The sequence below is a fragment of the Juglans microcarpa x Juglans regia genome, chromosome 1S (assembly GCF_004785595.1).
Source record: "Juglans microcarpa x Juglans regia isolate MS1-56 chromosome 1S, Jm3101_v1.0, whole genome shotgun sequence".
Classification (NCBI taxonomy): domain Eukaryota; kingdom Viridiplantae; phylum Streptophyta; class Magnoliopsida; order Fagales; family Juglandaceae; genus Juglans; species Juglans microcarpa x Juglans regia.
Window position 1 is genome coordinate 18,163,060 of NC_054595.1, and position 104,409 is coordinate 18,267,468.

Genomic DNA, 104,409 nt, shown 5'->3' on the forward strand with positions numbered 1-104,409 from the left:
TATTTTTTTAATATATTTTTTTAAAAAAATAAAAAAATTTGAATTATTTATTTTATTTTGTATTAAAATTTAGAAAAGTTATAATGATTAGATAAGATGAGTTAAAAAGTTTCTTAAAAATAAATGAGATATTTTCATTGAGGTTGCAATTCTATGTTAAGTAGAGTTAAGATGAGTTGAGTTTTTTTATAAATAATAGTGAATTGAGATGGTGGAGTAAATTTTAAGACACTCACTTAATATGAGTTTAGATGTGTTTAGATATTAAAATGACTTATAAATCTCGCGTATAAATAGATGTTAAATTGAAAAAAATTATAAGTCTCACGTTGAAAAATATTTTAAGTTGAGATGAATTTAGATTTAAGAATTGAGTGTTTGAATGTTAGAATCAATTTAAAATTAAACTGAATTAAATTGATCTCAATAGAATCCAACAATCAAACGGGACATAAAGAAGTACAAAAATGAGATCTTTTATAAATTCAGTTATACAGGAGTGTCAAGTGGAATGCCAAGTATCGGCATATATACCACATAACTTTAGAAACAGCAAAAATAACACAAAAATAAGATTGGATTCCAAAAATGATATGATAAGTCTCTTCATCAAGCATCATCATAACTTATAAATATGGTTCTATAATTATTCAAAAAATAAAATAAAAAATATTAATATCATGTTGAAAGACTTATATCGGCTCGTTTTAATCTAAACGCTATTATATTGAATCCTGACACTTGTATCAAGTTTGTATTAAATTTATGAATTCCATTAAAATTTGTCGATATTGAAGTAAACATTAATGTAATTAGAGATACGAGAGATTAAACAAGGAGGAATGGATTCAGGTAGACCTCATGCTCGAAGATGAAGACGGTTAAAGAGTGGAAGAGGGCGGAGTTGAAGGGAATGAAAGAGTTTGGCGGCTTGGTGTGGTTGTTACTTGAATAAAAAATTTTATTTATCATCCTCACACTCTACACATTATATTTTTTTATTTTTTTTATTTTTTTTCTTATCAAATGTGTGGTATATGAATAATAAAAAAAAAATTCATTAAGTTTAAGAAGAATAAAAAAAAAAAATGTAGTGTGTGGGGATGATAAATAGTAAAATTCTGCTTGAATTATCGAGGAATTTCAATAGTGTCTAGTCCATTCTATTGGAAAGTTCTTTTCTTACTATACATATTTATTTTCTTTTTCTTTTTTCGTGCTGAGTATTTAAGAATAGTGTTTTGACTAATTCGGAAGTATACAAATTCTTGACAATGAGTTTCTTGCAAGTGAAATTCAAATAATTCAAAAGAAAAATCTCTAAATTCTATAATCTTTAAAGGTTGTTTACACTTAAAAGAAATTCGAACGAGCATACTTTCGGGTTCAAGATTTTTACCACTTACCAACTCTGGAGATTTTGTACATATCTCAATAGGGGCGGAACCATCCTACGGCTTGGGACTTCAACCCCCATTTTCTGAAAATCACAAGAGAAAAAAAAAAACAAACAATAATGTTTGCATGAGAAAAAAAATATTATTTTCATAACTTTGCCCGCAGCTTCAATTTGGTGAGTCCGTCCCACGATCTCAAGACAGAAATGGATAGCAATCTTCGAACAGAGCAAGAAATTTAAGGCTAGGGTTGGAGCTTTTATGATGGCGACTGCAGAGAGCAGCAATGACAATAAAGAAGTACGATAGCGAATTACGAGACAAACAAAAGAAAAAAAAAAATAAAGGAATAGAAGTTGGACATGAAGCCCTTTTACCGAAGAAATAATGTTGTTCGGTGAATGTACGCACAAGAAGCTAGCTTTTATGTCGCTACCACAAGTCGTTGATTGCAGAAATATCCTACTTTTGACATTGGAGTGAACATCGATGTCGGGCAGTGTGAACTGCGAACGGCTAAATGCAGCTAAGCAATCACAAAAATCCGGGATCCGACCTACCCCAATGATATTTTAAGCGTTGGAATGCAACGAAAAGTCTTGGAGACACTGCCTAGTTTTGGACATCTTGGCTCATCATGTTTGATAATTTTGTAGTACTTGTGGGGCTTGTATGGCTCAATCTTTTGCTGCTTTTTGCTCTTGTATTTCTGTTGGGTCCGTATCCCAACTCCATGCAAGTCTTTTTTCTAGTGACTTCAGACCAGCCTAAATCAAATGTAGGAGTCTGTCCAAGTTCCTGTTTATCATAATTTCTAGTGACTTCAGACCAGCCTAAGTTCTTGACCAAAATCAATATTCAAACCCAAAACATCCAATTAATAACCAAACGTCTTCTAGTGAAGTAACACGTGGCTGGCACTTGTTTTCTTCAATAATCACAAGACAAGGAGCTGAAATAAAAACCAACCAGTTTCGGGTGTAGATCGATCTGACTTTGAAGGTTAAAAGGGTCCTCGATTTCAGCTATATAATTAGATTTGGCATTTTCTAAATCATCATCCAAGTACTGTTCAAGTTTGCAATGTGATTTGACAAAACAGTGATTGAGATTGGTTATGAGGTACTGGATTTTGCCAACTCATACAGACGGCTCATTGTTGCACCAGTCCTGCCTGAAACTGAGAAACTCCTCCAAAATTCCTATACCATATTTGGGACAATGCAATTTGCATTTGCATTCAGGAAATTTCCATTTCCAGAGAAACTCAACTACCAGTTTCGTGGAGTATTATGTAGTACATAATAGATTGTCAAAGATGTACACAAAATATGTACCAAGAAAGATGCAGTTCACGGCGCACACAAAAGGATCGAGTTTTGATGAGTTCATTGGGCACAGATGAAGGGGATATCCGTACGTATGTTCTGTTCCATAGGGTTTATCTTTGAAACAATCGATACGGCTATGCAAAGTTTTTTTTTTTTCTTTTTTTAATAAAATGCAAGTTTACATGCTGACTTGGTAATGATAATATCAGTCTTGGATTAACATAAAAATTTAAGTCAAAACAAAATTGACAGGCACATCAACATGTTAAAAGTCACTTTTGTAGGATTCCTCCCAAGTAATTTTCTTATCATCAATCGATTGCACTACATTACCTTAACCATATATTTGTCCTCTCAACTCTTTTTGTTTTTATTTTTTAAAGCTTTCAACTCCTTTTTTTGGGCTCAAAACCTCCTTATTTGTTTTCGTTTCGCAAATAAGATGAGATAAGTTTTCGCTTCGCAAATCAGATGAGATAAGTTGATATTAAAGCTAAAAATTGAATAAAATATTGTTAGAATATATTTTTTAATATTATTTTTATTTTGAGATTTAAAAAAATTAAATTATTTATTTTATTTTGTATGAAAATTTGATAAAATTATAATGATTAAATGAGATGAGTTGAACGGAATTGTAAAAACAAATGAGGGAAAAGCTTTTACCATGACTTGATTGTGATGCGCATACTAGACATAAGATAAGAATAAGCAGAGAATAGGCGCAACTTCTAAACCAAACTAGTTCCTGTTGTAACTTAGCTGCCTCTGTTGAGACTGAGCTCTCCTATTTCTATTCCTGAACTCAGCAATTATCCCCACCCTTATCCCCGATTGTCCCTAAAGAGATGGTGGGAAGCACAGCACCATTGGTGGCACTGGAGTACTTACTTTTCAATTCCAAGTTCCAACCGAAAATGGAAACCTGAAAAATTTACCCCCCGTTGCCCTTCAACCTGTGGTCTATAAGATACCCTCACAATCAAAACCTCTTTAATGTTCTACACTAAACTCCCATCTAATCAATGAGTTAGTTTACACCAGTTTCTATATGAGGACTACTCATGCAAGTCTATACAGTTATATTTAAAAAAAAAATTAAAATTACAATAATATCCTTTTTTTAAATGATACTTTTTCCCCTTTTACCCTCATTTATCAATGAGACTCAGTCCCTCACTCAAGACTGCAAATAAAATTTCTCCTAATCAATACCTGTCCATCAAAATTTGCCCTATACTGAACTGAGTAAGGTGGGCAAAAAGATGGGAATTAAACAAGAAAAAGAAAATGTTTGGATTGAGCATAATAAATACAACAAAAGAGAGAGAGGAACAAGAAAAATGAACTATTTTCTTTTTTTTCTTCAAACTAAAATAAGAAATATAGGCTTCTTACTCCTTTTCTGCAATTCCAAATTTTGAGTATTCAATTTGCACAAACGCGCACAACCAACAGAAGCAAACTGCTGAATAAGTGAATAGGCAGAAAAGTGATTTAACATTGTAAGAAATAATTAAATATCTATTCTGTCAGACCAAATCCATATAATGTACACAAATTTATGTTCCCTTAACCCATTTTCCTATGCTCACTCATTTGGTGAGGCATATGTGAAATGCCAACCAACTAATGTTATATTATACATGAATAACAAATAAATGAGGACTTTGGAATGCACACGTTTTTTCATCTTTGGAGCTGCTCGGAAGCAGTAGCATTAGTAGTGGAAGATGAAGCTGTCCTGCCATTCTGCATACCATTATCAACAGGCACTGCCACTACCCACTTCCCCTCGGAATCTGAGGGCTCAATAACTTTAACACATCCATCGGTAAGTCCAACAGCAAATTGATTTGGGTCCAGGGGATGTGCAGCAAGGACTAGGGGGTATAGAGTTTGACTGTCACAGAGTGATACATAAATGAAATTAAACACAAATATCACAAAATAATATGACGTGTTGTTAGTCCAGCAAAGCAACTGTAGGAAAATGCTATTAATCATCACTAAACGGTGCCTTATTTTTCTCTTAAACATGCATTTTGCATGAGTAGAAATATGTAAATGCACGAAACATAGGTCCTAGCATATCACCAAATAAATAATACTGCATTGGTAGTTCGGTAGTGCAGTACAAAGGCATACCTGTTTGACGATGCATGTGAGAGGTATGCGGATGCAGCAATTCGACATCTCAATTTCAGGTTATTGGCATCAAAAACTCCAACATTACCATCAGTGAAAGTAGCATAAACTAGTTGGCTATTGCAGGAATATGATGCACACGATATAGGTGCAGACAATACATCTTGTGGCACCCACTGCAGTTTAAGAACATGTCAAATAGTTGTTTCCCACTAACCAATGAACATAGATTGCTTCTAAGCAAAAGAGTTTACCTGCTGAATCCATTCCATCTTCAAAGCATCATACACTGCTAGCTGGGTCTCATGGCATACCAACACGTGGATTTGATCAGAGTGGAACTGCACTCGAGTGTCACCAACAGGCACCTTTCCAGCAGGCAGTTCAATTGTAATTGATTTCCTCTTCTCCCAGGATTCAGTGTTCCAGAAGCAAAGCTATAAAAAGGAATTCATTGAAAAGATAACACTTGATGAATTCCATGAAGAGTAACACTGGGACAAGTACAAGAGGATATAAAAAATATCAAACCATCAAAATCTTACGTCTCAGAGAGTGCATCAATATTCAGGCCAGTCTAAGGCCTGGTTTGGTTTCACAAACCTTTCAAACCATCTCATCTCAACATCCAAACACCATTCAAACACAAACATTTTTCAAATTCAAATTTTCCACTTTTCAACTTTTTCATCTGATCATTACCTAATCAGTACAACTTTCTCAAACTTCTAAACAAAACACAAAAAACAATTCAACTTTTTCAAATCTCAAAACAAAAATTAATATTAAAAATATATATTCTTAACCCTTTTTAACTTCATAATTTTTTTGTTCAACTTTTTCTCAAAACCCCATAAAAATCTTAACTCAAACCATTTCACTACTATTCACAAATTATTTCACTACTATTCACAGATTTCTCATCTCATCTCATCTGTGTAACTAAACGAGGCCTAAGGACATATCCATGTACAATTTTTTTTAGAAATAATTCTTTTTGAAAACCAACACGTGTCCCAGCACAAACAGAACTTTATTGATCTAAAAGCTCAGTCCGTTGGTTTTGAAGCACATTAGACAACCACCCCAACTTACATGGAACAAAATCATAAACAAGCAAAAAAAAAAAAAAAAAAAGACAGAAGAAGAAGAATCATTGGTGCAAAATACCTGAGCATCAGCCCCTGATGAAACCAGGACATTCAGGCTGGTGGAAAAAGCTAAACCAGTGATGTGCTTCTGGTGACCTTTCAGTTTTGTTTTGACCTAACAGCAAAGCAGTTAACATCTTGTGACAATCAACAGAATTCAAATCCACAACATCAGACATAAGAAAATGCTTATACTATTTACCTCGTCCACCCTAACATTGTAAATATGAATGGTTGAGTCCTCCATTCCAATTGCTATGATGTTATTATCATGAGGATGAAAAGCAAGAAAGGTTGAGGCCGGTGGAGGTGGCATAAAAGTAGTCATCACCTGCAAATAAAGTGATTTTGACCCAAATAAATACTTTGTTGGTGGTAACAAAATTAATGAAAACATATACAGCTCGCAAAAAAAGCTTATGGTGATTCTAAAATCCAATCCAATACACACATTTGCTACTAATTTACCTCAATTTTTTCTTATCAGTAATTTACCTTAAACGTCATCATATTAAACAGTGAAACTTTCCCCCCACAGGCAGACATTACATATGAATCATTCTTTGAGAGTGCCACACATGGAACTGCTTCTTCAGAATTCTCTGGAACATCATTAGTCATAACAAGACCGCTGCTTGGCAGCCAATGTTGTGGAACAACCCTGGCAGTGGCCTACGAACCCAACAAGGAATCATAAATATTTCATCGTAATTTAAAACAAGAGTTCTACACAAATTATGCTAAAACATATACCACTTACATACATACATATATATGTATGTATGTATGTATGCCTCACAGCATAACAGGAACTTGAGCAATCGTGCATCGTGTATATGCATAGAAGTTCAGATACTTGAGAGGTAAAAAGCTATCACCTTTCCACTTGGGTTTTGTTCACAACGGCTCCATTTCCAAAGCCTCTGGACTCCAGTTGAACTAAGTGCCAGGATGCCAATACCAGAATTCGTGTAAAGAAGTCGAGCAACCTTAAAGCAAATGAGACTATTTTTAGATAATAAACTTGGAGGCATGAGATTAATATTATACTCTCAAAAAATAAAAATCCATATTGAAATAAGAAATTACAACATAACCTTTTTAGCAGGATCTCTGCTATCTGGCAAAGTAATGGCTCGACACTGAACAGGTTCAACAATTTCGACCAGTTCCCAAGGCTTGGATTTATCAGATACATCATCTAAACTTCTTTGCCTTTCCATGCTTCTACTGATAGGATCTACTCCATTCTGCAGGAAAAAAAAATCATTATTAAAGGCAATGGAAAAAAATTATTGAATACCTTGAGAAGACAACTAAACTATAGCATTCAACTACAGGTATCAAATCTATTTGCTAGAAGGCAAGTCTTTGGACCAAATGGCATCTCCTACCCATGAACAATGAGTGGAGGTGAGGTCATAGGTCAAGTTCAATTCCCAATTTTACCTATAAAAATATAAAAGAAAGAAGATGAAGAAGAAGGTCTAATTAACCATTGCCAGTTTGTTCCTGCCTATCAATAACCATTAACTAATTGTCACTATATTATAATTAAGCTTTCCAAAGAAAACCCCAGTATTTGACTTATGCCATTAAGATGCCATACAAGGATTGGAGTAGGCCTAGCAGGAGAGCTTCTGTCCATACGTTCCACCTTAGCTACAACTGGGTTGATATTTCCGACCATAGAAGAACCAGATACCTGATCCATGAACATTCAACAAACCAAATTCTGAGCACAAATACATCATGCAAAAGAGAAGGGTGTGTGTTGGCATGTGGTATGAAGATAACAACCTTCATCTCAATAGGTGCCCTGGATGCTTCATAAGAACGACTTTCAATTGTTCTCAAGGTTCTGAGACCATCAGCATTTGCAAGAATCTTGAACCCATTGTGTGCCGTTGTAACAACAAGAAGAGTTCCCTCCTTATTGAATCTCAAGCGAGGAAGAGCCTGTAGTTGTCCCAATAATGATACTTATCAAACAAAAAAAATTGTCCCGATAATGATAATAAAGAATGAACATAAAAAACTAAGGGCCTGTTTGGACACAGAATTCTCAACATTTTTCATAATTTCATTCTCAAACATCACTCAAAACACAAAACACTTTTCAATGTCAAATTTTCAACTTTTCAACTTTTTTATCTAATCATTACCTAATCATTATTCAAACACAAAAAACAATATAACTTTTACAAACTTCAAAACAAAACACAAAAATCAATACAACTTTTACAAACTTCAAAATAGAAATAATATTAAAAAATTATATTCGAACAATTTTTTAACTTTATAATATTTTTATTTAACTTTTTCTCTCTCCTTTCCCAAACTCCAATAAAACATCTTCACTCAAACCATTTCACTAATATTCATAAAATTCTGAAATACCTCAAGTGTTCAAATATGCCCTAAGAGTAATGCTACATGTAACACCATCAGTGTGACACCCACCTAACACCACTAATATAACAAACATGCATTAGCTATAAAAAAAATTGAAATTAAAAAATAAACCATAACCTTGAATACAAGTGTTCCACATTAGTAGTTTTACTTGAGCGTCACATTGGTGATGTTACGAGTAGTACTATTCAAAAATTAAATGTATCTTCTAACAAAAAGCTGTATATACAAATACTTACTGGAAGCCCACCCTCAGCATCCATACTAGTGAGAACATTGGTATTGTCTGTATCCCAAAACTTTATCTGGTAATCTTCACCAGCAGCCAAAATATGATTTCTTGTCGTGTCAAATTGCACAACACCAGCAGATTTCTTTCTAAATCCAGAATATGTCCTCTTTATTGCTCCTTCAGTTTCATTCCATTCAACTAGGAAAGAGTCACCATCTTTACTTGTTCCACAAGAGAATAGTCTGAAATTTGAGAGAGGACAGATGCAACTCATGAATCTTTTTCAGAAAGTAGATATAAGTCCCATATCACTTATGATAAGCACAGAAAATAAAAAATAAAAAAACCAACTTATTGCTACTAAAATGTGGCTCTTTATTGACTTACCTGCTTCCATCAGCACTGTAGAGCATTCTAGTGCACCCCTGTCCAGGTGCATCATAGTCAACCCTGGAGCCCATAAGATCATACAACCAAGCCTTAATTTTCCCGTCAACAGCAGTTGAAAATATAAACTGCAGAAACATGAATAGAAAACAAGAGATGAGGGGAATGCATCTTTAATGCAACAACAAGCTTCAAATATGAGCAATGGAACCAGTTTCTTGTCTAAGATATGTTTGTCTGTTTTTGTTGGTTCTAATAATATTATAGACAGGATTCAAGACATGAAACAAAATCAAAATCACAACACCGTTATTCCATTATCTGTCAAGCTGTTGTACCCTGTGGGAATACAAATTAAGGTTGCGTTTGAATGTGGAACTGAGCTGAGTTGAGTTGAGTTGAGTTGAGATGATAAGATATTGTTAGAATATTATTTTTTAATATTATTATTATTTTGGGATTTGAAAAAGTTGAATTGTTTATTATATTTTGTGTTGGAATTTGAAAAAGTTGTAATGATGAGTTGAGATGAGTTTATCATCCAAACGTACCCTAAGTGGATGCAAAAAGTTGGTTATTGTTACTTCTGCCATTCTGTAATATACAGTAATACCATTATACAGATTACAGCTGATGTTTTCTCAACCAATCACCAGGATTGCAATAAAATTGTAGAACCAGAACAAAGAAAACATTAAGATCATTCCTCAAAGATGATCTCTTATCTTTGCCAGACATGATAATTTCATCTAAACTTTGAGCAAATGATCGTCTTACCTGAATATTTTCTTTTTGGTGAGGACAAATGGAATAAACAGGTGCTTCATGACCTTCAAAGTTAAAAAGTCTTCTTCCAGACAAATCCCAAACCTGCCAAATTTCTTAAAATTCAGAGGAAAGAAAATACTCGTCAAGTTAAAAATAAATATATTCACTAGCCGATTTTTATTCTAGTCCTTACCTTTATTAATTTATCATCTCCACAAGTTACAACACACAATTGCTTGTTTGGGTGTGAGAATGCCAAGTCATTCACACCACCAACGTGAGCATCAATCTGTAAGAAAGCTTAGTGCAAAACGTCAGTCTGCCATTGCAAATAATGTTCTATTGGATAAATATATAAAAAAAATCAAAAAACATGCCTCCAAAAGCTGCCGTAGATCATTTGACCCATTGTAAGAATGCAAGTGTATCAAATGTTTGCTAAATGCAACCCCTGCAACAACAACAGAAGCACTGTAAAGAAACATGAATGTTCACCAATTGATGATTTGAGTTATTTTACTAGACATACCAATCAAATTTCCATCAGGACTCCATGATACACGACTGACAGATATGGATGAATCTTTGACAATAGCAGCCTGTAAGGAACTCTACGTTACTAAACTGTGTGTTTAAAACCAAAGGTAATCTTCAAGGCATATGTAAAACACATGTTTAAACATCTTTTACAAGCAAATCAACATTTAAACATGGAAATAAAAAAGGTAAATTAAAGGTTTTCAACTCAATGATGAGATCTAGACCTGGAATAGCACAGAACAAGCAGCCATATCATGCAACTTGAATGGCTTCGATACCAGTTTCTCTCGCAGCCCAACTTCCCACAGAGTAACTTCACCATTGCTGCAACCAACTACTCAAAACACATATATTAACTCAGATAGCCATGATTCCATATCTATACGCCAATAGTTTGACTTTCTGGGCTGTTGATATCTAATCTTACCAGCAAGTACTGTCTGATGAGAAGGATGGAAATCCATGCTTGTTACAGTCAACCCTTGATTAATGGTACAAACTACGGTTCTTGGTACTTCATCAAGTGACCAGGAAGTTTGTTGGGGAGGAGCAAAATATGAGACCTGAACTTGAGAAATAAGAGCTTTCTAAATTAGAGGCAATGGAATATTCAAATACCATAACCACGAAACCTGGAACAAAGCACTTAGAGCTGCATAAAAACATATCTAAGCTGTCGACAACAATACCTCATCAACAGCTTGTGTGGGGCGCAGACGTTTCATTAATTGTTCGTTTTCATTGCTTTGATAATCTATTGTTCCAAGAGCATTTGAAGATGATCTTGGATGCTTCAGACCTGAAACTGTTATGAAGAAAAAATAAAACGGATAAGCTCTACCAATGGAGGACAACAAAGAATGAGGTATGGGTTGTCTTGTCTGATCATCCTTTGAGCACACAAAAAAACAGATGCTCAGCCATTTCAACAATGCCAAACTAGTTCAGTATTTGACACTGTAATCCACAATTGGAAACTTGGTGACATGTATGATTAAAAACTAGATTTAAGAAAGGACCCCTGGCATCTTAATTATCAGCATATTTGCAAGTGCCACAATAACCACCACAAAGATAACAAAGACCTAACCTTGATTGGGTGGAACCTGTATTGATGAAGCAGCAGCAACAGCTGATTGTACGGATGAGGAAGGATTGGCATTCACCATCCATCCTGCTAAAGTGTTGGCATTCGCAGGCACTGCAGCTGGTGGAAAAGGCTGAACAAAAATAACAAAACAAAAGGCATTCCAATGTTAGAACCAAATAATCACAGTGTCATTATAATTGATAATTTAGAGTCACGAGGAAACTTATAATCTTACTCCTGCATGTGCTCCAAGAGGAGCATAAGTTAAAGGCTTTGGAACAGCTGCACCTGGTGGAAGAGTGACCGGAGTAGGCGCACGTGCTCCATTTGGAGGAGAACATGTGTGGTCCACGAACAAGGTCTTGATGTCGGGGTTTTGCCTTGGGTTCTTGCAAAGCTGATGCTGCCAATTTAAGCTGCATAAAACATAAATGAACATTTCAGGACCCAAATATACCTCGACAGACTCGATGCCGCAAAACACTACACCAGCCAATGTAGAAAAAAGAACCAATGACATTTGTAGACAACGATTATTGTATCCATCTTGCCTTAGAAATACCGCAATGCATAGATGACATTCAAAATTCATTAATGAGAACATACAAAAACATTAAATTCACCTTTGATTGATAAGAGTTCGCAAGCGGGACGCCTTCAAACTGGGAAAAGAAAGCTTCTCTCGGAAAAGAGGATTTGCTTCTATAAGTTTCTTAAGCTCTACAAGCATTATGCCTCGAGCAGATTTAGTATCACCATACTTTGATAACTGCTCATTTTCCCTGAGTGAACAAAGATTCCAGCATCGGTACGTCTCAAATTCTAGATTTCTTCTTTATTGTTAGAAAACTACGCCATATATCCCTTTTTTTTTTTGGGGTAAGTAACATACCCAACTTCATCAAAAAATATATGGGACTAAAATTAAAATCACCTGAAGTTTTCAAGAGTCAAAAGCTGAGTAATTTCTTTGTACAGATCTTCATTGAATGTAGAAAAAACTTTCAAATCCTTCGCTAATATCTCGCAAGCCTTCGCTCTATCATTCCTGAGCACATAATTTTATTCTTCAATTTCCAAGGAAATAATCAACATGAAACAAAAACAGCAAACATATAAAACACATAGAGATACAGAGTGTGAGGGGGAAATAGAAGTACCTGTCGAGAGCTTCAAGATACTTCTGCTTTCTGATCTCGAAGAAAATTTTCATGGAGTATCTGTTATCGTCGACTTTGGTAAATCCAGAAAGGTACTTCTCAACCTCATCCCATTCTCCGGCCAAAGCTTTCTCTTCGAAGTACTTCACGTTGAAGAAGAACCCAGACTGTTGCTCCAGCCTAAGGACCAAAACGACACCGTAATCAAAACCAACTATACGGGAAAAAATAACAAAATAAAATAACGATGACAATAAAGGAGGAGAAGCTTACTCGTGCACTGCACTCTTGTATTTCTCTTCATCGAGAAATTGGAGAATCAGAAACACCAATTCTCTGCTCAAAGACGACATTTTACTCCCCGGACGTGTGCAGAATTTGAAATTCAAATAAGGAAATCGACCGGGAGTGAATTTTATTCGATGTGAAAGCTTAACAGATTTCTTGCCAGATAAGGGTTTGAGAGGCGCGAGCTGTCGGTGAAAATTCAGAGCTTGAATTTCGGCAGAGTCGGCGGCGAAAGCGACGACGTTTCTCTGAGTCTGGTGGCTTTATGGTGGAAAAATAATCGTACTAGGACTGGTTTCTAGGGTTTCTGGTTCCGCATACTGTCTTTCGACAAAAACTGTGTAGAAGAAAAGCTGCAGAGAAAAAAGAAGAGAGAGAGAGAGAGAGAGAGAAACAGAGACGACTTGTTCTCGCTTTCTTCGATGCGTTTTGCAGGGTTTCAGTTTCACACGGACCTATCAGTGATACGTCCGTTTAATTATCAATATATTGATAAGTTCTACTACTTATCACTTCTATACTTTGTGAGGCCAAGAACTTATAGTTGGGGTTTGATCCCGTGGATATCGGAAACATACAAAACCATCTCCTTAACAAACGGGATAAGTCAGGGAGAGTACGCAATGCAGACGTGGTGAGTTCTCATTGGTAGTGAGAGATGATTACGGAAGGTAGGTAGAGTAGATGAGCATGGCTCACAGGAAACGCATGCCCATGAGGAGTGAGGGAGATGTTTTGGCGGTTGTGTCGCGGAATCGAAGCCGAAACTGAAGTGGATTGAATATTCTTCCCTTGACGTCCACTACATCGTGTGACTTTGTCGGGTGCGGTCCGTGACGTGGCCCACGCGTCCGATTATCCTTTTGGATCCCCCTCTTCCTTCCAGCCTTTCCAGTGTCGTGATGGGTTTTACTATCTCCGTCCAACAAAGGCAACTTTATTAGTCAATGCGTGCTTGCTAAGGTAACTTTTGACTGTTCTTAATTTCTTTTCATAGTTATTTTTATTACATATAATATTATTTTTTTAATATCATAATTAAAAACGAGTTTTTTTTTTATTATTTTTACGGTTTTTATTTTTGGACAAATAATTTTATTAGAAAAAATCTACACAACTTCTTACTATTCACAAACCTCCACACACCACACTTTTTTAATTTTTTTTCCTTTATCAAATATTTAATATATAAATAATAAATAAAATAATTGAATTAGTTTAAAAAACTAAACTCAAAAAATATTAAAAAATTTAAAATTTTAAAAAAATATGATGCATTGAGGTTAGAAAAACTAAACGAGAATTATATAACGAGGGATGAAGTTTCTCGACAAATTTAGCAGTAACAAATGATTCAATGATAATTGTTTGATCCAACTTGGTTTAAGTGATAAAGATTTTAGGTTTGGAGTATACTTCTCTTAGGTCTAACCGTCTAATGTTCAAATTCTTTTAGATGCAAATAATTTTTAGGAGCTATCAGGTTGAGGGATTTTCTTCTTGAATTATTTAAGGTGCATTTGCAAGAAATTCTTTATCAACGATTTGTACATCCTCGAATTTAATTGAGACGGTATTTTTGGACACCCATTACAAATAAAATAATAATAATTATTATTTGATCGATCCAACAGATAAATTGCTTTTATATGTAGAGATGCTTCTAGAAAAAAACACTCCATTTTCAAATTGGTCAATTCTCTCATTTTCCTTTCCTTTTTTCTTATCTATAATCAAACGCTTAATTGTAGATTTCGTAACCTCAAAAACCTCACGGTACCATAAATATATGATTAATTTAACTGCTTGCCTGATGAATTTAAGGGCCCCAAAAATTTGACAAGACTCCTTTTCAAATGGAATATTAAAACAAAAAAACAAAGAATATAACTTTTATCTACAAAGATGTACAGCTTAGGGGTGCATGAGAATTCAAGTTTTAAGCAACTGTACGTGATTTTACTTTCTAGTTTATTATTTCGTTTACAAATTGATTTGCTTTGCCTTGACTTTTTAGTTTTTAGATCTTGAGCAAGTCCGCCTCATTTGTATTCACAACTTATCTAAATTCATATCATCTTATATAATCTAATTATTATAATTTTTTTAAATTTTTACATAAAATAAAATAAACAATTTAATTTTTTCAAGTCTTAAAACAAAAATCATATTAAACATATATATTCTAACAATATTTTATTCAACTTTTAATTTTAGAATAATGTTACATATAGTCAAAAAGTACACAATCAACATACAATCGCTTCGAAAAAAGTGGGATTCATTATTAAAAAATTAATTTTTTTAATGTGGATCCTTTATTTATTCATTTTTTTCAAAGCAATTGCGCAGTACTTGTTCACTCAAGACTACAACTATCATTTCTCTTAATTTTAATCTCAACGCATCTCATCTCATCTCATCTCATCTACGAAAACAAACGAAACTAGCTATGAATACTAGGAAGATGAAAAATTTTATTCTCAAGTCAGTCTGTAGAGCATACTTAGTAAAAGACTTACATAATACACTTTGATTTGAAAGATAAATTTTAAAATTTAAATCTTATAAATCAAATCTTACAATTTAAGTCATGTAGATAATATGCTCTACACACTAACTTGAGAATATAACAACTCAATTAAGATACCTTTAAAATAAAAATGGAGGATAACTTATCAAAAATAGATTATCTTGTAGTTTGCATTAAAAAGAAATTATTAAGATTTAGTATTGATATGATAATTGATTACTTTTATTCTATTGTCGAGTTCAATTAGCACTCGTAAAAGGCAATCTTTTTTATATGGATGACTTGAAAGATTCTCACATTAAACAACTCAAGGAAACTTTGGTCATTGTTATGGATTGATGTTGTATACGTGGAAATAATGGGAATATATATGTTGATCATCTATTACGTGAGATTGTCACCATTATGTGAAATGAATTTTTTGCCTAGGTGAGACTAGCTTGGGTGATGTTGAGAAGGGTGATTGATCTCTTTAGATTCTTGGAGAGATCTTGGGGCAATTCTCAGATCACACAATATGGAAAATGGTCACAATATATCTATAGTGGTGTACTTGGAGAAAGAGTAATGAAAAATACTACAAAAATCGAGAGCGATTAATAGATAAATTGGTTTTCTTTTTTAATAATTTACTTCATTAATCGGTTGTAATTATCACTAACTAACATGTATGGACGATGTTCTTATATAAATTTTTATTTACCGATTAAATGATATCATATAAATAATGTGATGTGTAATGTAAACGCTTTCAAATAATACTACTTATTTAGAAATGCAAAGTTTATACACCAAGTTAAATACCTCATTGTCCATACAACTCTCAAGTGTTTCTTCACTTTCAACACTTTAGATAGAAATTCTCTCAACGATGCTTTAACTTTCCAAGTCACACTTGAAAAAGCCCCCAATCAAATCCTCCATCGTAGCGTTACATGATCTACATCAACATTGGAATAAAGCCAAGGATAAGGCCTAACTGATCAGAGTTACTTTTGGCTTTCTGAAACCACAGACCGATTCTTTGAAACTGAGTCAGCTGCATCACAAATCTCACATCCATCCCTGTCGAAAAATATTCTCACAATCTACATTTGCACATTGATGCTAAAGGAATATGAAGCCTTTGGATGTCCACATCAAAAGGAATGCTATTTTAAAGCCTCTCCAAAGAAAGGATTCTGATCTTTATGGCCAAATTTATATTCTAAACCCATCACTTCCCCTTTATCTTGAGTTAGAGTATGATCTAAAGTTGACTTGAAGGAAAAGTTGCATTTCCTATATGCTATCCAAATTAAGAAAATATTATTTGGTACTCTTAGAGTACGGATGATGTAATACTTCTATCGTATCATTAATTGCCAGATAATCAAATTTATCTATGCAAAAATCAATTTTAACTGACATAGTTTCATATAATAAGATGAGAGTACAATATATTTATATTCTGATAATACCTAATAATTATTACAAATTGAGATATCCGAGACCCTTATGCATGAAACTAACATAACTTGAGTACTAGCCATACCCACACCTAAAAACCTCTGAAAATAATCCATATTCCACCCACCTGAATATACCATATCAATAACCTCTTAACAGACTAGTTATCATATGAAAAGTTGATGCTGTCTTTCTTTAATTAGCCAAGTAGTACATTCAACTATTTCTTTAATGGAAGATAAAATTTACTTGTACATCTTGGAATCAAAGTTTTGAATTTCGTTCTGTGACTATTTCGATTGAGGTACTGGAACTGAATATTTTTATACCAGTATGTTTCGGTGTACCGTTTCAGAATAGTTGATATATATATATAGAAAAATTATATTCTAAAATAATATCAATACAAGTCTTAAAAATATACATATTTGAAAAACTCAAGAATATTTCTAAGTTGTAATTAGTTCTCAATCACACTGTTAAAAAATCAATGTAAAAGAAAATTGTTAAAAAAATATCAAATATCTTCGTAAAAAAACACAATGCATATATGTTGTCATGGACCCCTTCTAAAAATTCGTTGTTTCTGATTACCTTGAAAAGATCATCAGGTCTAATTGTCTTTCTCGCCCATTTACTTTACTTCAATTCATGTATTACCATTTTTCAAGTATTTATTTCTTTTCTGTTGGGTTTTAAGGGCTTTATTAACTTGCTTGTACGGGAAAGGGTGCATATATCTGTGATGAAAAGGGTTTATGCTTTTACAAGCTTGCCCTTTTCTTTTCAAAATATTTTTCAAATTGCCATTTAGCCCAATTCCAGACCAGAATACGTGTTCCAGCTAAAATACCGGAATTCGGCTGGAATGGACCGAAATTGGCTAGAATGACCAAAATTTGAGCTGAAATGGAACAACCCATCACCCCTTACCAATTATTGTTCCGGCACGAAAAATTCTGGCCATTCCAACTGGAACTGAACGATTTTTAAAACTTTGCTTGGAATCTCTCCATGAAGCATAAATGACAGAACGATGAGCTACTTTCATGTACTTTTCATGAAAAAGACTTGGGAGTGTTTGGATAGTGAATGAGATAAAATGAATTTAAATGAAAGTTGAATAAAATATTATTATAATATTCTTTTTAATATTATTATTGTTTTAGGATTTCATGAAACAGTTGATTTATTTATTATATTTTATGTGAGAATTTGAAAAAAGTTATAATGATGATATGAGATAGGTTGAGAGTATTTCTCAATCCAAACGACTCCTAACCTAAAGAGAAGGATCATGGTTCCAAACCTCCACGTGAGCTTCATATGCAAAGCTTTTTGGCTTTGGGAAGTCACATTCCAATTCATCCTTCCATATTATCACTTTGACCATTAAACTATTAAAATTAGCACTTAATCCCTAGATTGAAACATTAATTATACTTTCCTATCTCTTTAAGATCTAATTGTTATCGACCAAGAATAGGTGGCGTGATATGATCACAATGGTTAGATCTTAGACGAGACAAATTGTAAAATAAAGTATAGTCTAAAAATAAAGTGATAAGATGGTTTAATAATTTTTTTTGTAATAATATTGATAAGCTAAGAGCTTAGATTTAAAATCTTATCACGATATAATTGAAAAAAGAAAAAGAAAAAAAAATTGATCACAATATAAAAAAGAGCATGCTAGATATAATTCTAATATGTACAAGTCATGCGTACTCTAATTGAAATACGTGGAGCTTGCATACTCTAAAACTCTACAAATCATTTCTCTATATTAAAATAGAGATATCATATTGTATTTGTTACGAGCTTTCCAATATGGTATTGATAATACTTATAAATTTTGTTACATAGATATCTATATAAGAAAAGTTTTGAAACTACAAACAAAAGATAGACTACAACTTGTGAAGTCAATAATGATATTGACACAATTATTTTGCAATCTATTTCACAATCCGTTTATGTGATGGTATCATTTTTTATAAGAATATTAATTTTTTTAATTTTAAGTTTCCATCGAATAATTTTACGTAATTATTTTCATTTATACATGGTTGTAAAAACAACAGTAAAAAAAAGTTGGGCATGTATTACTATTCTTTTAACTAAAAAAATTTATTTTCTAAATTAAATCATGTTACGTAGATGGTTTGTAGTGTAAAGATCTTAAAATATAATTGTTCTTCTTTTAATTATTCTTTTAAGATGTACTTATCAAAAAAAAAAAAAAAATGAAGATATATGGGGGTTCCGAAGATCGTCTTTACAACTGAAGCAACCGCCGCATTAGCTACTTCGGATTGTAAGAAGTTGCCACTTTAGAGAGCCAATGGTCGCTTTAATAACATCCGTCTTGGGTAACGCATGCTGAAGACACCAGACATAGAACTTCATTTAAAAAGGCGCACATGTCGCTGTAATTGTATATATGGAGCCAGGGCAAAAACGACCCGTTTTCCCAACCTACCCGAAAAGAACATACCCAATTCCGCAAATAGGAAAAGAAGGGTTTTTGAAGTGCTAAAAACCCCGAGACCTCTCAGAGGTGATCGGCGAGTTCAATGGCGGCTAAGTCCCACCAGCATAGCGACAAGACCAAAAAGAGGAAGCAAGTTCCTGGTGCTAATGCCGAAGCACCGGACCGCTCCACCTATTCCAAGAAGCCTAAGCTCGTCTCCCAGAGACTGTCAGGTCCCAAGGGCTCCAACAAACCGTTCAAACCACTAAAATCGAAGTTCATGAAAACGGAAACCGGGGAGGAGAAGAAGGCTCCGATGTCGAAGCGAGAGCGTCGCCTCCACGCCAAGGTCGTTTACTGTCACATTTTCATTCAGTCTTTTTGCGTGTGTCTAATGTTATGCTTTTAGCATCCCAATTTGGAGGTAAATTGGACAGGTTTGTTAACTGCATTTATGTGCTGATTCAGAAACGAATAAGTCTTTTAGTAGTCAAATTAGCAAATTTGATTGAAGTTGGTGGAGGGAAACCGAAGCTGGTGGACTGCGATTAAAGGGTTACATATTTAATTATTTTAAATTTCTTGAGCTATTATGTATCGCAGGAGCTGGCAGAGGCTAGGAAGAAGAAGAGGAAACGATATTACGCTCTTGAGAATGTGAGTATTATTTACTCATTTTTTTTCCTTCGTTTGTTCTACTGACCCATGATCCGTAGTGGTTTTCGTATAGGCATCTTATCACTAAGAACTCTTTCTTATGAGATCGTATTAGTCTAACATGTATTTTAACATTCACAATGAGTTTTTTTTTTTTTTTTTTAATGGAATGATTATAAGCGTTCTTCTTGTAGCTTCTATTTAGGTGTTTTCTCTTGTGTACTTCTTGTGTACTTGGGCTATGCCTATATACTTGATTCAATAAAACTTCTTATTACTTATAAAAAAAAAAAAAAAAAAAAAAAAACGTTGTTGTAGCATATACTAATATTAAATATATATATATAAGATTTTAAAAAAATATATTTGGTTAAAAAGCTACTAATATTATGTATGTATTTAACTCTACCAATAAAAGCATTGTAGCATGGCTTTCTTTTTCCACGTGAAAACAGAATTTTTCTAAGTCCTGTTTGTGAACCCACTTGCTGAGCTCATCGTGGCTTTTGGCTCATTTATTTATTTATCTCTAATCTTTTGTAGGAGCTTGCATCTCTGTGGGAAAAGATGAGGTGCCACGATATTGCGAAAGAAGACAGATCCAAGTATGCATGTTGTTACATCTAATAAGTGATTAAAATTTTGACTTTGTGGCATATTCTTTTATCCATCTTTTCTTCCTTCATTTTTTCACTTTTGTTATGACTTTTATTATCTGAAGGTTCGTGACTGAAGCTCTACAACAGATGAAGGGCAAGATTCCTGAAATCGCTGGGTCCCATATTTCTTCTCGTGTTCTGCAGGTATCTTTCAGTGTTTACTTTGCAATGGCATTGATTTCAAGTTCCATTTTTGGTTCGGAGTAGCCTGTAACATTCTGTTTATTGTACCATAGACTTCTGTTAAGTACTGTTCACAATCTGAAAGGGATGCGGTGTTTGAAGAGCTTCAACCACATTTTCTTAATCTTGTGTGCAACACCTATGCGGTTCATCTGGTGAAGAAAATGTTAGACAATGGTATGGGTTAGCCTATAAAATTAACTGAGAAACTAGAGGGCTTTTCTTACAATAATTGTTTATGTCCTATCTTTATCAATACAATTGCTTCTTACTTATAAAAAAAAATAATTGTTTATGTCCACGTTTGAGGTCAAGTTACTCTATTTTCTATTTGCAGCCTCCAAAAAACAGCTTTCAGGGTTTATCTCCTCCCTCCATGGGCGTGTGGCTTCTCTTCTTCGCCACATGGTTGGATCAGTTGGTATGTTTTAACAATTTCCAGTGCAGTTTTTCTCTGTTCTTGAGTTTCCTTCCAAATAATTGGATTAGCAAGAGCGATATGACCCAGGCTATAGCTAGAAATATGGGCATTTTTTATTTTACTTCCTCTCTTTTGTAATCACCTAACTTATGATTGATTTAAATTATTCATGTCCATGTCCATGTCTTGCAAAAGATATAGGGTCTTTCTCCTGCAACTTAGAATGATTACATTTTATGGGAGTTTGAGAGCCATAAAAGGAGAATAACTATATCATTTACTTGCGGCATTGACACTACCTATTAAAATTTAACATACAATTGATGTAATTCCTAAAGGTGATGCCAATGGATGTATTTCCAGTAGATAGTCATCTATATTTTTCTCAAACCTCAGAGTTTAAATATTCTTTTAACTATTGGTTGTATTCTTATTTGGCAGTTGTTCAACATGCATACGAGTTAGCAAATGCAGCACAAAAGCAGGAATTACTGATTGAATTGTATTCTACAGAGCTTCAATTGTTTAAGGACCTGGTCTCAATGAAAGAGCGCAGGTAAAGCTTTATCCCGCCCTTTCTTTCTCTCTCAAACTTTACCAATTGGGTGGGTGTTGGTTTACTTTCTCTAATTACTTTTCTTTTTAATACTTCATTATAATTTTCTGTTGATAAGTAGCCCCGTGTACTTGGGCTATATGCCTATCTATTTCACCAAGAAAACTCTTGTTTACTGTTCAAAAAAGTTATTTGTTTATAGGTATTGCTTCATTATTTTTTTTGGTAAGTAATAAGAAAATATTATTGAAAAATACAAAAGGCAAAGCTCAAGTACATAAAATGTGTTCAAGAGAAACACCTAATTGGAAATAGAAGAAGATATGAGGAAATTATGAAAATTGAATCCATTAAAATCTTTAGCAGCTGCCCAAACGAAAAATTTAAGCTCATCCCTTACCCCTTGAAGTCTTCAAAACTTCTATCATTCTTTTCCCTCCCTATACACCACAATAAAATATGGGAGCCATGTTTTTACACTGCTTGGATACCGTGACTCTCTCCAGCTTGTTTTTTTTTTGATCGGTAAACAAATTTTTATTGATCAAAAGGGAGACATAGAGTGTCCAAGTACACGGGACATATACATGAACACGATCACAATGTCTATCTTAGAGATACAAGAAACTCATGAAAAGACCTGCCATGAAAATCAATTACAATCGACCAATGGAGTAAAGTATTGAAAAACAAAATTCTAAGCTCTTCCATTGATCTTTCTTGATCTTCAAAGCATCTTGCATTCCGCTCCCTCCAAATGCACCACCATAGACAAATAGGTAGCATCTTCCATATGGATGCAATTTGAGTGTTGCCCCTAATACCTCTCCAAGAGGCTAAAAAATCACACACCCTTTCCGGCATCACCCACGCTAACCCCACCCGTGCTAAGACATCTGTCCATAAAGTCATGGCAACCTCACAATGTAGTAATAGATGGTCAACGGACTCACCACTCTTCTTACACATGTAACACCAATTTATAGCGATAATGCCACGTTTCCTTAGGTTATCTATGGTAAGAATCTTCCCCAAAGATGCTGTCCATACAAAAAAAGCTGCCTTTAGAGGTGCCTTTGTCTTCCAAATGCTTTTCCATGGGAACGGGACTGAGTTGTGCAAGATTAAGGAATGGTAGAAAGAGCGAGCCGTGAACACTCCCTTCTTAGATGGACGCCAACATATCTTGTCTTCTCCTTCCCCCGACACACTAGTGGAATACACAAAATCAAAAAAAGCCGAAAGGTCGTCCATCTCCCAATCTTGTGCATCTCTATGAAAAGTAAGGTTCCATTGGGAAGAGCCATTGGAAGAGATAATAAGATCTGCGATAGAAGCTTCTTTCCTTCTTGCTAGGCTATAAACTTGTGGATAAACATCCTTGAGCGCCCGATCACCACACCATAAGTCATGCCAAAACTTTGCCTTAGATCCGTTGCCGACTTTGAAGCAAGTAAGTGCTGCATATGTGTCCCACCCTCTTCTAATGTGTTTCCAAAGCCCAACTCCATGAGGTCCACTCACCGCATTAGAACACCACCCTCCCCAAGATTCCCCGTGCTTCAAAGCAATAACGGTTCGCCACAAGGCCTCCCGTTCTTGGTGATATCTCCATAACCATTTGCCAAGCAAGACTTGATTGAAAGTTCTCAAATTCCGTATACCCAAACCTCCTTCTTTGATAGGGGAACAAATTGTGGCCCATTTCACCAAGTGAAATTTAAACTCATCTTTGATCACTCCCCATAGGAAATCCCGTTGAATTTTCTCCATGCGATGAGCCACCTTAGCAGGGAGCGGAAATAAGGAAAGGAAATATGTTGGTAAGTTAGACAGAGTACTTTTTATGAGAGTCACCCGGCCCCCTCTAGATAAGTACATCCTCTTCCAACCAGCTAGTTTCCTCTCCATTTTTTCTATTACAACATCCCAAATAGATTTCGATTTGAACGCCGCACCTAATGGAAGGCCAAGATATTTCATGGGCAGCTGAGTTATCTTACCCTCCAAGATGGATGCCCGACTCTCCACATTGGGTACATGTCCCACTGGCACTACCTCTGATTTAGCCAAGTTCACCTTCAAGCCTGACACGGCTTCAAAGCATAATAAAAGAGCTCTCAAAGCTCGGATTTGCTCCCGTCTGGCCTCACAAAAGATTAGTGTATCATCAGCAAACAAAAGGTGAGTGATGTTAAGCAAACCTGACCTTGCCTCTCCCACTGAGAATCCTGATATGAATCCTCCCTCTACTGCCCCTGAAATCATCTTGCTGAAAGCTTCCATTACAAAAACAAAGAGAAGAGGAGAAAGAGGGTCTCCTTGTCGCAAACCTCGGGAGCTCTTAAAAAAACCTTTGGATGTGCCATTTACCAAAACAGAGAAACAAGGCGTGGAAATACAATGAAGGATCCAAGAACACCATTTAGAGCCAAAACCGCATCTTTCCATCATATAAATTAAGAAACTCCAGTTGACGTGATTGTAAGCTTTCTCCATGTCTAACTTACAAAGGAGTCCCGGCTCTCCCGATTTAATACGACTCTCCAGACATTCGTTGGCTATAAGCACCGAGTCAAGGATTTGCCTACCTTGAACAAATGCATTTTGAGGCTTCGAAATCAAGCCTTCCATCACCTTACTCAGTCTGTTCGCCAATACTTTGGATAAAATTTTGTATAGCCCACCCACCAAACTAATGGGGCGAAAATCTTTCACTTCTACAGCACCGGGCTTTTTAGGAATGAGTGCTAAGAATGTACTATTAAGGCTTCTCTCAAACCGCCCGCTTCTATGAAATTCATGAAAAACCTCCATAATATCATCTTTAAGCACATCCCAACATGTTTGGAAGAAAGCCATGGAGAAGCCATTGGGACCTGGGGCTTTATCACCCGCCATACCCCTAATCACCGACCTGACCTCTACCTCATCAAATGGCCTCTCGAGTCGTTCCGCAACCTGCCGGTTAAGAACATCAAACACCAACCCTTCAAGTCTCGGTCTCCACTCAAATTGTTCCGAAAACAACTTATCATAGTAATTGACAATGTGGTCTGAGATCTCGGTATGGTTGGAAGAGACCGCCCCATCTATCAACAAAGTATCTATAGTATTGTACCGCCTATGTGAGTTGGCCACTTGGTGAAAAAACTTGGTGCATCTATCCCCTTCCTTTAACCATAAAGCTCGTGATTTCTGACGCCACGATATTTCTTCCAAAAGAGACAACCGTTCAATGTCCGCAATCACTTGGGATTTGCGGGCCCGCTCGGTTTCAGTGCTAACCCTCTCCTCTTCCACACCCTCCATATTCTTAAGCTCCTCCATTAGAACAGATTTCTGACTGTCCACATTACCAAACTCTTGTATATTCCACTCCTTCAGGTCCTTTTTCAAAGACTTTAACTTGCAAGCCATCTTATGGCTAGCATTACCATTAAAATGGTAAGAAGACCACCATTGTCTTATTCTGTCCAGAAAACCCTCTGACTTCAACCACATGTTCTCAAATTTGAAATACCTTGGGCCTCTTCTGATGCCCCCACAATTCACAAGAATGGGGAAATGATCTGAATACAACCTGGGAAGTCTCTTCTGAATGAGATTCGGATATTGTGCCTCCCATTCCGGAGAGATTAAAAATCTATCTATCCTCGACCAAGATGGAAGTTCTCGGTTGCTAGACCAAGTGAATGAACCACCTGCAAGAGGAATATCTAGTAAATTCTGTTCAGAAATGAAGTTAGAAAAATCTACCATTGGTGAGTTGAAACCCGAGCCACCTGATCTCTCGCTCGGGAAACGGGTGACGTTAAAATCACCTCCAATACACCAAGGTAAGTCCCATAAACTGTTAATACCGGCCAACTCATCCCATAGTAGCCTTCGAGACCGGTCAAGATTAGGCCCATAGACGCCTGCAAAAGCCCACTGATAACCATCCCTTATGCTCTTAAAAGAGCATGCCACCACATGATCCCCATGCAATCTTCCATTTTTTCCACCATTCTTTTGTCCCACATAACTAGTATGCCCCCGGAAGCTCCATTGGACGGTAAATACAGCCATCCCACATGCAAACCGCCCCACAAACTCCTAATAGTACGAAGAGAAATAAGTGTCAATTTAGTTTCTTGTAGGCAAACAATGTCTACTTTCCAACTACGGAGAAGGGACCTAATAAGTAGTCGTTTATTCACGTCATTGATTCCTCTCACGTTCCAAGATAAGATTTTAGGCTTCATTAACAAGAGAGATGTCCCTCCCTTTTGCTCTATCTCTCCCCGAGGTTCCTTCCTTATTATCATAGTTAATGGAGCATTGCAATCTTTTCAATTCTCTCTCCTTTTTGGCAGCCGACTTCAGTACCGTGGAGCGACTAGCTTCTATGGCTACTAGGAGAGCCAAGAATTGGTCTTCGTACCCTTCACAGGAAATCCCCACCCAACCATGAAGCTCCTCTACTTTTTTTAGTACCCAATCTGATGCTCGAGGTGCAATATGAGGTGGGAGCATCTGTAAGGGTGACGGGCTACCCATCTCCTCCTCTTCTCTGCCCCAGAGTCCCCATAAATGCTCAGCTGACTGGTACCCATCTCCTTTCCAGCAACAGAATCTGCTCCCGCCAAGATAGTGAGTCTTGACCCACCCATAGCTGAGTCTGATTCAATCACATCATCGGAGCTACCTGTGTCTGGTTCAGCATGCTCCAAACACATCATCGGGGCTGTCTGTGTCTGGTTCGAAGGCATAGGCTCAAATACAGTAGCCAGAGCAACTTCACGTATAAGTCCCGAACCTTCTATGACCTTATCGCTGCTCGCCGACGGCTCCTTTGACGTCGGCGACGTAGTCTGTGCGCCGATACCCTTCATCGTGACAGTCTGTGTAACATTCGGTCCATCGTAAGCACAGAGGCCGTCGTAAATCTCTTCTACTTGCTCTGGTTCTGTACCCGCCGGCGATGCAACGTCCATCGTGGCCTTTGCGACCTTCGACGGAGTCGATTGCGTCGTGTCCGACGACGGTGGCTCAGGCCCACTCGTCGACGGGCCACCTGCGGCCTGCATCTTCTTCCTCCAGATGGCAACCCGTGTCCCCAAGGCCCTTAAGCCCTTCCCTTGGCCCTTAAGCCCACCACCCGTGTCCCCAAGGCCCACATGGCAACCCGAGCCCACTCCTTCCAGATCATAACCCTCAACGCACCGTATTAACTCCCCAACTCTATTAGTTAGCTCCCCCAACGATTCCTGTACTTCACGTAACTCCATCAGAATTTTTTCTTCTTTCGGTCCCATCACCCCTCTGCCAACACCACCTCCACACTGAGTATCTGCCGAAAAGGGAGGTAATCCCTTTTGCAAGCCTCCCATCACCTTACGCTGCACAGCTCGAGGCACCTCCAGAACCTCCTTGTACGACTTGGTTGGCCAAGTTTCCACCATCTCAGGCGATGGGTTTCTCCCTTGGACACCTACTCTGCCCATGTCCTTCAACACTGCCACCATCTTCCTCCACCCCATTCCTTCCTTGTCTTCAGGTATGAGTATGTAGCTCCTGCGCCCTCCCCCCCATACACAGCCAAAGCCATATATGAGCCCCGAGAGTTAGAGCAACGCTGGGCTGTAAGGCCTCTGTCACCTTCCCGTCGAGCTGAGTAGTAGCCTTTGTTCTCAGCCTTCAAACAAGCCTCCAATGAGTTAGCCACCCAACTGATAGTCTCTAAACCCAGCCATATGCAGCTCACTCCTTTCCAACCTTTCTCAGTAATGGACACCCTACCCCCAAGTCTTCTCACCTCAAAAACCTTTGACTCTATAGCTAAACAACTAAAAGAGTTCATTTTGCTAACAGATAATCCCCATCAACAACCACCAACCACCATTGACAGCAAGAAAAGTCTAAAGCGTACAGAGAGAAAAGTCTAAAGCGTACGGAGAGAAAAGTCTATAATAAGTTCCTCTCCAGCTTGTGAAAGGTCTACTTATCCTTCTAGGAATAACCCAAGCCAATCCAACTATAACAAAGTAGTCATATTCCACAAGGCTATGGCTGCCTTTTAATGGAGTTCAAGGTGGTCGACATAGATTTCCCACTCTTTCTGCACATACAACACCAATCAGCCACAATGATATGGAGTTTCCTTAGATTATTAGTGTGGATCTATTCTAAGGAGGCTGTCCAGGAGGGGAAAAAATGCTCTTAGAGGAGCTTGCTAAAATACTCCTCCAAGGAAAAGGTTAGTATTATTAAGTATAAAGTCTTGATTCCTATAAAAAAAAAAAGGTATAGTCTTGATAGAAAGAATGAACAATTAACTTCCTTTTCGGTCCAAAGGGTCTTATCTACAAATCCACACACAATCTAATAGAGTACAAAGGATTAAAAAAACCTATGAAGAATCAACTTCCCAGTCATGAGCCGTTTTGAAAAAATTGACATTCCACTAAGGGTAGCTGGTGGATAATTCCAATTAGGGCTGGGCTGCAGGGCACTGCTCCCCGCCACCCCACCGTTGACCGCCCCGTCCAGCCTGAGTGGCGTGGGCAACCCACTTGTTTTTATGACAGAGTAAGAGACAAAAATGAAAAATCCATTATTTAATGAAGATTTATGACTTTGGATAATTGGTCAAATGATTGGTATCTTCACTCATGAAAGCTGGCAACATATTCTGAGATTTGCTCACCTTTTTTTGCCTTGCTTTAGATAACCAATACTTTAATGATTCTGGTTTTCATGCTACTGTAGTTTTTTTTTTTTATTTAAATGTTATGTTGCCATTCAGGTTAGTGGATGTAATCTCAAAGCTGGGCCTACAGAAATCTTCAGTCCTACGACACATGACTTCAGTGATTCAACCAATTCTAGAGAAGGGAATAGTTGACCACTCTATCATACACAGGATGTTAATTGAGTACTTCAGCATAGCTGATCAGGTGATTTTGAGATTTCAAAATGCACCATAATTTTTTTGAACTTCAGAGTAATTTTCTTGCTCGCCTTTGTGGCTTCTGCTTGTTGTCTTTCTTATGTTTTCTAAATCAAGTTTGTTGGAAAGTCCTCTGCCGCAGATGTAATCCAACAGTTGTCAGGTGCACTCCTTGTTCGAATGATTCATACCAAGGATGGATCCAGGATTGGGATGCTGTGTGTCAAGCATGGAAGTGCAAAGGTTTGTCACAATTGGTCGTAGAGTTCTACTCTTAATAAAAAAGATTTAAAAAAGGGCAAAACAATCCTGTCATTGCTTTGTGTTACCATTATCTTGTGGAGTGCTGAATCTCTGATCATTGTTGACTTCTGATTTGTTCTTTTTTCCTATTTCTACTATAGGAAAGAAAGAAAATTATCAAAGGAATGAAAGACCACATAAGCAAGGTTGCTCACGATCAGTGTGGGAGTTTGGTAAGGACTTCAAATTTCAGGGTCCTGTCAGCTTAAGCGTTACTTTTCTGGCAAACATTGCACCTCTAGCTTCCATACTTCGTCTTCTGGCATCTATCTCCTAGATGTAATTTAAAAAAAGACATCAGTTAGTTGTTATTGATTTTAGTAGTATCTAACTTCTTAGTAATCATTTACGAAAATCAATATTGAGGGTATAAATGTTGCCATATTCTGAAATTACATTGACGGTCATATAGCTAACATGTAGTATCTCACAAAATTCAAATATTTTTAAGACGCATTTAGAATGAATTGATGTATTTTAGCCATGTCTCTAAGTGTCCATTTGTTGATATGGAAAAGGGAAGTATGTTGCTAAAGAGCTTGTTCTTACATGACGTAAAATTGGGTTTGCTACAAAATTGAACTAGTTGCATTACATGAGATGCATGATGCATGCTAGCCAGCTCACTACCTGGAAAACAGCATTCTGGGATGGCAAAGAGAAGCCCATATCTTCAATAACTAATCATCAAGTTTATTGTGCTTCAGTTCAGACACACTGGGATGGGAGTTTGGTGGAAGATCAATCATTTTGTTGATCTTCTCTATAGCTCCAAGTGCGGAATTCCTGATGAGGAAAAACTAATTGGCTAAATGCTTTAACCTACCAAATTTTCCTTCCCCTCCATATTAATCTCTTATCTGATGCACGTTCTTAATGTAAGAATGTGACTGAAATAGTTATATCTTTAAGTTTCAGTGAGAATGAATCATCCAAGTATGCTCATGAAGTTCATCATCTTTTTTCATTTTGGTGATAATTTCCTTACATTATATTATTGCAATTGATGGGCTAAATGTCCATGAATTTCTTATTTCGGTTGTAAATCTTAGTTAAGTTGTACTAATGTATATGTCATGTGCACTTGGCTATGCCTATTATCTTATGAATAAAACTTCTTGATTACCTATCAAAAGAATTATATGATTGCAATTGAATATGTGCTAGATTTTTAGGGGAAGCTTCACTTTTCCACAATTGACTTTTCAGGTGCTTGTCTGCATTTTATCTATAGTTGATGATACAAAGCTAATAACGAAGGTTGGATATTGTTTTTTCATTATTAGTTGTTGTGACATCTACTGCAATATCATTTTCAAATGGAGGCTCTAACGTAACTCTCTTGATTACAGGTTGTGATTCGTGAGCTTCAAAAGATTTTAAAGGAGCTTGTTTTTGATAAGGTTCTCACTCTTCTGATGTACTTACATATGGTGCCAAATGATTTCAAAATATAGTTAACACTATATAATTAACAAATATGGATGTTGTCCATGAGCATTTGCTTAATGTGGCCCAAACCCCTTTCTGATAAATAATAATGACTTATTTATCACTCAGGACTTATTTATTTATTGTGTGTAGTGTAGCTTGTTTGTCTATCATTTGCTTTTTACAATACTTGTAGAGTATCACTTAGAGATGGATCTGAATTACTAAGTGCTTTTTTATCATTTGTAAATTTTAGAATGGAAGGCGTCTGTTATTGCAGCTACTTCATCCAGACTGTTCACGCTATTTCAGTCCTGATGATCTTAATTCTCTCAATTTATCAATTCCTTCTCTCAGTGCCAAGGTGATTTTGAAGCTCTTTATCCTTTTGAAGAACCATATGCGAATGGTGATGCAGCTATATTGGATCTAACTCTGTTTTGTTGCCACTGACAGAGTGAGTCAGGAGCAAATTCTGAAGCAAAATCCTCAATGGTTGTAGAATCTAGTGACGAGGAGGCCAAGCACGAGACTGAAGTGACTGTTGCCGAGGGCAATACAAGTGCTTCTGGTGATGATCTTCACCTTGTTGAGGGAGGAAAAAAAGATCCTTTCTTAAGAAGGCAAGAACTGTTGGTCAATAGTGGTCTTGCCGAGGTTTGTTGCTTTCTTTCTGGATTCTTTAATAAAATTTCATTTTAATTTTACTTTTGATGCATCATTCTATTAACTTCTTTCAATCAATAGAGATATTGTATAATGCTTCGTATATTATCATTGTCAATAATGATGATATTTTGAACACCTAACAATATACCTAAAGTTAGCTAAAAATACTTGTTAAATGACTAACCTTGAGTGGAAAACTTGGATGCTGGAATGCTTGCAGGGTCTAATTGATCTATGTATTGAGAGTGCAGGAGAACTACTTAGATCAAATTTTGGCAAAGAAGTCTTATATGAGGTAATAAATATGTTTACTAGAGTTATTTTGTTAATATAGTTCGATGGTTGTCTAATTCTCCCCAATGTACATTAATAAATCCCCATTTTATCAAGATAAAAATTTCCCCAATCTTAATCAGTTGTTATTGTGTTTGTTAACTTGTACAATTCCTATCAGACACTGTTTACTACTATATCCCTACATCTTTCTGAAAATTAGACATGAGGAAATTTTTATGTTGGTAATATGATTCTTCAAAATCACAAGTTGGCTCTTGAAATAAGCTGCCCTTTCTAAATTCTTAGCCTTTCATATTTTGCCTCGAGTGATTGTTGGTCATACATGCAGGTTGCAACCGGAGGTTCTGGTGGCATTCTCCGCCCAACTTTGGACGACAAGTTGAATGCCCTTCATGAAGCAATAGCATCTCTTGCAGCAACGGCATCAGGAGAATCAGAAGAGGAGCACGTTCTAAACAATTTCCATTCCTCACGGACAATTAGAAAACTCATCTTGGACTGCCCCACATTTGCTCGTACTTTATGGAAGAAAGCTCTGAAAGGGAAGAGTGAGTTGTGGGCCCAAGGTCACAGGTTAGGCTACACAAGTCTTTCAAATCTATTTCATTGAACGAGCTAAAAACAAGACGTGATTTCTGATATATTTGGGGCCTATTCCTTTTTCTTTTTTTTTTTAATGGCAGTTGTAAGGTAATTTGTGCATTCTTGGAATCCTCTGATTCTAAAGTACGTGAATTGGCAAAAAAAGAGCTGCAGCCTTTGATAGATGGTGGCATTATCAAAATCCCTGGGACCAAGCAGGCAGTCAGCAAATGAGGCTTAATACCAGTCATGGTGGACGAACAGTGTTTAATCAAGGGAGTTGAAATGAGATCCGGCGCATTGCTGCCCGATTCACATTCGTATGCAAGTCGAGTCATCTAGGGATTTAATGTAATTTAAAGCGTACCTAGAAGAACTCTTTGGATTGACAGTCTTTAAAGGCAAAAAATGAAATTTTGTATGGAGTGTCTCCTGTCATATAATAAGGATGAAAAGATTTTGAAGTATAAAAAACAGCAAAATTCCTCTACATCAGTATTAGAACTACCGATGGTTTTAAGCTTTTTCTTACAAAGCTTTGCCTGTATCATTTTGATGTTGAAGAGATGTTTGATCCTGATATTTATGGCTCTCTGTCAATTCGTAACAGAATACTAAGAGATCTCCTATAGACGGTAGCTCCATCGCATTGTGTCTTGTCAGTGTAACGCGAGAAATGATATATATCAACTACTATTTACTCTCATACTCTACACCTATAACTTATTCATAAGGTGTGAGATATGGAGGGATGAATAATGACTGATTAGAAGAATTTTTCAAAAAAAACATTGATGTAGAGACTTCTTTTTCTTAGCAGCAGATGTGCATTTATGATACTGTGACGCATGATTTCTATACAACAATAATTAGATATTAATACATTCGGTAAAAGATTTACCCACACTCGCTCTCTGATTTGTCATATAAAAGAGTTGAAAATGAAAATGAATATAAATAATTAGATTAGTATACAACATTGAGACCCTCCCTTCCAGTGGGGAAAAATGGCAGGGATCTTCACTAATCTGCAAGTTAATACCTAATGAAAAACTTGAGAAGACGCATAATACTCACTCTCGTTGAACACAGGTCTTAAATCTTCTTTGCACATGAAATCGAGGGGGAACGAAACGAGGTGCCCCCTCACAGCCGCTAATCTCTCCATGGGATCGGTTTTCTCGATACCTCCATTATGATACGATTCTAACTTCTCTGGGGCTATTCCTAAATCAATAGTAGAATGGCCGAGTCTCTCCTTCGAAAGGGCCATGGTTTGTCTAAGTGCAGCTCTGCAAAAGATTGAAATATAGTTGTTAGCACAGAGAGGAAGGAAAGGGGATAGAGAAAGAATAAGAATTGCATTATACCTTGTATGTATAAGATCGTTAGGTATGCAAGAGAAGACATCTTGGTAAATTGCAGTATTTGTCTGTCAAACAAATCACCGATAAATGCTTATTACTTAAAAAAACCAAAAGGCATCAGAGAAATCCTAAAAACCCCTCGGCCAAACTCTAATGCCAAGGATATGTGTGCGCGTCCGTGCACGCGCCCCAATTGACCGAATATAATCTGCATGTAAGAGTTTATTACCTTTTTTTTTTTTTTTTATACTTTATTTCTTTTTCTGGTTATTCATATAAACTTGGCACTTCAAATACATTCTACAACTTTAAAGAACAAATTCTACCTCAGATTAGGATTTCCGACAATTCTTCAACTCAAGTAATTTATAATTTAGAGAGATATAGGCACAAGATGTAAACCCCATTGAATTTAATGCTGAGTTCCACGTTGCCCACAAACAGTATTTGATACTATGGGATCCATTGACTGTGTACTCTCTCCCAAATGTAGAAAGTGTTTGGGTAAAAAATTGTAAAGGATCTTAATCCACCTCAACCAGCCCATTAAAGGCCCAGACCATTTCTTCCTACACTCTAGTCAGTGGAAGTATAACATCACACGTTAATATTAGATTTTCGTCCAAGTTTTCTTTAACGTTTTGTATATTATTTCTTGTAGCTTTCTCACCTTTGCAGTTGCCATCCAAATATCCTTGTAAGTTGAATCAGCTACAGGGTCAATTATTTGATCCATCTAGCAAAATAAATATAGAGGATCGAGATCAGCTAACTTAATATTTTCAAAAAAGAGAATGCATTCATTGACCATCGCACTGGAAAAAAAATGAAAGCAATTAGATTCACCAACCTCTCCTGAGCGAAGGCCAAGGTGTTCAGACCACAGTGACAAACGAAGCGTAAGAGAAAATTTTCCAGCCTTCCATGGTTTTCCTCCCATCAACGAATTGACTGCCTCTTTGTCCTCAATAAGAACACCAATCTGAAACAAATATTTGCAACAATCAAGGGGAAGCTAGTTTAGAAGTGATGCAACTAAAGATAAAAAAAAGTGATACAACAAAAAATACTGATACCAATAGGTAAACATGCGAGAAATTTTCTTAGAGAAATTTTCTTGTTTTTTAATCTATTTTGGACACAAGAAAAGCAGTTTGGGTACAAGTGTACTTATTAATTTATTTTATTGATCAATTACGCAATTGCTTAGCAAGCGATACAGGCTTCACAAAATAAATATCTACCTTAGGCTATGTTTGGTTATTGAGGTGAGATCACCTCAGACTACCTCATTACCATTCACTACTTCAGTAAGAGGTAAATTTTATTGATACGAATGAAATAGACATAGCCCATGTACACAGGAGGTATACAAAAGAATATCTAAATAAATTTTAGGATCGATAGATTAAGGACAGGAAGTCATGAACATTGTTTCCATTAAGCACAATGGCTGAAAACCAAAGCAATAACGTGTGTACAAAAAAATTCTGAAGCTTCGCCATTGTGCGCTCCCTATCTTCAAAGTACCGCGCATTCCTTTCCGACCAAGTACACCACATAATGCACAATGGAATCATCTTCCACACTACTGCCACTTGAGGACAATCTTGAATCTCCTTCCAACAGGCCAGTAAATCAACCACCCTCAATTGCATTACCCAAGCGACATACTCTTCTAAAGATCTCATCCCACAGCACTATTATCACCTCACAATGCAATAATAAGTGATCCACTGATTCTCTATGCTTTTTACACAAATAGCACCAATCCATCACTATGAGCCCCTCTTCCTCAGGTTGTCCGTGGTCAAAATCTTCCCAAGAGCAGCAGTCCATACGAAAAAACCTACTTTGAAAGGCACACAAGACCTCCAAATATTCTTCCACAGGAAAGGAACATTACCTTGTGATGCCAATATTTTGTAATACGCCTTGAGCGTACACTTCTTGCTGCCCTTGGACGCATCCCCTCCTAATAAATTTCTATAAGCCCACGCCATACCCCCCCAAATTCATTGGAGCACCAGCCCCCTCACTATTCACTACTTTTTTACTACTATTCATTACTTTTTTACTACTATTCACAAATCATATGAGATTACCTCAACATCCAAACGTAATCTTAGTCTAATGGTATGACATGAGTACATTAAGTTATAATAAGGTTCAAAACATAGAGTAAATACATAAATCCTCAGTCTCTATAGATCTTATTGGTTAACTTCTCTCTCTCTCTCTCTCTCTCTCTCTCTCTGTTTTAGCTCCTTTTTCCTGTATAAAGAAGCTCCAAATCTCTGAGCTGCCAAAATCCAGTGACAATCCCTCGTATCTTCAGAGGTGGAATACTTTAAAAAAGAAATTCAAAATATTTTTCTTTATAGTTTCTGAAAGAGAAAGGATCTGTGAATGGAAAACTTCATACCCCCAGCAACTAAATAAAATGAGTTTTCTCATCCAACTAAATTTTCAAGTAGCATATGCTGAAGTTGTTCTCCTACATTTGAGACTCCTGAAGAATGAGGGGGCTCAGATTTATAGCTTTTCAGAGAGAAAAAAACTTGCTCCAAACTTAGGCTGGAAGCAAGAAACAAGAAACTATAATCTATATCTATCTTCTACATGCTTTTGGCATGTTGGACGAGCCTGGGCGGTATTCCACAAATCACTGTTGTGTGTAAGATGATTCCTATTTGTATTTTTTGGTGCCTATGGTAGGAACGAAATGATCGGACATTTGAAGACAAGGAGCGTTCATCTGAGGAGATTAGATTACTTTTTGTTATAACTTTTTTTCTATGGGCCAAAGCTGTAGATTTCAATGTTCCCGATTTTCATGATTTTCTTGTTTCCATTTCTTTTTCCTAAATAGGTGTTACCTCTTGTATACCCCCTTGTGTACTTGGGCTATGCCTATTCTTATTAATATCTATATTCTACATAAAAGCTGAAGCATCATCTTTGTAAAACATTGTGCCACCTCAGCATCTTTTTTTATTATTTTTATTTATTTACACCACATTCTCCAAAAAAAATTCATTTAAAGTAAAACGAAATAATTAACTAGAATTTGAAAGGTCTTCTCCTATTGAGGAGCCTCATCATGTTTTGAGTTGTTTAAGATTATATTAAAATAATTGTAAGAGTACTGGAATTTGAATGGTAAAAAATAACACTTCATCTTCTTATACAATAATACAAAGTTACTTACCATTCGAGTCCTCTATTCTTCCTAATTTAATTAACTTTTACAGTTTCTCTTTTCCTCCTTTCTACGAGATTACTCATGTAATTTTCTCATACCAGCCAAACGTGATTTTCTCAGTCATGCCTATGTTTGGTCATTTATGATTAAATTTTTTTTAAGGGAAATCAATATAAAATTCAAAAGGTCCCAAATATATCACTTCATTCTGCTTGAAGGATCGAATCCTGTTCCACAAGATCTTCTCATCCTACGGCATAAACTATTTGACTCCTCCAGTCGTTCATTCCTATTAAAAAAGATAGAAACACTCTCCCTTTTGGCAAACCAAAACGTGATTATTTAACAGATCATCTCTCCCGGTTCCAGGGTGCTGGGTTCAACATAGGACATCAGGCCATGTCTTTGGTGCAGAGATCCATCATTCTGCTCATGGTGATGGCTATGGTTCACGCTCCCAATGCATGTGTACAAGGTTTAGGACTCGATTGGCAGATTGGACCACCATTGGCAATGTGGACGGAAGTCATATGCTGCTACTAAGACCTTTTAAGTTGGTGACGTGATCTGTATGCTTTATTCACAATCTAATTGTTTCTAATTTTTAAGACAGTTTTGGATAATTTGTAGTTTTACTTTTGCTTCTAGGATTGTTTAATTCGCCATTTACGTGGATATTGATTAATATATCTAATAATGTCCGAGTTTCACTGCATAATCTGTGGCTCTACTCTTTCTATTCCAGCGTGAGAGAAGAATTTTGTTTTGGGGTGGGCAGAAAATACCAAGTATGAAAATTTCGTTATGGTTCCATTCTTTGCAAATGTTCTCAATAAATCTCAATCTTACTAAGGCCGTGTTTGGATACTTAAGGCTGCGTTTGGATGTTGAGCTGAGTTTAGATGAGTTGAGTTCTTTATGAATAGTAGTGAGTTGAAATGATAGAGTAAATTTTGTGAAGCCCACTTAAAATGAGTTTAGATGTATTTGGATGTTAAAACGAGTTTAAATATATTTATAGAAATTTGATTATGGGTCCTACGTGTAAAGAAGTGTTGAGTTTAAAAAGAATGTGGGCCCTACATGTAAAGAGGTTTTGAATTGAGAGAAGTTTAGTGGTTTGAGAGTTGAGTATTTGGATATTAGACTCAGCTTAAAATTAGACTGAACTAAGTTGATCTCAGTGCAGTCCAACAATCAAACGGGGCCTTAGTCCCCATTTGGATACAGAAACGATTTCATCTCATTTCATCTCCTCTCATCATTACAACTTTCCCAAATTACCACACAAAATATAATAAACAATTCAACTTTTTCAAATCCCAAAACAATAATAATATTAAAAAATAATATTATAACAATATTTTATTCAACTTTCAATTTTTGTCTAAAATCATCTCATCTCATCTCACTATCCAAACGGGGCCTTAGAACATCTCGTTATATTTGTGAATAGTAGTAAAATAGTTTGAGTTAAGGTGTTTTATTGAATTTTGGGAAAAGAGAGAAGAAGTTGAATAAAATATAATAAAATTATAATTACTTTTGTTTTAAAATTTGAAAAAATTGTATTTTTTTTGTGTTTCATTTGGGAGTTTGGGAAAGTTGTAATGATTAGATAAAAAGCTTGAAGATTTTAAATTGAAAAATATTTTGTATTTGAGTAATATTTGGGAAGGAAATATCTTAAGAGTACTTGAGAATAGTTCACTTGCCAAACGGACGAGGGATGCTTGGAGAATGAGATAATATGAGAATTTTGTGAATAGTAGTAAGATGGTTTGTGAACAGTAATGAGATAGTTTGAGTTAAGTATTTTTTGAATTTTGGGAAATAAGAGAGAAAAAGTTGAATAAAAAATATAATAAAATTAAAATATTGTTAAAATATAATTTTTTTTAATATAATTTTTATTTTGAAAAAGTTGTAATGATTAGTTTGAAAATGTTTATGTTTGAGTGATGTTTGAGAAGGAAATGAGATGAGATGGGATGAGAATTATTTCCAAACATCCCCCAAGTGCTTTTGGCTGACAGATTCATAACTCTATTTATTACGGATACTGTTATTGCTGGAGGTTTTTGTTGATTTCATGCTCTTGCAGATGATGGTAATGTCTAATTGATTCACTAATAAGTCAAAACATCCTAATTAATTACATATATTATTTTTATTAAATCATTTTAATTTTTTCCATGCATAGCACGGGTCTACAACAAGTTAAATGTAGACTAGAAATAATATTCAAGATTGCTCTATATCATTGGAATGCTTGATTCTTTAAGGTTCACAGATAGAGCAGCTTCCAGTCCCAGTTCCTACATATTATAGTTAGTTATGCATTCCCCTCATACCACGAGGAGTTTCTTTTTTTTTTTTTTTTTTGGTGGGGGCGGGGGGAATTGGGTTGGCATGTTCCAGCTTTAGGTTTCAGAATTTCCAGGAGAAAAAATGAACAAAACTATGAAGAGACATCAAGCAGGAGTGGTACCTCTGAATCTCTTGAACCAAGCAAACTCCTATCATTAATATTAGCTGATCCAATCAATGCCATGCAATCATCAGCAATCATAACTTTACTATGCACATACACCTGAAAGGACAAAAGTATGATGGGAATCATGATACATGGCAGGAAAGAGATGCATATAAGCAGGCATTTGCAAATGACTGAGAAGATCTAATAGTATCAACAAAAAGGGCTGAGGTGCAATGTGAGAATTGTTGCAAGAAAATACCTGACTGGAGGCCACAGGACCACCTGCAGAAAGTTTTCCATAAGCTCTAAGGCCATAGAAAGAAATGTAATCATGTGTTTTAGGACCAAGAAGCTCATAGAGATTATGCAATATCGAATTATGTCCTCTGCAAATAGTTCGATATTGCCAATGCATTATGGCTCTCACAGATGCTGCACCTCCATCATCCACACCCCCCTGTTAAAATATCATCCAATTTAGAAATATAACAGATTAACCAATTTCAGATTTGAAGGACATTGAGAAGGGAATTAGAACCTGGAAACCTGGTAGTAGTGGTATAACAATTATAACCCTAAAAAGCTTCTTATCGTTGTATGCTCGCATAATTCGCCGAAATAATGCTTCTAACACACGATTGCGTATTGTCTCATCTCCAGAGAGGCCAGATATAAAAAATTGGTTCTGGGAACAAGTAAAGAATTAATCCAAAAGGCTGGGGAAAAACAATAAAACAAAATTAATGCTCAAAAAATGCCCAAGCATACAGCATCCATAAACTCCGACGGGTAAGAACATTGTCAAGGTCTTTTATCAACATTTACTGAGCCCGTCCAACCATTGGGCTCATAAGCAATAATACCATTCTGCAATTTAACCCCTGGTAACAACCTATTCTGAGTAAGTTTCCAATGTCTGCCTCCAAATCCTACGTGGCTTTCCACTGCTCAGTTTACAGCATCCAACCATCCTTAAAACATTGCTTTGGTTTATTGGGAAACAGCTTCACTGGGTTTCCATTTCATTTAAAACGCAAGAAGTTCTACACAGGCTTGTGAAAAATGTTTTGAGTTTCAGTTTCTTTTTTTACTTATAAAAAAAAAAAAAATTCAGTTTCTTTCTGAGTCCTATCCATTTCAATAGTTTCTACCAGACTTGCCTTTTAAGCATTTTGAAGGAAGTATTTTAAACTACCCTCGCTCAAAAGTACACATATATTGGACAGGATGGGTAATCATGACCTAAAATGAACAGATATAAGTGGGAATACATCGAGACTGTTTAAAAAGAGAAGGAACGAGATGGTAAAATAATGTCTCATATTCTAACCAGAAGTACGGCCTAAAAGCGAAAATAGCAACCAGCCCCAGCCCACACAAGAAAACAGAAACAATGAAAACAAGAGAAGATTAATGAGTCATGTGGCTACCACCAAATGGTTAATGATAGTTATTTCAACAGCAGAATTATTTTTTAATCTATTTGTGACCAACTTGGAATAGATACAAACAGGTATGGCTAAATTCACCCTGAGCAGAGCCAAGATGCTTTAAACACATTGGACCAATCATGCATGTAGCCCTTAAAAAATAACACAATAGAGGTCCGTTCAAGGGCCTCTTAGGTTACCCCATGAAATTGAATGGTTCATATTCATACTTTATGCATCATCAATAATAGCTTACAAGTTACATCTTAAATGGGTCATCTGCAAAAAGTCAACCATCCCACCAAATTGGATATGAATACTAACAGGAACTCCTGAAATGTCCTTTTTTCAAATACTTCTAATATGAGGGTTTTATTCTTAAATTGAGCAATTCAAAGTGTTTTACCTGTGCATCGTTTTTTATGCAATTTTTTTATAAGTAAGATCTTTATTAAAAAGCACAAAGGTGCTACCCAAGTACACAGGTTTTCTCTATGCAAACATAGCTGTTAAGCTTCTTATCAAGAAAAAGCCCCCACATATCTTCTATTCAGGCACAAACTTGCAGTCAACTTCCTTTGGTGTTCATAGGAAGAAATATATATATATTTTTTATAAGTAAATAGGAAGAAATATTTTACAAGCTACAAGTGTTAAATTCTATACAGGTTTTATTTTTACTTTAAAAAAAATCAAATTCTATACAATTTAGTATCAAAAAATTGATTCAGAATGGTAGGGGAACTACATATAGACAAAAATCACCTCAATGTAGATAAAGTGTTCTGCTTTCTCAATTAGAGAGCGATAAGCACCATGAATGCTCTCTTCAGTTTGGCTTGTTCCAGCAGACCACTGGCTGACACTTCTAATGACCTGAAAATAAAGGTAGTAAAAGACATCACCATTCAAACAAGCATTAGTGAGAAAGGAAAAGGATAAAGTTTAAAAATACTCTCATCATTAAAAAAGAAAACACTGATAAAGCTATAAGAACCCCCAGAATGAATCAATAAAACCCCCTCCCTCCCTCAGTCGATATTCAGAATATATATCTCCACAGTGACTACTCCACTTTGAAAGCTTCCAAATATCCTTATTTCCCAGCTTCAATTATTGACAACTCAAATAGATAAAATGGTTCATTCAAAAAATTATTACTCATACAAGGGGGAGAAATAAATCAGCATATAAAAACATAGAAAAAGGTACTGCCTCCTTCCCAAGGTGACCATCATAATTGAAAATCAGAACATATCAAGAACGCTTCAAGCAATGTGCACTGGTCCTTTGAATATCACTTATTTTTGTTTAATTTTTCTTGCAACGATATTCAGGACAAATTAATTTTTTTACTATAGAAAGATGTCTGTATTGTTCAAACTAATATACCAAACAACAACGGACAAATTAGGGAAGTGAAACAATTAACATTGACCTTTTTCAATAATGACACTCATTATGGGACAGACTATAACAGAAAGGAATTGGCTTTGGGATGGAGAGAGTAAATAATGCACCAGAAATTAAAAAAAAAAAAAAAAAAAAAAAAAGAATCGGTAAGTCAGTGATACCACTAAAGACATCAGGGCAGGTTGTTGATATTTTCGCAGATGATAATATGACAATTCTGGAAGTTTCAGAGTTAAAGCCCACCTGACAGCGGCATGAAACACGAGGACCAACTTGACCGGATTCATCAGCAAATCCACCCTGATCACCCCGTTCTTGAGTTTCCCACCAATCTGGATCTGAACTTTTCATGCCGGGCTGTGCCACCCTATCTGAAAGCAGTTTCTCATGACGATCCAAGGACTCAAAGTTATCTACAAAGCCCTTCAATGGTGTATCCGGACCTATTGCTTCAGTTTTGGACTTCCGGAAAGAGAAAGAAAGACCACTGCTAGCTTTGCTTGGCTGATTGAGATTAGCGAGGTCCAACCTATTTAATTTTGGTTCTGCACTAGGAGCATCATGCCCATCAGCCTCTTGAGGCAAGAGAAGTGGGATATCTTGTAGTGACGATCTCGCAGAAAAGGAATCCTGTCTTCTAAGGTCGCTATGATTTTGAACATTTTTACTTTCAACCTCCATCACTCTGCTTTTTCCCATGTAATGTGGAATAACCATGTGTTGTTGAGGCATTAGTAGTGGGATTGCTTGCTCATTTGGAGCTTTATTTCTCTGAAGAAAGGCATACTCAAGTTAACATTGTAATTTTATAACAATCTTGACAATACAACCTATATCATAAAACTACTGTAATGAAAGAGTGACCTTTGCATAGTTCCAGCGCTGAACAAAGTGCCTAGCAATGTCACGACATGATGGTCCCCAAAGAGCGCAATGAACATCATGCCAAGGCATACGAGGATATTTTCCACGATCCACCTCATCTTTCATAGTGTCTTCCCATGAATTTGGTTCAGATTCCCTTATCAAATGAAAAAAAGCATCATTAAAAATATCGATAAAAGGAAAAGTACTGCTCCAACCAACTAGCAATTAGTTAAAGAACGGTTCTCACTGCACACTAAATATAAACCTCCTAGCCAGTGATTTTTAAAGCAGAACCAGCCAACCACTACCACAAGAAAATATATTAAATGAAAAGTTGACCTAAGAGCGATGTAGGAGATGTTGAACCACCACAAACGATTGTTCCATTGCAGGGACTCTTTGAATGGGAGGGTGGGATTAGTTTCGAGGAGGAAATGGGGACGCCGATGGGCTTGCAGTGGGCTACTAGAGATGGGGAGCCTGTACCACTTAACTGTTTATTACCTACCCAGTCTAGTGTTTCTGATTGGGTTCTACACAAGGTAAAGGAAATTCAATGTTGCGTGGGGATGGAGTGTGAGGGATTTGAAGAACAATTCATGGCCTTGCTCACTGCCATTGAAATGGGCCATAACCAGCTTAAAAAATCTGGGTCCAAAAAACAGAGGGAGCTAAAAAGATTAACATGGTCTCTTAACTATGAGGGCAGCTCTAGTAACGAAAGATCCAAAGGGAAGAGGTTAGCTTTTTCTAAAAAATTGTGTCTTGGAATGTCCGAGGACTCAAAGAGGCCAATAAGCGTCTTCGTATAAAAAACTTGCTTCGTGAGTGGAAGGTGGACATAGTATGTTTGCAGGAAACAAAGCTGAAATTTATTACAAGAAGACTTATTCGAAGTATCTGTAGCTGTCCATATGCGGATTGAGCTTACCTAGCATCGGATGGCACTTCCGGAGGTGTTTTAGTGATGTGGGATAGAAGGGTGGTGGAGAAAATAGAGGAATTCATTGGGGAGTTCACAGTGGCATGTTCCTTTAACAGGGTGGAAGATAATTTTTTGTGGGCTTTTGCTGGTATATACAGGCCAAACTTGGACAGCACCAAAGGGTTCTTATGGGAAGAATTAGCTAGAATTCATAGCTGGTGGGATCTCCCATGGTGCATAGGTGGGGATTTTAATGTTACAAGATTTCCAAGTGAACGTTCAGGAGAAAATAGTTTGCGGCCAGCAATGTTAGAATTTTCGGAATGTATTTTCAACTTGAGTTTGGTGGATATTCCTCTCATGGGGGGAACATTCACGTGGTCTAATCAATCATGGTCTAGATTGGACAAATTTTTAGTCTCATCAGAATGGTAAATCCATTATCCAGACATATGTCAAAAGAGGTTGCCTCGTCTTTGTTCAGATCATTTTCCTATTTGTTGGATTGTGGGGGTATCCAAGAAGGGTGTAGATACTTCAAGTTAAAAAATATGTGGCCGAAAACTGAAGGTATTTTGGATAGGATTAGGCAATGGTGTTCCTCATATCAGATTCATGGCGCCCCTAGCTTTATCTTTGCCAGGTAAACTAAAAGTTTTAAAAAATGATTTAAAACTTTGGAACTCTCTTTCCTTTGGCCTTTGGTGACATAGGTGAACGAAAGAAATCCATGTTGGTGGAGCTACAGGAGTTAGAGAGCTTACAAGAGGATCGGGTTCTATTCTCAAATGAGTTATCTCGGAAGATAGAGCTGATATCAGAATTAGAGAGGGTTACCTTATTGGAGGAAATTTTTTGGCGCCAAAAATCAAGAGCTTTGTAGTTAAAAGAAGGGGATCGAAATACGAAATTCTTCCATGGAGTGGTTAACTCTCATAGGAGAACAACTAACATTGAAATTCTAAATATAGATGGTGTGGCTTGTATGGAGGCCCCTATGATTCGAGAACATGTTTATGATTTTTTTGAACATTTCCTTACCAAACAAGAGGGGTGGTGGCCAAAGCCGGATGGACTAAGTTTTAAGTCAATTGAGCCGCATACTGTCTCTTGGTTGAAGAGGCCCTTCGAGGAGGCAAAGGTTCATGGAGTGGTGAGGAAAATGGTAAAAGACAAAGCACCAAGTCCAGACGGTTTTTTTATGGGATTCTTTCAATCATGTTGGGAGGTGGTGAAGGATGATCTAATGAAGGTATTCCAGAAACTTTTCTTGGTGGGGGAAATTTGAGAAAATCCTTAATGCCACATTTATTGCCCTAATTCCTAAAAAGATTGGAGCATTGGAGGTCAAGGATTTTCAGCCTATTAGTTTGGTGAACAAGGTCTATAAGATAATTTCTAAGGTGCTTGCAAAACGCCTAGGGGAGGTATTGCGGAAAATCATCACAAAATCCCGAAATGCATTTGTAAGGGGCAGGCAAATTCTAGACTTGGTTCTCATCGCCAATTAATGCATAGATAGTAGACTAAAATCTGCCAATACAGGTATCTTATGCAACCTAGATATGGAGAAGGCATATGATCACGTTAATTGAGACTTTCTACTCTACCTACTTGGGAGGTTTGGTTTTGGGGAGAGATGGTGTTCGTCGATTAGTTGGTGCATTTCAACAGCGAAATTTTCAGTTTTGGTGAATGGTAGTCTAGTTGGTTTCTTCAACAGCTCCTGAGGCCTAAGAAAAGGAGATCTGTTGTCCCCACTCCTCTTCGTTGTGGTTATGAAGGCACTTAGTAGGATGATCTCGGTTGTGGTCTTTAATGGCTTTGTGATTGGATTCTCGGTTGGTGACCCCAATAGGGGTACTCTTACCATTTCTCATTTGTTATTTGCAGATGACACTAATATTTTGTGAGGTAGACCAAAACCAGGTTCGGGCACTAAGGGCACTTCTACTATGTTTTGAAGTGGCTTCAAGTTTGAAAGTGACCTTTGACAAGTCAGAGCTGGTGCCAGTTGGCAATGTTAGTAACATCCACTACTTGGCTAACACTCTTGGATGGTAAGGTTTCCTCTCTCCCTATGCATTACCTTGGTCTCCCGTTGGGGGCTGCCTTGAGGGCCAAATCTATATGGAATACAGTGATCGAGAAAAAAGAACATAGATTGGCTGGTTGGAAGAAGCTGTACTTGTCCAAAGGTGCAAGATCACCTTAATCAAGAGCACCTTGTCTAATTTACCAACGTATTTCCTCTCTCTATTCCCAATTCCAGTAAGCGTGGCGAACCGAATTGAGAAACTTTGTTGTGATTTCTGATGGAGAAGCATGGGGATGAATTCAAATCCGTCCAATCAATTGGGATAAGGTATGCTCTCAATCTCATCTGGTGGTTTGGGAGTCAAAAACCTAAGGACTTATAATAGGGACTTAACATGGGAAATGGTTGTGGCGATATGATATGGAATTGGAAGCCCTATAGAAGTTGGTGATTGATTGCAAATATGGAGATGTGTGTGTGTGTGTGTGTGGGGGGGGGGGGGGGGGGGGGGGGGGGGGGGGGGGACACATTAGACGAGGGTGAGAGATTTTTACACACTAGACTTGTGTTGGGAGATGGCTCTAGAATAAAATTCTAGAGCGAACTTTGGTGTGGGAATAATGCCTTGAGGAATCTTTCCCTTCAATTTTCCATGTTGCAAGTGAGAAAGAAGCTTCATTGACTAATCTAATGGTGATATCTAGGAACCATGTCCAATGGAACATTAACTTAACAGAGCGGCCCAAAACTGGGAAGTTGGAAGCTTTAAGGAATTTTTTAATCTCTTGTATTCCGTGTTGCAACCGAGCACTCTAGGGTTGACTCACTATGGTGGGTACCCGCAGGTACAGGCACATTCTCGGTTCGCTCTCTGTCTCTCACACAGTCGCTGAACAATCAGTTTCCATGGAAAAAGATTTGGCGAAACAAGGCAACTCCTAAAGTGACATTTTTTGCTTGGACAACATCTTTTGATAAGATATTGACGACGAATAATTTGCGGAAGCGCGGGGTGATCATAATAGATTGGTGTTACATGTGCAAGAAAACTGGTGAGACCATGGATCATCTCTTACTGCATTGTGAGCTTGCTAGAGAGCTATGAGATGAAGTTTTTTGCAGATTAGACTTAGCTTGGATTATGCCCACTTAGTGACAGCGCTGCTGGCCAGCTAGACAGCGCTGGGAGGTATCCTACAAATCAAAGCTGTGTGGAAGATGGTTCGTATCTGTATTCTGTGGTGTTTGAGGCAGAAGTGGAAAGATCGGACGTTCGAAGACAAGGAGCACACAATAAAGGAACCTTTTTTTTTTTTTATAAGTATCACACAATAGAGGAACTTAGATCTCTTTTTATTAGAACTCTATTTCTATGGGCCTTAGCTGTAGATTTTAATGGCTGTGATGTTCATGACTTTCTTGTATACTCTGTTTCTTCCTAGATAGGTGCTATCTCTTGTATACCATCTTGTATACTTGGGTTATGCCTATTATTATTAATACAATCGTTTACTTATAAAAAAAAAAGGTATCCAGTTCACCATGGTTTAATTAAGAAACATAACAACTATCCCTACAAAAGAGCAATATATGAACATTAAAGAGTCCCTTCAGTATACCATGAATGCTACAGTCTATCAACAAAATGATTACCAAACTTTGACGAAGGTATCTGAATCACTAAATACATAATAGGAAATCAATTCATTACTAGCGTCTAACAACTTCCCATTCAACAATCCAACATAGGATCTGGTGAATGAACAGAAGACTTACCTTGGGTTATAGTAGTCCTTTCCAGGCCATATCAAAGGAGGGCAATCACCCACTTTGTGTTCATATGTGTCATAACGACCAAAGCATAAATCCAGTCCTCCAATGAAGCATATTTGATAATCTATAATGACAAGCTTTTCATGGTGGGACCTATATATATCGGGAAACTAAAATCAGAAAATGCAAAACATTCACTATAGTTGGGTGCTATAAATACGCAGTAGAATCTACAAAACCCATGAAAAGTTGCAATTATTGCATACCATAAGTAAACACCAGAAGAGAAGTGGTCAGGATAACGCAGTACCCTCACATTCTCATGGATGCTAAGAAGCTTTCGCTTGCTATAGTCGCTATTGATTTTCAAAGCAAGGGCAACCTCTTTGTAGAGAAGAATATAAATCTGCATTTGTAAGATACATTAAAGTCAACACTAACTGAAGAAACTGAGGATAAAAGAAAGCATAACATTACAGTATCCGATATGATCAGTTGAAGAAAAGCTATACAATAGTTAATGATTTTATGGTTACCTGAACCCCTTGCTTAGCTTTTGCTTCCAGCAAATCATCGAGCCTGGATGAGACATGAGCATCAAAAGGACGTCGTAGATACAGTTCTGGGCACAACCACCAGCCACAAATAAATATCTGCATGAAACTTCCAATCAACCAACAGAAACTTAACACCAAACATTAAGATAATCAATTAAACTACAACTGAATATTGTGTTAAAACTGAAAGGAACAGACCTCGGATTTTGCATCCTCAATAGAAGAAGCAATAGCTTCAAATGCAGCTCGACCATCTACGAACCATTGAGCCTGACTACCATCTTCAGTCAAACCCCTTGGAGGAGCAAAAGAGCCAAAGCGGTGAGGGTGACACCAACCCTCAGGAGGCCTTAGTCCAGCATCATTGACTGCAGCAACCCAATCTTTAACTTTAGCACTACTCTTAGCTCTTATCCTAATGCTCCTATTTCCACAAGTCACCTGCCCAAATATTTGTTAAAAAAGATATGCTCTAGATATTTTCACCAGACAGATAAAATCATCCACAAAGTGATCATCAATACCAAAGAAGTAAATTAAAAGACAAGCCCTTGCAGAAACAACAAAAATCTACCCAACTGCATTACCATGTGTCACATTCTTTGCTGGAGCAGTGCAGTCCAATGTCAAGATTCAATATAAAGAGTGGTGAATTTTAGCAGCGTACAAAAAAAAATTATCAACCATGCGCACTTCAAATCTAAGTAAAATCTCAACCCCTCATAAAAAAAGGTTCCTGAGGCTTTGAAATAAATAAAATATAAGAATCAAAGTATTTGCAGCTAGGAGTCAAATTGTTGCCTCTCACAACTTCTAAGCTCAAACTACAGCCTAACTTTATAGAACTCACTTTTCTTTTTTAACCTTTCTCCTCCAAGGCAGAGTAAACCCCTGTAGAGTAAACTCTAGTCCCATGCACCGCACCCTCGGAAGTTTCCCTACACAGAACTAGTTAAATCGCTGGCTTTTCACCAGGGGGTGTGGCCTCAAATGATTGTTTGCACCCATGAGGTGTTGAACCTTGGACATTGAAGGGAGTGATACCCCAAGACCAAGGCCTTCACCACTTGGGCCAACCCCTTGAGGTTCTTTCTCCTCTTTATTTTTCCTCCAGAGATTTTGAAAACCCAAATCGTCATTAGTTGACTCCCCCCCACCCACAGATATTGGGCAATTATAGGAATAGATCCCAGAGGGTGGGCACAAAAATAATCATGAATAGGATTCAAACTTTAAAAAAAAAAATGCTTCGTGCAGCACCTGAATACTAACCTAGAAGAGCCTAAGTGCTTGGTATTAACTGTATGGTGGATAGATACACATATTTTCAGTTTTAACGACATAAAACCATTATGCCTAGCCTCCATATAAAACAATATATTAGTAAGTCCTAAAGTTCTAATTATTTAGAAAAAAGTCCAAAGTCAACTTTTAAGACTTTTAGCCAGGAACAAGGGTAAATCATCAGTAAGACCTGTTGGTGCTTACCTTAAAAGCATGGCGTAAGGGATTCTGTTCCTTTATTTCTTTTGCTAGCGATACTCGACCCTCTCCATTCCCATCTGAGGCAGGTAGTACATCAAAGACAATTATATCTAGGGGTTGGGTATGAAAAGGATCCTCCAGCAATGCCAAGAATCCAGGTTTTAGCACAGCCCAAACCTACACATAATTAAATAGAGAATAAAAAAGAAACACAAGGTGAGCTAGAGAAAATTGTCTTAGAGATTTTCAAAAGCAATGACAAAGTACAGTACATCTTATGCCATATGCCGTGAAATATTTCATATATTTCTAAATTGAGAGTCAAGTAAAAGATTGAAAAGCCAAAAATATTAAACAACATTTAAAAAAGAAAAATTATATTCATCATCATCACACCACACCACATATAATTTTTTATTTTTCTAATATGTGGTGTATGGATAATGAGTAGAAGAATTCAATTAGTTTAAAAAGAATAAAACAAAAAAATAAAAAATAAATAAAAATAAGTGTGGTGTGTGGTGATAATGAGTAACAAAGCTCTTTAAAAAATATGAGGACCAATTGTATTTTAAGGCAAATAGTACATTGAGCACCAAATGAAGTATGACCTGGAGGAAAGAGAAAAAAGACAGACAAGAAGTTTCAATAATGATCCTACTGTTATAACGATTAGAAAGTTTGAGAATAGGGTAGTGGGATGCAGCCAGGACTAGACAAACATGAAACAAAACCCTAGATCCATACACACGGTTTCATTATAACTTTTTCACAGCATGCTTTTTATCATGCAGTGAGCTGTAATCGAGTTTATTTATTATGACCGAAACTTTTCCAAAACTGGTGGATGCCAGATCACATTGTCATAACTAAGTACTGTATTTCATTTCGTTGGGATGCCTGCCAAGTGGCACCCATGATATGTGAGCTACATGCTACTACATATGAGATGTTTGCTTCTACCAAATCAATTCATTTTATGGTCTTATTTGGTAGAACACAAATGCAAGGTGCAAGGAAAAGGAATGTTAACATTCTTTGTTCCTTGTAGAACACAAATCCACACGTGTATGTTCCATCAAAACAGAGCACAACCAAGCAAAGTCCAGGCCAAATTTCAAAAACAGGATACCATTACCTTTTGCCAATTGTCATTGCAACAATTGAACCAATGACAAGGACAACATTTCCTCTCGTCGTCGCCCTTTAAAATTTTTGGTAGATGCTTCACCATCACATAATCTTCCTTCAGCTTAGGACCATATTCTGGTGAGAATGATAACTTTGAAACCTCCAGAAACCTGCAAACCTGCAGTACATCATAAACCATTGTCAAAGACTAGGAAATAATTAACATCGTACTGGTAAAAGATGTACAAGAATTAAATTCATAACAATGTAACAGCTGAGAATTGTTGATGATTGTAACCAACTAATAGCCAACACATTCTTACTCAGAAAAGTAAACCATGTGATTGCTTGGCTTCATCAAAAATGTTATAAGATTCGCAGAGAATCAAAATGTCATGCAACTTAGCCAAAAATTCATGCACCAAAATCCACTTCACAATCATGAAAACCATTCCAAAAAAATATCAACTATAAGCAGTTATCACCCACTAAGATAGGTCAAGACCAGATTAGTTCCAAGATATGACTGGGCCTTCCATCAACTATTGCTAATATCATAAGAGTGCCCCCAATGATCAAACGCACTAAACGATTTGCTTCTCATGATTAATCATGTAGAATACTCAGAATATTCCCTTGAATCTTGTCACAATAACCTAACTTCCAAATTCATACACGCTGCCTTTAGCATTGGATTGATAATTAATCAAATCACATGGAAGCAAGGAAAAAAAAGACTTGCATAATACTGCTACGCTTGATTGTATTAAGAGGCTTGATAGCATGAGCAAGGCTTGGAATTAAAGTAACGCATGCAACAAGCATACCTCTCGTGAGTTGACAATATCGAGGTTCCCAAGAAAGTGATTTAAATACCCCTGCATTGCAACCTTTCCTCTATCTGATATGGACTGTTGCCTTCCCAGGGCTGGTGTAATAATCGGCAGAGCAGCACTAGATGGAACATCTCTGGACAAGAAAAAACACACCTGTAAGAGCTATTATAATTATGAGCCCAACCAAAAAAGAACTGCTTCAATTGAAATGCACGCTGGGGGTTTACTGGTCACCTGTTTCTGGAACTTTCATCATGATTTAGGGGAATGGCCTCATCATCATGTTCATCATCATCTTGCACCATGGCTGCTTGATCTACTATTCCTAGATTTTGAAGCCATTCTTTAACCTTTAATATAGTGTTCCAATAAAAACTATATCAAAACCCCAGACCTTCCCAAACAATAATACATAAAAAAAAAAAAATCAAAAGAACATTAAAAACGAGTTGCCACAGGTTTGCAATTCATGTTACACGCACCTGCTCCTGCTTCTCATGAATTTCCTCGATGAAGACACGTTTCTTCAAATTGAAGTGCAAATAGAAAACATGTGAAGCCTTCTTTACTAGGCGCCACTTGAACTAGTAAATAATAGCACGGAATTAGCGCACCGAAAAACTAAACCGTAAAAATAGATGCTCAACAAAGAAAATTTCTGCCAGATTTGCAAGTATTCTGATAGAATGTATTCAAGAGGTGCAAGTACTTTTTTAATTTATATAAGTGAAAAGAACTCTATCGGTAACAGGGATAAGTACAATCAGCTTAGATCCGCAAGATCAAAACACAGAACCAATAGAAGGCACATAAAAGAGCAAAAATGATTTGCCCGAGCCAGATTTGGAATTCAATACTATGCATAGCAGGCAAGAAAAACAAAAGGATGGCCCAAGCCCACGCATAGACTATTAAAATGAGATCCATAAAATATCATCTTTCCTTTTCTTCGGTTATCTCTAAATCCAAACACATGCAAAATGTAATCGAGTTTATTTATTACGACCGAAAATTTTCAAAAAAGAATACAAAATACGATCTGAGCTTATAGGTTAAGAAAATTGAAGCATTTGAGTGAGAATAGGAGAAATAGAGAAAGCAGACACCTGTTTGTATTGGAACTCGATGGTATAAGTGAGGAGCACGGGGCTGATATCGCCCGCGTCGGGGCGAGAGACGGAGACGATGGTGGCCTCTGGCAAATCGTCGAAAATCCGAGTGAAATCTGCGGAGCTTTGACGGAACGAGTAGAAGGACGGCGTTAAAGACGGCGACGGGTCTGATTGCATTTGTACGTACCGGGTCCCGGAACCGGACATTAACTGTTCCGACGCCATTTTTTATTTATTCAATCGCGAAGAAAAAGGCTCTCTGATTTCAACCACTTTTTGATCCGAAAGAAAATGGAAAGTGGTATTGAATTATGGAAGAAGAAACAAAAAGAACAAATCTTATGGAGGGATGGCTGGTTTTGAACGTCTTCGATCAAATCAGAGAGAGAGAGAGAGAGAGTGGTGAGGTTCGTTTTTGGCGACAAAATACTCCTCCACGGCACCACGCGATGAAACGACAATTCTGTAAAGGTTTTTTTGATTCGTGCGGTTCTTATAATAGAGTCTGGATAGTCCCATTTCAAATGAAAGCCAGGTGGGTCACCTTTTTCAATACAATTCATGCATTCAATTTAGACAAACGATTGTAAGAACGTTATTATTTTTTTAAAATAGAATTATAAAAAAAGATTTTATTTTTAATCTCTATAGAAGTATTAGGTGTATTTATAATTTTATATACAACACTACACGTATTAAATAAAAGATTTATTTTATCAATTTTTATTTTTTAAATTTTAAATTTTATAATTTTTAATATATCAATAATTAATAATACATATTAATTTTATTATTTGCTGATTATATTGACTCAAAATTATAAACAGGCTATTTTTATTACAAACTAATAAACACGTGACACTTGTCTAAAACTCACAACATCATTTTCAAAAAATAGAAAGTATAAATAATAAAATCTGTATTAAAAATAAATAAATAAATGAGGTACTGAAAGCTAAAACATTGCTAAAGTACAAGTAACCATGCGGAGAATATTAAGAATACAATTCAAATCATGTTAAAGTACAAATAACGAAATGTTAACAATACAAAACAAATAATCAAATATATTTTATATGATATCAGAGTAAAGATTCTAAATTTGAACCCTAAATCTATATTCAATTATATTTAATTAAATATTTTATGTATTGAGTCTACTCATTAAGAAAAAGTTTAGTCCACATGTGAGGAAAAATGTTAATATTATAATATAAATAATTAAATTTAAGTATTCGTGATACAGTCAGTCAATTCAGTAATATCCATAAATTATTGTGCTGTTATTTATAAATAATCTGAAATACTTTTTATCATACAAACATATCTTTCCAAAAGCGATGATTTCACGAAAGAATAATGAAATATACATGTACAACATATTTCATAATATACTTCACAATACATATTTTAAAGTGATGATATTTTTATAAAATGACATTACTTATATAATGTATTTAAAAAAATACTATTCATTTTAAAATATAACTATATAATGTGTTATATTTATCATTTTTCTTGACCAAAACCGTAAGCAATGAATAAGCCAAAAAGAGGCGGGCTATGAGGAGCGATAGCACGCCCCTCCAATTGCCATCAGACCATTGACCAGGCTGCTATTTATGAGTTAGAACAAAGTTGACTTTCCAATTAGCGCACTCATCGACTGCACCACGATTAATTATATTTATATAAAAAAGTTTTACTATCATCTTTACACTATACATTATGTATAATTTTTATTTTTTTTTATTTTTTTATTATGTGTAGTAGATAAAGAATAAATAGAAGAATTTAACTAGTTTAGAAAGAATAAAATAAATAAAAAATTTGAAAAATAAAAATAAGTGTAGTGTGTAATATGTGAAGATGATAAGCAGTAAAACTCATTCACATAAATATACAAAATGTAATACCTTATACTTTGATCCTACTTTTATCTTATTGTATTGAGGTTTCAACTATTCATGATAACAAACACATGAGTTTAGTTAATGGCATATGTAAAATATGTTCCCTTTTTGAGAGATGCATTGTGGTGTCTATATTCCTTCTATCCATTATTCCTTGTAATAGAGAAAAGACGGCATATGGATACCCCCTTTTAGATATTTCCGTGTAACAAACTCCATATATATGTTGTCGCCAAATGGAATGGAGTTCTCAGGTAAAAAATTATTAGATATTTTAATTACAAAATAAAATAAAAAAATATTGGACTCCTGAACCGTTCAGGCTGAACCGGCTGATTTCTGAATAACACGTTGCCGTTTGCAATTGTCTTCCCGACGTGGCTTGTTCCCTCACTTTGTCGGGAAAAGAAATTTCTGAACCCTTAGTTATTCTCTTCTCTTTCCCATTTGATTCCCGGATTAATTTTGAGGGAGTTTACAGTTTACAATCATGGACATCTCTCTCATCGTCGATACGGTAAATGTGGCCACCACGCAAGGTCTAGGGTTCGCCAAATTCCTTCTTCGTCGACACTGCGTCGCTACCTACAACAACAACCACCTGTCGATCTCCGCCGTGATTTTCGCGGTTGACGCTATAGCTCCCCCGACGGTCAGATCCAATTACTCTCGAACCGCTCGTCGGACACTCCTCCGGAAAAAGCGCCGCACGAGGCGGAAGTCCTCCAGCGGCGGCGACTCCAAGGACGGCGAGGACAACCGTTTTTTCGGCGACGGCGGCGATGGTCCATTCGGTGGAGGCGGTGGCGGGGGATGGAATTTTGACGGTTTTGGAGGGCATAATTGGGATGGATCGTCCTCCGATCCCGCTTTCAACTTCGTTTACGAGGTCATCTACTGGATTGTGCTATCGAATTGCGTGCACTTCGCTTTCAAGAAGATCGTTCGGATCGTGGGGAATGGGATTGGAGACGCTGAGAGAGAGAAGGTACCGATGAGGTTGACATCGGTCTGCTGATGCGGTATCGTTTATAAATAGGTGAGAAGAATCGGGAGTAATTCCTGTATTTGATTGGGGGGAGGGGTACTGAACTTTCAGTCAATCTGTGTATATATTGTACATAATCTTATTGTCCCTATAATTTGGTCAATAACAACAACTGGTATAACTAAATTTGAGAAAAAAATCTCCCTCAATTGATCATTCACCTTGTATTGTTCCATGAAATTGATTGTATTTATGGCTTTTTTATTCGTGAAAAAGCAGTTGACGTGTGAACATTGTGATGTTATTCTGTGGCAATCGAGAGATGGATAGATACTGCATAATACACAAGGCAATTAAGTAAGAAATTTTGAGAGTTTTGAGGTAATTGAGAGATGGGTAGATGGAGAGTGATGCTCTTCGCATGGTGACTGGGTCACAAGTCTTGGTTGTTGGCGATGCTGTGTTCATTGGTCTAGCTGCTGCTCCTATATATGTTGTCTGCTTAAGTACTTTGTTTGAATATGTTAACTTCTAGTTCGAGTTTGTGATAGAAGAGTTTTGCCTAGAATGTTATCAACATTCATTCAACGAGGTAGCTTTTGGGGAATGGAATGTTTTGATAAAGTAGTTATGCCTAAAAGGGTGACGGCCTTTATAGCAAATTGCAGGGATGCACAAGACAGTTGATGATAAATTATAGCCATATGGAAGATGACACTCCCATATGCTTATATTGTGGTGCATTTGGAGGGAAAAAGAACGATGAAAGCATCAAAGATTCTAAACTTAAAACGGACAATGGATAAACTTATTTTTTCTTTTTCTTCAACACTCTGTTAGTTCAATTGTCCAGGAGTTTCTTGTATCTGTTGACAATCCTTCCATGTACATCATCTATGAGTTTCGGTGCAATTGTGGTATTTGGTTTTCAAGATGCATAGATCTGAGATCAGGGGTGACCATTTTAATTGCAAAATCCAATATACAAAGAAGAAATGAGAAAAGATATCGTTGTAGAGACTTTTGTTTATTAAATTATAAACAAGAGATAGAAGGAATAGATGCAAGCATGAAATGGCTGAACAAGTGGACATCAGAGATGTAACATTACCATCTTAAAGTGCATAGCCATCTGTGTCAAACTCCAAAACACCACTGCGAAAGGAAAGAAGCTCATCATACTGTCGTGTGCTCTGATAACATTTAGGAAAAGAGATTTATTATGCATCAGTCACTATTCACTCTCACACCCACACCTATAACCTTTTTATAAGGTGTGGTGGTGTTTTTTATAGAGTATGGAGGTGTTTTTCGCTTGGGGTGGTGAATTTTTCTTTAGGAAAAACATCTTTCTACTTGCAAGCAATATGGATGGCACACTCTATACCGCTACATGATTCATGCCATGTCATCAATGTAAAGAACGCACCCTCCACACCATACTCTCCAGGACATTCCCTTCATACCAACCAGCTTACAAATATACTTATTCTTCAGGAAAAAGGGGAAGAAAAAAAAGCTCTCAAACAGTCCTGAATTCACAATAAAATTACGTTCTGAATCCAGGATTCATGAAATAAGAAAACGGAGAACTATTCTGATAAATATGATCACCCTTTCCCCCCACACAAACAATAACCCCTCCCCAAAAGAGATTCACAAGCCAGAACGCATGATGAGAATATCTAATTATCCCATTGAACCACAATTGTATAAGTTGCAAGAAAATATATTCACATTCTTGTCCTCATAAAAAAGCTGGATAAGAAGTATACGCTTCTCATAGAACAAAAAGGAACCCAGTGCTTAGCATTAAATAAGAAATCCTACGGCAAACCTTAAATCATTTTCTAAGTTCTAGATATTCTGATTCTCAGCCATTTTCCTGTTAAATTCTTCTTGGTTCATTAGCAGTCCCTCCTTCCACCCTAAGCCGAATTCTGGCTATCCATTGATGTTGGTGGCTGTGCAGGCACTCCCTGATCTTGGGCGATGTTCTGTCTTTGCATTGCCTCTCTCCTCTGAACCTGCATTGTTTCTCGGCGTCTATCATAGCGTGGCCGAGGCCTGCTCCTAGTTGCTTGTGGTCTCATATCAGTATATTGCGGCCTACGGATGACCTTCCCATCGATAAACAAATCCCCTAAAATCAACTCCAGAAAATATAAGTAGAAGGCAAAAGAAAATCACGGATGGCAATTACAACAGAACCCATTTCTAATTGCTAAGTCAAACTCTTTAACGATTCTCACCTCCATAATCTTTGTTGGGCACATCAAGATATGAATCCGGCAACACCCAAAGTACACCAGGTAACCCTATGCAACCACAAGAACCCGATAACAAAACCAGTCAGTTCAATTAAACACTCACTAATTGGATCAGAAAGCTTTAGACAAGCACTGAAACCTTCAATATCCAAATGCCAAAGCATCCACTACAATTAATTGGGGAGAATGGGAGATGGTGCAAAAATAATATTCATAACTGAAACAAAAAAATAAATATAGGAAACAAATATAAAGAAGAATATAAACAGCCCTTAAGCCCTTAGTACATTGATTCAGGCAAACATCCATGATTAGCAATATAGATAAAATAACACTAACCCATAAACCCTAAACACTAAAGCAGCCATAATAAAGCAAGCGATTCCGTAGAACACCCAGAAATTTAGAGACAAAACGATTCGAAAAATTAAACCCTTTGTCACAAAACCCCGAAAAAAATTTACCTTTAACTTTATAAGAAAGCTCCTCGGAAATCAAAGCGCCAAATCCTGTATACGTAGTCGTACAAACCGAGTATATCTTATTTTTCGCCTCCTCCTCACTAGGATTCACAAAAATTAAACCCACAATTTAAAGAAAGAAATAAAAAAAAAAAAATCGTTCGAAAACCAAATCAAGTAGTACCTTCCTACAACATTGGCTAGGGTTTTGACATAGGAGTTAATCATTTCCTCCTCGGAGGGTTTGGGGTCTGTGGGGAACTCCATGACGATGAGCCAGTGTTCGTAGTCGCAGCCATCGAGGAGGATCGTCTCCTTTGGGGGGCGGTTGCTCCAGTTGGGAGACGGGTCGTTAAGGGGCGAGTAGCCAGACCCAGAGCTCTTGGAACGGGTCGGGATTTTGACCGAGTCGGGGGTGAGTTGGGGCTGGTAGTTGACCAGGAGTGCTGGAGCGAAGCGAGAACGAGAAAAGAGTGAAGAAGAATAAGAATTAGAGAGAGTTCGGGTGAGAAGTGAAGCTAAACTGCGGCGGGCGGTGAAGTACGCCATTGCTGCTGGAGCTCTTGAACTTGATGTCTGTCTAGATGCGTTTTGAACCTTTACGAGGTTATTTGTCACTTAAAAAAAAAAAAACTACATCATTTTGATTTATTTTATTTTTTATTCTTCTTAAAAAATAAAAAATAACCAATTTTATTTTATTTTATTTTTTGCTAAGTAACCAGAATTATTTTACATGTTTATTCCCCGACTTTCCCTACATTTTAATTTTTTAAATATTTGCTTATTTTTAACTTTGCTTTAAAATAGATCTACTATTTAAATTTTATTTTTCATATTTCTTGGGCTAAAGTAAAGAATTTTTTATTTATTTTTTATATAAAACAAGTTTATACGAAGACATTGGAGTAAAGGGCCAATTAACTTAACTAATAATCTTTTTATGCAAGAACTCTTTTTAGAGTGTAGGTATGGTTGTTGGACATTAGCTCCACAAATGAACGGGAGCTTTCCTTTGGGCTGCTCTCAGATCACTCACATTAGAATAGGCATTTGCTCTAAAAATATAAAATCTGCCTAATTTAAGCTAAAACTCATTTCCATTGGAGCACCTCAAAGCATTGACAATGGTCAATTCAAAATTTGACTCAAGTAAAAGTTTTGACTAAAGTCGAAATCATTGGAGAGGTTAATTTACATCGTATATTTATCCATCCAAAAATCAAAATAATAATATAATATTATATATCTTAATAATAATTTTTTTATATATATTTTGCTAATGCACTTTATATATTAATTAATAATTTAATTTTTACTTAAAACTATTATTTTCTAACTATTTTTTTCTCAATCTAATTATCCAATAGTAGCTATTGAGAATATTTTTAGATTAAAATATTATTTTATAGATGAATAGTGGCTGATCAAATTTAGATAAATGTATGAATTTACTATAGCTCAAAAATGGAGTTTTGAAGTTTTGATTACTCCAATGTAACTTTTGAGTTACTTAGCCAAAATTTGGTTAGGTATGACATTTAGTTAAGCCAATGCCAATACTCTCATTGAATTAGTCAAATACTAGTTGAGCTCTTAATTTAGCTAATGTAATCATAAATTAGACTACATTGAATATCCCAAGGCAAAGCCATCCAGTCCATGAGCTATACATACAATAAAGCCAAAGCCAAATATGACTTGCGGTCATATAATTTAATATCAATTTCCTCACAATTCGTACTTACAAATTGTATAAATTGTTTGGATTGTGAAAATGAAAATCAAAATAATTGTTAGAGGTTGTTGGAGATGATGAAAACGAAAATAAAAGGTATTAAAAAAATAAAAAAAGATGTATTAAAAGTTAGATAAAAATAAAATAATAATAATATTTTATTATTATACTGAATGAGATAACTAATCTAATATTAAGTTCAAATTTTGAGTAATTAGCCAAAAGTCAAAAAGTCACATATTAGCCAAACTTAGACTTTTGCAATTGGTAATTCAATGAGAATGCTCTAATATGCAAGAGTTAGGTAAAATAGATTTGAGCTAGCTCATTAAGATGGTTTAAGGAATGAGACGATATGAGAATTTTATGAATAGTAATAAGATAATTTGTGAATAATAGTGAGATTGTTTGAGTTATGTAATTATTAGGTTTTGGGAAATGAGGGAGAAAAAGTTAAATAAAAAATATTATAAAGTTAAAATATTGTTAGAATATAATTTTTTAATATAACTTTTGTTTTAGGATTTGAAAAAGTTGAATTGTTTTTAATTTTTTATTTAAAAATTTAAGAAAATTGTAATGATTAGTTTGAAAGTGTTTGTATTTGAATATTATTTGAAAAAGAAATGAGATGAAATGTAATGAGATGAGATGAAAACAATTTTCAAATATCCCTAACTCTATATATGTGTATAAATATTAATTGTAGCTTAGGCATTTCTATTTTTACATTATTTTCTATTTTTTCACTCTCAAATAATATATTCCGAACGTTAATATTAATTTCTTCTCTCTTTCCACACACACATAAAGTTTGCCGATCATGATCATCTCCTCATGAATTCTTTAGGGTATATTTGGGTAATGAGATGAGATAAGAATTATATGATTAGTAATGAAACATTTTTTGAATAGTAATGAAATAGTTTAAATTAAGATGTTTTATACTATTTTGAAAAATGAGAGAGAAAAATTTAAATAAAAATATTATAAAATTAAAAGTTTGTGAATATTATAATTTTTAATATGATTTTTGTTTTAAAAGTTGAAAAGTTGTATTGTTTTTTGTGTTTTGTTTGAAAATTTGTAAAAGTTGTAATAATCAAGTAATAATTAGATAAAAAAGTTGAACATAAGACTGTTCATCCTGATTCTGGTTCGGAAATCTGGGTATACTCGAACCGGAACCCGGATATAAAACCCTGGCCAGGAAACCAGGTTTACAATTCGGTACCCTTTTTTGTTTTTTTTGTTTGTTTGTTGTTTTGTTTTTTTTTTTAATGTTTGAAGTCGTGTTAACTTTGAGGTTGCGTTTGGATGTTGAGTTGAGTTGAATTGAGATGATAAAATATTGTTAGAATATTATTTTTTAATATTATTATCATTTTGAAATTTGAAAAAGTTGAATTATTTATTATATTTTATATTGAAATTTGAAAAAATTGTAATAATGAATTGAGATGAATTAACATTCCAAACGAAGCCTGAAGCTGGTCATAGTCTCCAAGTCAATATACATGAAGTCCCTGATCTGATCACCTTCGAACGGAGAGAAAATCAAAGCGACAGACAATCTTCTCACTTATTTTCGACGCAAGAACCGAGATTTTTATTGGCAGGTGACCTACCAGCCAGGTGACTTTATAAAATACTCTCTCTTCTTTATTAAAAGAGTAGTGCTAGAGAGCATCTACTGTAGTGGTGCACACAATGCACATAGTACGTGGATGCCTCTCATCCACTTGTTTTGTTTTTCCTTCAAACGCAGACGGCTTCTCTCTCTCTCATCAGCGTCTGTCTCTCTCCCTTCTCTCTCTCTCATCAACTCTCTCTCTCATCAGCGTCTCTCTCTCTCATCTCAGTTTTCTCTCTCTCATCGACTCTCTGTCATCTCAATTCTCTCTCTCACCGACTCTCTCTCTCTCATCTCGACCTCTCTCTCATCGTCTCTCCCTCGTCGTCCTCTCTCTCATCTCGATCTCTCTCTCATCTCTGTTCTCTCTCTCTCATCTCGGTCTCTCTCTCATTTCTACTCTCTCTCATCCATCTCTAATTTTAAATTTAAGAAATGTATGGTGTAGATTTTGCCACATAATGTGTACAAAAATGGCTACTATAAATAGTAGCTTCTCCCAATAATATTTCTTATTAAAATCCCAACTTCCCAAGCTATTCCCTTCCGTCTTCCTCTAAAGTCTAATCCTGCCAATTAATAAGAGGACAAACCCTCTCTTGAAATTCGAATTACTTTTCATCTACCCTCAAAGACAGATGTTGTCTTGTGCTGACCAATTGAAGCTCGACACGTGCCCCGTAAAGCTAACGACGTTATGATGAGCCTTGAATGGTCATGTTTACCATCCATGTTTGCCCGTTAATCAAAGGACAAAGAGGTCAGTATAGTACAGTAACCGGTTACCCAAGTTAGGACAATAATTCCGTTCGTATTCTAAAGTTGTAAGAAAATGAAATGCAGAGCAGGAAACCCAGAAATTGGAGAGGGAAAGCATAAATCTATTTCTGTTATTATGTATTGTTCTGTACATCGACCCGTGTAAATAAGTACATAAAAGAATATTCTAATAACCTATAAAATGAAAATACAATGTTGCCCTTATGTACAACTCAGCATGGACAAAACAAATAACAAACTAGCTCTCAGCATTAATTGGTGCCTTCCCTCTGTTCAATAATAGAGGTGATGTTGATGATTGCATGGTATGCTCTAATACCCCCCCGCAAGATGGAGAGTGCAGATTAAGAACTCCCATTTTGGATAAGTGATGATGAAGGATAGTGGAGGGTAGAGCCTTAGTTAAAATATCAGCCAATTGATGATTACTTGAAACATGACAGGTTTGGATGCTACCCTCTTAAATCTTGTCACGAGTTCTATATGTTTCGTCCACTCGTGGAAAACAGGGTTGGCAGCGATGTGGATGGCAGCTTTGTTGTCACAGTGCAAGGAGACAGCTTGAGGATGAGAGACCTGAAGGGCAAAGAGAATGTAGCGCAGCCATGTGAGTTCCGAGCATGTTGCTGCCATCGAGCGATACTCAGCCTTGGCTGAGGAGCGAGACACAATAGATTGCTTCTTTAATTTCCAAGAAATCAAAGATGAGCCAAGGAATATGCAGTAAACTGTTACCGAGCGTCTAGTGTCAGGGCAGGAGGCCCAATCCGAGTCACAATATGCATTGAGTTGAAGAGAGGATGAACTAGAGAGAAGTAAACCCTGTCTAGGTGTAGCCTTAAGATACTTTAAAATTTTCTGAGCTACTAACAAGTGGAAATCAGTAGGATGAGCCATAAATTGACTCAATGTTTGCACACTATAACAAATATCGGGTCAAGTGATTGTGAGATAGAGAAGACGACCAATTAACCTCCTATACACACTCGGGTCTGATAATGGTTGGCCTGAGGATTGACTGAACTTGAGATTTTGCTCCATGGGAACTTTAGTTGGCTTGCTGCCCAAATTTCCAGAATCTGCTAGAATATCCAAAAGGTATTTCCTTTGGCACAAATGAATGCCCTTGGAGGATCTAGCGATTTCAATTCCAAGAAAATATCTCAATGAGCCGAGATCCTTTATTCTGAATTTGCTGTCAAGAAAATCCTTCAAGGCATTCACACAAGCAATATCATTACTAGCCACAAGTATGTCATCAACGTAAACAAGTAGGGCTATGAAAGAACCATTAACCTCTTTGGTGAAAAGATTATAATCAGCCTTAGATTGGGAGAAACCAGATTCAATTAAATAGGTGGAAAACTTAGAATACCATTGCCTCGAAACTTGTTTGAGGCCATACAAACTTTTAAGTAACTTACAAACTTGAGTAGGTTTTCCCTTGGTGTAACCAGGAGGTTTCTTCATGTAAATGTCCTCATTTAAATCTCCATGTAAAAATGCATCATTTACATCAAATTTATTGGAGCATACCATGCATTCGAAGGTGGAGGGGAGAGGTTAGAAACTTCTTTATCAGAGTTGCTTGATATGGCGTGGATTTGGGATCGAAGGGAGCTCTGATACCATGTAAGAAAATGAAATGCAGAGCAGGAAACCCAGAAATTGGAGAGGGAAAGCAGAAATCTATTTCTGTTATTATGTATTGTTCTGTACATCGACCCGTGTAAATAAGTACATAAAAGAATATTCTAACAACTTATAAAATGAAAATACAATGTTGCCCTTATGTACAACTCAGCATGGACAAAACAAATAACAAACTAGCTCTCAGCATTAATTGGTGCCTTCCCTCTGTTCAATAACATAGGTGATGTTGACGATTGCATGGTATGCTCCAATAAAAGTGGTTGAAAAAAAATACCAAATTTCGGGTTTAAAACTTGATATCTGGATGAGATGTTTTCGGATTTTGCAATTCAGGTTTTAGATTGGGTCGGAAAAAAATTTGACCTAGATAAACGGTCATAGTTGAACATTTGAAATTAAAAAATATTTTACATCTAAGTGATAGTTGAGAAAAAAATTAATTGTGAGAAGTTTTGAGAATTTCTAATCTCTTGTTAATAACAATTACTTAGCACAACAAAAAACTAGGTTGAAACATGAATTGCTAAATATGTCAAGAATTCAGTAAAAACAAATATTGGTCATGTACAACGGTGCCAAATCGAAGAGGTCCAATATATATATATATATAACTAGTTGACAAAATAGTACATGATTTATAACCATGTTACAACAATGATTAATTAAGTATTTTTTTTTTACAATCTCAATGCAAAGCAATGCGATCGTGGTCAACATGCATCCACGATTTAAACATGCATGCATTATACACAATCATGTGCTCCGAGCACACATGTTTCTAATTAGAAGCACATAAAAGCCTATCCAACTTCCCCTCCTACTACTGATGATTAATACCAACGTACGTACGATATTACTTAAAAATGTAAAAGGGGGAGTACTATATATATATATAGTTTCAAAGTCTCAAGTTCGAAGTAGTCTAGGGCAACTTATATTATTTGCAAGGTGGTGGGTTTTGTCTGCCAGCATACCATGCTTTTGCATTGGAACACGTGGCGGTGGCCCCACTCCTCTGGTACTTAAGATCGATGTTGTAGAAGTGAACATCTTGGCAAGGGAACTGGCTGCTGCATATGAGCTTTACCGCTTCAGGTGTCGTCGAAGTTCCCCTTATGTTCACGTAATGAACAGTGCTGATCTTCACACGCGATGGCTGCATCATGTGTACACAAGATGATGTAAATTGATCAGTTACCAGTTGTTTACTGCTGAAATAATAATTAGCTCCTATCTCTAAGCTGTAATAAGTTGAAACAAAACGGAAAATAATTAAAGAGAAATCTTTAGCTCGAGAGACTTTACAAAAAATAAAACTCCTGGTTTAATTGGTACGTCAAATTGTAAATTAGTTATTTTTTTAATTGGGAATTGATCACCTCATGACTTTTCGAAAATGAAACATATATATAATAATGTGGTGGATAACTGACTGATTTATTGCAACCACGTGATTTTGATCCGCCGCAGTAGCCTTGGTCTATGATGATGGGGTTCTTAACGTTGTTCATGATGAGGTCCTGGAAAAGCATCCCAGATGCTGCACTTAGATCCGATCCCGGCCACGTTTTGATTCTGACTCCGTTGTCTGTGCCGGTGAAGGTGCAGTTTTTCACATAGATACCTCTCACATCCTCCTCATGGGGGTACTTGCCAAGGCTACCCACGCTGTCACCAACAATAAAGGCAAAAACTTCACTGAGCAGGTTTTCTTTTCTGTTTGTAATTTCTAGTACCCAGCCATGCAAATACACTTGCAACTATATATATATATATAGTACGTAGTAGCTAGCGGAATTAACTCGTTAATTAAATTATGGTTTTGCATGTTAATTAGAATAATGGATATTGGGGGAATTATAATCATGTTAAATTAAGTAAGATTTCAACTTTTTAACAGAAAGCTAGAACGGATTAATGAAGATTGATCACATTCTAGATGACATGCTTAGTCGATAACTATATTATACGTGAAAATTAATTGATGATGAATACTATTTTTAATTTTAGATGTCATGATCTTTATTTATACATGTTGATTTGACATCAGTAAGTGTAATTAATCAGCTTTCATGTTGATGTTGATGAACAACTCGATCAGATTTCATGATCTATTGATTACCTGATGCCATGTCCAGGTCCACAGGCTACTTTATTGATTGCAACGTTGGTGGCTCCTTGGATCATAGAGATGCAATCATCACCAGTGCGGATGACAGTCCTAGCTATTTTCACATTGTTGGAATGGCTAACGTGGATGCCATCAGTGTTGGGGCTATCTTCAGGAGCAATTACGTTAACCTTGCGCACCCTAATATTATCACAGTTAGTGATGAAAATATGTACCCCTTTGCTGTTGAGGGAAGTGATGCCTCGCAGAACTCCGCCAGTGACCTTGTTGAACTTTATGTTCTGCTCCAAAACGAACACAAAAAGTGATCAAATATACATGATACAAAAAATTCCAAGTTCTGCAAGATGTATAGGGAAAAAAAAAAAAAATTAGTAAAAATGCAGAATTAAGCTGGCATGCATGCATGCTTACAGATGGGAGTTGGACGCAATTGCTGTTACCGCGGCAGTCATTGTATTTCCAAACAGCATCACCTTGGCCATCAAACGTGCCTCTACCTGTAATAACCAATCCATTTATGGATTCGAACAAGACCCATTCAGAGGAAGAATATTCAGATACATCGGTCGTTGCCTTTACTGTGCCTATAACTTGAACAATTTTGGGATCTGGGCCGCTGCATGGCCCTGCAAACACTATCTCAGAAAGCAAGAATGTCCCTCCGGGGATTAGTAGCCTCGACCTTCCCTTGAAGTCGCATGCGGCACGCCATGCTCTTACGAAAGACTGCACGTACGTGGGACATCGGATCATACTTAGTTAATTATTTAGGGAACAACCTTTGTCATTTTTTGAATATATATTATACTGAAGAACAAATTTATAATTCAGAGGAAGTTTGAAAATCAAATATTCAAAATTAATCTGCATGTTCTTTAGCTAATTACTAGAAGTGTATCCAATTAGAACTGATCTGTTCATCATCTTTATATATAAATAATAATGATCCAAATTATTAATTTTTTATAAGTAGTACTTTTGGTTTTTATGATATTAATTAAAAAAATAAATTATGGTTGCAATATTTGATCATGATTCATGACACTACAAGAAAATTGTTTATTTGTAATCAGTTATTTTCTGTGAAAATGAGTCTATTTTTATCTTAAATAATCATTCTCATCACAAATAATCTATTACAAATGGTCATTTTTCTTGTAGCGTGAGTACATGGGTTAATTAGATCAGAATCTATCATGAATGTCTAAATGCTTTTTAATAAATATTGATTGTGTATGCATGCATGTGTGCGTGTATACATATAGGCACGAGACCAAAAGATCAAAGCGCCTGCCTGCATGCACATTATATATAATTGATCATCATGATCATCACCTGGGTGCAATCTTTCCTTCCGTCAGGTTTGGCACCAAATTGCAATACGTTAAAGACTTTCTCATTACGACCGGCAATGTCAGTCCGACCCAAATGAGCACCCCGGAAAGGATCAACACGCGGCGTCACACGACCCACATGACGACCACCCTTGGCCTCGCAGCAGGCAGTCGCCAATGCAAACAACACAATTACAACAATGGCACGCACGCCTACAGCCCTTTCTGCATTATTTTTAATATTAATATTTACTACCATTGCTGCCTGCCTGCGTACGTACCCACCCGCCTCAAAATTAACCCCAGCACCAATCTCTCAGCTCTACCCTCTATTAGCTTGTCTGTTTTGCAATATAATAGCCTCCGGTGGAGGCTTCACGATTAAATCGGAAAGGAGCTCTCTTTCTGTACGTGCCTGATCTTTTATTTACTGAACTTATAACTCGTTTCCGGCGAAACAGATTCTTACCAGTCCTGGTGCTATATATGGACGGTCTGTTATACGTAGAAGGTTGATTTTGTTTTATTGGTTATTTTACTACTCTAAAATTGGCAATTCTTTTATGTGTTCCTCCAGAGTCGGCTAATACTTGTTCAATCTCCATGAACCTTCCATATTGCCAACAGATTTATTACCACCACTATCGCACCACCTTCTTCATTAATTGCAGCAAAAGTTTATAATTGGTTGCCCCCCCGCTAATTACAGTCCATTTTGGAAGACGTACGTAGGTTTTTCATGTCATGGAGAGTGGAATAATGATAATGATATGGCAAGCGCACATCTCAGAAGCTAGTTTAGATAGTGAAATGAGATAAGATGAGATCAAATAGTTTTAGATGAGTTGAAGAAAATATTATTTTTTAATATTATTATTGTTTTAAAATTTAAAAAAGTTGAATTATTTATTATATTTTATTTGAAAATTTAAAAAAATTATAATGATGAGATTGAATCGTTTCTCTATCCAAAAAACTTACACAAATCTTATGTAATGCCAGTTGTGCATATAGAATTTTGTCCCTGACATTAGTACTCTAGAAAGTGTGCATCATGGCCTTCACGCTAAGTTAATAATATTTGGATCGAAATTATTACGTACAATCGGTGATTTTGCAATTCTCTTGCTGACCGATGGAGTGATCTTAGGAGTCCGCAGTCAATTAATTAAACCCATCAAACTTTCAAAATCTCGTACGTACGTTCTGTTTAATTAGCCGTCTCTAAATTGGGATGCTTCTATTTTCTGGGCGTACCATCTTGAATGCTAAGAAGTTCCTCAAGACTAATACTACGAGAGCTCAGAGAGATCAGATCAGGAAAGCTAGCAAGATACAATAACTGCTTATATATATATATATAATATATGACATATGAAAACCATAAAGACTAGCTACGTACTTCGGCGAGAGGCCGAGTACATGCTTATAAATTATAAGTACAAGTTCATACACAAACTATATATATAGAGAGAGAGAGAGACACACACACACACAAAGAAAAGATGAGAGCTAGCTAGTACTAGTAGTACTACTGCATGGTAGTACTAGTACTTAAGCACGGGGAAGCCTCGGTTTTCCTTTCTAGTTTCCGGTGTATCCTTAATAAGTATGCCCTTGTATTTCCGGGCCGCTTCTTGGCTACTGATCATGTACGCAGGCTGATCTTGCGTTATTGCTTGTTGCTTATAAGCTCTTCCAAAGCGGCTAGATATAAGGTAATCTTCTAGCAGAAAGAAGCCTTCCAACCCAACCTTCACAAGGCCGTCTGCCTTCGTTGCCATAAGAGCTGAATACAACACAACAGATATACAAAATCAATTAACTAGCTGTCTTGCTTGCTTAATTTGGCGCCAAACTTCTCGTTATATATAGAACTTAAACAGCAACTACGTACTGTTCCCCTTTAATTAGGTAGCTTCCCACCTTATGGCCTGGGCTCAATTAGAGAATGCGTAACAGAATTCGGATAAATGGAAAAGAGAAAAAGGAGAGGATTCCCTCGCACACCTTTTTCCTTCAAAGATGCATGGTGCATGATAATCATTCATTTTGGCTTTCTCTTCCTTTGGTTACGGGCCTACGGCATTAATAGTGGAGTAGAGTACTGATCACAAATAACCTTTATAACATCCATACTAGCTTCAAAGATGCACAAAAAGGCAATCATCATAGAATATATATATGTTATGAGGTGGCTTGAATTCAGATTGAACAGTACATGTGTCGTAGGTTCGCTCGAGCGGAGGTTCACTCAGCTCGAGCGAAGTCAGACAGAGAGCTTCGCTCGACATTCGCTCGACACTCAGCTCGAGCAAATTCAGACAGAGAGCTTCGCTCAAGTATCGCTCGACATTCAGCTCGAGCAATATCCAAGTCAGAGAGCTTCGCTCGACCCTCGCTCGACACCCAACTCGAGCGAGTTCAGGCAGAGAGCTTCGCTCGACTCTCGCACAACTATTAACTTGAGCAAAGTGCAGAATATCTACGTTCGCTCGACACTCGCTCGACGTTCGCTCGAGCCAATGTTCACAAAAGTGAATTCTCACTTTTCTTATAAATATCAAACGGCGCCTCTTCTTTGCCTTAACTTCTTCAGAATTCATTTGGCTTGTTTTTGAGTGTTTTCTTGAGAGAGAAGTCTAGAGTGAGTTTGAGAGATAACTTCCTTGTGAAGTTTTGTTGTATTGATTTGTACTCCATCTCTGTTGATAGTGAAATCTTCGATACCGACCCCACCAGTGGACGTAGGCTCATTTTGAGTCGAACCACTTAATTCTTGGTGTTCTTTCTGTGTGATTGTCATCAATTTCTTTCGTTTAATTTCGCTACTATACTTCGAGTTAGTCTTAGCTACACTTATTCTCAACAATATATATATCTGCATGTATATGATGGATAATGCGAATTTTCTTATACAAAAGGGCCGCATACCGTATCCTTCACGCTCCCAATATGCGTGCAAATTAATGACGGAGAGAAAATATGATACGATTTCATAAGATTATAAAATTAAATTTTTATATTGATATAATTTTATATGATTCATCTATTTTATATTAATAAAAATAATTTTATACTTTAACGTCAAATCGTACAAATTTATGAATAAATCTAATTCAATTATTTTTATAGAATCTCTCGGTCGCTAGAATATTAATTCTCTAAAATATTTTCAGCGATGAACCTGAAATTAGCAGGCCAGAGGTAATCACAAGTACTACTGATCATCTGGCTGGCTAGCTAGCTAGCTAGGTACATACGAAATTCCTAGAGACAAGCCATGTGACAAGAAGTGATCACAATATCTTTAATTGTACTCTGCAGGTGATGATCTTCTGGTAACAAAGCAAAATATTCTTGATCGTGTATATGTAGTGGCTGGGGGCCCTTTTTGAGGTGGAGAAGGATAGGATCGGTCCGAAATTATTATTGCTTTAAGCCTATGGAAAAGCAGAAGCATCTATATATATATATATATCTCTTTGGCTTTTTCGCCAAAGTAGTCACATGCATGATAGACAAAGTTTTGTGAAAAAAAGAATAAGCTTTCCGATGATCCTAATCCCCATTAATAGTTTGCAGATTGCAGTACGACGTAGTCATGTAGAGTGTTAACGTGGCCCGGGATGGATTAAGCCATTAATAAGGTGATTTTATTCTGTCCAAGCTCAAGTCATCGGATATTCTTATAAAAAATGCAATAGATACAAAATAATTATACAAAACTAATTAATCCATAAAATGATATATATGACTTTATATGATTCGTTAGATTTATTTTACAATAAAAATAAATCTAACATACTATATCAAATTATGTTATTTTATAGATTTATTTTTATATATTTATTTTGTATTTAAAGTATTTTTTTTATTATTACCGCTACGTACCCACCCACTTAAACACTAATTTCCATGCACACGCATGCAATAGGGGAGAAATTAGGCAGAGAGTGTGATCGATCATAGGTGAACTTTGGATGCATGCAAAAAATGGGACTAATTAATTTATGAAAAATTTTATGTACTCACCATATTTATTTTCAATTTTTTTTTCTTATTAAATATGTAGTGTATCAATAATAAGTAGAAAAGTTCAATTAGTTTAAGAAGAATAAAATAAAAAAATAAAAAATAAAAGTGTGGTGTGTGAGAATGATGATTAGTAATACTCTTAATTGATTAAGTAATTACATTTCTCACAGATCAGATGAGCAGATCTTTTCATGACAAATTCTAACGTCTTGTGTTTTTTTTTTCTTCTTCCGATTTTACCGGTCTCGTCTAAAACTAGGATTTTTAATTTTCATTCCTCAATTGAGCATATCTTTTTCCTCGAATAAAAAGAAACAAAACTCATGTTGGGATTTGTGCAGATATGATGCAGGAGATTCGGATCTAGCGATATTGAGTTAGCAGATTTTATATATGTTAATAGCATTGGACTATTACGAGAAGAGAGATCAACACAAATTTGGCAGGAAAATGTGAAGATTTTTCGAATTGGCGCAATATTGCGGGCGCTTCAGCATTTTAGCTTCAGCATTGGAAAGCTCTTTTCGAAGGCCACATCGTGGTCACCATGCATGCTTTGCCTGATGGTTCATGTTTTGACCCCAAAATCAGTCTATTTTCCTTCCGACGAATCGCCATTTTAAGTTATTTTTTTCCTTTGATGGTAATGATATTTCGTTGTCACTTTTAGAAATCATTCTTATTCCGGTTGGGGGCTAGAGTTTTGACAAGATGCTTATTTTATTATGGATTTTTATTTTTTTGCAATATACGCAATTTTGCTTTTTTGGAAAAAATTCTCATAATCTCATATTTCTTTAGATATTTAAGCCTGACTCGTGGGTTTCAAAACCAGTTTTCAACTTTTATGAATAAACCCAAATCTAAGAGTGCTCTCTGTTTTGCATCATTTCTCAATCTCAATTCTTAATTTATGTTGATTAAGTAGCCATCAGAATAATTGTTATTCAGCCCAGCATCAAGATGCTTATATATTGTATGGTGGGATGCAAATGCAATGCCTGCCTCAATGATCTAACCTTTTTCTTTGTTCTTTTATTCCTAATTTGTTGTAATATATAGTGTTAAATTAAGTGGCCTAAGATATTTCATAACTTGTTCCATTAATATTCAAATTTCAAGAAAATCATCATCATGTAGATTCGGGCTAAAACGGGTTTGTAATTAATAAATTAGTCCTTGGTGAATCTGATTCCTCAACTTTTCCTTAAACTTCTAATCTTGGTCAAAAAGGCTTCATTCCCTATTTTACTAGATTATACTTAGAAGTAGGGGGTGTCAAATCGTGTTAAGGAATCGTGTTCGTGTCATATCAAGATATGTATATTATACTATATGGGTTAACCCTAATCCGACATGTCAAGTTTATTGTGTCAAAATCTCAAACCCTAGCACGACCTATTAACATAACGGGTCGTATCGTGTTAACCTGTTTTGACCCATTTATGTAAATGGGTTGAACGGACTCGAAATTAACCCTTTGATCTAGTTAAGTTTAGCATAATTTTATATAAATGTTAAAATCACAATATCTATAAAAAATATAAAACTAACTACAAATCCAAAATTACAATCCAAACAATATAAATATCAAAACTAAAAATCCAACAATTTTATTTTTAGGTATAAGGGTATAATTGTAACTTTTAACTTTCTTAACGGGTCATAACGGGTTAAAACGAGTCAAAATAGGTTGACTCATTATCAACCCGTTAAGCAATTGTACCTTAACAGGTCAACCCATTTTGACCCAAACTCGTTAAGGATAAACCCTAACTCGCTTTTATAATTTCGTGTTCATGTTGGGTTAACAGGTTGTGTCACATATTGCATCCTTACTTAGAAGTACGAATGAGAAAAAAAAAAACCTTAGACATATAGAAGTTTAAACTCTAATTATTTCTGTTAGTTTATCCGGATCATGAATTGGCCTAGTGTCCATGGAAGAGGTAAAATATACACCACCCAAAATAAGCCTACTAGGCTCAGCCCAAGGAGGAGGTCCCACCACTAGAAGACAAAAGAAGAGAGAGAAAGGGGAGACAAGGAGGGGATAAGGGAAAAGAGAAGGTATCAGGAGGAAGGGGAGGTAGACATGGAAAGGAAAAGCAGAAAATAGAAAGGAAAGAAAGATGTCAAACATGCAAAAGAATGTGACAAATCCTGATCACCATAACCTAGGGACACGCAAAAAAAGGGAGCATATAAAAGGAAATGGCTAGACAATTTCAAGGGGACTCTTCAACTACTACTTCAGCTTCTTCAACCTCAGGAGATGAGCTCCAGCGACGGGATCTCCACCAAAAAAATAGAACTCTAATCTCTATTGTACAGAGAGTAGGAGAGACCATTAGAGATTGTAAATAAGCATATTATAATAGACTCTCCCTTCCCCAAAAACACCCGTGGACCCACCTTTTCTCACCCAGGAGAAAAGCCAAGTTCCTCGACCACTTCAATTGCAAAGTACTCTGTACACTTTGAGTGAACTGTACAAAAAAAGAGAGGTACGCGTGGGTCAGTGTTGTGCACTTTAGGGCATAGTGCATAGCAAACACCCAATAGACTGGGTAGATGAACTCCCTCGCCACTTGAGCTGCAAATACATTGTACAAAAATAAGGGCAAGGACATGGGTAGACACTGTACACACGCATATGCATGTGTCAGGTATGGCACTATGCACTTAAGTGCACAGTGTCGCGCACGTCTAACCTTGCATGACACGTACAATGGCATGCATGGGAAAGCAACGGGTGCACGTCATGCAGCCAGAAGAGCCACACCCCTGCCATGGCACATCCCAAGAGAGGCATCAGCAGCCACAATAGGGACTGCCGACGTCGTCTGCCCCCTCCCATGAAGGCAATATATAGGGTGAATGCCCGTGGACACACGGCTCCGCCTAGCTGTGGTATGTTTGGGGGAAGATGCCAGCCACCCTGTGGCTGTCGTTGTCATCTGTCTTCACTAGCATGGTCCTAGATGACCATTGTGGGAGCACGTTGTCTTGTGGCCATGCATGATGTGGACTCACGACAAGGTCACGGTAGACTGCCGTGAGCCCCTCTCATCCCCTTCGACAGTGTCACCACTTTGACCGTCAGTGTCTTTTGTTGGTCTAAAGGTGGTTTCCGACCACCTCGATGGACAAATGCTGCCCGCACCCACTCATGATGACCACGCTGTGCCACCGCTGGGAGCCCCTCCTATTCTCGCTGGCGGTCATCACCTAGACTGCCAGAGTCTTCTGTCGACTTGAGGGTGGTCTCTGACTGCCATGAAAAACTCGCGGTAGCCCACAACCCTTTGTCCAGTGTAAGTCAGCTCACGGGAGCTCATGACACTACCTTTAGTCCCCTGTACCCACCGTGGGCTCGCGAGCAGCACAACCACTGCCATCGTGACCCCCTGACGATCTTTGTCGTTGACAAAGTACTTCTTGCCCATGGGGTAGGTCCCTCGATTACACGCTCCTCACCTTGGCTTCCTCAGCCGTTGGCTTTTCGGCCTAATTTGACTCCAGACCCCAGTACACTCCAAGGCTACGAATTCGTCGACCAACCCTTCCACGGCCACGAACTCGTCGGCCACACCATCCATGGGCATGGACTCGTCAGCTAGCCTCTCCACGACCACAAACTCGTCAAACACACCATCCACAAGCATGGACTCGTCAGCCAACCCCTCCATGACCACGAACTCATTGGCCACACCATCCATGGGCATGGACTGCTATGAATTCCTTGGCCATGCCACTCCACGACCATGCACTCGTCGGCCAACCCCTTCACGGCCATGCACTCCTTGCCTAGTCACTCCACGGCCATGGGCTGGCCTGACCTTACTTGAGCCACCTCTAAGGCACGTTGCATGGCCCATGCAACATGCTCACCGGCCTCATTTGCTCGGTTGCCACGTGCACGACCAGGTATACCTTACATGTCGTATGCACATCTTGGACAGCCGCATCCCACCTCACTGAGCGGGCAACGCCTCAATGAATTAACAGTCGGTGTTTATGCATGTGTAACGTGCAACATGCATGAGCCACATACGGTACAAGTGATGGAGAACAAGGAATCACCCAGTGATCATCTCACCCACAGTACATGTTCCGAGAGAAAATGAACAGGTCGAGAAGATGGACGACTGCCTTAGTAGTAAATTGACACAATAAAACGAAGCGAGAGAGAGAGAGAGAGAGAGAGAGAGAGAGAGAGAGAGTGGGAAAGGAAAAGCAGCTAACAATTTTAATGCAGCAGACTTTGCACGCAACTGCTAAAATGCACCAGTTTGACTATTTTTAAATTTATGTGAATTCAATTTTTACTAACAAAATTGACACCTGTAGCTTGAAACACCGGCCACCCAGCCCCACTCAAGTACAACTTGGACATCCAAGTTTGTCTCCATTAGAATTGATTTCTCAGAATTAACATGCACACGGACACCCCAGATCTCTATCACCACCGAAATATGACAGCTCGCGAGTAACGCCAACACGCCTTAAACCTCCTCTACGATCCAACGGGACAATCTAGCTCGCTCAATCAAGCACCCCAACTATCCGCACCAACTCTTGAACTTTCATTGACGGTAAGACCAGGGGAGCCAAGCACTGTGCCTCCACGGATTTGCCTTATCCCTTTCCTTAGTCTACGAGGTCGGCGAGAAAACCAGGGGATCCAAGTATCGTGTCTCCATTGACTTGCCTTATCCCTTGCCTCAATTTACGAGGTCGACGAGAAGACCAGGGGAGCCAAGCACTGTGTCTCCACGAGTTTGCCTTATCCCTTTCTCCATCTACGAGGTCGGCGAGATCACCAGGGGAGCCAAGCATCATGTCTCCATGAGCTTGCCTCAACCTTTGTCTTAGTCTATGAGCACGAAGAGAAGACTAGGGGAGCCAAGCACTGTATCTCCACGAGCTTGCCTCATCCATTTCATCAGTCTACGAGGTCTGTGAGAAGACTAGGGGAGCCAAGCATCCCTTGCCTCAGTCTACAAGGTCGACGAGAGGACCAGGGGAGCCAAACACCATGTCTCCACAGACTTACCTCATCCTTTCCCTCAGTCTATGTGGGTGGACGAGAAGAACCACAAGACGACATCTCCACTAACGAATGTTGGGTGTTCGTACTCGCGCCATAATCGCTGCCAGTGGGACTTCTTCGGGAGTGAGCCTTCGGAGTTAATGAGCCTTCGAGCTCCAAACTTGCCTTGCGTAGGATCATTTCAATAACGAGTCGACGGGCTCGACAACCGCCTAAGGTGGATCCAGGGGGTCGAAGGGCTCCCTAACCACTTTGTGTGAGTGATCATATACAAACTCCAACACTGACAAGTCACTTGATTGTCTGACCACCCTCGTGCATATCTTATGTGATAGAGTACACCTTCCACCACCATCAAGCTCCACACTTGCATTTTACATGGTGAGTATACCTCCCGCCATAGTCGAGCACCGTACTCACATTTTACACGGCCGAGTTCATCTCTCGCCACATTTGAGCTCCACGCTCGCATTTTACGCGGTCGAGTATACCTCTCGCCACAATCGAGCTCCATGCTCACATTTTACGCGGTTGAGTTCACCACACAACCATTTTACGCAGTCGAGTTCATCTTCCGCCACAGTTGAGCTCCAAGCTTGCATTTTACCATTTACGTGGTTGAGTATACCTCTCGCCATAGTCAAGCTCTGAGCTCTCATTTTACACAGTTGAGTTCATCTTCTGCCATACCGAGCTCTGTGCTCACCATTTTATGTGGTTGAGTTCATCTCTCGCCATGCTCGAGCTCCTTGCTCACATTATACGCAGTTGAGTATACCTCCCGCCACACCGAGCTCCACACTTGCCATTCACGCGATCGAGTTCAATTCTTGAAACATCTGAAATCCATGCTTGCATCTTACGCGGTCGAGTACACCTCCCGGCCCGCCTAACTCCATGCCCGAAAATATTTATTGCTTAACGCAAGTGAAATGGATAACCAGGAACCCACTCCTGAGATTTATTTCTCTACAGACATTGGCGGATCATTTTGACTGCATATTTTATATTTAAAGATTCTCAAGGTCTTTTTTGAAACAAATAGCCCTTAAGAACAACGAGCTACTGGAAGGGGTAAAATATGCACAGCCCAAAGTAAGCCAACTAGGCTCAGCCCAAGGGGGAGGTCCCACCACTAGAAGATAAAGGAAGAGTGAGGAAGGAGAGACTAGGAGGGAATAAGGAAAAAGAGAATGTGTCAAGAAGAAGGGAAGGTGGACACTGAAAGGAAAAGAAGAAAATGGAAAGGAAATGAAGATGTTTGACACGCAAGGGAAGGCGGCAAATCCTAACCATTCAAGGAAGCGACACACAAAAAGAGGGGGCATATAAAAGGAAGCGGCCAGACAATTTCAAGGGGATTCTTCGACTGCTACTTCAGCTTCTTCAACCTCAAGAGAGGAGCTCCAGCGACGAGTTCTCCACCAGAAAAATAGAGCTCTAATCTCTATTGTACAAAGAGTAGGATAAACCATGAGAGATTGTAAATAAATATATTATAGTAGACTCTCACCTCTCCAAAATCCCCATGGACGTAGGCAATATACCAAACTATGTAAATCTGTGTGTTCATCTCACTTTTACATTCTCATTATTTATTTTCATTTATAGCCAGGGGCTTCAGAAGACACCATCGAGGCCCAGATCGTCATAGTGGGCCGCGAATGACTCTTTCTCCTTTTCTAGACCGTTGTACGATTTTCGGCATTAACTGTCGATATGCTCATTTTGACCACCTTCACCCCTTGTATATAATTTGACCCATATCTTTGGACTTTGGGTATCATTTTTCCTTTTTTATTGCAATAACATGTATTTAGCTAAGCCCCTAATTTGGAGAAAGTTCTGGGGCCTCGTTTGGATGTTGAGATGAGATAATTTATAAATAGTAATGAAATGGTTTGAATTAAGAAATTTTATGGGGTTTTAGAAAATGAGAGAGAAAAAGCTAATAAAAAAATGAAAAAGCTAATAAAAAAATTATAAAGTTAAAATTTTGTTAGGATATAATTTTTTAATATTATTTTGTTTTGGAATTTGAAAAAATTGAATTGTTTTCTATGTTTTGTTTAGAAATTTGAAAAAATTGTAATAATTAGGTACTAATTAGACAAAGCAGTTAAATATTTAAAATTGAAAAGTGTTTATATTTAAATGATATTTGGATGTTGAGATGAGATGAAATGAGATTTCACCTCATCCCAACATCCAAACAGGGCCTCTGGAGGTATCATTTGGAGCCTGTATCATTTTTTTGTTGCATATAGATATTTGCAACGATAAATTTTGGTTGAAGTAAATATATATTTTGCAACGATAACTTCTTTCTTACGAATAATTGTATTAAGTGTCATCAATGTCTTAATTTCATAAAAAATCTATACAATTACAACGGACATCCATTGTGTTGAAGAACAGAGTCCATTGAAACCCAACTACTCAAGTCGGCACAACTACCCACAAGATAAGGCTCTATGTATAACTATTGATAAGGATGTTGAGCAGGATAATTATTCTCTAAGATAGCATATATATGAATTTATTCTGTTGAAATTTAGATAACTCAAATTCAAATGTACTTAGATAAGTTTACATTATTTTGAAGCACTTTGTACAGACTCTATATAAATCAATAGATATGTTTAGGGTTGGTAAGTTGCCAAAGCCTCTCTTTACATTTATCTTTCATGGTATCCAGAGCCTAAGGCCTATGCCAATCCTGCACTAATGACTTCCAACAACTCCAATTCTTTACCTTCACCCTCATCAGCTCTCATTCCAGCTCCCACATTTAACCTTCCTAATTTCATTCAATTTATATCTGTTAAACTTGATGACAACAATTACCTTATGTGACTGTCTCAAATACTGCCTATATTGCGCAACTATGATCCGTTGGGTATAGTTGACGATTCTGAGCCTTGCCCACCTCCATCTTTACCTAATGACAATGGTAAAGATGTTCCTAATCCAGCTTTTGTAACCTGGAGCAAGAAGGATCAATTTCTTCTTAGCTGGATCAATGTGACTCTTTTTTTTAGAAAAGGTGTTGTCCACAGTATTTGGATTAAATACTTCTAAACAAGTCTGGGAAACATTAGCAAATAAATTTCCTTCCCAGACCAAGTCATGAATTTCTCATTTGAAGAGACAACTTCAAAACATCAAGCAAGGCTCTAATTCTTGCTCTGAGTACTTGCAAACTGATCAATTGGCAACTGTGGGTAAACCTCTTGAAGATGAAGACTTATATTATCAGTGGCTTGAATCCCACCTTCAATTCCTTTGTTAACTCATTCTCATTTGCTACCCGTGAAACTTTCCTCTCACTTGATGACTTTCATAAGGAACTCTTAAGTCACAAGATGCTTCTCAAAATATAGCAAGTTGCACTTGTAGAGGCCTCCAACTTTGCGCTCTTAGCTCAACGTCATGATTATAATTGAACCTTCAACCCTAAATCCAAAAACAAGTGATATCAGAAGTCTTATCGACAACATGGTGCTTCCAAACCAACATCCAGCAACTACTCTGTCTCTTTAGGAAAATCAGCCCAGTCACTTTCTCCTTAGCACTTCTCCAACACTCATGTTACTTGTCAGATATGTGGCAAAACAAATCAACAGGCTTTTGATTACTTCCACCGAATGGACTACTCCTACCAAGTTCATCATCCCTGTTCTCAGTTGGTAGCGATGGTAGCACAATCTAATGCCATTCTCGATGATCAGTGGTATGCTAACAGTGGTGCCAATGCACACATCACCAAGGAGCTTGAGAACCTGACCATACAACAACCTTTTCAAAGTGCTGATACAATAGCAGTAGGGAATGGTGTTGGGCTTCAGATCGAGAACACTGGTTCATCTACTTTTCACTCTATTCATTCATCTTTTCATCTTAAAAATGTCTTACATGTCCACATGCCACTACCAACTTACTCTCCATTCAGAAATTTTGTTCTGACAATAGTTGTTGTTTTATACTTACTACCTCTCACTTTTTTGTGAAAGACAATCAAACTCATGCAATTCTCTTAAAGGGCAGAAGTTAAAATGGGTTGTATCCTCTAAGGCTTGGAAAGAATTCTCTCAATAATGGATGTGGTTTTTCTACTTTCATTGGAATAAAGATCTCCTTATAAGATGGCACTCTAGATTAGGACATCCTTCTTGTGATGTAGTCCATAGAGTAATTAAGTCTTGTGACTTGCCATTGTCTCTTAATGATTTCAATAAAGAATTTGTTTGTTCTTCTTGTCAATTGGGTAAAGGAAAAAGACTTCTCTTTTATACTTCATCTCGTCTCTCTACCTCTCCATTACAGCTTATACATACTGATGTATGGACCTCACCAATACAATCCATTGATGGCTTTAAATACTATGTTGTATTTGTAGATGACTTTTCACGCTTTACATGGTTCTATCCTCTCACTCCTAAATCTGAAGTGTTTGCACAATTTGTCAAATTTAAACTCATGGCTGAAAATCAATTCTCAAACACCATTAAATAGCTCCAATCTGATGGTTGTGGGGAATATTCCTCCAATCTTAGCAAAATGCTTTAGCTAAGCGAAAGTTGAGACACATTCTTGAGACAGGACTTACCCTCTTAGTTCATGCACATTTGCCCAACCGATATTAGGTAGATTCCTTTGCTACAATAGTTTATATCATTAATAGACTCCCTACTCTTGTACTTGATAATCAATGTCCATATTTCAAGTTGTATGCTAAGCTACCGGATTATCTTAATCTACTCATACTTGGCTGCAAATGCTATACTTTACTTAAACCCTTTGGCCTCCATAAGTTGGAATACAAATCTAAGATGTGCATTTTCCTCGGATATCATAATGCTGGATACAAGTGTCTTGACCTTGTTTCCAATAAGATATACCACTCTAAGCATGCAATTTTTTATGAGAACAACTGCTGCACTTCCCTATAAGTTATTTGCAGTGATTGATGTCCCTTTTCTCCTACCTGTAAGTGCTCATTTTGCCTCATCACCTCCTATTTTAACTTCTGATAAGTCTCACTCTATTGAATCTGGTATATCATGTGCTCCATCCTCCACTGATTTCCCTATACCCACAACATCAGTACCCACTTCTATACCTGTATCCAAATCATCACAACAACAAACATCATCTTCGCTACCCAACACATCCAACCATCTCATTCCTTCAATTCTTGACACTATTTCTTCTTCTCAACCAACACATGCATAAGCTCAAACCCAACCTCTATCATTATCTCATCTAACACATCCTATAATAACCAGATCACAAACAGGCTCCCTCAAACCCAAGCCTTTCTTAGACTATTATCTCTTTCATTCCACCAAACATTCATTCGTCTCCTTTGATACTATCCTACATGAAATTGAACCCATAAGTTACTCCAATGCTGCTACTGATCCATGATGGAAGGATGCAATGACATAGGAATTTGAAGCTCTTACATCAAATGGTACATGGACCTTGTGTGTTGGGCAAGCTAATCAATTTATGGATTAAAACAAGCTCCAAGAGCTTGGTTCAATAGACTCTCATCCTTCCTATTGGAACTTGGCTTTCAAGCTTCACTTGTGGACTCATCTCTCTTTATGTATGATAAATCTCATGTTCACTTATTTGTATTAATTTATGTTGATGATATTTTAGTTACAGGGACACATGTTGTTATGATTACTACACTTATCACTGCACTACAACAAGAGTTCCCTCGTAAAGACCTTGGACCACTTGCATTTTTTCTTGGCATTCAAGCCACCAGATCTCCAGATGGACTTCATCTCTGCCAAGCTAAGTACATTGCAGATCTCCTCAATTGACATCATATGTTGGGTGCCAAGCCAGCTAAGGCTCCATGCTAATCTGGGTCTAAACTTTCCCAATTATATGGCACCTCCCTCACAAATCCTTTAGAATACAGGCAAGTGGTTGGTGCACTACAGTACTGTACCTTAACTCGTCCAAAAATCTCCTTTGTTAATAAACTATGTCAAAATATGCATGCTCCCACTTTAGCTCACTAGTCTGCAGCTAGAAGAGTTTTACGTTACTTAAGGGTCCAACAGATCATGGTTTGCATTACACCAAAGGTCCACTACATTTATCAGCTTATAGTGACTCTGACTGGGCTAAAAATCCAGATGATCATTGCTCTACCTCAGGTTTTGCAATTTTTCTTAGCAATTGCTTGATCTCTTGGAGTGTTAAAAAGCAATCAGTCATTTCCCGTTCAAGCGCAAAAGCCAATTATCATTGTTTGGTCCTCATTGTTGCTGAATTATTTCGGTTGAGAATGTTGTTTAAGGAACTCTAGGTTCCCCTATTGTCTATTCCCACATTGTGGTGTGACAATATTAGTGCATTGGCCCTTGCATCTAACCCTGTTTTTCATGCAAGGACCAAGCATATCGAAGTGGGCTTTCACTTCATTCGAGAAAAGGTAGCTAACCGTGATATCTTAATCAAGTTTATTTCATCCAAAGATCAAATTGCAGATGTGTTCACCGAGGGACTTCCATCTCCTCAATTTCTTTACCTAAAGTCCAAACTCATGGTGGTTCCCCCCATCAGTTTGTAGGGGGTTGTTGAAAACAGAGTCCAGTCAAACCCAACTACTCAAGTCAGCACAGCTACCCATAAGATAAGGCTCTATGCATAACTACTAGAAAGGATGTTGAGCTGGATAATTATTCTCTAAGATAGCATATATATGAATTTATTCTTTGAGATTTAGATAACTCAGATTCAAATGTACTTAGATAAGTTTACATTATTTTGAAACACTTTGTACTGACTACATAAATCAATAGATATGTTTAGGGTTGGCAAGTTGCCAAACCCTATCTTTACATTTATCTTTCACATTGGTTGGGAATAATGCAGATTGTAACAAACAGAATTTTATTTAAAATACAGTAGCTAACAACGACAATATTGTATCCGTTGAAAATAAAATAAGTAATGGCAATGGCTAAGAATGTTATGAGGAGGACATTATCGAGGAAAATAAATTCAAATAGCAATGATAAAAAGATAATTGCAAAACTAGATTATTAGCAACGAAATTAAAATGTTTTGTCCATTGAAATAATAATTAAGTCATTGCAATTGGTTTTTTGCAAGAAAAAATTAGGGATGACAATATGTGATATAACCCATGAATCCAACACCAAATTAGTGGGTTTAAGTTTGATATTAACGAGTTTGGGTAAAAACAGGTTGATCCGTTAAGACACGATTTATAAACGAGTCAATAACGGGTCAACCTGCTTAACATGAAATTAACCCGTTGTGACCAGTTTACAATTTATTTCAAAATTAAAATTTTAGTATTGTTAAGTTGTAATATTGGTATTTCTCAGTATGATTATGTTTTTATTGTTGAGATTGTAATTTTAGACCAATGCTCATATTTATTATTGTATAGTTTGTAATATTGCTTTTATTATATGTTAAAATTTTAAAAATGTTGATATATATTTTTTAAGATATTGTGGTTATTAATAAATATAAATTTTAACTTTTATGTAAAATTATGTTAATCATGTCAAATGAGTTATGCATTTTAGTTCAACCCATTTACACGAAACAAACAAGTTTAAATGAATCGTGTCGTGTTAACATATTTATAATTAATTATTAACGACTCAAAAAGGGTGATATGACATGATCCGTTATCTAAATGGGTTGGGTTAGCTAGGGTTTTGAAATTTGACACGTTTAGCTTAACGGATTGGGTTTGGGTTGACCTATATAGTTCGAATATTCATGACTTGACACGACGCAAACACGACTAAAAAACACGATTTGCCACCCCTAGAAAAAATTGACTATCTAATATTACCAACAAATTGTTTAGACACCCGACTCTACGCATGTGGTGTCCACAGAGACATACTCCTGGCCAGATTCCCATACGAAGTACTTCCCCCAAGATAGTTGAGCTTCATGTAACTAGGCTGATCAGGTTTGATCCATTTAATGAAAAACATAACATATTTCTTTTCTGCAAGGAATAATTAATAGGAATACGTAGCTTTCCAAACATAATTAATTATTACATCAAAGGTGCCTAGCTAGTTTATTAACCAATAAGTAGGGAATCAGCTAGCTAGGGCTCTTTATCCTCCAAATGATTAGTCATCTATACTTTGTGTCCAAGTTTTCTGGCCAGCTTCTATGCATGCATGCATGCATACTCGCAAAACATGATTTTCATAACCATAAATTAATCGGAGAATAACCCACGTACGCACAACTAATCCAAGTTGTGAATTCTCCTTATAATTATAATATGCATATTAAAACCAGAAAAGCATCATCTGCCAGATCTAGGTTTCGCTTTTGATCAGCAACCCAGCTTATGCCGATCAAAACAGAGAAAAATCTCCAACTATTATTACCAACTAATTATTAACTCACTCCAGCATAAAACATGCATGGTCGTCTAAGCTGCTAGCTTTCAGCAACACTAGGCCGCACCAGTAGACAATTACAATCCCCATGCATGCGCACCTTGAGGCTAAAAGCTGCCGTACTGTAGTAACTTCTTAACATTTTGATCAAAGGGTACTAGACTATCATGATCATGATAACATCTCCAGTTAAAGACTGAAATCTTTATTGGAATGCATATATTCCAAACACATTTATTCCATTAGGCATTAGTAGTACTTGTTGATCAAGAGATTCCTGCATACTGCTTTTATACGAAAAAATAACCACTCGATCTGGGCAGCCTTCCAAAAATCAAGAGATTGTAATCTATTCCAAAAGTACTCCACCCAGTCGAAGACATGATAACTCGATCGGAAACCTGACCAATCATCATATTAATTACCGATCGAACAACACAGCTCTGACTGATTCGTTAGTTTTTTCCTTTTACCTTTTTGCCATTTAGTTTATACATGTTTTTTCATGCTATCTGAGGAATTAACTGTAAGAAGCTTGAAGACTGCTTAATTATTGGCATATATTATTATTATTATTATTATTATTATTATTATTATTATTTGCATGTAGCAAGTGAAAGTGAACTCCACTACCTGAGAAGTACCATACCCAAACTTGGAGGTTTGACTGATTAATCGAGGGATACAGTCTGATCAGTCGTAGAGTAGCAAAATGACTAACTTATTTTTGCTTCAACTTCCTACCTGTATTGCTGCTACGTATTACTTCAGTTTGTCCGAAGTGTTAGTATTATTTAAGTTAATGGACCTACATAGATTATCAATCTTACACTGTATAATTGACAAATATAAGATTTGAATAATGTTTGTATGACCTAATAAATGTGATTAATAACGTGATATAACCAGACCATTGACACATCTCTAGAAGCCCATGGTTTTGGTTAGATCGTGAGTATAAAGTGGTACGGGCTCAATTCATGTGTAGAGACTCATTAAAGACCCATATAATTCTATTATTTTATGATAAAATTGAAATTCGAGTATTATATATGGATTATGATCCTCACTTCAGATTCTTGTTCTTGACTTTACACATTCTATTACTGTGAGTTTTTCTAGAAAATGAATCTTGGATGGGAAGACTATATTGCTGCGCTTTTCTCTCCAATGGCTACAGATATGCTCTCTTTGCTAAATTTTCACATAGATTTGACAATAGATCTTGGTGTTTTTGGATTTTATACAAGATCCAACAAGTATATCAATGCAAACTTGTCAGCTTCGTGCAGAAATAAAGCTTGTAAAATACGATTTTGTATTTTATGAAGTTTTTATTGCTCAAAGTTCCTTATGATTCAGTTTTTGAAGTGATTGGAAAGTTTCTCTTGAGTTGTTGTGGTGGTTGCCGGTGTATAGCCCATCAAGTCTGTAAAAAATCGGCACTTATGGTGGCCAAAAGCTTTTATTTTATTAGCTTTTGACTAAAAAGAAGCTGCCAGAGGCATGGGAGGAAGCTGAAAATGTCCTCACCAACGTTTGCTCATCTAGATTTGCCAAAAAAATGGTTCGATTGGCCGAACCGATGGCTGGAACAGTGATGGCGCCAATGGCTTATTTCTGCTGTAGTGACTCGGGTTAGATGAGTTTATTTCTAGGTCATATTTTAAAATTCAGGTAGGATTTATTGTGAGAATTGAACTTGGGCCTTAACACAAGCCTGGGCTTACTTTAGTTAGTCCAATTTCTTAGTTAGTTCATTAATAAATATAAGGTGAATTGAGTTAAGAAAAGGGTTCACATGTATTGGTCTGGCCCATGTGGTGGGTTTAAGTTATAAGACCATTATATTTAATACCTGTGGGCCGAATTGTATCATAAGCCATACCATGCGATTGACCCTTACCATTTTGATTGCTGACTTTGATCGGTTGAATGAGCCATTTGACCTATCCGGTTTGACCCAAATCCAAATTCGATAGAATATAATATTATTTATTATTTTAATAATATTTTTAATTAAAAAAATAAAAAAATTCTGAATATCTCTATTGTAGACATATTTTTTAATATTGTCTTATTTTTATGCATGATTATTTTTCTTTAAGATATTCATAGGACTGTAATCGAGTAGAGTTCGAGCGAGCATATATTAGATAAGCTCAGCTCGTTTACAAATATGGCGAGCTTGGACTCGGCTCGTTTATAAGCCGAGTTTGGAATCTCTTTCGAGCTCAGCTCGTTTACGTGCAAATTGAACTCGAGCTCGGCTCGAAGCTCTGTTAGTTAAAGAGTCGAGCTCGAGCTCAACTTGACTCGGCTCAAGATGAGGAATTTTTTTTTTTCAAAATAAATTACTATACTAAATAATTTACAAAATATACTGATACTCTAAATTAAAAAATACAAAATAAGGAATTAACACAATACTGATAGACTAACAAGGAATTAACAAAAAAATACAAAGAATTAACACAATTATACACGCATAAGATATATCAATTCATGACATTAGACTTGCTCCCAATAACTGGCCCCTCAAAGAATTAACACAAGTATGGAATAGTGCTTTATTAGTAATGCAGATACAAAATAAAACAAATTAAGGAATTAACAAAAAAAACAAAGTACATCATCAAGCGATTCAAGCCTTCAGGTGGAGTAAACCGAAAAAAGTGGGAGTATCAAATGGAGCCAGATTTCTTCAGCAAATACAAGTGTCCCCATTCAACCATCTTGACACCAACTCACCAACCTGCATATATAGTCTACAAATACACTAATCCACCAAAAAAATTAAGCTAATTTTTAATCCCTTGCATGATTACTCAAGTAATTTAAACCTAGTAATACCGTCAAGGGATGTTTGATAGGAATGTAAAATTTAATTTGCCTCAACAATCAATGTAATATCTCTAACACAATACAAGAAATCTGAGAAATAAAATAACCATCAAATGACAAGTCACTACTATATATGAAAGTTTTTTTCAAGAAGTCCACATATCAGTAGTGATATGATTTTATAAACTTTGTTAATAGGTCGAAACAAAGCCTTTAACTTTGTCTTTTTAGTAGCCCGAGATAGTTTTTTCCCAATATGGAGTGTTTGCACTCATAAACTTATTAAATTTCACATGCTCCATAAAAGAGAATGGATATTCATGGTAAACTCTTCTACCTCAACTCCACCCCCTCCCTCCTCTTCCCTTGCCTCTCCCCATACCTTTTTTAGATTGCTTCTTCACCCCTTCTTTAGAGTATACCCCCCATCCTTCCCCTTTCCTACCCTCAGCTCCTTTACCCTCTCTCCTCATCCCCTTTCCACCCCCTCCCAGATCCTCTACATGTAATTGGTGATGCTCTCAGCCAAGGGCCAAATTGTCCCCCTATACTACCATCACAGCCCTCTTCTTAGTATATAGATCTTCCACATTTAAAGCACAATCTCAAGAGTTTCTCATAGGTCAGTGGAACCCACATATTCTTCCCCCCCAAACACATTGTTTTTCCGCTTGCAATCACCTTCCTCATATCACATTCGATGCTCACTCGCAAGCAACTACCCCACCCAACATCATCCTCTCTCACGTCCACTTCCACTACTTTCCCAATTGAATATCCCACCACCTCCCCTATTTGGCAATTCATACTTACCAGCGGAAGATTATGTAATCTTACCCAAAATAGTTCAGATTCAAATTGCATCAAGTGAGGTTGGGTCAATCCGTCGAATGGCTTAAGGACAAAAATGTGATTGTCAAATAGTCTGGGTTTACCCTCCAGAATCCTCTTCTTATCTCCCAAATTCGCAAAAGTAAGAATGAAGCAATTCGATCTAAATTTATGAAATTCAACTGGACTACTAACCTTTCAAATCTTCTCCATCATCTTCCTCACTATGTCTCTGCCAATCATCCGATCGATGTAAATCCTTCCCACCAAGCTCCTTTCTCCTAGCCCACTCCTGCTTCTCACAGCTCTCAGTGTTGAGCTCTATTGGCACATTCTCCTCATCGTTCAAGTGTAAACACTTCCTAATCTCCTCCAAATCTTCTATCCTCTTCCTTGATTCACCAAGGGAATCAAGGGCTACACCCCCTACTTCTCTCACGAAGCAGGCGCAGGACTCTCACACTTCACCTCTAACCGCTCTCAAAGCAGCCCAGAGAGGAGACTATGTGACATTTAATTTGGTTATTTCTAGGTTTGGCTTTTGATCAGTAATGTAACCCAGCTTATGCCAACCAAAACAGAGAAAACAATCTCCAAATATAATAATTAATTACCAACTAACTTAGTATTCCAACTTGAGGCTAAAATCCGTGTAACTTCTAAACATTTTAATCAAATTAAAGGGTAGGAAAACATTTCTCCAATTAATTAAGACTGAATTCTTTTTTGGAATGCATATATTCCAAGGCACTACTTGTTGATCACGATCGAGATTGATCTCAAGATCAGATTCCTGCATACTGCTTTTATAGGAAAAATAACAACTCGATGAGCTGGGCAACCTTCCAAAGAAGAATATCAGAAGCAGATGATCATTTTATAACAATAGAGAACTTTATCTGAGAAGCTAGCCAACTGATCATGGTCTTGACCAAGAAGAGATTAATTGCAATCTATCTAAAAGTACTCTGCCCAATCCAAGACATGATCGATAACTTGATCAGAAACCTCATGACCAATCATCATATTTACCGATTGAACACCACTCTGACTACTGATTCGTAATTGGTTTTTTTCTTTTACCTTAATTTTGCTTGCATTTAGTTTACACATGTTTTTTTATTATTTGCATGTAGCAAGTGAAAGTGAACTCCGCTATCTAAGAACCATACCCAGACTAGGTGGTTTGACTGAAACTTAATCGAAGGATAAGGTCTAATCAGTAGTAGTTGGGCATAACTTTGTAGAAGATTGGGGGCTAATTTTATAATTATAGTTTTAGGTTCAAATATCCTCCCCCCCCCCCCCCCCAAAAAAAAAAAAAAACAATTCAAGCACACAGTAACGTAACACTCAAATATTCTTAAGCTCATATGACATAGTAGCCTTGATTTGATATCCTACGAGGCTAACTCAATGAACATAACGTGTAACACTTGTACATGCACACTACACAATATTATTGTTCACACACTGATGCACACCATCTTCACTCTCGCCTAGTGATAGAAAGTGATATAAATTGAGTTTAGCTTTCCCTAATAAACTGAATAACAAGAGAACTCTCTCTTATCAATGTCTTCCACTTTTAATTTTTCTTCTTCGATCTCTTATCATTGTCCTCCACTATTCCACTTTTTCTTCTCCTTGTTCTTTTTCTATTCTTCATGACATAGAGGCTGGAGTTGGAAAATTGTAGAATTGTTGGCTTGCTGGTTGTTTCTGTCTGGTCTTGCACCTTATTTTCATAGTAAGATTTTTTAATACTTCTTTTATTTCTATATATTTTATATATATAAGTTTTATGAAGTTTATGAAGTACACTTATATATGTTAAATGTACTTATATGATAAAAAATATATATATATTTGAGGTGATAAAAATATGGAGTGTTATGCAACTATGTTGAAAGAACTAGAAACTTCTTGCCAATTATTCTGTGAAAGGTCCTTGATCTGACCATCCATTCATCTAAGAAAGAAAAAACAAAATATTCATTAGTCCATACACTTTTTTATAAGCTACTAGGCCAACTTTTTTGCTCAAGAATTGGAAGAGATTATGAGAATCATATCATATTTGTAGTATCTAATTGAAGTTGAATAAAAGAAAAGAAATAAGAATCTATTAACATAAAATGATTATTTTGTGAAGAATTTATTTGTTATTCACATGTTTTTTTTTTTTTTTGTTCTCTTACTTATTAATAGTAATACAAATGGTGGTGGAATTTATCATCTTAGGGAAGAGGATAACGACCTAAAAGCTAAGGTGAAGATGCTTACTAGAGAGTTAGAGGTGTTAAAAACTAAGGATTTAAAACCAACACGCATGGCTACTCATGTAGAGTCCTTTGGACTATGTGGTGGGGGTAAATCACGTAACTCCAGAGTGCTCCACATTTGCTAAAATGAGAGAAATGTATGAGGAATAATGTAATACCCTAGGTATGTACAAGAATCTTTTTACACCTTTCTTCGATACATACAATCCGAGGTGGAGTAATCACCTCAATTTTAGCTGAAAATCTGAAAACCAGCAACTTGCACAACCACCTTGAGCTTACCCTACGCCTCTATATCAGCCCACACAGCCTTCTAGGAGCCCTTTAAAGGACACCTTACATGCATTTATTAAGGCTCAAGGTAAAACAAACCAGAAATTTGAGTCAATGATCACCCAAGTGGTAGAAGAGAACAAAGAGATGAGGAATCATGTTTCTAAGTTAACTAGTGCTTTGACCATAAGTGAGCGTGGAAAGTTTCCATCTTAAGCTCAACCCATTTAGTGGGCAACATATGGCTCAAACCTCTAACTATAATAGTCAAGATCTTAAGGAGGTAAATGCCATAACCACCCCAACTGGTAAGGTCATAGAAGGAACACCTAGAAATAGGAACACTCAAGGAAGTTTGAGTATTGGAGAACTAGACAACTCAAAGGATAGTGAGGTGGTGGTAATTTCAACTAGGGTGCCCTTTCCCCAAGCTCTCAAGTCTACCTTGAAAGCTACTAACCATAGTGCTGAAATTTTAGAAAATCTTAGGCAGGTAAAGATTAACCTTACCCTATTACATGTCATAACGCAGGTTCCTGCATATGCTAAGGTTCTAAAAGATTTATGCATGGCAAAAAGGGAGCACCACATTTAAAAAACACCATTCTTGACTGAGCAAGTAAGTGCTATAATTGAACAAAGAATCTCACCAAAATACAAAGATCCGGGCTACCCTACCATTTCATGCATCATAGGTAGTTATGAGTTTGCACAAGCCTGCTTGACTTATGAGCTAGTGTAAATCTCATTTCATATTCGATTTATTTGCTGCTTGGTTTGGGTCAAATTAAACTCACATCTGTTGTGCTTCAATTGGCTAACCGTTCAGTTAAGAAACCAAGAGGGATAGTTGATGATGTTTTGATCCAAACTGAAAAGTTTTACTACCTTATTGATTTCTTAATTTTGGACACTTAGTCGGCTATTGATTCTGGCTCCAAGATTCCTCTCATATTAGGTAGATCTTTCTTTACGACGGCTAATGCACTTATAAATTGCAGGAATTGATTGATGAATGTCTCTTTTGGGAACATGACATTTGAGGTCAACATTTTCGATATTAGTAAGCAACCACAGGAAGAAATTGAGTGTCAACAAACCTACTTGATAACTGACTCGAATCCCCTTAAGCACTTTCTTGTTAATTCTGAATTTTCACTTACCATTGATTCTAATGTGTTTGCTGAGATTTATGCTATTTTTGATAAATTGCAGGACAATAGAGGATCACCGTGGCAGCCAAAGTATGAAGAATTGCCAGCTAGGAGTGAAAAATAGCAACCATCAAGTGTGGAAACACCTAAACTTGAGCTCAAGCCGCAACCTAAAGGTCTTAAGCATGCCTTCTTGGGTCTAGGTGATACCTCATGTTATTATTCTTCATAATTAAGTGTTGTCTAATTTGAAAAAGTTCTTAAACGTTGAATGAGAATAAGTCTGCACTTGGTTGAACCATAGCTTATATAAAGGGTATTAGTCATTTGATTTGCTCACATAGGACTCACTTAGAAGAGGGCGCCAACCCTCGTAAAGACCTCCAACGTAAGCTTAACTCCACCATAAAAGAAGTTGTGAAAATTGAAGTAAGAAAGTTGTTGGATGTGGGTATTATTTACCCAATTGCCGACAGTAAGTGAGTTAGTCCTACTCAAGTAGTTTCTAAGAAATTAGGTATCGTTGTAGTAGAGAATGAGGTATGTGAATTAGTCCATACTAAGACAGTGACTGGGTGACGAATGTGCATTGATTATAGGAAGTTGAACACTACCACCCTAAAAGACCATTTTTCGTTGCCATTCATTTACCAAATCTTAGAGCGAGTGGCTGCCATCATTTCTACTGTTTCTTAGATGGTTATTCTGGTTATTATCAAATTGAAATTGATTTAGAAGACTAGAATAAGACTACCTTTACATGTGCTTTTGGGACTTATGCATTCCAACGTATGCCGTTTGGTTTGTGTAATGTCTCAGCCACCTTTCAACGTTGCATGATGAGCATTTTTAGCGATATGGTTGAAAATTGCATAGAAATTTTTATGGATGATTTAACTATTTTTGGTGATTCCTTTGATTATTGTTTGCTGAATTTGAAAAGAGTCTTGACCTGGTGTGAACAAAAAGACCTTGTTTTAAATCAAAGAAGTGTCATTTATTGGTATCTTTAGGAATTGTCCTAGTTCATATTGTATCTCCTAAGGGAATAGAGGTAGACAAATCAAAGATTGAACTAATTTCTAAGCTTCCTGTGCCTAAGACTGTTAAGGATGTTAGATCTTTCCTTAGCCATGCCGGTTTCTATAGGAGGTTTATACATAATTTTTCTACTTTGTCTAGACCGTTGTGTAACCTCCTTGCTAAGGATACCAATTTTGAGTGGAGCAAAGCTTGCCAAGAGGCCTTTGAAACACTAATTGGTAAGCTTACATATGCTCCCATCATGCAACCACCAGACTGGACCCTTCCTTTTGAGATTATGTGTGATGCTAGTGATTATGACGTAGGTGCCGTCCTTGGACAATGAAGGGAAGGGAAACCTTTTGTCATTTACTATGCTAGTATGACCTTGAATAGTGCATAAATGAATTACTCTACTGCTGAAAAGGTATTATTAGTCGTAGTCTTTGCTTTGGACAAATTTTGTGCTTACTTGATTAGTTCACCCATCACTATTTTCACTGACCATGCCGCTCTTAAGTATCTTCTCACAAAGAAGGATGCTAAGACTTGACTAATTAGGTGGATTTTACTTTTGTAAGAATTTTATATAAGAATCAAAGATAAAGAAAAGGCGTAGAGAATGTAGTGGCCGATCACCTCTCAAGACTTACTTTTATGGACAACATCAATGACATGCCAATCCGAGATGATTTCCCAGATGAGCATTTATTCTCCATTACTTTTTTACCATGGTTTGCTCATATTGTGAATTATTTGACTGCAGATGAGCTACCGCTAGATTGGAGGGCACAAGACAAGAAGAAATTCGTTCATGAGGTGTGCAATTTCTATTGGGATAAACCTTTTCTTTTCAAATATTGTCCAAACCAAATTATAAGGTGTTGCATCACTCATGAAGAGATTGCTAGCGTCTTAGAACTTGTCATTCTCAAGTTTGTGGGGGCCATTTTTCTATGAAGAAAATCGTTGCAAAAAATTGGTTTTGTGGATTTTATTGGCCTACCTTATTCAGTGACACTAATGCTTATTGTCGTTTTTGTGATAGATGCCAAAAGTTAGGATCCTTGTCTCGGTATAATGTGAAGTCTTTGAACCCGATCTTAGTTGTAGAAATCTTTTACTGTTGGGGCATAGACTTTATGGAACCCTTTCCACCTTCCTTTAAATATGTTTACATAATTGTGACCATAGATTAAGTGTCTAAATGGGTAGACGTAGCAACTTGTAGGACTAATGACAATAAGATGATGATAAAATTTCTTAAAAAAATGTGTTATCTCGGTTTGGCACATCTCGTGCTATCATTAGCGACCAAGATACCCATTTTTGTAACCGTTCTTTTTGAAAAATCGTGCCATTTACTAGTTGAACTAGAGTATAGAGCATATTAGGCCCTTAAGACCTTCAATTTAGACCTAATGGAAGCCAGTAATCTTAGAAAATTACAGCTGATCGAGCTTGAGGAGCTACGAAATGATGCGTACGAGAACTCTAGAATCTACATGGCCAAGATGAAGGTGTTTCATGATAGAAATATCCTTAGGAAAAAGTTTGAACCAAATCAACAAATTTACTTGTATGATTCTAGACTTCACAAGCATTCAGGAAAACTTCAATCTAGGTAAATCGCCCCCTTTGTAATGAAGCATTTTCTGAAAACAGGGCGATAAAAATAGAGGATCCTAGGGATGGCCGGGTCTTTAAAGTAAATGGTCAATGCTTTAAAATCCTTATTGATAGACAAGTGCCTGAAGTGGAAGACATTCCATTTGCATACTCATTCTATCAACGTTGACCCCACCCTGCAGGTATTTTTTCTTTTTCTTTTTGTTCCTTTTCTTTCTTTCTTTCTTTTTGTTTGTTGTTGTTTTCTTTGTTTTTTATTTTCAGGATAGTGTCCATTTTGCTAGTTCAGTTTGCCATCTCTTATGCTTACCTGGCAGCTCACGTCACACATCAGGTGTATTTTACCATCTTCAGTTACTATCCATTCAGTTGTGATTCTTAAATATTGAGGATAATATTTTGTTTAAGTTGGGGGTGGTGCAAATTCAACATTTACAAATGCTTGTTGGAACTCTGTGACACTTTTACATACGATAGAATTTTGTTTATCAGCATCACACGTACATCCTTTCACATGTATGTTCATTTTCATACATAGTCATCTTAGTGAATTCAACAAACTCATCTTGATCATTATGCTGAGGTAGTCATAGGATTTCTAATGCACTCATCCAAGTTTTGTGGTAAGATGGTGGTTTGACACATGTATCTAGAGAACTCTTTTACTTAAGTCTTTATGTGTGAACTATAGAGAGGAGTGAAAGCCAACACATATTGAAAATTGTAATAAGCATTCATTGATTTTTTGAAATGAGCACTTCTTGTGAGAATTGTGGTGTGATGGCAGATACACTTGGAATATGATGAATGTCAACTTAGGATTAACGTTTAAATCTTTCAAGTCATCCTTTCAATTATAGATCTCTAGTAGCTAACTTTGAGCCAGGAAACACATATAGCTTTTTTTTCTCTTCATATACCTACATTATCCATACCTCTTCACATTAGAGTATAACCTAGATATTGATTTTTCCTATCCTTTTTAGTTCTAAGTGTGTATTAGATGTGAAATTCTTTTTTTTTTTTTTTTTGTGAATAATAAAAACAAATGGATGAACACAAGTTACTAATTATTCAAATGAGTTAGCTTCAAAGGCAAAAATACCAAGACTATGTAGAAATAACAGAATATCATGGTGACATATACTTGTTCACCAAATTCTAAATGAAAAAAAAAAGAGGCATTATTCAGTGACTTGAAAGGCTAAATAGTACATCAAGGAGGAATGTGGTTTATTGAGATGTTTGATAAGATCCCTTAGGTATGTACTTGGAAGTTTTTGAATCATTTTCTTTCTTCCTCCTTTTTCATATAGCCTAACCTAAGCCACATTGCAACCTTTTGTTTTGACCGATCTGATCTCAAGTAAGCCTTGGAAAGAATGGTTGAATTCTTATTTGTTAGTGTTACTATCATAAGATCAATGCTTACTTGTTGCTTGTTCATAATTATTTAAATCTCCGTGTGATTGTGTGTACACCACTTGTCAATTCTATAGAAAGAGCCCTTACACGAAACACTATTATACCCATGAGTTATGGAGTTGAACCTTTTGCTTGAGACGTTCTTGATGTTGCATGTGTTAAGGTTAGTAGTAAAATGGTAATGATTTGGAGAACACACAAACTCTATGAATTGTTATAGGTAGATTGATATTGATGTGGTTATTGGATTTCTTAAATTGTTTTGATATGTAAATTTGGAAAGTATGAATTGGTGGCCTATTCCTATTTTAGTGATTTTCTTTAGTCTCTTTCATTTCTTTTGTATAGAAATTGCTAGGGACTAGCAATAAGCAAGTAGGAGGTGTAATGAGTGTATGAAAGTACATTCTAAATACCCTATTATTGGATTAGAATACTAAAATGTGAATAGAAATCATAAGAATTAATTTGTATTCTTGAACTCAGGTTCTATTTATTTTGAGATATTTCTAAGCACATTTTATGTTTAATTTCAGAATCCATAAAGAGACGAGTTTGGTGGGTTGTGATACACAAAACTTGAAGTGATCAACAGTGGGATAAATCCCAACTTTATCGGGCTGGAACATGGCTTTGCAGGGATAGCGATATTTGAAGTGGGAGGACTTTCAAACCTAGCAAACGTTTCAACCATGAGAAGACTTTTCAAGGAGTAGGACTTTTAACATGTGTTGGGCAAGACTTTTAATGGAAGTATGACTCTTTTCAACAGTAGGGCTCTTCAACGTGTGGGAACTTTTCAAAAATAGCAATATTAGAGTTTTGGAGGGATGGACGGGAGAGTGGGGGGAAAGAGTAAAAAGGCTATTTTTTTGTGCTCCCATGGAGAACTAAAGTTTAGGTAAAGCCTAGGGCAAAAATTGATTAGTGAAAATGCTTTGATTATATTTCAATTTACAAATTAATGTTTATTGTTTAAGATTGTAGGATTGAATTCTCTGATTGATTTGGATACAATAAGTTTGAGACAATTATATTAAATCTTGCTATGGTTTAATTTTGTTGAGTTATAGGATTATGAATATATGATTGTGACCTAAATAGGTTTTTCATGCCATTGATGTGACATTTTGCTATACTATTGTTTGTGAACATAGTGTCATATTTTGATTTGATATTCTTTTTTATACATGAAAATTGTGGTGTGTAAAGGGAGAATAGATTCTAGAATTAAACTTGAAAAAATAGATGAATATATTGTCATATCTTCCAATTAGAAATTTGGTGTTATAATTCTTAATTGTGTATATAGTTTAGATTGGAAAAGTCAGAGTATTGGATCCGGTTGATGCAAGCCCGAAGATTTACTTGCCTTTTTATCCGTGTCCTAATCTCATTTTAATTACATGTTTTAGGTAGATTTCAAAACACTTTTCAGATTCCTGTCACCTTTTCATTTGATCTTTTCGTTTAAGTTTGCATTCTTGTAGCTTTTCTTTCGACTCCTTGTGGATCGACATCTTGAATTATACCATAACATCGCATAGTAGTTTGGGTGTAACCACTTCTAGTTGCAATAACAGAATAATAGAGTTAATGACCATACAATGGAACTTCTCATCTGTGTAACAAATCTGGTAATTTTTTAAAGAGTTTCGATGGTCGAGTAAAAAAGGAAAGTTTGTCACAGACCTAACTAAAGATATATATTTGAGTAACATTAAACACTTTCATAAAGGTGTAAATTATTTTTATTGTAATTTAAATATATTATTATCTATGTAACCATGGTTTTGTAATCTGATGCTTGCAACTGAATTTTGGGAGAAGTTGAGTGCAATGGAATCGGAAGCTAGAACTAAGGAGGCAGTAGTTGTCATCTTCATGGAGGTTGTAGGCAAAAGTCCAAGATATGGAAGGGGTTTCTGGGGGATTGTGAATGAATGATTAGCACATACAACGTAAAGTGGTGAAAATGCATGTGCATTGTCACATGATGCACAATACTATAAGAACCAACTTGAGGAACTAAAAGTAAATGTTTGCCAAATTTTGGAAAAGCAAGCTAAGTTCAATAAATTCATAACGTACTTGATGTCCTAGCAACAATCCCATGGAGAGCCTCCAAGGGAGACTTAGGGAGCTAATTAACTATGGTCGATTTCCATTTTTTTAGATTTTTTGAATTTTGGGAGGTAACAAGACACTCCATTTTGGTGGCTACTAAGATTTTGTATTTGAGTGGATTTCTGTAGGCGTGGTTGGGTGCACTCGAGTGAGTGAAAGGTGATAACTACTTAAAAAGAATTATTTGTTGTGTGGTGAGGGTGCAATGATACAATGTCAGAATTCATAACATGGGGTAATGTTGTTTTTCTAGTTGGTGATTTATCAAACTAATTTTTTGTTTAACTTTGGATGGGATAGGGCTGAAGTGGGCTCTTGTTATCAATATCGGATGGCATGGACCACTGAAGAGGGGAATTATTGATGATGTGTTTCGGCAGTTCCATTCATACAGCTTGTTGTGGGGCTAGACACTATAAACATATACATTTCCTCTTATGTTTTCCTTTATATGCATAATAGGTTGCAATGATGATTAGTATTTAGGAGCGGCACATTATAAGTACTTCGTAAATTGATGGTCTGCTCATCCCTTATTGTTGGATATATAATAATTATCTATTTTTTGTTGGTTAATAATTATTTAGGGTTGTTTAATAATATGCAAGTTAATAATTATTATTTACGACTGTTATGTGTATTGCTGCTAATATGGTCGATTGAGATATGTTTCCTTGGGGATTAACATATTGCAATCAGCTTTGAATACTACATTGTTAAAGATTAGTCTAAAAGATTATTGTAGATTACAATGATATATAGATAGATTAAGGGAAAGTTTGTGTGTTATAATCACTATAGTTGTTGTTGAATGCTGGTGAGTAGTGTTAATGATATTCTCTCCCAATTAACTTAGTCATTTGCTCTTGTGATGGTATTTCAATCAAAGGATTTTCACAATTCCATTGATATACAATCAGTACAATGAAAATGTTGAAAAAGACCAACATGGTAGTTGGGGTGAAGGTTTTCTAGGTGCACTTCATAAGAGTTTACATTTTTATCTCTATAGCTTTTTTAGGTTTTCCTATATATGGACATTATTTGCAATTAAGGGCTTGTTTGGAAAAAGTCTCCATCTCAAAATTTTCATCACATCTCATCTCTTTCCCAACCATCACTCAAACACAAATACTTTCAAACTAATCATTACAATTTTTTCAAACTTTCAAACAAAAAATAAAAAATAATTCAACTTTTTGAAATCACAAAACAAAAATAATATTAAAAAACTATATTTTAACTTTATAATATTTTTTATTCAACTTTTTCTATCCCTTTTCCAAAACCCCATAAAACATTAACTCAAATTATCTTACTACTATTCACAAACTATCTTACTATTATTTACAAAATTCTTATCTCGTCTCACTCTTCAAGCTTCTCAAAGTACAATCTGAGGAGGAAAGATAAACATGCATAAACAACTTGATACATGTTTGACTACTAGTCTTTCAATCCAAGTTTAATTATACTCGGTTTATTTAATTATAAGAAGAAATAGACGTAGGAAAATTGTACCAAAGCAATCAACAACATGATGGGTGATCCTTCCAAGATGGGATGCAACACATAGAATTTACTTAGACAAATTCTAACCATGTATCAATGAATAAATAACTCAAATATTGTAGTTTTCCACATATGTACTGTGCATAACACATACTGAAGTTGTCTGTATGATATGTAGCAAGAAGCTAGTGCACAAGAATACTAAGAAGTTGCTTGATTTGGAGTGTCTTAGGTACATTCTATGTATATATGTTAGTACTTTAGTTGACTCACATGTATGTGGAAAGAAGCACTTCTGAACATCTTTCTGTGCATATGTAACTTTCTCTATCTAAATGAAATTTCAATATTTTTAATTAGTTGATATGGATCTGTGTACAATCTTAGAACATTCCCAATGGATTATTCATCATATCTTTTAAAATATATCACCAAAATTCAATTTTTCTATTTTGTATACTAACTTTACAATATACCATATATCAGCTTATCTATTTTTTCTTCATATCATTTAAATATTATATTTTTTAATATTTGTATTCATTTCAAATATTTATTTAACTACCAATGATATCCTCATATCTTTTGATATTTACAATATCTTCCCATATAAAATGTCATATAATTATGTTCTATTTTAAATTAATTACCCATCTTGAATTAATTACCCATCTTGTCTTAATTCTATTATGCGTCGTATATTCATTAGAAAAAATTCGTTTTAAGGCCACCAACGCCTTTTGACATATTATTTTGCTGAATCATCCATATATCCTCCGAATTTATTCTGCAGGAAGTTCAGAATGCAACGTCATCTTTTCTTGCATATTCAAGCTGCAGTCGAATCATACGAACTATACTTGCGTATTCTAGTACGGTCCACTTGTCATTTTATTAAATAAGTGATATGTGAGACTCAATTTCAATTTTGTACAGTTTATTACATTGTACTTCATGTACCAACCTACCTTTAGACTATTAAGACAGTAGATACTAAAAGTTTGGCCATTAAAATAAATCCTTATCAATCCTGGTGAGTGTCTAATTCTTATCAATAAAATATCAAACGGTATATATATACTACTTTGAATACATTCAACAGACATTTTGTATTTAACCAATGCTAGACACTTTGTAGTCAAAATTATCCAGACCAAATTGCAAGTGCAGATTGTGCAGTAGTATGATTAAAAATTTAAAGCGCCTGGGAGGATCACATACAACTGCTCCTATTTTTCCCATCTACTAAATCACAAATTTTAAGACATGAGGATTGTATTAATTCCATGACATTTGCCTAGACGAGTAGAAACAACAAAATGCTATACATTATGATATTATCCCAGAAATCTGGGAAAGGAGAAGCTTATCCTGGAAAAATGCTATACATTATGACATTTCTAATTGAGTAGAAACAAGACATTAGAATAAGCATGCAAGTTGACCCCATAGAGCATATCCATATTCTATCAAAGTTAAAATGACATCTGCACGAACAGAGTGAAGCAGCCATCAAGAAACTCACGAAGCACCTCACCAAATAATATTCATTCCATGATCTACATAACACACGAAGCAACTCATTCATTTACATAATACTCTCAAATCATTTACAACAACACTTTAGTTCTCATAATAACTCATAATTTAGTGTGCCACCATCGTAATTTTTCCAACAGAGAACACATTAGACTATTAAGACTGTTTATAAGTGTGCAAATTGTGTTGTGTTGTTCTATACAAAAAACTATCAAAGTAGAACTTCCAAATGTGGCTGCAATTATGGCTTCAGGTTTGTGTTGTGTTCTATACAAAAAACTATCAGATGAGCGTTCACAAAACTAGTTGCATTGTCACCTTTCAAAAAATATTCATTTGCAGCCCATACCAAACTCAGTCATGGTTTTGTAGTCCTTTACTTATCAAGTATTTCTAATTGGAGGTTATGGAAATACACTTGCTGCATTGGAGGTAAACTTGAGGTGTCCATCCTCATAATTTCATTATCTTCTCTCCATTGATCCAAATCATGCCTCTCTTTTGTAAGTCGAATAATCTCTTTCCTATCTTCTCCCTTTTCAATATTTTCACTCTTCTTCTCCTCTCTCATCTTAGTCACCAAATCAACAAGATTGGAAGATGTAATATCTTGCCTATTTCGCTTCTTTTTGGTTTTTTTTTGTAAAGGGTCTCTCTAGATCCATATCTATCGATAGAGATAGGGTGTCTTTATCTAGACATGTAAACTCTAGCACATGAGCATCTGGAGTTACTAATCTTCTCTTAGTTTTCACTGTACCCTCAGCCGCAGTCTGTTTTCATTTTGGATGGTGTCTTAGAATAGTCCAATAATGAAGGAAGTTGAATGTTGCGAATTGATTACTTTGATAGAGCTCATTTGCTTGCTCAATCTGAAAAATCAGTAAATGAGATGTGAAATATATTTAATACAATGTCATTTAAACGATGAAATTAAAAGATATTATTTGTACACTTTATCTTGCTCAGTCACCCTACTTGGAGACCTTCCTTCGATTTGAGCTAAGGCCCCCACAAAACTTATATGTAGCATGTTGGATGGTTGACCAAGCTTGAACTACGTTCACAAGATGTTATTTTTTTATTTTTCACATAATATTCAAGTACTCTAGCCCAAAATGAATGTTTAGATTGATCAACCCCATTGATTGGGTCCAAACTAGTATTAAGCCAAGCTGACACTAGTAAATTATCCTCTTTTGGACTAAAGTTTCCTTGTCTAGATTTTTTTTTTTCCTAGAAGTTGCTTGTTTTGGGTTGGGAGGAGTAATTTGAGATTCTAAGTCATTCAAAGATGTGAGGAGGTAGTCATTATAGTTTTCTTCTCCCTCCTGTAAAAGGGTAGTGAAAGAATAAACTCCATGGAATTGTAAATCCATCCTTCAAAGGGGGGAAAAAAAGGATCATGGAATTGTAAATCCATCTTTTCTTGCATTGCTTCTTATTCTACATTTCTTGTTTTTGACATATTCACAAACACTTTTAATCCAATTTAAATCTACACACGGCCACTCCAAGACACTTTCCACGACCAACAAAATATAGATCACCAAAAATCCAAATCATTGATACATGGAAATCGAGAAATCAAACGACATCATAACTAAAATTAGTGATCCAAAATCCAAGTACAAGAGAAAATAAACATAAAAAAAATCCAAAAAACGTATTGGCATAAATAAATTGAATGCGGCTTATGTTGTATGTATATATGTATATACAAGTTAAGGAAATTAGAAAAGAAATAGAGAACTCGATGAATGAAATGACATGCAAACTCCTAACCCATATTCTGAGAAGAAAAAAAATCCCTACAATTTTATCTTTTTCAGAACAAGAACAGAGCAAAGGAAAAACAAAGAAAAAAAATAAAGTCAATGCTTTCATGCATTTTGGGGAGAGAAAGAGAGAGAGAGAGAGAGAGAGAGAGAGAGAGAGCTTCCCCAAAAGCCAACATATTTGACCCATAGATTACTCTGAAACAGAGGAGCGAAGAGAAAATTTCCAATGTCTACCTCAGTCGTGGGTTTCTAGGAATGCTTAACTGTAGATAAGAGAGCTTAAAGCACGAGAACGACCTTGATCGGTGATGGAGTCGACGAGTAACAACGAAGTAGACAGGAAGATGCCGCCTTCAGCCACAATTTTATCTTTGGCGCCAAACATAAAGGAAATCATGGGAATGAGAGAGGGTCTAAAATGAAAATAGGGAACTTTCGAAGAAATGGGAAAATCAGCAACAGAAGAGAGAGAAATTAATTTAAAATGTTTACAGTCATGAATAGTTATCATTCAGATGTAGCAGGAGTATTGTAGCAAAGTGTAAAGTAAAGATGAAATACAAGATCCATTGGAGGGCACTTTTGAATTTTTTTTTTTTTTTTAGAAAAAATTGTATTTTACTGCATCCATTGTAAATGCTCTTAGATCTTTTCTACTAGGCCTATATGCATAATGATTGATACTTGGGAATTGTGTTTGCATGAAGTATTCCACTGCAATTAATTACTGATTGTAAAACAAATCAACCATATTCTTAGTCATGAGCTTCTTTTGGGAAACTTGCTCATTTGATCATCACAAATTCATGTTAAATACTAATGTTTGATTCAATTTTTTTATGATCAATGATTGATTTGAGGTTCATGAGTTTTTTACGATG

The 104,409-nt window shown here is 36.4% G+C and overlaps 6 protein-coding genes across 9 annotated transcripts; 2 read left to right on the plus strand and 4 right to left on the minus strand.

Moving 5' to 3' along the window:
- Window positions 1–4,209: 4,209 nt before the first annotated feature.
- LOC121246004 (topless-related protein 2) lies at window positions 4,210–13,321 on the minus strand. The gene is made up of 25 exons (XM_041143960.1): window positions 12,893–13,321; window positions 12,620–12,799; window positions 12,394–12,507; window positions 12,083–12,241; window positions 11,695–11,875; window positions 11,460–11,589; window positions 11,059–11,174; window positions 10,797–10,932; window positions 10,594–10,703; window positions 10,359–10,428; window positions 10,207–10,280; window positions 10,023–10,118; window positions 9,839–9,931; window positions 9,062–9,189; window positions 8,682–8,916; window positions 7,828–7,986; window positions 7,637–7,732; window positions 7,125–7,277; window positions 6,906–7,016; window positions 6,523–6,699; window positions 6,230–6,358; window positions 6,047–6,142; window positions 5,131–5,313; window positions 4,877–5,052; window positions 4,210–4,631 (listed from the first exon to the last, which is right to left on the minus strand). Exons 1-25 carry the CDS (start codon window positions 12,970–12,972, stop codon window positions 4,418–4,420), a joined length of 3,396 nt encoding a protein of 1,131 aa, XP_040999894.1. The 5' UTR covers window positions 12,973–13,321; the 3' UTR covers window positions 4,210–4,417.
- Window positions 13,322–19,353: 6,032 nt separating this feature from the next.
- LOC121246007 (pumilio homolog 24) lies at window positions 19,354–32,544 on the plus strand. Its single transcript, XM_041143968.1, has 17 exons — window positions 19,354–19,711; window positions 19,966–20,019; window positions 20,563–20,624; window positions 20,741–20,822; window positions 20,915–21,038; window positions 21,199–21,282; window positions 21,724–21,838; window positions 28,629–28,779; window positions 28,902–29,015; window positions 29,177–29,248; window positions 30,285–30,335; window positions 30,428–30,478; window positions 30,763–30,870; window positions 30,963–31,163; window positions 31,396–31,470; window positions 31,801–32,045; window positions 32,156–32,544. Exons 1-17 carry the CDS (start codon window positions 19,466–19,468, stop codon window positions 32,286–32,288), a joined length of 1,968 nt encoding a protein of 655 aa, XP_040999902.1. The 5' UTR covers window positions 19,354–19,465; the 3' UTR covers window positions 32,289–32,544.
- Window positions 32,545–32,867: 323 nt separating this feature from the next.
- LOC121246006 (phospholipase D zeta 1) lies at window positions 32,868–53,169 on the minus strand. Of its 4 annotated transcripts, none has more exons than XM_041143965.1 (20): window positions 52,667–53,168; window positions 52,043–52,144; window positions 51,795–51,910; window positions 51,552–51,693; window positions 50,732–50,902; window positions 49,597–49,770; window positions 48,307–48,549; window positions 48,088–48,204; window positions 47,818–47,957; window positions 47,555–47,704; window positions 42,813–42,969; window positions 42,192–42,719; window positions 41,301–41,411; window positions 39,644–39,790; window positions 39,365–39,562; window positions 39,118–39,219; window positions 34,272–34,403; window positions 34,092–34,157; window positions 33,425–33,486; window positions 32,868–33,346 (listed from the first exon to the last, which is right to left on the minus strand). In XM_041143965.1, the coding sequence occupies exons 1-20, from the start codon at window positions 52,895–52,897 to the stop codon at window positions 33,097–33,099; spliced, it is 3,339 nt and encodes a 1,112-aa protein (XP_040999899.1). In that variant the 5' UTR covers window positions 52,898–53,168; the 3' UTR covers window positions 32,868–33,096. The 4 variants fall into 4 exon arrangements, with proteins under 4 accessions (XP_040999899.1, XP_040999900.1, XP_040999898.1 ...); XM_041143966.1 differs by having other exon boundaries at window positions 51,795–51,885; window positions 52,667–52,685; XM_041143964.1 differs by having other exon boundaries at window positions 32,868–33,486; window positions 52,667–53,169.
- A 1,780-nt stretch (window positions 53,170–54,949) lies between these two features.
- On the plus strand, window positions 54,950–55,831 carry LOC121246009. Its single transcript, XM_041143970.1, has one exon. The coding sequence runs from the start codon at window positions 55,076–55,078 to the stop codon at window positions 55,601–55,603; it is 528 nt and encodes a 175-aa protein (XP_040999904.1). The 5' UTR covers window positions 54,950–55,075; the 3' UTR covers window positions 55,604–55,831.
- A 1,415-nt stretch (window positions 55,832–57,246) lies between these two features.
- Window positions 57,247–58,908, minus strand: LOC121246008 (multiple organellar RNA editing factor 3, mitochondrial). Its single transcript, XM_041143969.1, has 4 exons — window positions 58,489–58,908; window positions 58,308–58,405; window positions 57,826–57,891; window positions 57,247–57,716 (listed from the first exon to the last, which is right to left on the minus strand). Exons 1-4 carry the CDS (start codon window positions 58,851–58,853, stop codon window positions 57,502–57,504), a joined length of 744 nt encoding a protein of 247 aa, XP_040999903.1. The 5' UTR covers window positions 58,854–58,908; the 3' UTR covers window positions 57,247–57,501.
- A 5,754-nt stretch (window positions 58,909–64,662) lies between these two features.
- On the minus strand, window positions 64,663–68,049 carry LOC121246011 (exopolygalacturonase-like). Its single transcript, XM_041143971.1, has 5 exons — window positions 67,578–68,049; window positions 66,654–66,968; window positions 66,231–66,520; window positions 65,542–65,776; window positions 64,663–65,264 (listed from the first exon to the last, which is right to left on the minus strand). Exons 1-5 carry the CDS (start codon window positions 67,833–67,835, stop codon window positions 65,046–65,048), a joined length of 1,317 nt encoding a protein of 438 aa, XP_040999905.1. The 5' UTR covers window positions 67,836–68,049; the 3' UTR covers window positions 64,663–65,045.
- Window positions 68,050–104,409: the final 36,360 nt, after the last annotated feature.

Coding starts and splice junctions, on each gene's coding strand:
- LOC121246008 (XM_041143969.1), bottom strand. CDS start 58,853: ATGGCGTACTTCACCGCCCGCCGCAGTTTAGCTTCACTTCTCACCCGA. Junction 58,406..58,488: donor CTAGCCAATGTTGTAGGAAG/GTACTACTTGAT, acceptor TGTGAATCCTAG/TGAGGAGGAGGCGAAAAATA. Junction 57,717..57,825: donor GCCCAACAAAGATTATGGAG/GTGAGAATCGTT, acceptor AGTTGATTTTAG/GGGATTTGTTTATCGATGGG.
- LOC121246009 (XM_041143970.1), top strand. CDS start 55,076: ATGGACATCTCTCTCATCGTCGATACGGTAAATGTGGCCACCACGCAA.
- LOC121246011 (XM_041143971.1), bottom strand. CDS start 67,835: ATGGTAGTAAATATTAATATTAAAAATAATGCAGAAAGGGCTGTAGGC. Junction 66,521..66,653: donor ATTGCGTCCAACTCCCATCT/GTAAGCATGCAT, acceptor GTTTTGGAGCAG/AACATAAAGTTCAACAAGGT. Junction 65,777..66,230: donor GGACCTGGACATGGCATCAG/GTAATCAATAGA, acceptor TGTTGGTGACAG/CGTGGGTAGCCTTGGCAAGT.
- LOC121246004 (XM_041143960.1), bottom strand. CDS start 12,972: ATGTCGTCTTTGAGCAGAGAATTGGTGTTTCTGATTCTCCAATTTCTC. Junction 5,314..6,046: donor CATCAGGGGCTGATGCTCAG/GTATTTTGCACC, acceptor TCCTTTTTATAG/CTTTGCTTCTGGAACACTGA. Junction 5,053..5,130: donor AGATGGAATGGATTCAGCAG/GTAAACTCTTTT, acceptor CTTAAACTGCAG/TGGGTGCCACAAGATGTATT.
- LOC121246007 (XM_041143968.1), top strand. CDS start 19,466: ATGGCGGCTAAGTCCCACCAGCATAGCGACAAGACCAAAAAGAGGAAG. Junction 21,283..21,723: donor CCACATGGTTGGATCAGTTG/GTATGTTTTAAC, acceptor CTTATTTGGCAG/TTGTTCAACATGCATACGAG. Junction 32,046..32,155: donor TTGTGGGCCCAAGGTCACAG/GTTAGGCTACAC, acceptor TTTTAATGGCAG/TTGTAAGGTAATTTGTGCAT.
- LOC121246006 (XM_041143964.1), bottom strand. CDS start 52,897: ATGGCGTCGGAACAGTTAATGTCCGGTTCCGGGACCCGGTACGTACAA. Junction 47,958..48,087: donor AAGCTAAGCAAGGGGTTCAG/GTAACCATAAAA, acceptor TTACAAATGCAG/ATTTATATTCTTCTCTACAA. Junction 33,487..34,091: donor TTTGGATGGCAACTGCAAAG/GTGAGAAAGCTA, acceptor TTTGTTTGACAG/ACAAATACTGCAATTTACCA.